Below are 121,896 nucleotides of genomic sequence, written 5' to 3'. Positions count from 1 at the left end.
GTTAGGGACATGGCCAAAAAAATGAATAAACTAATAGACCTCACTGTCTCTCCGGCGAACGGGGCAGACGGGAACTACACCTCCCACAATACAAAGCGCTGGGGCGTTGCTAAAGACACTGTTTTTACCTCAAGTTGGCTCGAGGCGGCTCAGGTTTGGTTATAAAAGCCACTCCCTCTTCTTGGCTCTCCTCCACCTCAGCCTAATTGGCTCGGTAGTCCGTGCGTGGGAGGGCGGCTCAGTCGTCACTGGCAGCGGTTGAATGAAGGCTCTCGCCCAGGTTCCTCACGGTCAATGAAGTCCTTTCTCTGGTCGGAGGTGTAGTTTCTCCGGCTGCGACAGAGCAAGAGGACTACATTTCCCAGGGAGCCACGGGTCTGCCGGCGGCATGGGGGCGGTGCCCCACGTCTGGTACAGTCATCCCAAGCCTCTTCGGCGGGACTGTGATGGCCGGAGAGATGACGATCTTAGGTCAGTGACTTGGGGTTCCTGTCGCTGTTGCGGGCCCCAGAGCGGTTCGGGGAGGCCGGGATGGGCGGGGGTGGTTGTCGCAGCTCCTGTAGCCAGCTGGCGCAACGGGAAGGGCGCGGAAAGGTGACTTCGAGGCCGTTTTCGTCTGTTCGAGGCGCCGGGTGGGGGGTCGTATATATGGCCCAGAGCGAATAGGCCCAGGTAGGCCCGCGGCGACCCTTTGCCAGCAACCCAGGGACATCGGGCCTCGGGAAGGGTTCTTTCCAACAGAACGTCGATTTTGAATCGTTAGTTGAATTGGGGTCTTTGGGAGGCTGCAAAAATCTGAATCTTCAGGTCCCCTTTGTGGGAGAAGGGGGAGGAGCAGCAGCAGCGTCTGGATGGATGCTGGATTTTGAGATATCCAGGCCTCTTTAGCGTATAGTCCATTGCTCTTTCCATCAAACCGGGTGAGGAATTACCCTTCCCAGACCAGAAGGTGATGAAATGATGCTGAAATTTTGTTGCTCGTAGGAGTAAAAGGAAAGTGCCGTTGGCACTGAATTTCGTTTCTCTGAATTGTGTGTTGAGGATGAGCTAACAATTACTAACAGATGGACGTTTGGGGTCGTATGTAACATGGGTGGCACGCAGGTGTGTAGCACAGCCTCCTGAAACCAGATAATAGATTGATTGTAAATTTGAAGTGGCATCTTTCTTCGTCAGTTATGTGTACAATCTGCATGGCATTTGTTCATATTCTTGTTTCATCACTTAATATTTATCGAGCATCTGCTGTTTGCTAGGAACCGATCCTGGTGCAGGGGATACAACAGTGAACAAAACCTGCCTTCAAGGAGCTTCCATTTATGTCGTCGTCAGGGTTATACACTTTTATGCTTCTCCTTCCCTAAATATTACCTCTGCAAGAAATACTTTAATTCATATTTAAATACAGAAGTTAACTATATTATGTTGTGAAGTGATCGTTTAATATCTAAGCAACTTTCAGAAGCATTTTATCCAGTTTATCCATTGCATCCTTTCGGAACGAAAATGGAGATTAGTGGATAAAGAGTTTTAGCCTTACAATAACAGTTTTTGCTGTGGGAATTTTAATAATGGGGTTTCTTTTTAATACTGCCAACTAAAATATTTATAAGACTATGAAATCTAAGTATCAGTTGATCAAGAAATTGGATTCTATCTAGCTTTTTCTCCAGATGAGTGGCTTTTCCCGTCAGCATCAGCACAATTATTAGCCAAATGTTTTTATTTTTTATTCCTTAATTCACTCATAAATGAACTACACATACCTGCATCTACGGGGGTTTTTTGTTTTTGTTGTTACTTCATTTTAGTTGTGTAATAGGTTACATTATGGAAAACTTGATGTCTGAGAGAAGAGTTGCCATTAGTACTATAAAAGAAAATATTTTGAGAGTGTATTTTTAGTCGTTTCAAAGTGGTATCAAAGGGACTTTGCTATAGTAATTTAGCATATTGTAACTGATTTGGTAAGACATATCTTTGAATTTCCCTATATTTTCAGGATCAGCTGTTTTGACTCTCCTGTTGGCTGGCTATTTGGCACAACAGTATTTACCACTGCCTACTCCTAAAGTGATTGGCATTGACCTTGGCACCACCTACTGTTCGGTTGGGGTGTTCTTTCCTGGCAGTGGGAAAGTAAAGGTCATCCCAGATGAAAATGGGCATATCAGCATACCCAGCATGGTGTCCTTTACTGACAGTGATGTGTTTGTGGGGTATGAAAGCTTAGAGCTGGCAGATTCAAATCCTCAGAATACAATATATGATGCCAAAAGATTCATAGGCAAGATTTTTACCCCAGAAGAGCTGGAGGCTGAAATTGGCAGATACCCATTTAAGGTAAGTGATTAAGCTAAAATCCGTTTTAATTTTAGTTGAGCATACTGTTTCAATTAATGCTTTGGCTTCAAGTTACAAAACATTTCTGTTTCAACTGATTTAATCTTCATGGAAGTTATATTATCTCCTATAACAAGCAATCCCACAGCAGCTCCAGCGGAGTTATGAGTTAATTCAGTAGCTCCACAAGGCTATCGAGGACTTAGGGCCTTACCATATTCTTGTTCTGCCATCCTCAGAGTGTCTGCTTAGCTCTTGTATTGTAGCAAGAAAACTAATAAAGCCCAGTGTAGACAGATAGGAAGATGGATGGATAGACAGATACTCTGTTTGTGTGTGAGAGTATACATATTTGTATACATAAAAAGATCATACTAGGTATGCTGTTTTATGACTTATTTGAAACTCAACAATACGTCATGGACAATTAGTTAATAGATGCACATCATTGTCTTTCATGGTTTCGTGGGACGACTGCTCTATTATTTAATTGTTTGGTCTCTATCAGGGTACATTTTATTTTATCCCTGGTTTTCCACTAATGTTGGAGCTTCATTGAATATTCTCATACATGTATCTTTGCACACTTCTCTGATGATTTCCTAAGCTTGAATTCTAGAAGTAGAATTTTAGATCAAATGTGTGCTCGTTTTTAAGGCTTTTGATTTATGTTGCCAAATTGTGCACCAGAAAGGTTATGTGCTCTTGACTATCTTTTAGAGTGCCTGTATCTTCACTAGTTATTATTTTTCAGTCTTTGCCAACAGGTAAGTGAAAAACAGTATGTTGGATTAATTTGCATTCCTTTGATTTCTAGTGAGATCAGATGTTAAAAAATTTGTTGGCAATTTTATTTTCTTTAGTGATCCCTTGTCCTTTGTCATGTTTCCTCTTGGGGTTTTTAACTTTTCCTTAATGACTGTAAAAGTACATTTGTGATGTTTTCAGTATGTTTTCCTTTTATTTATTTTTTCCTTTTATTGATGATAAATAATTTTGTTTTTGTGCTATCAAGAGTGTTAAATTTTTGTGTGGTACAATCATCTCAATAATTTTTAACAGTGGTTTTGGACTGTTACTGTGCTGACAGTGGCATTTCCCGTTGTATTTTTTTTCTAATGCTTTTATATGAGTGTTTGTAGGTTTGACTTTTGCTGAGTTTTTTCTTTTAAACATTTAAATCTTTGTTCCATGTCGAGTTTTTCTTGTAAATTATGAAGTGGGATTCTAAATGAATAGATTTTAAAATAGTTAGTTGTATCAGTGCCACTTCTTGATTAACCTGTCTATAAAAATTCTCAAATTTTTCATCTACTTTCAAAGGAGAAAAAAATTTCTCCATGAGTTTCTTAGGTTTTTCTTTGTTCCTTTTTAGCCTCTTTCTTAGGATCCTTTATTAATTTATAATCTTTCTTATATAATGATACATTCATATAAAGCTATACATTTTCTCCAAATTATATTACAGCTTTGGGTACATTACTTATTGGTCTGGGAGTTATTTTATGGGTTTTTTTCCTTAAGTTTCTTTGTGATCTAGAAAATCTAAGTTTCTGTTTTGTGTGAGCTCTGATGGTACTGGTGTCTCTCCACCTTATTTTAATACTTTCTGAAGCGTGGTTTTGTTTTCCCCAGACAGGTGAAATACTTTCAGGAAGGTCAGGTTTTCTTGATTGAAACCTAATGGGGTAAAATTCTGATAATTTCTTAGAACAGACTAATTCTCTTTACTGTTGATGTTAGTATAATCTATTGGTGAAACTAGGATAGTATGTTTTAGAATTAATCTAGTTTTTTATATTAAAACAAACTAATTAAAAACAAATTAATTTTTTTAAAAAAGAAGATCCTGCATCACATACATGATTCAGCAATTGTCATTCCTTAATTTCATCGTTCATTTTTTTCTTTCATTCATTTAACAGATATATATTGAGAATCTTCTGTTATAATTATATGCTTGATGATGAATTTTATTACTCTGCTGTTACATGGTGTGGATTCATTCTATAGATTTTAAAGTATAACTTTGAATAACCTCTAATCTTAGTGAATGTACTTGATAGATTACAGATGAATTTTATGAACTTGTAAAGGTAAAAGTAGGTTTTGATTGATTAAGTCCAGTACACATGTATGTGTATAAGTATATATAGATACACACACTCTCTTACACTTTTTTTTTTAATCTTGGTCACAGGTTTTAAACAAAAATGGAATGGTTGAGTTTTCTGTGACAAGTAATGAGACCATCACAGTTTCCCCAGAATATGTTGGCTCTAGACTGTTGTTGAAATTGAAGGAAATGGCAGAGGAATACCTTGGAATGCCAGTCGCCAATGCTGTTATTTCTGTACCAGCAGAATTTGATCTAAAACAGAGAAATTCAACAATTGAAGCTGCTAACCTAGCAGGTAGTATCACCCTTGTGTGAGTTTGCATTTTTCTCAAAATTTTCTTAGGTTGAAAATCTTCTGTAGTAAAGTGTATCTCTTTGCAAATCACCTAACTAGGCTGATAAATAAACTATATGGTAGGTAAATCAGAAGGATATAGGTTTATGAACAATAATCAAGAAAGCTCCATAACATAAAGTAAATATGTATATTACAACCACAGCCAGTCAGATAGGCACATGACAAAGGCTGAGAGAGAACATGGACTCATGTTAGCAATGAGGAATTTTTTCTTCTAAACTTTCTTTAATAGTAACGTGAATATAATGTTTTAAAAAAATCTGAGGTAGAGAGGATTCATTTAACACGATTTAACAAATATTGAGTGCCTGGGTGAACAAAACAGATCAATCCTTATTCTCATGGCACTTACATTCTACTGGAAGGAAACAGAAAATCAACATTAAAGACAAGTATATCGTGGGGTTTCTCACCCTTAGTTTTACTGATATTTTGGGCCAGTTAATTCTTTGTTGGGGACTGTGTGTTATAGGATATTTCACAGCATCGCTAACCTCTACTCACTAGATGCTAGCAGTACCCTTTCTACCAAGTGGTGACAATCTTATGTCTCCAGACATTGCCAAATGTCCCCCGAGGGGCAAAGTGGCCTCTGGTTGAGAACCTTGACACAATGTCTAACAGAAAGTAACAAGCTATGGAAGAAAAAATCAAAGTAAGGGGACAGGATCTCTGGGTGGTCAGAGAGGGCTCACTGAGAAAGGACATTTAAGCAGATTTGAAGGAAGCAAAGTAGTTAGCCAAGCAGATATATAGAGGAAATACATTTCAGAAGGGAGAACGGCCAGTGTAGCCACCATAAAATGGGAATTTGCTGATACGTAAGAAGTGGGACACTGTGGCCAGAGCAGAGTTATTCATGAAGTAAGACAGCTAAGGGGAAGAGTATTATGGTCTTGGAATAAATTCTTCAGAGTTTGAATAATTTTTACGGCTCCTGAAACAGAAAGCCATTTTACTTTCCAGGCCACTCATTATGTGTGGCAGTTAGCTTAAAGCAGGAATTTTGCTCAAGGAAATCTGATCTTCAGCCTGCATGCTTCCTGTTTAACATTACCTGCAAAATCAGATGTGCTGTGTGTTTCGGATTTGCATTTGAGGGTCTTGCATTTTAAGTACTTCTGAAGAGCGTAGTAAGCTTATCTCATTTCTACTTATGTAGTTTGTTTTGGTATATAATGATTAACGTTTTATTGCTCATATGTTCACAAGTAAAATACGAAAATTAGAAGAGGGTGAGAGATTTCTTCTAAAATTTAAGAATTAATAAAGAATAGAATGATATGTTCCACTGAATCTGGCTGGGCCTCTATTTTTTTAGATTATACTCTTTAATGACACCCTTTTAGAAGAACTTCTATTTACCCTTCCCATTCCTTATTTTTATTGGGTTTGTGACTGTTCTCGTTGCTCAGTGGACTTCGTGTCATAGAAAACACGAACGTCGTGCAGTTGAGTAGGAAGGAATTTTTTAATAGTGTCCTCTCATGAGTTGTTCTTCCCTCCAACCAATCTTACAGGACTGAAGATCTTGAGGGTAATAAATGAACCCACAGCGGCAGCTATGGCCTATGGTCTCCACAAGGCTGATGTCTTTCATGTCTTGGTGATAGATTTGGGCGGAGGAACTCTAGATGTGTCATTGCTGAATAAACAAGGAGGAATGTTTCTAACCCGAGCAATGTCTGGTAAGAAAAATATAGGGAGAGTTAAATTTTTTTTTCAGTATACTTTGGCTTCATTTTGGTAATCTTTTGTAAATGTAAATTTTATGCCACCATTGATGTATATTTACAGCAAAAGTGAAGTCTAAACAAAATGACTGGGCATCCTATGAGTCAAATAAAAGCACTGCCCATTGCAGCCGCCAGCTGTAGTTGTCACTCACTGAGCCAACAGGACTTTTCATGGCCATAGGGGAGAACAGAAAGAAAGAAAAATGCTTTCAAAATTAAGAAGATCAGTTTCTTTCACTTAGGTTTTATAAAATAGATATCTTTAAAAAATCTAATAATAGTATTCTCTGGGAAATGGTAGGATTTTGCATTCTAAATCTTTTAAAACTGTTTTTGTTTTTAATTTCATTTAAAGAATTAAGCCTGTTGGGAAAGTCAAGGTGTAAGTTATGGGTGGTCTGACTTCTGCGTTTTTCTCTCTTCTGACTGGGCTCTCTTGTGAACCAGGTTCAGTGCTGGGAATTTATATTACATTACTCTTTAACTTTTCAATTATTTTTTCTACTTTTTCAGCTCTTAATCGTGCAAGCGAAAGGATTAAAAAAAAGATAAAATGCCTACTGATACTTTTTGATCATGAGAAGAACTTTCTTCTGTTAAGAATGACACTTAATGTTTTTAAATTGCTATTTAAAAGCCAGTCTGTGTTCTCAAATCTCTATTTTCTGAAAAAGTATTTGCTATCAGTAAGAGATACTTCCTTTTACATCATTTAAAAATTTTAACTCAAACATGCACTGTTTCTTTAATAGTGCACGTATGAGTTAAAATCATTTTAACCCTGTTATTTTTGATTAGTCTTGTATGAATAAAACTTAATAATACATTAAGCAAGAGATGCGTTATTGAGTATCATTTTTATACATAGATACTACACAGACATGTATACACACATGCATAAATATAACGTGAACTTTTTTATTTTTAACTTAGGAAACAATAAACTTGGAGGACAGGACTTCAATCAGAGATTGCTTCAGTACTTATATAAACAGATCTATGAAACCTATGGCTTCCTACCTTCTAGGAAAGAGGAAATTCACAGATTACGACAAGCCGTGGAAATGGTCAAATTAAATCTGACGCTTCATCAGTCTGCTCAGTTGTCAGTATTACTAACCGTGGAGGAAAAGGACAGGAAGGAACCTCAGAGTACTGACACTGAACTGCCAAAGGACAGGCTTTCCCCATCAGATGGCCACCCTATGAACAATGTGTTTGAAGCTGGCCTTTCTGAAAAGAAGAGTGGAGAAAGTCAAGTTTTATTTGAAACAGAAATATCACGGAAGCTTTTTGACTCCATTAATGAAGATCTCTTCCAGAAAATACTCGTCCCCATTCAGCAAGTATTAAAAGAAGGCCACCTGGAAAAGACTGAGATTGACGAGGTGGTTTTGGTTGGAGGCTCTACTCGCATTCCTCGAATCCGCCAGGTCATTCAGGAGTTCTTTGGAAAGGATCCCAACACGTCTGTAGACCCTGACCTGGCAGTGGTGACAGGAGTGGCTATCCAAGCGGGGATTGATGGAGGCTCTTGGCCTCTCCAAGTCAGTGCTTTGGAAATTCCCAATAAGCATTTACAGAAGACCAACTTCAACTGAATTATGGAGGAATCATTCTTACTCGTGATTGTGTGATGATCTCTTCCTGTTTATCAGACTGCCTCCTCCAGTAAAGAAAGTCTCTAAAATATCTCACAAATTTACCTAAAAGGCAGCATTTAGATACACAACAATTTTACATAACATTTTGTTTTAGGATTAAATGTGACCAGATTGATCCTCTTTGATTTTGGAGAGATCCCATTCCAACAAATACTTCTAAAATGATAGAATTGAGGTAAAACCTTAGAGGAGCATGGGTGGCTATATTTTCTGGATTCTGGAAGTAGATAACCGTATGCACTTAAAATTACATTCTGTAAACATTGCCTAGTGCCAATTATAGGATTCCCAGTTCTTACTAAATTGTATTAGCAGGAGCTGGTAATTTATTTACTTGGTTATTACATATGACTATTAATTTACCTCTACTTGAAGGACAGTGTTGATGTCAGTTATATACATTGGTTGGGAGATAGCAGTATTATTAATATAAGCTGATAGATAGTATTCAATAACTGCCATATTAAATAAATTTACTTTCGCAAATTCAATATCCAATTATGTGTCTTGTTCATGTAATCTGCATTCTCCAGGTTTTTAAAATATATTTATTGGCTCAGTTTATTTTCTTTCTAAAATAGCTACTGATTTATTCAAATGTTTCAATACCAGATAGTAGAAATAGCCAATTTACATTTCAGTTCTTTGATCTGCTGTCCATCATTCTCTGCTTGGATTTCCATAATTCTGCCTGGTTAGAAAACAATAGGGAATTATTAATTGCATTTTAAAATATGTGTTAATGTCACAATAAAGCCATCATTACTATCACTTTTTTGTTATCCAAACTCTTTGCAGACTTTAGTAAATAGCAGTAATTAGCTACAATATTTGTTTTGTTTTGTTATTTTCAGCAAGCCCTGGAGAATGTAGTTTGCATTTGAACTATCAAATCGTACTTGATTCACTTTTACTGAGATTTTCCCCCATATTAATCCCCTTAATAATTAATCCCCATAATAATTAACTGAATTGTGCTTGATTCAGTTTTACTGAGATTTTTTCCCCATATTAATTTTGAGCAAGGAAAATGTGCTCAATTGTAAAACCTTGTTATTGTTTCCTACTATCGTTTTAAAATAGTCACACTGGGACTGTTTTCAGCCTTAAGGTTAGTGTGTGATGAGAACAAAAAGTTTGTTAATATTGGAAGTAACGCGGATATCTAATCTGGAAGGAGGCAGTATCGAAGAATTCCCATAAATCCACATTTGTAGCAGTTCTGTTTTTGTTTTTGTTTCTTTCCTTTTAGAAAAGCTACAGGGACCAAGAAAGAAAATATAGCAGTTCTGTTTCTGTGATGCCCATAGTATTTGAAGATATATTTTCTTTTCCCTTAATATAGGCATGCTTCATATCAATATTCAAAAATTATACTCTGGTCAGCATTTTTGTTACTGTAAAGCATGTCTGCTTTATCCATTGTTAAATTTGAAATGTTGTTGAATTTCCAATCACTGAAAAAGAGAACTAAGCAAACGCATTTTAGCAACATCAAAACATTTCAGCTTCTCATAGTAAAAAGCTGAATGTTAATATTTTTTTGCAGATCTAACAAATGTTTCTTAGCAATGAAATTGCTGTTAAAACACATTTTCAATCAAATATTTTTGTGTACAGAAAATGTCAATAGTAGGTAGGTAGAATAATATGAAATGTTGACATATTTTATTTTAGAACTAACAGAGAAATGCCAAAGAGGAATCCTTCACTGCATTATGGAAATACTCACGTGTTCTCTTGGACTTTAATAAATCTTTAACAGATTTTAGAATTGAAAAAGATCTCTTTGTGAAGGTCTTTAAAAAAGTGTTCAATTTATCGGAATCTCTACATACAGTATCAGCTTTAACCTAAAGCATTTTAGGATTTTTTTAAAAAGCTTGAATTTCTCAAATATGTGAGATAGTCCAGGACAATCTGTTAACACGTTTTAGAGGAAACAATTTGCAAAACAGGGCAGCTATTCTCATACATTAAAATTGGAATTTAAGTAATTTGATTGTGTCTGAAAAATCGAATGGCAGTGTTGGAATTTGGGGGTAAAAGTTTAGCATATTCTCTAGTATAGTTACACCTTTAAAAACATAAAGTGATGTCTATCTTCAATCATATTTTAGGGGGCTATATATAAATAGTCTTGAAATTAATGTAGTTTATTTATTTAAAAGATAAAAATGCATCCTGAAAGGGATCATTTATGCATAATAATCTGAAGACATTTTTCATAAAACAAAATTCATTTTGGTCATCTAGCTAGTGTTTTTTGAAGCGCTTAACTTCTAAAATATTAACTGTCTTGTATGATTAGAATATGTGAATGAGTAATTTATTTTATATTAGGAATGTTTTGGTACTGTGTTTTCGCTCAAACCACTGACATCAACAGATCCTGCTGTGTGTATAATATGTTCTGAAGACTATGGCAATTGTGCATAACAGATTGTGCCTCTCAAATTTGTGTACACAAGTAATTCACATTTTAATGTAAATAAATACTACTTTGCAGTTTGTTTTTTAAACTGTTTATTTTCCATTCAGGACTAGACTGGAGTACATTTTTGAGGTATATAAGCAAGAAAGTGAGGACAATGCTGATCTGATGCTCATGGTGCATGACCTCAGCAGCTGTTGCCTAGTTCCCTGCACCCTGACTCTCTGGGATTGCTTCTGTACTTTTCTACTTGTTTCCCTAAACTAGAAGTGACAGTTCCTTTATCACATGAACAGTATCTCCAGAATTCTGAATTCCAGCTCATGGTTTTTGACTATAATGGAGCCAAGACCTAAACTAATCTAGTTAGTAAGTGATCCTGCATAATAGACTCCCGTAATCCTTTGGTTGATGGTTAATACTTTATAATTTTCTAATAGTTTGTCATATTCTTTGGACAAAAACTCAACATTAACTTTTTAAAAGATTCATTTGATTAATGTAGTCTATTTCAAATAAGCCCTTAAATTAACGTAGTCTTCAAATGAGCCCTTAAATAAAGACAGTAGACTTGACTCTCTCCAATACTAGTTCCTGTGATTCATAGTTATTGTAACTACCATTGTTGAGGTACTCAAACATATGAGGGAATATAGTGACACTTCCATATTTATTTCATTTAACAAACACATGCAGTGCCCCACTGAGATAGGCAGCCTCTAGCATAGCTTCCAGTGATCCTGACCTGGTATTCACCTCCTTGTGTCGTGCTCTTCCCTTGAATTTGGGCAAGATTTGATGACTCACTGCTAATGAGCAGCACGTGGCAGAAGTGCCATATTATTGACTTAACTGTTAACTTATTTGGCTTACCTAAAAGACCTAAAATATTGAATAGTATAACACTGGTAACTTTATAAATATATTTAAAGTAGAGGATGTTGCTGCTTCAAAAAAAACTGGATTCTTTTTTATATAACATAAACACGCACACACATATTTCTCCTAAGAGTTCATCCATTCACCTTAAATTGTCTAACATGGCCTATACAGTATTGGAAACTGAAAATTAGGTCTCAATTACTAGTTGTAATTACTACCCTTCCTCTGTCTCCCAAGTTGCTTAACTAGGATAATTTTGTCATGGTTGAAAATGATTGTGGCTAAAAGTAGTTGTGGCAGCGCCTGCTAAATGCTAATCCAATATCTTTTCTATTCATTCTTACTTCCAGACCCCAGTGTTTTTGGAGCAGCAACATCCCCTACTTTACAAACTATTTCCCAGCTTCCTTTGCAGCTAGGGATGGCTACATGATATAATTCTGACCACTGAAATGTAAGCATAAAAACTTGGTAGAAACCACAGATTTTTTGTTTAAGTTTACACATTTGGATTATACACGTCTTGCTCCTCACCATTCCTTTCTTGGAATACAGACATGATGCTGGAGATAAAGCAGTGGATTTGCAACTTCCAAACAACATGGAGAGTTGAGCAACAGATAGAAGCAGCTCAGTGGTTTCTGGTGCCTCTACCTGGCTGTCCTCTCTACCTTGGGATTTCTTTCTACCTGAGAAGATTAAGCCCCTCAGTTAACACTTCTTTTTTTTCCTTCTTTTCTTTCTTGTCCTTTCAAACTTACGACCTTTACTGTGTGGTTAAACATTTTGTCAAATTACCATTTGTTGGACTTCTGCTTCTGGCCAAGATGGAATAGAAAGGAACTGATCCAACTAAAAAATTGGACAAAATATAAGAAACAACAGTTTTCAAGACCTTACACATCATGGGCCAACATCCATTCTCATCCATTACCTCTGTAAAATCAGATGTGGCAATACAGGGAAAGCAGAAGGTTGCCCAGTAATACCTGGAAATTCTTGCACAAAAGCTCAGAATAGAAAGCCAGAAGCAAGATGTTCAGAGGGGATTGGTGGTGACTGAAGTTGTATTAATGTATCCCTAGTTCCCATTGCACTCCAACAAATCAGTCATTTTAGTCTTACTCTTTGGTCAGTCACGCTACATTTTGTACTATGTTTATCAGAGTTGAAAAATAGCTGTAAACCTATAATCATTCACAAGTGTATTAATGATGAGCTGAGTTTTATAAACACGAATTCAAAAATTGATCCTGTATCACTTCCCTTGGCACACAAAAAATGCATATGCATCATTTTCCTTCTATACATTTTGGAGCAAATATTTTTCAAATTTCTCACAAGTATTTTTATAAATACCACAAATATTTTTCAATTTATGATATATTTTTACATTTTACTCCTATGCCTATTCATTTTTATTTTGCTCTTTGTGCTACATTCGTGAGATAAACAAAAGCTTCCTATCTTTGATCAATTGTGATAACTAATCATGTGCTCTGACTGGTCTGTCTGTAAATAACAAGTGAAAATCTCTGGTTACCTGGTTAGCAATCATCAACAAGAGAAGCCAGTCAGCCTTTCCTCAGTTCATGCCTATTAGATCAGCCTCATTAACCGAGCGGCATAGCAGCCGCATGAACTACTGAGATAGTCTTCATTTTCATAACAAGATTTAGAGAAATATGGCTCACAGTATAGCTGGAAGTCCTGATTGCTGTATCTACAGGCGGTCCACTTGCTTGGGAAATGACAGCTCGAAAAGTGGGACCTAGGAGAACTCGAAGGAGCTAGGAGATCTGCCTTGACTGCTGCCTTCTCAAATTCACTTAATCCCACTTAGATCATATCGTGCGCCACTGGAGACCATGTCTTATTTTAATCTCCAGTTATCCCAAAGTTGCTGTGTGTAGAACAGACTTTCATAAACATTTTGTCCTTTTTGCTTAATTAATAGCATATCCCATGACGTGATTCTGATTATAAATATGAGACTACAATTACAAGGAGTTATGACTGTTGGTATTTAAATAATAGAAAACATATTATTGAATGCTTTCTATATGCCAGATACTCTCCTAAGTGTTGTGTTACATCATTTAATTTTTAAAAAACCCCTAGGAGGTAGATAGAATTATTACTCCCAAATAAGCCCAGAGAAGTAAGTTAACTTGCCTGAGTTTCCACAACTAGAGAGTGGTGGAGTTGAGATTTTAACATAGGAAAATTTTCTCGAGATCCTCAACTCTTTGAAGTACTATAATATTTTCTTCTTCTAGTTTTCCGGGTTATTTTTTCTAAAGAAAGGTCCTCTAGCTCAGGTGGAACTATTTATTATTTGTGTGTGTGTTAAAATACAGCATTACATCTTCTTAACATCATCTTTATTTCAAGTTTGATATCGAAGCTGTATTTAAAAGTATATGAAATTGCCACTATTCAACCATTTTTTGACCTACAAAAATGGCTGTTTCGTATGATTCAAACTAATACTATATCTGAAGAAGCACCCCATCCTCAAGCTTTAATTCCATTTACTATGCCTACAAAGCTATTGCTTTAAAATTCTTCTCACTCGTTCTTGAAGTACAGACTCCTTTTAAGGCGCTCTTCTTTTTTTTAAAAAAAAAAATTTTACTTTTCCTTTTTCTCCCCAAAGCCCCCCGGGACATAGTTGTATATTTTTAGTTGTGGGTCCTTCCAGCTGTGGCATGTGGGATGCTGCCTCAGCATGGCTTGATGAGTGGTGCCATGTCCGTGCCCAGAATTTGAACTCGCAAAACCCTGGGCCGCCGAGGTGGAGTGTGCAAATTTAACCACTCGACCACAGGGCCAGTGCCCAAGGTGCTTTTCTAAGAATGAGACACCTTGGTAGAGAACTGGAAAGAGCATCATCAGTTTTCTAGTTATGTGAACCTGGATTTTGCATTCTATTGGCCAAGATCCTCTCGGAATCTTATCATTTTCGGTAAAATGGAGTGGATAATAATGCCTTGCTTATATTCTTTAGTGAGAATTGAAAGTAATAAATGACTCAAATGCTTTGCACTTTACTTGGCATATGGTGAGCTTTCAACAAATATTCTCATTATCCTAAAAGAATTCAACTTAACGATGCTTAGAGTTTTCCTTCTCTCAGCTGAGGTAAATATTTCTGCAAAGTGAAATTATAATCATTATTTTTTAATCTGTTTTGAAGTTACAATCTTTTGTGTGTGTGTGTGTGAGGAAGATTGGCCATAAGCTAACATCTGTTGCCAATCTTTCTCTTTTTGCTTGAGGAAGATTGGCCCTGAGCTAACACCTGTGCCAGTCTTCCTCTATTTTATGTGGGATGCCTCCACTGCATGGCCTGACAAACAGTGCTAGGTCTGCACCAAGGATATGAACCTCTGAACCGCAGGCCACAGAAGTGGAGGGAGTGATCTTAACCACTATGCCCCAGGGTGGCCCCCTTGAAGTTACAATCTTTAAACACAGGAACCCTTGAATAAATGTGTTTTTATGAATTCAAATATACTACTCTGTAATGCAGTCATTTTGAGTATCCTGCACAGCGATTGAACAAGCTTAATATACATAATTGAAATGAGAATGAAATATTAATTTCTTAAAGCACAATAAAATTATCTTCCAGTAATTTGGGCTTAGTCATTTTTTGCTTATTTTATTTTTGCTTTCTTTTTACTCTTTAAGTATAATATATATTATATATATGTGTGGGTATATATATTTATACACATATATACAAAATTGTACATATCCTAAGTATACAGTTTGATGAATTTTCACAAACTGAACCAATACTCAGACCTAGATCAAGAAATAGATCATAACCATTATCCCACAAGTCCACCTGTTCACCCTTTTCACCCTTTTAATCAATACCCCTCCCCCTACCAAGGGTATGTACAAATAGAATCATGGAATCATATAATAGCATTCTTTTGTGGTTGGCTTCTTTCATTCAACGTTATGTTTGTGAAATTCATCCCTGATGTTGCCGGTATCTGTTGTACATTCATTCTCTTAGCTGTCTAGAATTCCGTTGTTGAATATACCACAATTTATCCAGACTACTGTTGATTTCCCATTAGATTTTTAAGTTCCAGCAGCTTCTCTGATTGATTTACTAAAACTATAGGCATAACAAGACTAAAATCTTTTAACTGATATTAATAAAATATGTAGATCCTTTTCTTAATGGAATTCAACAGACATTTACCCAATGTTTAAAATGAGTAATGAGTAAAAGAGTAGTAGGCACTTCAGGGATGTAAAGACAGGACAATACTTCAAGTAGCTTCCATTCGAATGGGAGGAAGCTTTAGATAATACAGTGTTTTTTAATTTAAGGCAACTTTTCGTAAATACCCTTGGGGGATAAAGCAAGGTTATTGCATAGGAAGGAGGAAAGAAGGATGAAAGAAACGGTTCATGGATCTTAAAGAACATGTTAAAATATTTTATTAAAATCATCTTGAAAGGAAAATACCGTTGAAATTTGAATACTTCGAATTTGAAGGGCAATTCAGAGAAATAATGTTGCTTTTATACATAAAACTACTAAATGAAAAGCCCTTCAAAATATAATTAGTACTACAACCATCTTCTTGTGAATATATACCATTTGATACATAACCCATTGAGGTTAACCCAGCCAAAAAATGATGTTCCATAGAAAATATTGGTTTTGACTCAAAGTAAACAGTAAAAATGTTTTCAAATATTATTTTCCAATAAGGCACACTATAACATTCAGTTAGTATATAATTACTATTTCCAAAAGGCAGCTGAATAAGTCAATATTTTTGCTGTGATTCCTTCATAATTTAACATACTGTATTAAATTATACTGCTCGACACATATGATATATATGTATAAGTACCTGTATCATATTACTCTAAAATGCCTAGTCATTCACTCTACAAACATTTGCTGGGTATCAACTATATGAAAATCTCTATGCTAGGAACCTAACATGCAAAGAAGACTAAAACTGGGCACTTGCCTTCACATAGCTTTAATGAGGAGACAGACTAAAAGAATGAAAATAGCTTATGGTCACTGCCGAGATAAATGTATGCACACGGGGCCTGTGAGAGCACAGAAAAAGAGTAGGGAGGCCAGACTGGAAAGGAGAGGGGGAAACCAGGGAAGGCTTCCTGGAGCAGGTGACTCCTGAACAAAGGAAAAGACTTAAGGATAAGTGGCATTGAGCACTTTGGGCAATGTGGAGAAGGTAGATATTCCAGAGGGCATGGCTGGAAGAGAGAAGGCTGGGTCCAGCCCAGGATGGTTAGAACAATGGTGCTTATTGGTATTCGTGCCAGCGTGTAGCCAGGGGCCTGCCTGTATGCATTTCTCCCTGTCATTATTTTATTAAATACTAGTCTATTTTTTTATTCAGTGTAATCAACATACAGCTAAAATTATTTTTTTGTCCCTGAGTCCTGTGTTATTCCAGCTTCTGTTAGCATTGCAAAGAAGAGCCCTTTCTGGCATATCAAATTCCGAGGTGTTTCAAATTCTATAATCCTTCCGGAGTCTAGAACGAGCACCCTGCAATGTGAAAAGAATCCAGTCAGGTAACCTAGAATCAGTTTTCCAGTTCACCCTTTTTGTTCTTGCCAATGTCAGCTTTAAATTACTGTGTGAGTTACGCCACTACGAAACACAGGTACTGCTGAACTCAGGAAATATATCAAGTTTTCTAATATTCTTTTAGCACTAGCATATTCCTCTAATTATTTTGGGAAATATCTTCCATACTATTAGGGACAATTTTGTATCTCTTGGCACAGATACCATTCTTTGTTAGCGACAAGTAATTAGTGTGTTTAGGATGTTCGATAGCTGTCTCTGTAGAGATACATAGATTTGTTTTCTTTCTGAAAACAAATAAAGCCTACCTGTCTGAATCAATGACAGAGTGCAGTCTGTGAGCAATCGTCAGGATGGTGCAATCGGAAAACTCTTTCCTGATTGTGGTCTGCACCAAGTTATCGGTCTCAAAATCAATGGAGGCCGTTGCCTCATCCAAGACGAGAATTTTTGTTTTTCGAAGCAAAGCGCGAGCAAGACAAATGAGCTGTCGTTGTCCAACGCTGTTGAAAACAGTAGTAAAATAATTTCGACAACGGACTTCATAGTCACACATTTCCTGTTCTAAAATTTGGCTTATATTGTTATTCAATTTCTAACCCACACACTCACTCGTTCTTTTATTCAAGAAACATTTATTGAGTAATTGCCATATGCCAGACACTTGTCCAAGTTCTGGGAATAGAGTAAGGAACAAAACAGACAAAAGCCTTTGTCTGTGTGGAATTTACATTCTCATGAGGGAGACAGAAAAAATAAACAAGATAAATGAGCAAAATGCATAGTAAAAAGAATTCAAACACACAGAAAGGGAGGGTGTAAAGCGTGAGTGTGGGGTGGACATTTTAGATAGGTGTGCCAAAGAAATCCTCGCTGAGAAGTTGCCTTTTCCTTCAAGGCCTGAAGGATGTGGAGAGTGAGCCAGGCACATTTTTGGTGGAAACATTCCTGGCAAAGTGAACAGCACATTCGAAATCCCTAAGGCGGTCAGGCAGCTGGCCTGGTATATTCATGAAATAGCAAGGAGGCCAATGTCACAGAAAGAGAAAGGGACGGGGAGAGTAATCAAGGATGAGGTGTGCAGTGCAGGTTTGAGGGCATCCAGCTCACTTTCCTTAAGTCTCTGATCACACAAAGGGACTGTCCTAAGACCTCAAACAGCCAGGAGGAAAAAGGAGCCCTTACCACATTTTTTTAGGAAGAAGGCTATTAGAGTAGGAGTCTTTACAAAAGAAGATTCAATTAAATAGTGAGTTTTCATACTGCATTCTTCCTTTTCTTTCCCTTCACCAGCAGTTTCCCAGCCAGTGGTTACCATTTTATTCCTTGTTCTTCTTCGCTAGAGGGCATCAGCAAGGGTGTGCTTTGAACAGACCAAACAAGGTCCTTTGGGCTCGGGAGCCATTTCCCCTTGAAGCCAAGTCAAGTTTCTAAAGAGCCTGGAATGAATAATGTGCTCGGTTCTTAGCAGCTTACCTGAGGTTTTCCCCACCCTCTGAAATCTCATGCAGCAGCTTCCGGGGAAGGGACTGAACAAATTCTTTTAAGTGACACAGTTCCAGCACCTCCCACAGCTCGCTATCAGAATACTTGTCTAGGGGATCCAGGTTCATTTGCAGGGTTCCAGAAAATAAAACAGGATCCTAGAGAATAAAATAGTCACCGGTAATCCTACTGTCACATGAGGCATAAATGCATGTTGTTAAAAAATCAGACTCAGAAAATAAATAAGGAAAAAGCAAATGGTCAAACCTAAATAGTTATCAAATTCATTTTATATTTAAAACAAAAGCAGAAGAGAATCCGAATAAACTGGAATTCAGATTAAATCATTAAAAGCTTCCTGATTCTCTTTATCCTCCTCTTATTAACAATGTCAACAACAACCACAATAACAATGATGATAATATAGCTGCCATTCAGTCAAGGATGTATTATACAATAGAATAAAATAAATATAAAATATAATATGTAAATAATATTGTCAATCAGCACACCAGCCCAGGAGAATGGAAGTCAATATCCCCATGTTACAGACAGTGAACTGGAGGTTCCAAAGAGCTCTTGTCCAAGGTCACCCAGAGGCAAGTGGTTGAGTGGAATTCAAACAGAACAAATCCACGCTCTTTCCAATATGCCAATATGCTTGGTGAAACTACATTTTACTGCGCCTGTATTTACTTATAAGAAAGGAATGACAAATGTCTCTTTTCTCCACTACATTTCTTCCCTGCCAGAATTCTAGATTTTACTCAAATTTGTTTTGAAGGAAAATCACAAATACAAGTATATGTTTAAAGAATATGACAAAGAGATGATGGTATCTTAAGAGACTTTTAGAAGATAATAAAAAGATACCTCAAAAATGCTCAGCCTAAATCTCTGAAACTCAACTGAATGAGTCATCTTTGACTGTAGAGGCATGTTCTTGAGCCAATTTGCATACTTGTTAACGATCAAGTTCTTTTGATGCCACAGATTGAAAAATCAAAGGACTTGAGAAAAAAGATGTAACTGAATTACCATTCTTTTCAGTTTTTTTAAAATGTTTTTAAACTTCAAGTCAAGAGTCAAAATCCTACACTCAAACTACCAACTAAGCAAAACCCTCAGTATTTTTTTTTCCTTTTGAAAAATACCAATGTGTTTCAGTCTGACTTCTTCATTTGAATTTTACTTGCGTTTACTATTATGAAGGAAACTTGCAAAGTGATATGCCAGTTTTTCAAATAGATAAGTGCACTCATGAAAAGGCTTTAGAGTAAGAGCATTTAATGGGATTCAATTACAAAGCAATTTTTCATAATACATTTTAAATGATTTGGCTTCCAAAAATGAATTTATATGCTTGGAAGGAACACATCAAAAAAAAAAAGTTCACCTGGAGAAAGTTGAGAAAGACTACTGGCAAAAAGTCTTTACCTGTGGAATAATATTGAGTTTGCCTCGAAGGTCATGAAGTCCAATAGTCGATATGTCAATTCCATCGATAATAATTTTGCCTCCTGATCTCTCCAAAATTCTAAATAAGCAATTTGATAGTGTTGATTTGCCTGCTCCAGTCCTTCCCACAATTCCAATCTGTAACGAAATGATCATAAACGGTTCCCACAGTACTTTTTGAAAGGGAACAGGGCCTTTGCAATGACAAAATACATTAGGTGTCAGGTCAGCTATGATCTAATTTTGCCAACTAGAATAACTTTGACTGGCATGGAAGATGTAATATGACTTCTAAGGATCAGTCTTTATCTAGACACTCCTTACTCACTGGAAAGGTCTGGGCTAATGTGTGTGTTTTCCCCTAGTTTTTGGTAATTTAGTTACCACCTAACAAGAACACACCAGCAGCCCCAGGAGGAGCAGGTCATCCCGGAACCATCCCTGGACTAGTCAGCAAGGGTTCCGGGAAAGGAGACACTGATAATGGGGTGGTTTTTCTCCTTTCAAAAGGAGGCTTCTTTCTCCCACCTCCTCTCCCCAAACAAACAAACAAGAAACAAACAAAGGGGCTTAGAACCCTTTGCCAGATAAGCTAAAAAGTCTAAAGGAATGCCTCCAAATTTCCTTGGTATTAAAACAACTTCTGCATTAAAACTATGGAGGGTGGCCATGGATGATGTCTGAGGATCTTGGATTCCTGGGCAGAATAATCAGCTTGTCATAAACATCCCAGTGACTGAACATGTTCCTCTGGCCGTGAGAACAACAGCAGTCTCTTCTGGGTGCTGATTCGTGTCCTCGTGTTAATAGGAACGTTAGACAGAGAGAACATGAAGGCGGCTGGTTTGTCCTAATAAAAGATCTCAAATTTTAAATCTGAGAAACTACATCAGAAAAACCAGGAATCTGTTGAATTAATTGGGGTAATCAAAATCCCACAATGATTTCATTTGTTCCAAAAATATTGCCATCCTTGATGTCGCTGCAGTGGACCTGGTCTAGGGGGTTAGAAAAACAAATGTTTGGGGTTAAAAAAGACAGGTGTCTGAAAAAGGGAAAGTAGGACATTGTTGTTAATTTATTTTTTACTTTTATGTATTTGTAAATTTCTTATTAGGGAAATAATGTGTTTTTATAAAACATTTTGAGAAGTGTGGTAAAAAATATTGAAGAAAGTAAAAATTATCTCAAATCCCATCACCTGGAGAGAATCACTATTTATATTTTATAACTATTCCTCTAGTATTTTTGCTAATATGTATATCTGCTTGCTTTTTAAAACACAAAACTGATATACTTTCAACAGTTTTGCACATAGCTTTTATTAACTAAATGACATCTCAAGTATTTTTCCATCTCACTAACATTCTTGGAAAAGATGATGTCGTTGACTGTACAAATATTCTTTCCTATGGATTCATTGTATTTTAGGTAACTATTAGCTTATTGTCTTATTGTTGTACTTCACTGAATAGAGGAACTAAGAATAAAGTATACTACTACTGGGTGTATACCCAAAGGAAATGAAATTAGTATCTCGAGGAGAAATCGGTGCTCCCATGTTCATTACAGCATTATTCATGATAGCCAAGATATGGAAACAACCTAAGTGTTTGCTTCGGTACAAATGAATAAAGAAAAATATATATATATAATGGAATATTATTCAGCCATAAAAAGGAAAGAAATTCTGCCATTTGTGGCAACATGGATGAAGCTAGAGGACATCATGTCAAATGAAATAAGCCAGAGAAAGACAAATACTGTATAATTCACTTAAATGGGGAATCTCAAAAAGTCAAACTCATAGTACCAGAGAGTAGACAGTGGTTACTAGGGGCTGAGGGGTGGGGAAAATGGGGAGATATTAGTCAAAGGGTACAAGCTTTCTGTTATAAGATGAATAAATTCTGAGGATATAAACAATAGCATGGTGATTATAGTTAATAATAGTGTATACTTGAAATTTGCTAAGAAAGTAGATTTTTTTTTTTTGAGGAAGATTAGCCCTGAGCTAACTACTGCCAAATCTCCTCTTTTTGCTGAGAAAGACTGGCCCTGAGCTAACATCTGTGCCCATCTACCTCTACTTTATATGTTGGACTCTTATCACAGCATGGCTTGCCAAGCGGTGCCATGTCTGCACCTAGGATCCACCAGGCCAGCCCCTAGAAAGTAGATCTTAAGTGTTCCCACCACACCCAAAAAAATTCCTGGTAACTATTTGGTTCCTGGTATCTAACTAGCTGGATCGTGTAATCATTTCACAATACATATGTATATCAAACCATTGTTTTGTAAACCTTAAATATAGACAATTTTTGTTAATTGTACCTCAATAAAGCTGAAAAAATACTAAAATAATGTTCCACAATAGATTGTGAGAGATTTAAAAAATACATTTTTTATTTATAGAGGTAAAACTTATTCTGCACATATCTTTATTACTTTTATATAAAATTTGACCAAAGACCAACTTATACTCAATACCATATTATCTTTGGCCTTAACAATGAATGCATTCATATAAAAGGGAAAGTGAAACTTATGAAATATATATGGTACCTTCTCTTCCCCGTGAGTCTGGAAAGTGATATCTTGTAATGCTAAACCAAGGTCATCTCGGTATCGAGCCTGATAATTAATAAATTCCACTACTCCTTTATGGGGCCATTGTGATGGAGGCCTTTTAGACATTATCCAGGGCGCCTTAAAACAAAAAAAATTCTTTAAACTCTAATTACAATAACAACATATCTTTCCCTCTGAAAAAATAATTCTCACGCAAATTCTCAAACAAAAGCGATAAAAAACAACCTTTATAGATATTATGATTTTCTGAAAATAGTTTGAAATATTACCAACATAAAGCTTCTCATCTAGTTAGAAGAAAATATTAGAAATAAATTTAGAAATAAAATTAGAATAAAAGGCTGCCCATCTCCCACCAAGTTTTTAAGAAAAATCTTCTAAAACCCTATAAAGGAGCTGAGAGCAACCTGCCTGAAATTTTAGCTGAGGTGAGGACAGTTTGTCATTCATTCATTCCCCAAATACTGAGTATTTACTGTGCCAGTCAGTGCTTTACTTGCTGGAGACTCAGCAGTAAGCAAAAAAAATAACAATAAAAATTCTTGCCCTTAGGAAGCATGCATGCTGGTGAGGAGAGACAGAAAGGACCACATAGCATATGGAGAATGTTAGATGATTACAAAGCTTTGGAAGACAGGAAATACACAAGATTAGCGGACGTGGTGTCATTTTAAGTAGGGTGGTTAGGAAAGGTTTGATTGGACCTGATGAGGAAACAAGCCATGTGGATATCAGAGGAAGAGCTTTACAGGCAAAGGGAACTAGCTATATATGCTGAGGACCGGAGACGGGGCCCAGCTGGAACACTGGAGGAACAGTAGGAGGGAGAACGCACACAAGAGTACAGTGCCTGGACAGTGAAGCGAAGAGTTTTCACGAGAGAGAGTGATCACTAGTGTCAAAGGATAGGTCAGGTAGAGTGAGGACTTCACTGGGGACCACTGATGATCTTGACAAGGGCAGGTTCAATGACGTGGTGGGATTTAAAGCCTATTTGGAGAGGGTCCAAAAAAGAATGAGAAAAGAGGAACTAGAGACAGCAAGTACAGCCAACTATTCCAAAGAATTCTGCTGTAAAGAGGAGCAGAGAAATGGGGCTATAAAGGGGTGAATAGGGTTAACTGGACAAATTTATTTCTTCTACATAAAGAGTTTTTGCAATAGTATCTGTCACAACTTGCTTCAAATTACACAAAGGTGATTTTTTTTTAAAATGTGTGTGTGTGAGTGTACACACATACTTTATTATCTTTTTTCAATATGAAAAGAATATATAGTAATAGCAAAAAATTTAGAAAATAGAGAAAACAATACAATTTTATATCAGTCATCACATGGCAATGGGCTGAGCAAGCTGAATATTGGTAACCGGAAGTTGTGAAGATACACTATTCTTTCATGAAATTTGTATGAAAAAGGAAGTAAGACCTAGGGAAGAATCTAGAGGGAGATTCGCAGTTCAGGTAGGAGTTGGAGGATGCAGAAAACATTTTGGCATATTTACAGGCTGAGAGGATCCGGGGGTCGGGGTGCGGAGATGTAGGAATTAGAGGGCATGGTTAATGGAGCAAGGTCTGAGAGAAGACATAAAGGGCTATTACCAAAATACAAACATTTAGGCTTTTATTTGGATGAGGGGCACGTCTTCCTCAAAGTTATGAGCAAAAGAGGAATGTTTCACGAATATTTAGATACCTTTATAGGTGGATTGAAGATTACAGAAATTCAAGTCACCTTTAACATCTGCTCTGTTAATTCATGAAACTGAGAGGCAGAAGTGGCCCAGATTAGTAAAATATGCAGATAACTCAAATATTATACTCTGTCAGTAGCCGAATTCTTCTCCCTCCCAAATTATAGTTAATTAAAGGGAACAAAACAGACTGATTTATTCTCCTCCTTCCCATCCACAGAGATGCTAATGATGAGTAGTTGGAACAGAAGGTATAAGCAATAACAATGTAGCTAATTTAAAAATTGCATAATCAGACTTTAAATAATTATGAGATGACTATAATAGGACACTTTTCTCAATGTAAAATCCTCCCAAAGTTATAATCTTAGGTTGCATATTTTACTCAACATTGATAGAGGAAAAACCACTGTACCTTTTAAAAACAGGTGATCATATTTCATTTTTATGACATAACTGAAACAGGGATGTATCTTATAATTTATGGACTGTCCTAATTTAATTAGCAGTGAGGGTTTTTTTTCTACTTTAGTGATATATAGAATAACGGTGTATTTTACAATAGATTGGGTTTTTTTTTTCCTGCTTTATCCCCCCCAACCCCCGGGTACACAGTTGTATACCTTAGTTGCAGGTCCTTCTATTGTGGCATGTGGGACACCGCCTCAACGTGGCCTGATGAGTGGTGCCATGTCCGCGCCCAGGATCCAAACCAGCAAAACCCTGGGCCACCACAGCGGAGCACGCAAACTTAACCACTCGGCCATGGGGCCGGCCCCTAGGTTGCGTTTTGATTTCATTGAAATGCTGACTATTACAACATGAATTTGGAAGTGCAGGTTTTACTTAAAATTTATCTTTTTTTTTAATGTCAAATCATGGTGCATTACCATATCTTAATCCTGCATCCATTTATTGATTATTTAGGAATGCTTACCTCTTTATCCATATTTTCATATTCACAAACTCTTTCAATGGAAACTGCATTGGTTTCAATTTCACATGCTTTCCTTACCCAAAAATTCAGTGATTGAGTAATCTGGAGGGAAAAAAATCCCTAAGAGTTTAATGAATGTTCTTCAGTTTTTTTACGTAATATGCATAATACTTTATAAGGTTTCATTTTTCTGAGTTTTCATATATTTTATCTCTTCTGATTAGTTAACAACTTTAGAAGTAAGCACATTTATACATATACACGCATATATGTTTCTTTAAGTATACTAAACTCATGAATATCATAAATAATGGTTAATCGGCAGAAGATAGAATGAATACAGTTTGACACATATTAAAGGAGTCCATACTTGGTGTAAGGAATGATGAATATCAAGATTGATGAGATACGCGTCAAGAAATGTACATCCTAAATGAGAAAAAAAATTGTGCAAAGTGTTGCCTTTGGCATTCGTCACTATCTTCCATCAGAAGGAGGATTCTCCTAACTTTCTGACTACCCTTGTCTCCTTTTTTTTTTTAAACGCTACTCTCTTCTCACCCTATCCCCAAATATAAGTTCTCCAAGGTTGTGATTCAAACCTAATTCTGAAAGTCAAAAAAACCCTGACAGACAATTCAGTTTTTTCTTGAGTTTGGTACTAAACCATTTGATGGTCAACCTGACTTCAGCCGACGTGGGGCTCTTTAAAGTGCTTATTTAACTCTCTTAGGTGTACTTTCACATAGTTCACTGCAGAACGAGTAGTTCCTTTATGGGGTTCTGCCCCAGGCCCTGAATGTGTCTGTGTACCATATTTCCTTTCTAGAAGCCTAAATTCTGAAATCTGAAATGCAACAGGCCTCAAGGGTTTTGGATAAGGGATTAAGGGCATGTACCCAAATCATCTAGACTTTTCTTTTGAATAATGTGGAATTACATTAATCAGTTTAAGGGATTTTCTGTTTTACACAGGGGGCATGAACACACTCATATCACTAGTGCTTTGCCGTGTAATATAAAATAGGGCTTATAGGGAAAAACCTGCAAGCAAAGAAGAAGCAGAGCACACACTCTCCCCAGAGCTTGCATTATCTCCTTGCTTAGGCTGGGCAAGCTGGATGGACAGGCCACAGTGGAGAGGGGCCCTACTCCTGTTACCCTCTATAAAGCTACAGGATACTTGTGGGTTACTTAGCAACAGCAGGAGCTTCCTGGTCTGCTAGCACTCAGACTTGGCTAACAGTCTGTTCTTTCTGTGAGCTAACTTAGAACTGCTGAGCCAGCTTCCTGCTAGTAGGAAAAGAGAGGAAGAAACGAGCCTCCAGGGTCATCCAGATTTGTCTCTCATGACTTAGTTAATACAACCTATAATTCAGACAGGCAAAGGAGAAGAGTTTAATTAATTAGATTGTAAGCGTATCACATACCACAAAATCATTATTACTTACATTTAGGGCATAGGATATGGACAAACCAACTATTGCTGAATCTATAGAATCGCCAGCCAGCACAGCAAGCAGTGCAGCGAAGAACACCATTAAGTTGCCAAGAAATTCAAGTCTCACAGACAGCCACCTGGAACAATGGGATGTATTTCTGAACTGAGATGCAAAAGTTTTGGTGCACTTAGCATGAACTCTCCTCTGGGAAATGGAGAAGTAAACATCAAGAGCTGCTTTATTTTTTCCTCACTTACTTAGAACTCAATCAAACACAGGATCATTGCAATGATGATAGATTAAAGGATTCCTCGGCATGAAAATACGCTTTACTTTGCAGAACTGTGCTTTAGAACTTAATCAGAATTAAAAATCAAAAGGAAAGAAGACCAGCTAAAATGATGCACTGTTTTAAAATCCTATTGGAAAATCAATTACCTCTCCGATTACGTGCTTTGTTATATGATAAAATTAGTCTCTAAAAGTTAAAATGTGCTCCACTACAACTTAATATTTCATTTTTTCTCCTTTATGTGAAATAATAACTTCAAATTCAAAATATTATAAATAATCTATGCCAATAAAATATATTCCACAAACATAAAATACAACATAGAGTCTTATCATTAGTAATTCTAATAGCATCCTATACAACTTTTGAAAAACTTGGGACCTTATATTCATACTTTTTATATGAATATAAATAGATGTAATTTAACTTAAATATATTTTAAATACTAGAAATATTTAAAGCTTTAATCTTTCTTTTTTTTCTTTTTGCTGAGAAAGTTTTACCCTGAGCTACTATCTCTGCCAATCTTCATCCTTTTGCTCGAGGAAGATTTGCCCTGAGTTAACATCTGTGCCAATCTTCCTCTATTTTGTATGTGGGCTGCTGGGCCTCAGCATGGCCACGGAAGAGTGGTGGCGTAGGTCCCCACCTGGGAACCGAACCCAGGTTGCCAAAATGGAGTGCGCCGAACTTAAGCACTAAGCTGTGGGGCCAGCCCCTAATCTTTTTCTTTTTTAATTTGATGAAATGCCATTACAAAACAATATTTCTGTTCAGAAGTCAGTGAATAAGATACGTAAGAAGAGACTGGTCCTGGGCCTGGCCCCATGGCCGAGTGGTTAAGTTTGTGTGCTCTGCTTTGGCAGCCCGGGTTCACTGGTTTGGATCTTGGGTGTGGACCTAGCACCGCTCATCGAGGCATGCTGATGTGGTGCCCCATAAAGAAGACCTAGAAGAACCTACAACTAGGATATACAACTATGTACTAGGGGAGCTTTGGGGAGGAAAAAAAAGAAGAGACTGGTCCTGAAATAGATGTATTGATATGACTCACCTGTTTGAAATTACATTATTGTAGAAACAGACCAAATTCTCATTCACCACCTCTTTGTTCTGCTGGATGAACCTCTGTTCATGTGCAAATGCTCTGATGGTGGACACCCCCAATAAAGTCTCACTAAAGTGGGAAATGATGGGAGAGCGAGATGCTCCTGCCAACCGTCGGATCTGCCGAGAGCTTGCCACGTAGTACCTCTAATCAGAAGACAGAAAGAGGCAGTTTGATGGATGTAGCAGAAATTGCTTCAATGGTTTGAAAAAAGGCAGTGGGTTAAAGAGTGGTCCCAAAAGTTAAGTCCAAGTCCTAGCTCCCAGTACCTGTGAATGTGGCCTTACTTGGAAATTGGATCTTTGCAGATGTCATTAAGGATCTCAAGATGAGATCATCCTGGATTTAGAGTGGACCCTAAATCCAATGCTGAGTGTCCCTATAAGAGATAGAAAAAGAGAAAACACAGACACAAGGAGAAAGCCATGTGAAGACGAGACTGGAGTGATGTGTCTACAAGTCAAGGAAAATGCCAGGGATTGCCAACAGCCACCAGAAGCTAGGAGAGAAGTATGGAATAGATTCTCCCTCAGCGTGTCCAGAACAAACTGATACTGCTGACACCTTGATTTTGGACTTCTGGTCTCGAGAACTGTGAGAGAATAGATTTCTGTTGTTTCAAGCCACCCAGTTTGTTACAGGAGCCCTAGGAAATGAATATACCCTTATATTCTAGAGAGCACAACTAGAACATAATTGGACAAAATTTCACTTTGATAATGCTCTCAAATGTCTGTTTTTGAGCACCTAACATGGAAAAAGCTTTGTCATATGTTAAAAATATGATCAGGAAGCTAACCCATTAAACGAAGGAAGCAGACCAACTATATAAACAATAATATTATTGTAACTAAATATAATTACAGAAAAAAATTTCTTTATTTTTTTCTCTATGAAAAACACCAGTACAGTCACATTATAATTGGCTACTTCCCCTCTGACTTGGGTTGAGGACAATTGGGATGGGTGGAGACTATGGAGAACTGGAGGGAGCATGCCCTGAGTTAACTGGACCATCATGAATTAGCCCCAGATAATTGCTGGAAATGAAAATCAAACCGGAAATGAAAATCAACATTTGCCACAATCTTGCGATTTTTTTCAGGAAAATATTTGGGTCTGAAATTTTATGTAAAATCTCTGATTTTAATATGTCTTCATTTTGGTAAAAGCACTGAGCAATCTAAGCAAAAACATATCTGAAGCTACACATGGCCTGTCAGCTTGCAGTTTGCAAGCTCTGCTCTATGCTAATTGCTCTGGAGAATACAAAGGACTATGGCATTCTTGGGTTGCAAGGGGATTTAAGAGACTGTGTAAATCAGGGATTACAGTTTTGGGGTCATGGACCCATCTGAGTAGCTGATTAAGGGTAAGACAACTTCCCCTAGAAAAACATACATATGCATACACACTGAGAACTTTTTGTAACATTTAAATGCATTGCAGAAGCCCTGGAGTCCTTCCATGAAACTGTCCAGAGAGTTTAGTTTAAAAACCGTTGATCTAGATCAATGCTTCTCATACTTTAGTGAAAAGCAGCTGGAGGATTTGTTAAAACACCGACTTCTGGACCCCACCCTGAGAGAGATGCTTTATTTCCCCAAGCTTTATTAAGGTATGACTAACAAGTAAAAATTGCATGTATTCAGTTTGTAAAACATTACTTTCTTTAAGAGGTACAACCAGAGATTCTGATCCAACAGGTCTGGGGTGTGGCCCATGGTTCAGGGACCGCTCTTTGAGTAGCACTGATCTAAAGCAAACCTCTCCTTTTACAGGGGGAAAAAATGAAGCCTAGAAAGGGAAGTGATGTGCCAAACACAGGAGTCAGAAAAGTGACTAGAATTCAAGGTTCTTGAATCCATACTAAGGGCCCACCCAATCAGTTCCCCGAACAAGAGATGTTTTCTAGACTCTTCTCCACTCCTGGTCATCCTGTTACAGTTTAACAAACACAAGACTATCACATAAAATTTCATTTATGACATGAAGTGTTTTTTGGGTCTTGTTTTAGCAGATACAATTGATTCTCAATACCATCCCTCATTTTGTAGATTTATTTTTCTTTTGCTATAAGACATAGTGTCTGTCCCAGAGGATTTACAATCTCATTGAGAAGACAATTAGTGGTCTCCTAGAAAAAATAGCCTAGAAACTTAGCAGTATAATAATTCCATAATACCTGGATGAGTAAGATCTCTGAGCTATTTTGCTTGAGAATGCTTCACACAGAAAATGGAATATGACCTAGGCCATGAAGGGAAAGTAAGATCTAGACAGGCAGAGAGCATAGGGAAGACACACGAAATAGGAGGAATAATGATAGCACAGATGTAGAAATGAGAAACTGTTTAACATTCTGGTTTGAGTAGACTACACTCCAACATGAATATAAAAACTTAGGTTTTTCGGAAAGCATTAAATTATAAGAACTGCATCCCTTTGTGTAAAGAGCCTCAAAATATTTTTACATTTAAAACATGTACTAAGAAATTTCATTTTACACTGTAGCCTCATAGTGACATAAGTGTGGAATTAAAATTGGTCGACCACATTTTCACTGGAATGTAAAGATATATAAGTATCATGAAAGATTTGTTCATTTCTTCCAGCAGTAGTTTGCTGATGTCTGGGATAGCAGGACGAAAAGGCAGTATCTGTTTCCAAGTAACTTTCTGCCAAAATGTAAACAATATGCAGGTTTTGCGGTGGCCATAAAAATGCATGACTTAGTCCTCCTGCTGCAGGGAGCATAGTTGACTGACAGCCCAGCTGATGCCCCTCTGGATCCACTACGATATTAGCATGGAGGCCACTTTTCCCACAGGTTGCTCCCACCCATTGACTGGGCATGGCAGGGGATACTAAAGTAGCCCCATTCTGGGGACACATGGGAGCATCCAATGGGCATCATTGGTTGTGGACTTCCCATTCGTTCAACTGAACCTTTTATGGAACTGTTTTGTGCTCCAAGACTCTTCTTACCCGATTCTTCTTTCTTCTTCTCCCTCACGGGGATCAAGCTTGCATCACTGTCTGTGCCTCACTCAACTTTCTCCTGCTCCCTCTCCTTTATCTTTTACAGGCATTTCCCCTCATAATTCTCTAGTACATCTAATCCTTTCTTGGAGTCTGCTTCTTGGAGAACCTGGACTAACAGGTGGGTTAAGTGGGTCTGAAACTACATTTGACTGTGAACTTATAAGTTATTAATACACACAAAAACCCATGTACTTACTTGTATAGCGAAATAGAGGAAAACCAAAGGAATAACCCCCAGAATGAAGAGTGGTAAAGCTCCCACAATGACCAAAACCGTTCCGATAACATCCAACGTACAGTTCACCCAGGTCCGTAAGTAGTAATGGAAACGCATATCAATGATAAACATGTCCTGAAAAATTTGATATCAGGTCACTTTATTTTTAACATTTCATTATTTAAAATGAGGGGAAGGAGAAATAGATCATTCAATGTAAAAATAGAAAACACTTACCTAGATGTAACAATCTGATGATTAAATAAGTCTAACTACATGATCTTTGCCCACACCAACCCACATCCATATATTTTTCTCCTGCATTGAACTGTAATAGTTAAGAGGGTGTTCTAGTAACAAGATGCCTATGATCAAGAAATTCACATTTCCCAATGACAACTACACGGCACTTAATTTATATGATCAAAGTCTGACTCTCCTAAAAGAAAAAAGAGTTCCAAACCCAGTAGTTGTGTGTTCAGGGGCATTGGGCTACCATTATTTACTACTTATAAATTGTAAAACACTCCTGGGGCATTCTTATCCTTTGAGAACATTTCCAACAGCCTTCTTGGGTAGGGGGATCCTAAAACAAAAGAATCTTCATTTACAAAATTAAAAGCTGAAAGATGGAAGTGGATGAAGGGAATGAGAGAAAGACAATGGGAAGGTCATGCATCAGTTCACACTTCGTTGCATCTAACTTAATCAAATCCATGTTTGTGGTATAAGTTATGACCTAAGAGATATCAGAGAACAGGAAGACTGAATCTTAAAGGAATGAACTACTCTGTTTAGGACAAAACTGATACATAGAGTAGAGATGGAATTTTATTAATTCTGTCTTGCTTTGGGATTTCGCTGATTATCTCATATACCAAATAATGTAAGAAAATCATATTCATATGTAACTTCCTGTCTTTAGAACATACTTTCCCATATTCTTATCTGTTTAAGACCCAATCATCTCACATATATTCCTGTATAAAAATCACAGTTATTCAGTAGGGTTATAGAGAAATGTCCACTGAGAGGGATAGAATTCTGGTGATTAAGCTCTTCTGTAAATTTTCAAAGAACAGTGTGTACACTGGTATGATTAAGTGAGATTTAATATTCTATCAAGCATTTATTACGCTAGGTACTTTCATTTATATTTTCATGTTTTATCCTCATTTCCCCCCATAGACACACCATTTTTTTTTTACATATGCACATAAATACATTGCCATATTTTAAGGTTATGGACCTGCACTGTCTAACACAGGAACCACTAGCAATATGTGGCTATCGAGCACTTAAAATGTGGCTACCGCAAACTGAGATGCACTGTAAGTATGCAATACAAGTCAGTAAAAAAAGAATGTAAAATATTTAGTTAATAATTTTGCATTGATTAGAGTTTGAAATAATATTTCAGACATTCTGTATTAAATAAAATAAAGATTCTAATTATTTCAACTGTTTCTTTTTACTTTTCTATTGTGGTTACTAAAAAATTTAATGTTACCTATGTGGCCTGCATTATATTTCTATTAGACAGTGCAATTATAATTGCTTAATAGTGAACACACTGGAGAAAACCATATAGATAAGCAGAGACACTCTGGAAATATGCAACCATCCCCCATTCACCATAAACAAGTTGATAGCTATCTTAATAAAATGCTTAAAAATTCAGATATCTCCAAATAGACTTACATTTTATTCCTCCTCTCAGCGTAAATCACTGATTCTCAAACTCAATGTGTATAGGAATTAGAGTTGTAGACATCAAAGCATACATACTTTTTGGGTTCTTTCAGCAATTTGCAAGAGCTATTTTAATTATATGTGTAAGATGTGACTCTGTTATACGTCAATTATAAATGTCCCAAGAATTAGACATAAATTTAACAATGCAATCTATACTAAACACGATCCCATCTTTTTAAGATGATTGTTTTTACAATGAGATTATAAGGTACTAAACATGGATCATCATCTTTAGGGCATGTTATTTAATAAGGTACGTCTTTACTTACCTTGGTGAACCGATTGATGATCTGGCCTATGGGATTGGTTTCAAAAAACTGAAGTGGGAGGTGCAGTACATTATCCAACAGCTGAGCATGCAAAGTTCGAGAGGCAGCCAGGGACCCCCTGGTGAGTACATAGGCCCCAGAGCAGACAAAGAGACCTAAACACAAATTGATATCAGGAGCACATCAACATCTTAAAGGAATTTTATATTTTAACTCTCAAAAGGTTGCTTATAATCGCATCCAGTTTGTAATGGAAAACTCAAATATCAAACTTAAAATTGTGTGATTGTGGACCAAACTAAGTATAAATGTATACGGTATGCTGAAAATAAATAGAACACTCTGATGGGTGGCCATGCAAACAGAGCAGGGCTATCCTCATTCATGGCCATAGGTTCTAGAGAATGCACAGGAGAGATCACTCAGGTTCACAGAATTTTAGCAACCTATTAACTTTATGATGTCCTGTGAATCAATGTGGTAGTCACTGAAGCTGCAAGCCAAATGATTTCACTTCTCCCAGCTCCCAGGTCCATGGGAGAGTTGCACTTTCTGGCCTCCTTGTGACTGATGGAACCACATGAACAGTTCTGAACCATAAGTTGAGGCAGAAACAGTACACGATACTTCCAGGTTAAAGCGTTTAGTTGCTGGCGTCAGACCTGCTCAAGCTCCCATTCCCGTTGTGCAGTGCCTACCAACATTGAAAATGGTGATTGGATTGCTTCTTCAGCTTGGGTCACTAGAATAAGTAAAGTCCCTTTCCTGACCCACAGTGGGCACATGGTATGAGTGAGGAGTAAACATTTTTTGGTTTGTTCAGCTGCTGAGATTTGGTTGGTGGGAGGGTTTTTCTTGCAAAGGCAGAAAATATAAATAGTAAACATGGAGCTTTGGCGGAAGAGGTTGGAAAACAGTTATTAGCATCTGTTGACTGTTAGCTGCATTTGACAAAATATGACAAGAAAGAGACTCATAAAAGAGCTGTCCAGGTGTGTAAGAAGAAATAAAAGGACAAAGAGATCCCGAACTGGGGAACTTGGAAGGCAGGAAGAAGAAATGTTTCAACACAATGACTGGTTCAAGGATGGATGTGTGACTCAAATTGTTTCAAGGAAAGTAGTTTCACGGATTTCTATGGAAGGAAGTTCTTTGAAAAAGAACATTTCCATCACCACGTGAAGCCTGAGAATTAAGCCAACAAGTAGACCTGATAAAGACAGAGTAGTGGACACTTCATTTGAGCCCTGGGATCAAGTGTGTTTAAAGACTTATGTCTAGACTTCTCAGTTTGGGGAGTCAAATTTCCATGTTTCTTAAGCCAGTCTATTCCTGTGTCTTAGGGGATGCACAATTGCTCCATTGCATTCTAATATACAAAATTGCGAACCAAAGTGTGTTACCAATATGATTCTTTTTCCTTTGTAGGCATAATGTTTAAAATAAAACAAATCAAAATAGTAGACCATGACCACCTTAAATTCTTTTAGGTAGTTCTTTTATATTTTAAATAATATCTCATACTGCTGTTATATGATTTCTCAGTCTTAAATATTTTCTACTATTTTCCCATCTCACTCCCCTATATGTCTCTCCTCCTCTTCTAAAAATAGGTTGTTACCTTTTTTCTCAAACAAGTATTCAGTGTTTACATTACTAGTAATCAGATATTATTCAAGAAGTTTATTAAATTTATAAAGCTTATACCACTATTTTTCCATATGCTTAGTTTTCTACACAACAAATACTAATTTATTCCCAAACACTTCAACAGTCAGCAAATCTTTTCTGAATATATTCAGACTCATCAGCTATTTTATTATTTCTTTCATCTTATTTAGTTCCTTTCTCCCTGCAACACAGACTACTCTCTTGAAACCCTCTGTTGTTCTGCTCTGAACTGGAATGGTTGCAGGAAGAGGCATCTGTATCCTTCAGTCATGGAAATGTTCTTAAATATTACGTACTTGATAATTTTCCCTTCCATTTACTGGAAGTCTTTTCATGTGAATGTTGAATTTCCTGGATGATCCCTTTAATTTTTGATCTATCTTTTCCCTCCTCTGTTTTTGATGTTGTACATCTGGGATAATTTCTTCTAATTTATCCTCTCATGCTTGCACAATCTTTTAAAGTTCTTTACATTTTTCAGGAGCTTTCTTGTCCTAAGGTTGAACTTATTTCATCACATTCTGCACTTGCTTTGTGGATGCAATATTTTGAATAGCTGGAAATACTAATTAGACATTTTTAAAGCTTTTCTTCCGTTCCAAATATGAATATTTTAGTTTTGGCCTCTGCTGCTCTATTTTTTGGCTCTTACTTATACTGTTGGCTTGATTAAAACGCATGACCACCTATCATTATCAGTTTAAGCATATATCTCGAGATAAAGACATGGTTAATTAATAGAGGTCCTTGTTGTGGCTTCCTTCTGCATTGCCTACATTAATGTCCCCCAACGTTTCTCTCCTCTGAATGGAAGGGCTTATTTCAAGTTCCACCTAAGCGGGTAGGTGTGACACTGGGAATCTTCGTATGGGGATCCAGACACGTAGGCTGGAGCTTCTCCAAAAGAAACTTAAGGAAGCTTTCTTCTATGTATGTCACACACACTAGAAACCCTAATTTCCTCTTTAGACATCAGCTTTCTACTGTCCATTGCACTGCTACTATGCCAGTTGCTGTATACATTGGCGGTTGAGGTGGTGGGTGTTGCAGGAGAGCTGATGGGCCAGGAGAACAATGCTCTCATGAATCACCTTGATCATTTCCATGCAGCTCAATCCTACTCTCTGTACCTGTAACCATGAGTTTAGTGTTTTTCCACGGCTCAACTGAACATCTCTCTCTTCTGTTACAGCTTCTCCAGTATCTTTTCCTGGCTACAGGCTCTTCTACCCTTGATTATCTATCAGTATAATGGCTTATGTAGGAATTTATCACTATGAAAGCCCCTGAGGCCTTTCCTTTTATATTTACTCACTGTCATTTCAGTGGAATTTTGCAAGGTAAGTAAATGATCCACTCATTCATTTTAAACTAGAAGCAGCAGTGTACTCTTCAAACATTGTACTTTGAAAATAAAGTGCCTATATTTTACACACTGGATTAGAGAATGGAAGTTACTAATAATGAGGGATAAAACACAACAGATTAAGAATAGTCAGAGTGTCCTAGAGATTCTAAAGCAAACAGCTGGGATCCAGGAAAAAATGTTCACGGCTATTTCATTTTTAGAAAAGGAGGTAAGACCATTATTATTGTTTTAGAATACAAATCTAACATTTTCTGCTTCAGTATTCTAGTTTTGTTTGAATGTTAGCCTTCTATATTATTCATAGCAGGCCTCTGGTATTAACATGTGAAAGTGCCATTTATGCTTTTAGGCTTAGAAAAAAAATAAAGAGCTATGATGATGTCAGTGGACACAGCCTGCTCTTGATTGGACCCAATTCCATAAGGCATAGCTCGGATCTACTGAAAAAATCAGAAATTATACATTTTCATTTCTTAGGCTCACGTTACTTATGGATACCTTATTGTTGCATTTAATAATAAGTCTTGAGAGAAGTTTAAATTTTTTAAAATGTAAAAAATGAAAAATGAAAACATTAGAGAAGATTTATCTGCTAACGACTGAAGACCACTCTAAACAAAAATACAATCAGGAAAAAACCTTTTTAATTAAACTGTGCATGACCTGTTGCCTTTGTTAAAAAGTACTTCCTACTGATAGTTAATCAAAAATAAGACTTTACACAAGTAAAATTGTGAACACTAAGCTCACATACCTTGTCCAGTATAGGAAATGGTATTTGCTCACTTAAAATATTCTTCAAGGGCTACGGAATCTCCCTTAAAGCTGTAACAGGAGCTCCCCAGATTGATTATTCTTTCCCTACCAAGCTCAACTCCTCGCTGCTCTCTGACTTTAATCCCTTCAATAAAAATACAGCTTTTTTCATCACTGCGAATTTATTCTTAGTCTGAAAACTAACTCCAATTATGTTACTTCTTTTTCCTCAAATTCTCAGAGTTTTCCATTTGCCTTTCCAACTATCATCTCCAACAGATCTCCAAAAGACTTTCCCACAACTAGTCCCCCTACTGCCCTCGCAGTAACCTGCAGACCACTCAAACTGGCACCCCCAGTCACACCTATATCCCCCGACCCTCCCCATCCCTGTCTTTACTCATGCTTTCTCTTTCCATCTATCACCTTCTCTCCTTCTCTTTGTTCTCAATCTGACAAAATTCAATCCATCATTTTAGTGTCACCTCAAATACCAACTATGCCGTGGAAATTACCTTAATCTGGCAACCAAATATGGCTTTCCCCTGCTCTGAATCCTCTCAGTGCTTTCTTTTACTACTTTTACAGCACTTATTGCTTGCCATGTAGTTTTAAACTTCACTTACAATGTAGTTTTTAACAGACTCACTTATTGATCTTCCCGTCAATCACAAGCCTCATGCATTCAGCGAGTAGCCATGTAGTCAACACTTTTGAGTCCCAAATGACTTAACCAATTAGCCTCATTTTCCTCAGCTATAGCATGGGGATCATAACACCTTCCTAGTTAATTATAGTCCAAATTAAAGGAGAAGAATAAATTATTTAGTGTGGACCATGTAGCTGACACATACAAGTTATGATTTACTCTCTCAAATAGGGTGAATTAAAAACATATCCATTTGAATCCTCCTAAAATAATTGAAAACTACGGCATAGATTTACTTGAAATAAAATGATGCCATATGCTTGCGTTTGAATCAATTAGGTCAGAAAGAGAAAAGAGAAGCAGGTGGATTCTTTTTTTCTTTACCTTGCATTAATCCCAATAATCCATAGATGTTGAGGTTATTGCTTCTTATTTGCTTCCATTCTGTGAACTCACTCACGTGCTTGGCTTCCTTCGCCCAGGCGCTAAGCCATAGATTCTGCCCAATGGCCACCAAATTCTGCCCTAGGTAAGTGGCCATGCTCAGCCACACCCAGAGCCAGCCGAAGGCTCGGAGGTACTTCAGAATGATTGAGAACTTCACCTAACGGCAAAATTGATATAAAATTAGGTTACTGCACTTAAAATTCAGACAGGCTAGATTTAAATCCTCCTCTGACATTTCCTAAGCTTTGTGATCTTGGTCAGGTCACTAACTCCTCTAACCCTCAGATTACCCAACTGGAAATTGGAATATTAACAGTAGCCACCTTATGAGTACATGTAAAGCGCCAGCACAGTCCTTAGCACTTAAAAATAAATGCTCAAATAATGTTAGTTACTATATTAGTAAATAAGAATACACACAGCTAAAAAACATGCAATCCTGATTAAACACCACTATAACATCCAACAGTTCCATTAAATTTAACTTCTTCAAACTATTATATAGTGACTCTCCTAAGATTCGAGGAAAAATGTATGATATTTATTAAAAATGCAGTGTTATCTTTTATGTTTGAGTGGTTAATAACAAATAACACTAGTTATTCCGGTGCTTACCCCACCAATAGGGATCTTTTCTTTTTTCATTGAGAACTGTTTTCCTTGATCCAATGAGGGCCTGATGAAGCAAGACAACATACATTTTTTAGGCTTTAGATCAACTAAACATTTTTTTAAAGTTATATATTCTCAGCCTTTTTGCTGCTTATTCCTCTCCTTCCTTATCAGCACCCTAACTTTCCCTTATGATAAAATTGTTCCTTTAATCGTCTCAAAGGGAGATTGTTTATTCTCCCATAACCCACATATTTTAGGGCCGGGGCATATTGTCTGATTTTTCACTGCTTCTTCTAGATAATTATCCTTTAAACTTGAACCCAGTCCCTAGATGGTTTAAGCTAATGCCATCTGGCTGTACCATAATCTGTGCCTTCACATCTACTTGCCTCTGGCTTATCAGAAGACTTAGCATCAGGCTCACTGGTCCTACTTCGTTCTGCCACCATCCTAGGTGATGTCATAGCTTACATGGACAACTGTATTAAACTCGATCTCTTCTCAACTTCATGGCCTTAATACTTCCAGGGTCCTTTATCTGCATTCTACTTTCACAATCAATTTTCATGACCTTAAACCATCAATCTCATTACGTGGCACTAACCCTCTCTGAAGACCCAACTCTAAACACTTCAGTCTCTGGCCATAACCTCTTCTATTTCTAAGTTGTACATTCAATTACTCTCCCTACACTTGGTTTTTATTCCTTCTAACTTCCCAGTTCCCAAATCCAACTTTCTATCATCCTTGCCCTCCAGGATGATCAACGATCCTGGTTTACCTAGGATGTTCCTGGTTTTAGCATTGACTGTCCCACACTCCAGGAAACTCTCAGTCCCAGACAAACCCATACCCTGTCTCTATTCCCTTCATTACCCAGCCTATATTCTGTGATTACCATTTCATCCAATCTGTGGTAATAGGTTGAACTCTCAGGCCCTGCTTTCCTTCCATTAAACTTCCATGTTAGAGCTCACATGTCAGGCTTCGTCACAATTGCTCCCCACCTGTGGAGTGCTGCTTCAAAAAATCATACAGCCTTGCAAACCGGTTCCACTATAAATTAATATCTTCCTTCCACCTGGGCTTTTATTAGTGCCTAGAAATTATTGCCTCACTCTCAGAAGGGGGCCTCCCATCCTACTTGATGAGAAAGTAGAAGCAGACAGGGAAGTCAGTCACCAAACCTCTATATTTATCTCCATCTCCACCCAGCCTTTTTTAATTCTCTCCTGTAACAAAGGTAGTTCTCTCCTCAGATCTAAGGATAAACTTATGACCCAAATCCCATTTTTTCAAAATATATTTATTTATTATAGTGTTTCTACACTTTCCTGTCAAAAAGAGTCATTTGACAGTGCTTGCTAAAAATAGAGATTATGAAGGGGCCGGTTTGGTGGCATAGTGGTTAAGTTTGTGTGCTCTGCTTTGGCGGCCTGGGGTTCATGGGTTCGGATCCCAGGTGTGGACCTACATGTCACTCATCAAACCATACTGTGGTGGCATCCCATATACAAAATAGAGGAAGACTGGCGACAGATGTTAGCTCAGTGACAATCTCCCTCACCAAAAAAAAAAAAAAAAAAAACAGATTATGAAATTTCCCCCCTTGAAATCTGTCTTTTTAAACAAATGATCCAAGGGATTCTTATCATAAGGTAAATGTAGAAAATCCTGAATTATTCCCTCTTTTTTCTAATCTCCACCTTCTTCCTTTCTATCAACTTCTTCCCATCAGCCTGCAGAGAACAACACATTCTTCTCATCTTAAAACCAATACCCTCACCACAAAATGATCCCATTCTCAATTCTATGTCCCCCTTCAGTTACCATCCTACTTCTTGTCTTCCTTTTGTAGACAAACATTTTTATGCCAAACCACCTTTTCCTCCTCAAACTTTCTGGCACCTGGCAGAAACTATTTCCATCAATGGTGCTTTGCTGAAATAAGTAAAATACTTAGTGCTGAATGCATAGGATGTTTGAAAATCATTTCACTTAAGTGTCCATGACATTTAACATCATGGACCACCCCCTGTTCAAGGGCCTCTTCCTTTTACTTCCCTCCCACCACATGTTTGTATTTTCTCCCACCTCTCTGGCCTTCTATTGGTTTCTCTTTGAGCTCCTGTCTCTGTTTCCTTTGATGTTTACGTGTCCTTAGGCTCAGGTCTAGTCATTCTTTCCTTTGTATGCTCCACACTCTCCTGAGCAATCTCATCCATACCCCACAGTTTCAAGAACCTTCTTCTTTGTGGATGACTCTCAAATTGGTGTCTCTAATCCACATCTCTTCCTTGAGCTCCAGATCCGTAGAGTCAAATGTCTACGTTCCATCTACCTCATTTCTTTGTCTCATACACACCCTAAACGGAACCAGTTATTTTCCTACCTTCTCTAAAGCTTTCTCTGGCTTTGAAAAGGGCCAAAACACTTCCTCTGACTCAATCCTGGCACATTTTCAACCAATCACCAAGTAGGGAATACCATTCCTCTGGAGCTGCATTATTGGAGAAATATTTGGAAAATACCCAAATAGCACGAAGAAGAGTAAGTACAGACAAGGAGGGAAAACAGAAGAGGAAGAGAAGCAGGAGAGAGGAAGAACAGATTCATAATCCTACGTTCCAGACACATTGCGTGCTAACACGCTTGTGAATATTGCCATAGTCTCTTCTCTATATGTGTGTGGTATCAAAGTACAAATTCTGCTCGGCAACCAGTCTTTAATTTTTAAAAAATTTTATACATGGTCTTTGTAACTCAATATATGATAAACATCAAATATTATTCTAGAGCAGCATTATATTTTACCATATGGCAACATAGTTCATCATTTTACTACATTAAGATTTATTTAAGAAAACCAATAGTTCTACTAGTTGCAGTTTTTCCTGCTTTAATTATTGCTATAATAATCATTCTTTTTACACATCTCTCATTGTCCCTTGTAGGGACATAGAAGCATGAGGTATGCTAAATTCTAAGTTGTTCCATATATCTAATATCAAACTGACCTCTAGAAATACTGAACTAAGATACACACCCTCATCTTTCCATGTGTCCCATTTTATTTCTCAGAATCAGAAATGCCTCATTTGATCAGTCCCATAGTTTGTCCCTTCCTGTCTCTGGCACTGGTGTCAAGAAACATTCTGTGGGAGGCTGGCATACCTGCCTTTTGTAGTACCAGCTTCGCCATCAAAAAAAGATGCACTACTTAACAGACACTTTCACTGGAAAAGCTCCTGGTATATGATTTGGGTTAATTACTGTCATCATCCTTCAAGACTTTGGCATGGCTTCTGTTTGAATAAGCAAATTTAGCATTGATGTCAAGCCAAAAAATTAATTCTTAATGTAGCTGGATATAAAATACTATGAAACCCAACTGTTAAAAGGGAATTAAAACATTCTAATTAGACATAACTAACAAAGACCAATAATTTACTGGACACTATACAGGAGGGTATTGCTTTTCCAAACTATAATGTTATTTATTCTTTTTCCACAAAAATACTGCATTTGGTTCTGAGCACTTTGTTGTGAATAACAGATTTTATTTGAATTTTAAAAGAGCAAATTATTTTATGCTGGTGGAAAAGTTTCATAATGAGTCTTGTTCTGTCCTTCAGCAAGCCTTAGGAAAGTTGGCACAACACCCACCTGCATATTTTTGTATAAAAGATATAAAATTAACATACTGAAACCATTATCCCTGGACTGAGCATACAGCTGCAAAGTAGGGAGTATGGATGGGAGGATTAAAGTGATTGATAGAGTCTGACATGAAAGCCAGAAGGGGGCAGTCTAGATACTAAAATAACATTCTCAGCTTATTTTATTCAAGGAAGATAGGAATAAATATTTAAGGAAACAAAATAATTAATATATAAATATACATTTAGAACAAAAAATAAAATGTGGACACAGTTCAAATTATTTTAGTCCCTATTAGAAAACTGAGCTAATGTCATAAAATAATTCTAATTCTTAAATTTCAGAGGGAGGGATTCTCAGACGTTATTTGGTCCAACACCCTTCCTTTCCATCTCCCTCCTGATGGGCAGTTAGCCTGTTTCCCCCGAACCATCCCATGAGGAAGACGCGTTGTGTTCTATCTCAGTGCATCCCATTGCAGAGACTCTAACTGTTGTAAAGTTCCTGCCTGCTTTTATCTGCCAATCCCTAGTCTATCTTAATTCTGCACTAATTGGAAATGATTGAGTAATTCTAAAAAATAGAAAACTAGATTGAAAAGTCAGGAAAATTTTCTCCGTGTTATGCTACCTTACCAGATAGTAAAGCAGATAAAAAATGAAAGCTAGAATAGGAAATAGCATAAAAAGTAATGAGCTGGGAAATATACAGGAAGTAGTCAAACATGCATATAGTTTGGAAAAATTAAAACAATAGGTATCTGGTCTCTCAACACAAGATAAAAATGATTTAATTACTATAATTAAAAATAAGAAAAGATTGGCATGGTGGGATTCATGGATATCCAACATGTTTTATCACAGTCATCAAAAAAGCAGTCTTGCTGTTTGGTTGCATTGACAAGAATATGACTGGGATTGAGGCAGTTTTCCCAACGTACTCGTCACTGAAGAAGAAAGTTTCAGAATGCTGGCTCCAGTCTACTCCTCTGCAACTTGAGAAATGTTTAGAAACCAATTCTGTAAACAAATCTTTATAGGGATTGGGGTTCATTTTTCAAGGATAAATTTCCCCAAAGAAGTTCAAGATACTTCAAGGGGTTCAATTTAGATACTATGACTAACAGTGACTTTATAAATAAGGAAAATTGATTTATTATAGAGGGAAGGGGATAATTAAGCTTACAACAATACTTAGCGATTTTTAAGTTTCAAGATTTTAAGCAAGCTACTTATGGAGTACCTGGTGAGACTATACACAGGTGAAAACTCTCTTTATGATTTAGACGTGTGTAGATCTTACAGCACGTGAATTTCAAAGTCTATTTTAGTGTTTCTGGATTTGCTTTTCCTGGAGACACTCATTTAAATGAAAGGTATTGTAATGGTAAAAAAAAATGGTGGATTAAAGGATTCTTGAGTGTTCATTCAGTCTGTAGTTATTAATTCATCCATTCAACAGATATTTATTGAACACCAGCTTATACGCTATTTAGTGTTTAGTTGAAACTTGCTGTTTAGATGGCAATAGAGGAGTGAACAAATAGATAAAAATTCTTGCTTTTATAAATCTTATAACCTAGATGTGAGAGAAAGACAAAATGAAAGTAAATAAGTTAATTTTCCAGTATGCTGAAAATTAATAAGAATTATAGGAAGAAAAATAAAGCCAGGAAGCTGGTAGGAAGTACTGTGATCTAGGCTAGCTAAACAAGTCTTCATTGGTGAAGTGACATTTGAGCAAGGACCTACAGAAGGTGGGTCAGCAATCATATGGATATCTGGAAGAAGTATGCTCTAAGGAGTGAGATCAGAAAGTGCAAAGGCCCTGGGGTAGGTACACGCCTGGTTGTTCCAGGAACAGCAAGGAGTCAGCGTTGCTGGAGCAGAGTAGTGAGGGGTGAGCTTTAGGAGGTTCTGAGATCAGAAAGGTTAAACAGGTCCAGGTCCTAAACGGCTTTACAGGTCATTGTAAGGGCTTGGGTTATAACTCTGAGATGTGAATCCTTTGGAGATTTTGGGCAGAAGAGTGACATGATCTGACTTATAATTGTAAAGAAAACCACTCTGGATACTGTGTTGCAAACAGACCGTGCAGGGCAAAGATGGCAGCAGGAAGAACTGTAAGAATACAATTACAGTAATCTAGGTGAGACACGATAGTGATTTGGACAGCTGTGAAAGTGATGGGTTGTGGCTGAATTTTGAAGAGCGCCCATGGAATTTGATGATGGATTGGATATGGAGTAACAGAGAAGTCAAGGGTGATGGCAAGATATTTTTATCTAAGCAACTGAAAGAATGGTGTTGCCATTAGCCAAGAAGATTGCCCGAGGGGCAGGTCTGTGTGTGATGTGGGAAAATCAAGGGTTCTGCTTTGGACATGTAAGTTAGAAGTGTCATCTAGACATCAAAAAGGACGGTCAGCTGGCTGTCCAACTCTGGAGTTCAAAAGACAGGTCGGGTTGGAGATATAAACTTAAGGCATTAGTGTATACAAAGTATTTAAAGTCATGAGACTGGATGACAACACCACGACAATAAAGAAGAGAAGCAGTCCAAGTTCTTTATGATGAAAGAGGAACTATTTAGTTGACCTATTGAGACAGCTAAATCTGGCATGCACACAGGGCTCCAACCTGCAACATCCACATTATCCACACACCATTAGGAATAGCCAATTCTTTCAAAAAAATAAATTCAAGGTCCGTTCTTTTATTCAAGGTCAAATCTATAAAAGTCTGAGCTATTGAATCCTAAAGTGCTTGCTTCTCTGTAATTCATTCCAATTCTCTATTTTAGCAATTTTGGCCAGTACTCCTCCCTACAATTCTGGCCACTTACTTTTTAATCTACTTATTCCCGTTATTACCCTTTTTCTTTCTTTTTCAGTCTCCTGTTTGCAATTGCTGGGGGGAGTATTGGGGAAAATAACTGCTTAGACTAATTTGCTTCAATCAATGCTCATTTTAGTCACTTACTAACAAAAAAGAAGTATAACAAAATCAAATCAGGGTCAAAGTTTTATTATTTTTATTTCTCTCTCACTTTCTGCCATCCCTCTCTCCTTTCCTCCCTCCCTCCCTTCCTCCCTCTCTTCCGCACTTTCTTCCCTCCTTTCTGCTTCAAGTTTTTCTAAACAGATTCTTCAACTCCCACACCAAGTCTATATTTCTAGGTCACATATCTTGGCTTGATAATCATTCCAGTCCATTGTAGAATTTTCAAGTTTGAAGCCTAATTTTCGCATTCACATCTGCAGTGTGTATGAATGCTGTGGGTTGGGGATATTTTTAGCACACACAAAAAAATTCAGGTAGATTCTACTACTAGAATTTGGCTAGAAATTACTGAGATCTAATGAGCATATGTTTCTCAAACTAAGTCACATCCATCTCACTTAAAATCTTAGATACATCCATCTAACTTATAGTTTAAAATTCGGAAACCACTAAGTACATTTTATATCCATTATAATATATAGATTCTTTTTATAAGATGAATTTTAATGCTAAAAACATGTCATTAACTAGTCCATAATCCCAGTGAGCTTGGTATTATCCTAATACTCACCTATCATTTTGCTCCAAGATTTGGTCTTTCAGTATAGTTCTGGAGTTGATTACACTGACTTGCTCTAAAGCATGAGCTGGGGAGGAAGATGATGAGTGCTTTTATATCCATATAAGCAAGCAATGCACAAAATAGAGAGAAACATGGTGAAAGATTACACAAATTGCAGAAATTTTTGTATTCTGGATCCACAGGAATACTGACAGCCCTTTCATTGTGCTCATAATTTCCCCTTCACCTACCATGCCTTAATAAAACTAAGATTCCATCATGGAAAAGCCTACAGAGAAATTCCTTTTCGGACATTACAAAGGGGTGCTAACTTGTTTCAGATCCTCCACAGAAGGGCCAGCTATTTGCCAGGAGGAACATGACTCTAGTCTTTAACAGAAAAATGGAAGGTCATCAAGGCTTGTAGACAAACGTGATTATCGTGAAGATTATTAAGGAAACAATGATAAACTCTCCAAGTCTCTGTCATGTTCTTACTAATGTCGCTAATACTAATAATAGCTTCCTATGTGGCAGGCACTGTTCTAAATGCTCTCTATATATTAACTCTTAATTCTCAAAACTACCCTTATGAGGAAGACACTATAATTATCCTTATTTTAGGGATAAAAAGACTGAAGCACAGAGAAGTTAAGCAGGTCACACAAACCAAGGTCACACATCTAGAACAACAAGACTGTGATTCAAGTTACTCTTAGTAAATTTGGGAAACATATGAGAGCTGGGTAGATTTTTGTCTTTTTCCACAGTATGATAATTAAACTCTTTTTTAATTTCAGACTTCTTATCTTTAAAAGGAAGGAACTGGACTTGGAGATTTCTAAGGTCTGTTATGGGAATTCCATGCTTTCTTATCTCTAGAAGTAAACATTGAACCCTTAATGGAAGAATCTGATTGACATCAACTTCCTCTATGAAACATGGGATGCCAGGTCTCACAGCATGAAAATTCCACTTGGAGATGTTTCAGCGTCTCCTGCCTACGGCTCATTCTCATCTTTAGAGCTTATAACAATAAGGTTTTAATTTACATATTTACAATTTATAGAGTGCTTTCACATACTTTATGTAATCTGAGCAACAAAAATGAGCTGACAAGATAAAGAGAATAGGTAAGGTTACCCATATTTTGCAGGAGAAAAAGAAAACTCAAATAAGTGACTTGTCTGAAACTCAAAGTTGTCAAAGAGAAAGAGAAAGAGAGACACAGAGAGAGACAGAGACAGAGAGACCCAGAGCTGGTGAGAGTGAGCCAACCCACACACTCCTTCCTGTCTTTTCACACTAAGTCAATGTACTTGTGCTACACATTTGATATGACGTGTAAGAGTATAGTTGGCCTCTGGCATGAAACAGAGGCAGCATCAGATTCAAATTCTGCCACTTACAATCTATCTTAACTTGTGCAAGATATCTAACCTCTTTGTAAAATTAGGACCATGTAGTCTCAGGAGTTTTCAGGGAAGATTAAATAAATGCCAAACTTGTGAATATGTTGACATAATTAATACCCAAGACATCCTAGCTATCATCAGTATCATTAGTGTGGTGAGAATTAATCTAGATGAAACCTATAAATATGTAAATTTATCTTTTAGTCCTCATATCTTTCTTCACGAACCCTTTTCTCACCTCTGATGGATTCCTTACATAATATTCCCACGAGGTGACACTTGCAGATTTTTCAGGGCTAGATGGATTCTTAGAGATCTGATATATTCAAACTCAAATTACATGTAAGCACTACTTTTTACAAGTTATCCGTTATCAACTCCAGTAGTGAGGATGAGAATGATAGGAAAAGAAAACATGGCCGGGTCATAAGCAGTTTGGGGACAAGGGAGTGATAAAAATGTGCATTGTTCAGTTCCATATCAGCCACTAGCAAAAACAGATCTGGATCAAGCCCTATGTTTCAGAAATGGGAAGAACCAGAGGAGTTGAGATATTTCCATGAAGACTCACATAGCTATTCACTGAGAACTAGAACCCAGGGCTCCTGAAATCGGTCACTGTTTGTTTCCACAATATTGTGCTGACCTTTACTCCCACTGTAGGGTCACATAAGTTAACAAGAATTTTAAAATGTAAGGATTGTGTACCTTGTAAAGGAATTCTTGAAAGTCAAGATCCAAAAGGATAAATTATAATAAACAAATGATAGATCACGGACCGATTTTAGAACAGTGGATCATACTTCTCAAATCGCACTCCCTTTCCAGGAAAACTCTTTTACCTAAAACCTATTAAAAAAATGCTTTCTGATATAATTTGATTTTTCCTTACTATCTATGCAAAAAGAAAAAGAAATTCCCTGCAGGGAGAGGCCTGCACCTAACATCTGTGGGAACCGGGGCAAGAGTATCAAGGAAGTCCCACATGCCATATTTCTAATTATTTAATAGTTATAGATGGAGCTAACAGACTGGTAAATAAGTTCTATCACTTAGTCTGACAAATATGCTTTCCCAACCACCTGGAAGGCAAGGTCCAGGGGAGAGATCCCTGGGAGTTCCTCTGGGGAACATGGCAATCCCAGGTGAGGTGGTTCTAGGCAAGGCCCTGGCCCCATGTCTCCCATCTCATCCCCATCCTGCACCATGTCTGTGGACACCTCAGCCCACGTGTCCAGGTTCTGTCCACCCTACCCTACTCCAAGAAATAACCATCCTCAGGCCAAAGAGTGCTGAATGCCCAGTAAAGCAGCCTGCCCTTGGGAGGGCAGAACTGAGGAAGGACAGCCCAGGTCCCTGGAGCAAACTTATGTCATTTGGGCAGAGAATTCTGGGACCCCGAGTACCTGGAGTGGTCAAGAAGTGGGGGATGGGTCACGTTGCCCAGGTCTAAGGGCAGAACCGCAGGAACACGACAATGAACGTGACCGGGTTTGAAGCTGTTCTTTGGTGAGTTTTATGTCATCAAAATCTATTTTTGCCTTGCTCTGTGTGGTCACTAATAAAATTACACCACATATGGCTGATCTTTTACAAATATCTATTTATCTAGTATTAGATAAATAGAATAAAGTAATTTTATGGCTTTTAAAAAAAGCCTTTATATTTTTTATTCAGCATTCAAAAAATCAAATCCCAGAAATATTCATTTTCAAAAACATTCCATTTCTAGTATAAAAATGATCTCTACTCACATCTTCCTGAATTTTAACAGAAAAGACACAATATTGAAGTAATTAGAAAAACAGTTCAATTTATATTTTTCCAACTCTGGCATACTTCTGCTGGTGAGGTAGTGACATCTGCTAATCTCAGACCAAGTCTGGGAATGTTGCTTTCCACCTGTTACCTGGAGGACTTGTGCACATAACAAGGGATATAAAGGCAGAGAAGGCAGGATGTTTGTTTCCAAAACTGGGGATTCAAACAAGAGCAAATTCCATAACTTTCAAAAGATACATTGTTTATTTTTCATTGCGTCCTCACCTTTCTCTTGTTCACTGAAGACCTGAAGCAAATTCGCGAGGTTTTTGGTTTTAGACAGCAGTTCCTGGTACGTCCCCATTTGTGCTACTCTGCCACTCCCCATCACAATGATAAGATCCATCTGTGGCAGAAGTGTGAGGTTGTGGGTCACTAAAATACGAGTCTGAAAAACAGAACGTTTTATTCCTTGAGTTACCAAAAAACGGCAAAAATAATTTATTTTAAAGAAAGCTGAACTTTTTTGTTTTTGTCTTTACTATTTCAGAGTGTAATTCTTGGGAGGTACCAGTTTGAGGCAGCATATATACATTTCACAGTGAATGATGACATATTGCTAGACATAAAAATTAGGTTGCAAATGCTTTTAAGCCTCAATTCAGGTAGTCTTCATTCATTGAAAATGAATCCATTTCAGGGCTGGTCCAGTGGCATAGTGGTTAAGTTCACGTGCTCCAGTTAGGTGGACCGGGGTTCGCCAGCTTGAATTATGGGCATGGACCTATGTACCGCTTATCATGCCATGCTGAGGTGGCATCCCAGATATAAAATAGGGGATGATGGGCACAGATATTAGCTCAGGGCCAATCTTCCTCAGCAAAAAGAGGATTGGCAGCAGATGTTAGCTTAGGGCTAATCTTCCTCAAAAAAAAAAACCAATCAATTTCACAACAAATTAAAAACAATTTCATATCTGTTATTCTTGCTTATTTTTTTTAAGGTCCTATAGCATTACAAAAAAGTGTTTGATTCAGGTCATAATTCATGGTCTTTATTTTTAAGTATTTCCTTATTCCTGTATATATACACATAGAATTAAATGAGAAGTTTTTATCTTGAGTGAATTTCAAGAAATAAAGACATTTGTCTATTATTTACTTAGATATATATTTTACTATTTTATACATTTATGTAATTTTTTTCAGAGTGCTTTATATTAATAAATCTAGAAATGCATATTATGAAGGAATGAGTATGGTTTTGTGGTCAGACAGACTTTTAAAAATCTCTGCTGTTGTAAAGTTGAGCAAACAATCAAGTCATTTTAAAGCCCAAGTTCCTTCACATGTAAAGCACGTGAATAATAGTAAAACAGGAATAATAATAATATCTCTCAGAGACTTGCTATAAGAACCAAATGAACTTATTTAGTATCAAACATGGTATACACTTGGTAAATATTAATTTCCTTCTTCTTGGCCCCTTCACAAAAGAATTGAATTGTTATTATTGCTATGTTAATAATGTCAAACTTTAAATGCAAATAATCAACAAAATAATACTAATTTTTATAAAAGTGCTATGCATCAAAATACTATTTTTCAAAAAACAATCAGCTAAACCAAAAACAAGTCTTTCTGACACAGAAACGCCCTTACAATATTGTATTCGTCAATGAGGTAACAATCACATAGATTGTCACCAGAGTAAACTTTTAAGTAAAACTTTAAAAAACATTCATTAAAATTTGTAAAAGAGCAATATAATATCCCATTTTCATGTGAAATTTGACCACTTTGCTTCAACAAATAAACAGAATCTTGGAATTTTTGGCACAATGCTATGCAGATTATTCTCCCCTTCCCCTCAAAAAGCATAAGTGATGCTATGGCTACCTTGTTTTTCAAAATGCCCGAGGACCCAATCACTTTTTCAAAAAGTTGCTTTCCAACATGAACATCGACTGCAGACAAGGGATCATCCAGGAGATAGATGTCGGCCCCGCTATAGACAGCTCTGGCTAGACTTACTCGATGCTTCTGTCCACCACTTATATTCACACCCTGAAAACAGAGCAGGAGAAAAAACCAAGACCAGGGGAAAAATGTGTAAATCTTGAAGCATGTAGAGTCCATCCAAATTCTCTTCTGTAGCATGGATAGATAACTCAAGATTAACATTCAAACCTTTCTTTATCCTAGAATTCCAAAGGCCTATCCCATCCCTCTATTTCCTAGTGCTACTAACTTGAGAAAATTAGCAGATCCATCTACTTTCTCTTAATTGCTTGCTCTCAACAGTAGATACTAACAATGAAGGAGAAATGAATTTCCAGTTCCCTAACTCTGAAAAATTGTGCCTGTGGAATATTAAACAAGACTTTTGGCTGCCAACCATAGACTGACCCCAAGAATAATTTTTAAACTGACACATAGGAAATTGAGAATAATAGCTAAATTACCAAAGCAGTAATCAACATGTCCTATTTTCTTCTGTAGAAAGATTAGTACAAGTCTTGTTGGCAAAAGTACCACTCTAAGAAGCAAGAATGAGGAACATACATCACTCTATGTGAGAATTAAAGTTGACATGTACAGCCATATATGGAGAATTATGGGGCCAGGCTCAATTTACTTGATTTATTTTATATTTAGTGTTTACAGATCTGGTTTAAAAGCTCTCTGTGCAGCACAGAACTTAGCCAGTGACCTATAATTGTAAAATGCCATCGCTTCTTTGCCTTTCTCATCCTCCTCCCACTCAACAAATATCTCCTTGGTATAACTATATTCTGGTGCTATGCTCCCACTTGGGATTCAAAGATAAATAAAACTGAGCCTCTGACACGAGGAGGTCACAGTTTAGCAGTGGAGATAGGTGTGAAAAAATACATATAAAGTAATATGATACATATATACGTGAGTACGCACGTGTGTGTGTGTATTTATGTGTGATCATAACAGCCTTCAACTCACGGGTTTGTCATGAGCATTTAATAGGATGAGTGTAAAATATTTAGGACAAATCTAACATTCAGTACAGACATAATTCAATCTTAGCTATTATCACCCAAAAACTCCTCTCTCCAATCCTTCCTCTGCCTTGTCATCATTTATCTTGTATTTATGTCATTGTCTTGCTTAAAATCCTTGGATGCCCACATCTCCCTCTTCCCATCATCCCATACTTAAAAAATGAGCAACAGCCAGTTTCTTAGTATAAATCTAAGATACTTATATTCCGGTATTAACTTATCTTCACCCACTCTCCCGGTGCTGCACTTAAGTGACTGTCGCCTGCTAACCTGACTAGCCTGCCCTTTCATGTCTAGGCAGAGGCTGTTCAACTCAAAAGTTACTCACTCTAAGAAGTCTTCTTTGAAAGCAATTGTCTCCCCAGATTCCAAGGAAAGTGATTCATTCTCTTCCTTCCTGTCCCAAGGTGCTGTTTACTCGTCCCATTGCGAGAAATGGCAATACCCAAGTCAGTCTCTCTCATTAACCTAGGAGCTCCTCCCTAATTCATCCTTGCATTCCCAGCACATAGAGAGTGTCTGACACCAGGTGATAAATAAATATTGGTAAAGACAATTGATGATACCATTGGCAGGGATCCATTAGACTGTAAATCCCTTGCAGGCAGGGTGACACCTCTCTTACTCACCATTATATATCCCTCATAGCAAAATAAGGGCATATAATAGATTAATAAATATTTGTGGCCAGTTGAAGAATATCAAAGGAAAAGATGGATAAAAGTGAGGGAAATTCTACATTCATTATCTTGGTTGTCTCATAAACAGCTGTAAACAGATTTCCTTTTGAACTATTCAATTATATGTTTATTTTAAATAACATCACCAGATTGGGAGAAGTTTAATTATAAAAAACTGAAATTATAAATGGCAATAATATTTAGTACTCATATTCAATCTATACTTCATGTTTTGAATTTTTTTCCTCTTTAAATTCTTTTTAGTTACATGCTATCATCTATTTCATATTATTAGAGATTGGCTTCATGAGCATAATATTCAATATGGATTAACAAGTTTGAAGAAGAAGTCACATTTCTGTATAATTTTAGCTATGGTGTCATTTTGCGTAGGGACAGTGAAAACACCAGAAAAAACACAGAGGTTGGAAAAAAATGAAGTCTATTTAATACTTTAAGAAAATACTTCTGCAAGTAACAGGCTATGAATGAAGCCAATGTAAATTTAGTTCAAAGGTAAATTTTGCCTCCTCCTGCATTTTAAATATTTCTACTTTCTACAATTTTGATCTATAATATATTTTATGTATCAATTTATATAACAAGACTATTAAACAACATGAGGCCAGGGGTAAAACTGCCTAACAAGGTTATGCTAACTCTCTTTTCAGAAATTCAAAGCACACCGTAAGCATTATTTACTCAGCTTCATCGTGCACATGAATCATAGGCAGGGGCTGCTTTCGTATTCATGTTTAATTAATGGAGATTTTAGTCATGGGTTGGGGATAATCTCTTGGGATTCATGCTTTAGCTCATGATATCTTGTTTTGTTTATCTCCAAAACACTGGGAAGCATAATGCCTATTCATTAACACAACGAAACAAAATAGAAAAAAGAATAAGATGACTGGGAAACGAGCTCCTCTTAGGCAGCAATGAGCAAACATGGAGTAGGTACACTAATGACAGCATCGTCACGAAACCTCTTTAGAATCTGGCCTTGGTGCCACCGCTGGAGACTGACTGGTGTTCTGTTGCTACTGTCCTAGGCTTGACTTTGTGCACAAGAGATGCAGAAAAAAACAAAACTATTACTCACTCATTAGACAGTAAACTGCATTATGCCACAACTAAAGCAAGGCATTGATGATACAATTGGTGGGCTCCATTCCCTCACGTGGATACGACCAATAGAATTTCCTGCTGATTTTTAATCTGTTTTCCAAATAGTCAATTATAAGTAATTATTTGTTGTTAATATTGCCATATCTTTCATAGGAATTCTATAATGATTTTTTAAAATTATAGTCGTACGGCTCTTCAAGACCTCAGTAAAAAGGCTATAAATATTTTAATAGCACAGCTGAATGGAATTTTACTCCTGCATATGATAAATTGTATTTTCCTTACTCTTTCTCCAATCTCAGTTTGATCTCCGTTTGGTAACTGCTCCAAATCAGGAAGGAGGGCACAGGCTTCCAATACTCGCTCGTAAAACTGCTTCTGCATGATGGAGCCAAAGAGAATGTTTTCTTGCAAAATGCAATTCTGAATCCAGGCCTGCTGGGAAACATAAGCCACAGAGCCCTGAAAGAGAAAGAAATAAAAGAAACATTCTCAACAAGGGAAAAGGAGAAGTTGTATATACCACACAAAAGGAACATATTTAGCCCTTGAGTTTGCCTTCTTTAATTTTAAATTGAATTTTTAAAAAATCTAGGCGGTTTTTCAGATGTAAATATATCCTATTAACATTTTAGTCTTATATCTTATTTTAATCTTACATGTGTTTATTAGAGACCCCCTTCAAATGAGTTACTTTAGCTTCTTATTTACTTTCACTGTAGCTTCTATCAGTTATCTGTCTCTGGTGGGATTTTTCTGGAAGCAGATGCTGAGTGTATTAGTCAGCTCTGGCTGCCCTAACAAGGTACCTAACAACAGAAATTTTTTTTTCTCAGAATTCTGGAGGCTGGAAGTCTGAGATCAAGGTGTCGGCAGGGTTGGTTTCTCCTGAGGCCTCTCTCCTTCGCTTGTAGATGTCTGTCTTCTCCTGAGTCTTTACATGCCCCTCCCTCTATATGTGTATGTCCTAATTTCCTCTTCTCAAAGGATATCAGTCATATTGACTTAGGGCCCACCCTATTGACCTTATTCTGACTTAATGATCTCTTTAAAGATCCTGTCTCCAAGCACAGTCACATTCTGAGGAGTACCTCAGTACCTGAAGTACCTGGAGGTTAGGATCTCAACATATGAATTGGGGGCGAGGGCATAATTCAAACCATAACACTGAGTCTGGGGTGCAAGTTGTTCATGGGATCAATTCTTGTGGAAGGAAAAGAAGAAGGATGATCGTGTAGAGTGAGAAGTCTCACCATGATCCAGATCCAACAAAGCTTTGGCCAACCCTCCAGAGAGCTGTGGAGAAGTATCGTCCATCACAGTTCTTCTGTGTTAGGCTGAACTGGCCTGGCTTTTAAGAGAGGGACCCTAGCCAAGCCGCTTTCAGTAGTAGTAGTAGTTGCCTTGCTGTGAGTGGGTAGCAAGCCCTTCCTAGAAGGGGCATCTGGGCAGCACATCTCTGTATGTGCCACATACTCACTGCTTCTACATTCATTTTTTGATGATTTTATGTCTTGAAATGATTCCCGAATATATGACAGTCTGCTTCATAAAATATCCTTTTAACTAACTCTTCTTTTCTTGTAAAGGACCCACAATATTTGAACTAGAGACTTACCTTTCAATCTGCCCCATCGATTTTATCCAAACATTGATTTTGGAGTATTTTGACTACTGTGCACTGTATAACAATACCAGACATTTAAAGTAGTTTCTGACGTAGACATGTATGTAACTATTAGTCTTTTGATTACTACCAACAACTTTAAAGATCAAAGATTAACTTTTCATTCTTTTTTGTTGAGCGTGTAAGACATGGAATGGCTTTTGATCCAAAACAATGTAATTCTGATCTGACTTGATCTTGAACACAAAAGTAATTGTTCTTGAATTGCCTTGCCTAGTGACTAACCTTTGATTAGAAAAACATATTAAATCAGTCCTCAAGTGATATATATTTTGAACACTTGCTACATATTAGGCAAGATAAGGGAAACAGGGGATGAAGGACACAGGAGAAAAGACTGAAGAACAGGAAAAATGGAATACAATATAAAACAGAAACCAAATACTACATTGAGAGCTACGGAGTCAATGTATTGGCATGACAGGAGCTGAAAAAGAGTTGATGGATTTTCACAGAGATGGAATTTTTTCCTTTTATTATCATTATAATCATTATTTGCCTCTCACATACAAATGAAGATGTGTGTTTGTTTCATTTCATTCTTAAGTAATGAAACTACAACAGAAGTTTTGCTAATTCAAAATGGCCTCCAAATCTCTGATGTTCCATCAATGAATATTGAATAGTGAATACTCTGAACAAATGTGCCTGTTGTGAGCCTTTGATACTGAGAAACACATGGAGTTTTAGAGTTTAAACACAGTGATATGATATGCCTCAAAAAATTGTTCATGTAAAACCTTGAGAAACAGAAAGATATACACAAAAGCACCTTGTAAACACTAAGTGTTAAGTTGGTCATGTCATTATTATGATTATTATTACTAAACTAGAGATAATCAGGATGATACATAAATTTAGGACTAAAAGTGTTTTGGGAAATAATTTGGAGTGTGATACCTCAAATCCTGCCACTGATCCAGACCAACAGGCTTCCTGAAGGACAAAGTGCCCAGTTATAGACAGACAATATCTTCCCTCTTCGACAACTCTAGCTTGATATAAACAAAGGGTGTCTTCTCTGCTTTAGCATTGGTATTAGCATTGTTACAGTTTCTTTCATCACTGTGAACATTTTCTTAATTACAAACCCTCAAAGGTATCAGAAACAATCTTTAAATCTTACCATGAGAGCCCAGACAATCATAATGAAGATAATAATAATCATAAAAATTCTTAGGAAGCTAGCTGACTCTGTGCGAAGAACTAGTCTAAGTCTTCACTCATTATTTTATTCAATCCATGCTTTAGACTTTTTAGCTTATTATTACCATTTACGCATTAGGTGAAGCCTAGAATTGATATCGTTTTTATCTTGATCAATTTTTAATTTTTTTTCAAGATCAAATAAAGGCTACCTCCTCTCTGATTATTTTTCTGACTCTTCAAAGCAGAATTTATTATTTTTATACTCTGCTTCAATTTTTTATAGCTGCTTTAAATATTTGTCATAATTGATATTAATATCTCCCTCACTAGATTATGAACTCTATAAGAAGAGGGGTATAACATATTCATGTTTGTTTCCCTGGGACTGAGTAGTAGACACATAGTACCTACTCAATAATTGCTTGGTGAAAATAGCTGAAAAGAATAAATGAAAATAAAATTGACAAGTTGACAATCATTGTATTTTTAAAGGACACTCACTGGCTTAGGAGAAGTTATAGTCATCTTGAACTATAGACAAATGGCTGAGTGCAATCATGATGAAGAGCAGAGAGCTACAAAGATAGGGGACTTAAGGTTAAAGAATAGTGGTATTCATTAAGTGTAATCCTATCAGAAAAAGTCCTATAAATCATACTTGATCCTAAACTAAGTAATAGTAACACTGAGAGAGAAAAGAATAAATCAAAATTAATCATTAAAGGACTGGAATCAGGAAGGATATAAAGATATGAGGAAAGATATATTATGAAGAAAAATAAAAGGAGGTGGAGTTGATTTTCTCCTGGAGAGAAAAACTGTGAAGAAACTGGCCTCAGATCCATAGAGCTTCGCTATCTTGTCACACATGAGAGGAGGCACTAGGCTAGTATTTTACCCAAGAGTTAGTTAGGTCTAAGGAAAAACTCATTAGATAGTCTAGTATTTCAAAAAAGAAACAGCTGATTAAGAACTGGTTGAATTCTTATTCCTATCGACCTTTAAGAATAGAATAAATGGGGGCCAGCCCTGTAGCCCAGTGGTTAAAGTTCCACACACTCCACTTCGGCAGCCAGATTCACAGGTTCATATCCCAGGCACGGATCTACCCCACTCATCGGCCGTGCTGTGGAGGCATCTCACATACAAAGCACAGGAAGATTGGCATGGATGTTAGCTCAGGATGAATCTTCCTCACACACACAAAAAGAACAGAATAAATGGCTGGGAGTAGATCTCTCCAAAGTCCAAAGGCTGAAACTTAAATGTAACTATTAATGTTATTTTTCTGAGGTCTTTCTAGGTCAAAGATCCTCCCCATGTGCAAATACGAGACAGAAATGGAATGGCTATAATTACTTAGGGAAACTTGCAATGAATAATAATTAGAAACCTGATCAAATTAAAGCATAAATCACATTTGTTTCTCTATTATTAGTTGCAATTCAGTTAATATCATCAAACAATTACCAGAAGCATTCCTAAATGATTTGCTGAAGTATTTGGAGCACAGAGCACTGTTACTAATCCATCCATAGCTAATCAATTTCTGTGGAAATTGAAATGTTTGTTACAAACCATAAATGCCCATTAAATACTTGAATCTTCAATTCAGTTTGATAAATTCTTATTGATGCTAATAATGAGTTGGCTGTAGCCTATTACACTAGGAGATGTGGAAAGAATGTATTGTTGACTTTACCTTTCTTTGAACTACTCCTGTTAGTTTCTCCATTTCCCCCAGGATGGCAGAAAGCACAGATGATTTTCCAGACCCAACTTGCCCTACAACAGCCACTAAAGCTCCTTCTGGAATCTTTATGTTCAGGCTGCATGACAAGAAAAGGAAAGAGATGATATAGGAAGTTCTAGTTACTACTTTTAACACTTTTCTTAGGTAAGTTACAGCACTGAGCATCATCTCTGAAATTGCTGCTATTCATACGATTCTCCATTATTCTACAAACACCCAACCTTCTCAAAGGCAAACAATAAGTGCTGTAGAGGAAATGAATATAAAAAAGAGAGTACAAAACCCATAAAAATGAAAGGTACAGTGAGAGGTTAAAAAAAAGTCTTGTAAATTTCAATATAGTCATCTTCTGCTTTAAAAACTCTGAGAAATAAAAATATGGAGCATTGTAGAATTCAACAGTAAAAAGTTTTTTTTATTTTTAATTTTCCCCAAACCATGACTTACTCTTTTAGTACTGGAATCCCTGTTTTATCCCAGGCAAAGGAAGCATTTGTAAAAGCAATGGCATGATCTGGGAAGAAAAATGAATACAAGGATGCATTTTAGAACCAATTATTTTCAACCCAGATGTCAAATAAATACTGAATGCAAAGAGGAACTGCTGACCTCCTGTGTAGTTTGTTTCAATATTTTGAGGAAGAAGCTCCTCAGAGCTGAGGAAGTCTTCTAAACGACACAAGGATATTCTTGCCTATCAAAATAAACACAGACGGAATTTATTTGGGGTTCAAGCAGAACTTAAACAAAAAGTATTTATTGTGATTTACAGCATGACTAAAATTTTTTATGCAAATTGAAGATATTGATATAAACATTCGGCAAGCATAGTTTGAATTGTTTTAATGTTTCTAAGTAAGTCCATCCCTGAAAAGAACAAATAGGTTCAAGGACCAAAGATCAAAACGAATGTTATATACTCAGGAAGGTATGAGAAGAAGAAACAAAAATTCCTCTTTGACATTCTAGTAAAGCCATAACTGATTAATTAATAATTACAGAGAGATTAACTTTTAAAAGCAACTTCAGGATTGTTGAATGAATTCTGATTCTGAGTATAAATAAAATGATACTTTTGGTAATCATAACATTTAATTATAGTAAAATAGCTACAAAATGTTTAGCTACAGTTAGGATAAATAAAATCTTTTTTTTCCTGAAACTGACTTACATGAAATCTCAAGTACATTTTTAATTACTCTATGCCACGAGATGTCTATTGTTAATGGATAAGATGTAACTGGGCTGTGGTTTTTTTTATCAAGTGTGTCACATCAGTATGCAGAGCTGGTTCTTTTTCTCTTTTTTCTTTCTTTCTTTTTTTTTTGACAGTTGTCCTCCCTATTTATTTAGTGAAAGCAGTAACGTACCAGTAGGAGTTGGAGAACACTTTAAGATCCCAGACTTTTAGCTAGATTCTAATTTCAAAAGCAAAACAGAACCGTTACTCTAAGAATGACATTTTCTTTAAGAGAAGCACGCTATGAAACCAATGTTAAAAGAAAAGCATCATCAATAGTACTTCTATGCCCTCTGTTGGTCATGATTAGTAAAATAATATGAAAAAGGTATAATGTAACAAAATTGGCTTAATTGGTATTTACTATACAATTATGTTACCCTTTAGTCAAATAATTTAAAATATGAAAGGCAAAGTTTTTACATCAAAGAACTGGTCCCAATAAGCAAAGATTCACTTTGTTATGAGCCCAGTCTTGAGGAAAAGGATTTGACAGGGGATGCCCAGAAAACCCAAACCTGACATCAAAAAGCATGTAACTGAGAAAATCTCAGGATAAAGGGATCAAACACCTTACTTTGGATTTCCTGTGGTTTGGGGAGCCTTCTACTAGTTGAGGTATCTAAAGAGCCTCCAGTGTTTGAAAATTACAATAAAGGGAGACTGGACCATATACCTCATACATGGTTTGTTGATAGACTTCTATTATCAGTGGACTTTTCTCCCTGTTTTATTCATTCAGTACAGATGAAATGCTGCTGAATCCTGGGAAAACACTAAGATCCAGCTCCTTAAAAAGCACTAAGTTAAAAAATTTTCAATTGAAAACAAAAAATGGACCCTCTGATGGCATAGTATCCAACTGCAGTTTTTACAAGCTAAATAAAAGAAACTAACAATTAGCAAAGAAAACAATATCATCTATTGAAATACTTAAAAGTCATTTTGATAGAAGAAAAATATAGAGGCAAGGAAGACATGATTCCTTCTATTCTATAATGTTGTCTATTACTCATGAATACAGGAAGACTAATTTTGAAAGCAGAGCAAAACAACCACAAAAAGTGAAATATAATAAAGAAAAAGACAAAGGAATACAATGTGCAAACCATAGATTTCAGTGGAGGAAGAATTCTTAGTTTAAGGATTCTTTGGGTGTACCTGGACCACAGCTGAGATCACTGTTGGTAAATCAAAGAGAGGAAGCCTCAATATGTTAAAAAGAGAAATTGACGTGAACACTTTAGTGGCCGTTAAAACGTTTCCTTCATCCAGTAAGAAATAGATGCCAAACGTTGCCAAGGACACCTAAAAAATAGACTTATCTTATTTTCTTTGATTATTCAATGCTAACAACATTATAAGTTACAGTTCCAAAACTTAGGGAAGAAAATTTTAATAATCTTTTGTTGCTGTTGTTTACTGAAATTCAGTACTATTACTGAAGAATATAAAATAAATGTTTGGCACAGATCATACAATGACATCCTTGAGACCATGTCATGCAACTCCCTTCTTTAAGACATTTTATGTTCTCGCTTGAGTTATTATTCCCATTTATAATGTATACCAGCTCATATTTTCTTCAAAATGGAGACATTTTCTGGAAACTTACTTTCCAGTGGGGTGTGCACACATTCTGACAAATACGTAACAATTATACTTTCCTTGTGTCATAAAATTAACTGAAGAAAGTAAGAATAAATCATGGCTGATAAGATTTATATTTGCTTTTTATAAGTTTCATGTAGAAAAGGTAGAAAAGTTCATTTATGCATGAAAATGTACTGACTATATATCATGTACCTAGGATTGGCTTAAGCAAAGGGTTCTTGGACATTTTTACCAAAGTATTCCAAATGTAAATATTACTTTTATTTTCATAATACCGATGTTTATTTAAATAGAATATAATAATATTTAAAATTATCAAAAAGGGAGAAGTATGGAACTTCTCCTGACCCCATTGCCACCGAGAGTGGTAACTTTCATTAAAATTGATGCTTGCGTTATACGTGGCTTGGTTATCTTTTGGCTTTCACCCATTGGTTCATACCTCAAGGCAATTTATACTCTAATTAGCATGGGATTCCCGAGGCTTACCTGGGGTGACAGAAAGAGAATGAGCTCAGTCCATATCAATTCACCCCAAAATACTAATTCTATAACTTTGAGGATGTTTGCAAACTACTATGGACTTCCATTTCCTCTTGTGATGAGAAAAAGTAACGCCTTATTGTCGTAAGAATGAAACAAGGGAGTGTATATGACTTGTCCTGTACTCAGCAGAAACACTTAATACATCTTACTTTCCTTCCCAACTCCATATAGCATGCGTTTGGGTCTTGCTTAACAGGGATTAATCAAACAGATCAAGATATTTTAAAGTTGAAACGAAACTCTGAAATGTAAGTTATATTTTTTAAGAATTAAAAAGGCATATGTTGGATGTGTGAAAAATTTACAAAGTAAATCTTATTATATACAAAAAATACAGACCAATGAGAATGCACATAATATTTTTCTCTTCTTTAAAACTTTTATTCTCTAATCTATATAAATTAATGACTGCGTTTCTTGAAAATTTTAATTCAGATATAGAAGATCTCACTTTGGACACCTTAATTACAGGTAATTTGGAGGTGAATCTGAGATCACATTTGAAAATCAAAAGAGGAAATATTATACACACTCACCAAGAAGGGAATGCAAGTTAATGTCAGCATAGAAAACACAGCAAGATACCCAGCTGATTTTTGAATTTCCAATTCCTGTTCTCGAATTTCAATAATTTTCTTTTTGTAGGAGGGTTCCCATGCATAAAGTTTGAGGATCTGTAAAGGAGTCAGACAATGACTATTTGAGAATCAATATCATAGAAGAAATAAAAACATGCACACATACAAACATGCACAGTATACCACACACACACACACTCATATAATTGTAAAGGTAAAAAAAAGATGACACACTCATAAAGTAAATTTCTCTTATTTTCAACTGAGTCACAATATTTCCTTGAATTATGGTTTTATTGCGGTGGGTAGATGGGAGGAGGAAATCACCATCTCCCCAGCCTCAGGTCCCTCTTACCCACCAATAGTTTATTCTTGAGCCAAGCTTTGGCAACATCCCAGCTCTCAGCATGAGCTCCATCGCGGTTTCTGTCTAGCTCAATCCTGTCGCTCTTCCTGCTGGTCCAACTCTCACTTCTGTCCACTCCCCATTTCTTAATAGCTAAGCTCCTCTCCCTGGCCTCCCAATTTCTTGAAGATTGATGTTTTGGGACTTCAAGCCATTTTCTGAAAAATGCCTGGTGTTTTGAGATTGTAAACTATTTTATGAGATGGTAAACATTGAGAAGCAGGATCTTACAATGGTTCACTGCATGTATTTTGAAGTGAGATAGACCTATATTCAAATTTTAGCTGTATCTCTTTGCGATGGTTAATTTTACGTGTCAACTTGGCTAGGTTATGGTGCCCAGTTGTTTGATCAAATACCAGTTTAGATGATGTTGTGAAAGTATTTTTTAGAAGTGATCGACATTTAAATCAGTGTAATTTGGATAAAGCTAATTACCCTCTCTCATGTGGGTGGGCATCATCCAATTAGTGAAAGGCGTTAAGAGAAAAGACTGAGGTTCCTGGAGGAGGAAGCAATTCTCCCTCTGGACTCAACATTGCCACATCAACTCCTCCTGGAATTTCCAGCCTGCCCTACAGATTTCAGTCCTGCCACCCCCCACAATCATATGAGCCAATTCCTTAAAATAAATCTCTTTCTCTCTCTCTCTCTATATATACAGTAGCCCCCCCACCCCCGCCCCCGCTTATCCAAGGTTTCATTTTCCTCGGTTTCAGTTACTTGCAGTCAAACAAAGTCAGAAAATATTAAATAGAAAATTCCAGAAATAAATGATTCATATGTTTTAAATTGCATTCTGTTTTGGATAGCATGATCAAATCTTGCACCTTTGGGCTGTCCTGCCCAGGATGCTAAGGCGCAGTGCCTACATCATTCACCTCACTTCATCTCACCACATAGGCATTGTATCATCTCACAGTGTCACAAGAAGAAGGTGAGTACAGTACAATAACATACTTTGAGAGAAAGAGAGACTACATTCACATAACTTTTATTACAGTATATTGTTATAATTATCCTATTTTACTATTAGTTATCATTGTTGATCTCCTACTGTGCCTAATTTATAAGTTAAACTTTATCATAGGTATATATGTATAGGAAAAACATTGTATATAGTACTATCCATGGTTTCAGGCATCCACTGGGGCTCTTGGAACATATCCTCCATGGATAAAGAGGGACTACCATACATCCATGTGTCACTTAAGGACTGGGATACATTCTGAGAAATGCTTCATTTCATCATCATGTGAACGTTATAGAGTGTACTCACACAAACGTAGATAGTATAGCCTACTACACACCTAGGCTACATGGTACTAATCTTATAGGACCACCCTCATATATGCGGTCCATTGTTGACAGAAACATCATGAGACATATGACTGTATATATATATATATATATATATATATATATATATTTACACACATCTTATTCATTCTGCTTCTCTGGAGAACCCTAAAAATCTCTCACTGGCTCTGTGAACTTAGACATGATACTTAACTGCTCAGAGAATTTCCTTCCCTTTTGTAAAATGGGGATGAGAAATTTTTTTCTTGAGGTTTCTAAGAATGATATGAGGCAAGAGACATAAAATGGTAAGGACAGCGTGACTTACAGAAGATGTTCACTAAATGGTAGTTCTCATCATTATCAGCAAGAAGCTGTATGGCACCTGTTATCAGTCCCCAAGGATGTTGACCATCCACACTTTTAAACTATCCTAATTGATTACCACTTTGACCTCTACCAACGTTCTAGTGTGTATTCACTGCTGTGACTGCTATTTCAAGTCTTGGATGCTGAGGAAATTTTTTTATTTTATCCACACTGTTCTAGTCCTACTGATAATACAAATTTCTTTTTATGAATATCAATATTTAAAACCTATAAACATACATGGCTGTACTTTTTATGGATGCAGGGGCTATCAATTAACCCATGGAGTGGTGCAAGATGCATTTGGATCATATTAATTTGGGGGTGTACGACCTTATAAAATAAACTGAGTTAGATTTCAGAACTACTTAAGGCTACTGTTAATTTCAGACGAATAAGTGGATATCAGTCTCTTTTCAAGGTATCTTTAATCTAACAATGTCTTTGATTTTGGCAATTTACAAGTTTGTGAAAGTTCTACACAGCACAATCCAGCAGAGCATTTATTAATTTTAAGGTGAATCAATGTGTACACATAATAGGTATATCCTGTGTATGTAACCACAGACGTACCAGACAGAGGGAGTTTCCTATGCAGTTGTCAATGCCAGAAAGAAATTCCATGTGGGCTTCGCAAATTTTGCCCTTTAGAAAAATCTGGTAAGGCATAATCCAGGTGCAATAGGATTTGAAATTATAGATGTAAAAGTTCATGAAGTTTCACTTATTTTATCACAGAGAAAATATTAGTGGCATGGGGGGGTAGCTTTCCTAGGGAACAAATAGTTTGCAACACGTTTTTGTAGAATAGCGTTTGTATGATCATTTCTATTCCACATAAAAGAACCCGGATGGCAGCTCATCACTTCCCCCATATAAATCTGCCTTCACACTGATGACTGAGTTATTGCCACTCCTGCCTGCTTCATTCCATCTCTTCCATCTAATCTCTTAAAACAAATAATATCTTGTGCCTTTTGGAATATTTGTGTTTTGTTGTTGGGTGAGAAACAAAAAGAAAACACCTGAATTTTATTTAGTTTTATTTAAATGCCATTTTAACAATAAGGATTCTTATACATTGGGAATCTGAAATACTCTCCCAACAATTACACACATATCATTACTTCGATATTGAGAATGGTAAAAAATTCATTTATTGACTAACTTATTGTTATATTCTAAATAGTTAAATTAAAAGCAAATCCTTTTTATATTACCTTAATTCCATGTAAGATTTCATTGAGTAGTTTTATCTGTTTATCTTTGTTCTTCGTTTGGCTTTTCTATTTAATGGAAAGAAAATGAAAGCATATTTGACAAAAGTTGCTAACACTTTAATTGACATGGCCACAGCTATTTTAAAAACACAATCTATTCCCTCTATTTCATATAATATTTAGTTGAAGAAAACCATCTTACAATATTCATACAATATTATTCTTTTGATAATGTTAGAAAATAGCTACAAATAGATATTTTAAAACTTAAAAGTAGCCAGCAGTAGAGCAAAAGCAAGGTGTGTACTTTCCAAAATAGTAGAAAATATATTTATTTTGATATAATTTATTTAAAATTGAATAATGAAATAATAACATCCATATTCTAGTAAAATGGGATAAAATTCCCAAAACTCTAAATTATACATGTGTGCATACATATATATATATATAACAGAAGTATCACAGGAATGAAAACAAAGGTCTCTATATTGTAAATACACTATCTTGTATGTTAGCAGTACTCTGGAAATTTGACTAAAATATATATTTTCAAATACTGGCTCTTCTTTTCTGCACATATCATGTAATTATTGTATATTTATTTAAATATTTAACATTTATATTATTTTATATTTATCATTCTTTGGGTATTGCTTCTTAGCACTTTCTTCCAATAATAATGCCACAATTATGTTACATATAATAATAAATATTTGTATTTCTAACAAAGTACACGTCTAGAAGTTAATATCCACATTACTGTTTGTGTGATTAAAGGTGTATTTTCTGTTTAGTATATTTCACCATAATATTGCATTCTCTTTGAAGGTTTTAGGGCTCTAGATTAAGGTCCCCAAAATGTATTTCCATTCCTAAAAATTTGACTTTAAATTATTTAAAATTCAGAATATTTTTTTGAAAAACTTATTTAATGGTATTCATTATAATTATAAACAAACTTATTCTAAATACTAGTGTGTTCAGTAATTCATAATTATGTGCTATTTTCTAGTTCTCATCTTTAAAGACTAGTCATGTTTTCGGCAACTATTTGAAAAATTCAGAAAAATATAAAAGAAGACGTAAATTCTCATTGCAAATATATTAAAGTAATAATTGAAAAGTCTCCCTCCTTCCATCTAATTCTTCCCTATAGGTAACTATTATTAAAAGACTGGTGTTCTATCTCTAGATTATTTCTACGCTTATACAAATACATCTATATCTACATATCTTCATTTATTTATTTCCATCATACCCATGTGCATAGGTATATTCACATTTAAAAGATTGGATTAATGATCTATATATACATATATGCATAATATACACATCTGTCTCTCCTTACAGTGTGATTTCCTTCAGCACAGGCAACTATGTCCTGTGTCTCCATTCCTACGGTACAGCACAGTACACACTGTCTGGCACATGGCAGATGTCAAAAAATATATTGATAGTAAGATGAATCCTTGACTGAATGTAAAGGAAGAATAGTAAAATTAATTCAGTCAAGCATTTAATCTCCACTTGCTGCACGCAGTCACTCCTTGCTCTCTTTAGCCCACCAGCCTCGCTGCCACTATTCAGGCGACCCAAGCACACCCCTACCTCTAGGCTGTGCGCACACTGTTCCCTTTGCTTGACACACCTTCTTCTCAGACATCACATGGATTGCTCCTTTACCCTGCTGATATACCATATCCTTCCTAAGGACTTTTCTGCCCCTGTATGTGAAATGACACTCTCTTACTCTGCCACTTTATCCTAATTAATTTTTCTTCACACTCAAATTAACACCAGGCGTTATGTTATATATGTATTTACTTGCTTGCTTGATGACTCTCCCCGTCAACAGCCCAAAGAGAGCTGGAACTTGTCAGTTCTCACTGCTTTACTTCCTGTGTCTGGCACAGGACAGAGACCCAATCAATGTTGGTTGAATAAATGAAGGATAAATCTGGATTATTTCTGTGTATAATCTCTATTTTCCATATATAGAGAATTAGCAAGATGGTTATTCGCAAGTCAGAAAACTCAGCTTCTGTTTGACACACGTAACATGAGGCAATCATTTTCTTACCTTCAGCTTTTTTACTCTCGTTGCAACTAAAGCATTTATTGGTATAACTAACACAAGAACTGCCACCCCTGCTAACACTGCTGGCCCCAGCTCTTGCCAAAGCAGTGACACGGCCACCAAGATCTGAAAAGGGGCTGACCAGAGGAGGTTGAGGTTTGCTGTCAAGTCCATGAGCTGCTGGGCATCTGCTGACATCAAGTTAATAATTTCCCCAGTGGAAAACTTTTTTCGAGAAACATTAGATAAAAATAGAGCCTGGAAAAAGAGAGGCAAAATATTTAAAGAGTTCTGTAGATCATGGGACTTCTTTACAGTCAAATAATGGTAACTCTTAATATCAATTTTTAATATATTTAGGAAAATACACAAGACTATTTATTTGGATCACTTAATATTAAGACATGTTTTTTAATGTTTCCAGAGCAGGAAAATACAATTCAATGTATACAGTTTTAAAATTCACTGTATATTAGTAGAGAGTAATATTTGGGTTCCCGAGCAAATATGTTCACCAAGAATGCTCTACAACGTGTTGATGGCAAAATTACAAAAGAAACCTATTCTAGATTTCTAGCAGTGAGGCTCCCCTCTATTCATTGGTATCCCTATAATGCTAAACCATCCACACTTTATCAATACAAAGTACACAAATGAAGATGTGAATATCTAATGATTGCTGATGAATAGTATCATGCTTGAAACTGTGAAAAATTTTAAAATGATACTGTCCCAATTCTCAAGGAAATTATAATGTGTTTGTGAAGATTCCCCCCCAAACCCACCCCTACACACACTCCACACACAGGATGATCATAAGTATAAAAATGGCTAAGAAGGGCCATGGGAATTTAGAGGGATGAGAATTTGGAAAGGCTTCATGGAGCAGATGGAAATACATCTCTTCTTCTAAGGCTCAATTCTCACTTTCTCTCTGTGAACGTTATGTAATATTTGTACATTGAATTCAATATCCCCACCCTTAATTATTGGTAACTTCTTACTAAAGTTGACAGTAGAATTCACTTATTTCATTCTCCATCCATTTAAAATTCCCAGTGAAATGCATAAATAACTGTAAAAGTAGTGGAAAATTGGCATTTGTGCTGGAAACCAGGCAAAAGTCCATTACTAGGCCAAAAATTTTACAGAATTTCCACTACATTGATGTAAAGAGAGACGGGAAAGGGAGCTGGGGCTAACAAGAGCAAATGCGATACACTAGGCATTCACAATCTGTTTACTCAACAAATGAATAACACACAGCCAAAGGAAAAGCTCATCCAGAACACGAGCAGGCAGGCCTTCAGAGGAACTCTCCTAATGTTCCCTAGCTTAAAGCAGGGGGCCTGAGTGCAAGGGGAAGGCCACGGGGCACACCGGAGGGACTGCACAGCCCTGGGAAGTTCAAAAGGTGCCAGGATCCCCCTAAGCTCTGTGGCTACCGCAGTGTTCAAGCCTCGTTTACATTTTTGCACAGCAAATTGGAAACATTTCTGCTACTGACTAGAAAGGGGGACAGTTGTGCTGATGATGAAAGAGAATGAATATTACTGCCGGAAAAGGAAAAACAGGAAAAAACACCAGTCACAGCAACAGTTAAGCTTCTAGACACATCTTCTCCAAATGTAGCTTTCTTTCAATTCCATAAATATTTATTGAGCACCTACTACATACATACGAGGCAATATTCTAGGAGGTGGGGAAACAGCAGTGAATGAAACAGGTAAGAACCCTGCCCTCGGTGGGCTTACCTTCTAGCAGAGGGAGACGAACCATAAATGACAAACATAATATGTAAGTCAAATGTAGCTTTTTAATCTCCCCCTAATAAGTTACTGACCACCTAATGTGGCCAAGAAAAACAACAGAAATCCAGGAAATGTAATTTGCATTTCATTAAGTCTGTAACATTTTTTTGAGAGGTCCATTGATCTCTGATAGAATCCATCTCCAACTTATAATTATAAATAAATATAAACTATTTCTCCCACACTTCTAGAAAGAAAAGATAAATGGTACTTAGTATTTATGAAAATAGTAAAAGATTGAGCAGTTCCAAGTAACTAAATTATGCAAGGAATCAAATAAATGCCCTTCTGTTGGAAAAAGATATCACAAGAAACATGAGAAAATATTTGAATGTCTCTTTGCAATCTTTACGGTGATAGAACACGAGAGCCATCAAAAATGAACAATAAGAATAGTAACGGGACCGGCCGGGTGGCACAGTGGTTAAGTTTGCATGTTCCTCTTCTCAGCGACCCGAGGTTCTCCTGTTCGGATCCCGGGTGCAGACATGGCACCGCTTGGCAAGCCATGCTGTGGTAGGCATCCCACATACAAAGTAGAGGAAGATGGGCGTGGATGTTAACTTAGGGCCAGTCTTCCTCAGCGAAAAGAGGAGGATTGGCAGCAGTTTGCTCAGGGCTAATCTTCCTCAAAAAAACAGAAGCAATGATTAAAAAAAAAGAAGATAATGTTGCAATGGCTACAAAGGATGTGTGGAAATGGTACTTTGATATGTGTCCATTGAAAATATAAATTGCTCCAGACTTTTTGAAAAATATTTGAAATCCCCATTAAAATTAAAATTATGTCCATCTATCTTTAAGCCCAGCAATTGTGCTCCTGTGACAAAACATAAGTATACACAAGGATGTTTTTTGCACCATTGCTCATAGTGTGAATAAACTAAGGTTATAGACATAAGATGGAATATTATGTAGCCATTAAAATGCATGATTAGTGTTATGCCAGTGAGACATTCAATTGTTGAATAACAAAAAAAAAGAAATTTTTGAAAAGAATATGTTTACAATGTTACCCAAATTCTAGAAAACAAAGAAACCCTCTCCAAAAAAAATGAAACCACATGTACTATGAGTGTAGATCGTAAGCAAGGGGGGAAGTGAAATAGAAGACAAAATGACATTAGTAGGGGAAAAGTATAGTTTATATATATGAAAGTCTCTTCTATGCATTTATTTAAACTTATGTTTGTGTATAAGAAAAAATGCACTTAAAAAATTAAATCAAAGAAATTAAATACAAAAAATAAATCGCAAGGAAATCATATTACAAAGTATTTTCTCAATACTTTTGCTCGTGATATATTGTTAAGCAAATAATAGATTATAAAACAGTATATGTCAAATAGAATGTATGCATGTAAAATAATACACCAATACTTATCTTTGGAGTCTAGAATTATGGATGGTTGTCATTTCTCTTTCATATTTTGCGCATCATATACATTCTACTCAATATACAAAAGAAAATTCTCTTTAAAAATTAATTGCTTTCAAAATATTAAGAAAAAGATTAAAGGGCACTGTGTAATTGGATTTGTTCTGCATGGGATTTTTAACATTAGGAGCACCGATTTTTCTTTCAGTATTTTTTCTGCCAAATAAACTTTTACATTTCTGTAAGGTACAAAATTCACAGGCCGCGAAGGGCAATCTAGCTAGCACTTATTGCTAAATTACACAATCTAAACCCCCTTTTTTTTACATGAGAAAACTTGAAAGAATACTGTAATATGACACTGCAATTACAGTGGACAGTGCAACATGTTCTAGAATTGTCTAGTAGGAAGGATTTAATCTGATAAAAGAGAGAAAGCAAGACTAAGGTAAAAAGAAACAACTCCCTCTGTAAAATCTGAAACAATGTAAAAAGTTGGGAGTTTATAAATACTCTTCTATCCAAAGGAAAATTAATTAATCTTCATTTAACAATTATATTGTAATCATAATCACATCTAAGAAATGCTGTTATTTTTAGATTCCATCCAAATTTAGATTCCTTTTCTACAATGTTTACATTTCATTTGAATCCTAGTCCACACACACACACACACACACACACACACACAAGCACAACCCTGTGACTTACCACTTTTTGAAACTTCATTCATTTCATTTACAGAATTATGCTCTAAGAAAACCCAGACGAACCAGACATAACTCCCAGCCTCAAAAACCCCTTCTACTGGCTGAAAATATCTTGATCATAACAGAGCTCAATTCACTAATATTTCATTTTATCATTTGACGATGAAATTTGTTTTGCAATTTCACATTCTCCCTCTTATATATTTCTTCCTTTCTAGACTCATGGCCATGGCCCTAGTTCATATCTTCACTTCCTGAACTCTTGAAATAGCTCTCAGGTACTCCTTATTTCCAACCCTATTTATTTTCAGTCTTTTTCTCCTGATCATTCACCCTATGGCTCAAATGAGTGCCAATTTCCTATAGAACTAAAGTGTATTTTTACAATGTATCTTTCAAGGTTCTTAAAAAAAACCTGCACTCCTTTCTGTCTTACTACCCCACCCCTCCCCATCATCCTGTACACAAAACACTGTCTCTAGCTAAATTAATCTACTCAAAATTTTCTGAGCAGGGCTTGTACTCGTTTCCGTACTTTTCCTCCACCATGTATTTCGAACAATAGAGCCTTTGCCTCATGCAATTCATCTTTCAGACCCACATCATGCAATATTATGCAATATTAACCATCCTGTTTTTCCTGGCCATCCTGGCTATAAGTTATAGACATCATATAATTTAGAGCTGGAAGGGCCCTAAAACTTCCTATCCCAGTGGTTCTCCACCAGTGGTTACCATACTTTCAGTGAGACCTGGTGAACTACAGGCGGACCCTCAGAACATCTCTAAGGATTCATTCTTCTTCAGTTCCTTTGTATGCACATGTATGCCAGGATTCTCTTTCTGACTCCAAATCCAAAGCGTAGGATTTGGATTCTGCCTCTCCAGCTCCTGACCACACTTAAGTATCTCTATTTTAAAGAATGTAACTAAATTTTATCAATTTTCTTTGCATCTTATAATTATCACAATTAAGGTAAGAATAAACTTTTACATTACAAACGTAGATAGTCTAGACACTGAATTACTATCCAATATAGTAGCCAGTAGCCAGGTGTGGTTATTAAATTTAAATTAATTAAAGTTAAAATTCACTTCCTTAGTCTCACTAGCCACATTCAAAGGGCTCAATAGCCATATGTGACTAGTGGCTGCCAAGCTGGACAGTGCAATATACAGTATTTTTTAAATTTTTAAAAATTTTTTTAGAAATCAGAAAGCTTTTTTATTTTTATTTTATTTTTTTGTTATTAGTTTTTTATCATCTTTTTCAGATACCTTATAGCCTCACTTTACTCCTTCAGTGGAAAATAGCACTTTGGTCTCTAACCCAAACCTGTTCTCCCTGTCAGTACCCCATGCTCAGAATCTCTCGTCTTTTCTTTTTCTTTCTTCCTTTCTTTTTTTTTTTTTTTAAATTGTGGTATGCAGACATATAACATTATATTAGTTTCAGGTGTACAACATAGTGATTCAATATTTGCATGCAGTGTGAAAGGATCACCACAAAAAGTCTAGTTAACATCCATCACCATACATAATTACAATTTTTTTTCTTATGATGAGAACTTTCGTTTTTGGTGAAGAAGATTGGCCCTGAGCTAAAATCTGTGGCAATCTTCCTCCATTTTGTATGTGGGTTGCTGCCACAGCATGGCTTGATGAGCAGTGTAGGTCCACCCCTGGGGTTTGAACCTGTGAACCCTGGGCCGCCAAAGCAGAGTGCGCCTAACTTAACCACTACACCACCAGGCCAGCCTCTGATGAGAACTTTTAAGATTTTCTCTCTTAGCAACTTTCAAATATGCAATACAGTGTTGTAAACTATAGTCACCATGCTGTACGTTACATCCCCATGACATTTTATAACTAGAAGTTTGTACCTTTTGACCACCTTCATTTGTTTTTAAAATCTCAAAAGATTCTATCAGACAGTGTTTGATGAAGGAATGACCCTAGACCACCCACATTAAGCCCAGGACTAACTGATGCTGCTTTTGAAGCATACTTTATTTCTTAGACCTCAAGAATTCTCACGGAGGGGCTGGCCCAGTGGTGCAGTGGTTAAGTTAGCACGTTCTGCTTCTTCGGCCCGGGGTTCTGCCGGTTCAGATCCTGAGTGCGGACCTATGCACCACTTGTTAAGCCATGCTGTGGCAGGTGTTCCACATATAGAGGAAGATGGACACAGATGTTAGCTCAGGGCCAGTCTTCCTCAGCAAAAAGAGGAGGATTGGTATCAGATGTTAGCACAGGGCTAATCTTCTTCTTCTTCAAAAGAAAGAATTCTCACGGTGCCTTCACCAATGAGCTAAGTGGTGACAAAATCTGAGTTTTAAGACCCACAAACTCCTAAAGTGATCAAGTGGAAAGAGAGCAGGGTTTTTCCCACAAAGCTTAAAACTATACTCCCTGAACTTTATTCCAAACCAGTAGCGGTTATGTGGATGGACAGAGAACAAGAAAGTCCTAACACCTTCCCTCCTTGCCAAGAAAATGGTCTACGGCCAGCTTTACCCAACTCTAATAACAAGTCCCTGACAAAGTAGGTCCAACATCAGATTAACATGGGTCATCTGGTGCCACTATGAGAGCCATTTAGGATCTTGAAGTTATCTAAATAGGATAGAAAGCCAAATTCTAAAACCTATCAAGGAGAAGGGAAATTTAACAACCCCAATTAGTCCTGTAGAGGGAAACTTCCTCTGGAAGGCGGATGCAGGCTAAGAGACTCAGAAGGAAGACTTGTCTTATAACATTGCCAGCTGCGCGTGCTATCCCAACAATACAGGTTGTAATGCCTTCTGCTGCTTGTTTGATGGGCTTGGAATTAAATCATAATCCTGGTGGCAGGATCCACTGAGCTGGTTTGATTGCTGTTCTCCTTTGATCCTTGAGTGCCCTTTGTTGTTAAACAATCTCCAAGGAACCATATGGTCTCACCCTTGTACTCACTGTTCCCTCTTCCATTATCTCCAGTCTCTTTGTCCCTGCAACGGACTGGACCTACCACACTTGATTTTCCTTTTTATTTTTGACAGCTTGCCCTAATTTCTACTGCACTCCACTCTTTTATGCTGGTAAATCCACCCGAATCCTATACCCAAATTCCAATGATCTAATCATTAAACTGATTCCTAGACTCTATCTTTCCTTCATACTTGGACTTCTCAGAATTTACAGCCTCTGGAGTTACAGCTCGGGCAGCCCCTCTGACCCTGTATTTGGGCCGTGCTCTACAGAGCCAGGTCTGCTGCAAGTTCAACTCCCATTGCCTGGCTCAACTGGTCCCGGGTCATTCCAGGATCTCCAAAACCACTCTATGCCCCCAAGTGGGCCCAATAGGGCCAAACAGCCTCTAATGCTTTATATCTAGCTGGGCCCAAATTATAATACTTCCTCCCACTTTTACAAATTCTACATCTCTCCCAAAGACCATTTCAAGGCTTCCTTTCTGTGTGAAACCTTCCTTAAGGGCAGGCCATCATTGTAGATTTTCTGCTCATCAATCTTTAAAAGATCTGCATTTAGTTCTACACATTGATTATATATACTAATAATTCCTCCCAATTTCTTGAAGGTAATGGCTCATTTATTCATTTACTCAGTCATTCAACTTTTATAAAAACGTATAAAAGCCACTCTCTTAGATGATAAAGGTACAACAGGTAAAAAAGTTTGTATTCCAAATCTTGAAGAGCCCACAATTTACAGAGGAGTACAGAGTAAGAATGTAAATTCACCTGCTTATTGAATAACTCGGTGACAACTATGGGAGCGTGGAAACTCTTTATTTTTATTTTATTTTTTTACAGTAGCCATCAAAACTATTTATTAAGGGCCTATTAAAACTCAAATTTCACCTTTGGTTCTGATTCTGGAAAAATTAGACAAACACCCGTGATTTTAAGACCACACCATTGACATTTTTGTCATTGATTTTGGGATATCGGTCATGTGTCCTTATTATTGCAATACAATTCCTGTCTACTTCAATCCCTCTTTTTTACTTCTTTTTTTTTATTGAGTTAATGATAGGTTACAATCTTGTGAAATTTCAGTTGTACATTAATGTTTGTCATTCGTGTTGTAGGGGCACCACTTCACCCTTTGTGCCCACCCCCGACCCCACCTTTCCCCTGGTATCCACTAATCTGTTCTCTTTGTCTACATTTTTAAATTCCTCATATGAGTGGAGTCATACTCAGATTATCCTTCTCTAACTGGCTTATTTCACTTAACATAATTCTCTCAAGGTCCATCCATGTTATTGCAAATGGGATGATTTTGTTCTATTTTACAGCTGAGTAGTATTCCATTGTATATATGTACCACATCTTCTTTATCCATTAGTCTGTTGATGGGCACTTGGGTTGCTTCCATGTCTTGGCTATTGTAAATAATGCTGCAGTGAACATTGGGGTACATGGGACTTTTGGAATTGCTGACTTCAAGCTCTTTGGATAGATACCCAGTAGTGGAATAGCTGGGTCGTATGGTAGTTCTATTTTTAATTTTTGGAGGAATCTCCATACTGTTTCCCATAGTGGCTGCACCAGTTTGCATTCCCACCAGCAGTGTATGAGGGTTCCTTTTTCTCCACAACCTCTCCAACATTTGTTACTATTAGTTTTAGATATTTTTGTCATTCTAACGGGTGTAAGGTGATATCTTAGTGTAGTTTTGATTTGCATTTCCCTGATGATCAGCAATGATGAACATCTTTTCATGTGCCTATTGGCCATCCGTATATCTCTGGAGAAATGTCTGTTCATGTCTCCAGCCCATTTTTTGATTGGGTTGTTTGATTTTTTGTTGTTGAGTTATGTGAGTTCTTTATATATTATGGATATTAAGTCTTTGTCTGATATGTGACTTGCAAATATTTTTTCCCAGTTAGTGGGTTGTTTTTCTGTTTCAACCCTGTTTTCATTTGCCTTGAAGAAGCTCTTTAGTCTGATGAAGTCCCAATTGTTTATTCTTTCTATTGTTTCCCTTCTCTGAGAAGACATGGTGTCTGAAAAGATCCTTTTAATACTGATGTCAGAAAGTGTACTGCCTACGTTTTCTTCTAGAAGCCTTATGGTTTCAGGTCTCACCTTTAGGTCTTTGATCCATTTTGAGTTTATTTCGGTGAATGGTGAGAAAGAATGGTCAATTTTCATTCTTTTACATATGGCTTTCCAGTTTTCCCAGCATCATTTGTTGAAAAGACTTTCTTTTCTCCATTGTATGCCCTCGGCTCCTTTGTCGAAGATAAGCTGTCCATAGACGTGTGACTTTATTTCCAGGCTTTCAATTCTGTTCCATTGATCTGTGCACCTGTTTTTGTACCAGTACCATGTTGTTTTGATTACTGTAGCTTTGTAGTATGTATTGAAGTCAGGGATTGTGACACCTCCCGTTTTGTTCTTTTTTCTCTGGATTGCTTTAGCAATTGAGGGTCTTTTATTGCCCCATATGAAGTTTAGGATTCTTTGTTCTAATTCTGTAAAGAATGTCATTGGGATTCTGATTGGGACAGCATTGAATCTGTAGATTGCTTTAGGTAGAACGGACATTTTAACTATGTTTATTCTTCCAATCCATGTCCGTGGAATGTCTTTCCATCTCCTTATTTCGTCGTCCAATTCTCTCAGAAAGGCCTTGTAATTTTCATTGTATAGGTCCTTCACTTCATGGAAACTCTCTAACTGTTTATAATTATGATGTCAAGAAAAGGCTCTGGATGGTAAAGAGGTGGTAGTTAAAACTGTATTTTCAGAATAGGACAAATTAAACTTTAGGATTATGCCAGGTATAAGGAACAGCAAAGTTGGGTGTAGGGTAGGGCTTAGAATGAAAGAAAAAGGTAGATTGTAGAATGAAAATTATCGTGAAAAGAGAAATTTTCTTGATATATAAATGTAGACAGCCATGAACATATTCAGTTCCATTCACTTTCTGAGGAGGAATTTTGTGACACAACAATAGACAAAGAACATCATTTAAATTCATGCATTAGTGTTGACTAGAAGTTTCAGGGACTATGGGGAGAGGGCCCTATAGAGAAATTAATGCAACCAATATTGATGAGTCAAAGTCCTTTTAAAGCAAAACAAATGTATATTCAAAGGGCACCCTAAGAACTTTTTAATATGGTCTCCTATTTTCCTAGTCCTCTTTTCTTTTTTTTCCTTTCTTTATTTTTTTTTAGTTTTTGAGCAAGAATAGCCCTGAGCTAACATCTATGGCCAATCCTCCTCTTTTTGCTGAGGAAGATTGGCCCTGAGCTAACATCTGTGCCCATCTTCCTCTACTTCACATGTGGGACACCTGCCACAGCATGGCTTGATAAGGAGTGCATAGGTCCGCACCTGGGATCTGAACTGTCAAACCCCAGGCCGCTGAAGCGGAGCGTGTGAACTTAACCACTTTGCCACCAGGCTGGCCCCTCTTTCTTTTTGTTTGGTGAAGAAGGTTGTTACTGAGCTAACATCTACGCCAATCTTCCTCTATTTTGTATGTGGGACGTTGCCACAGCACAGTTTGATGAGCGGTGTGTTGGTCCGTGCCTAGGATCTGAACCCGTGAACCTGGGCCACAAAAGCAGAACATGTGAACTTAACTACTACGCCACTGGGCTGACCCTTAGTCTCCTTATTTTACAGCATGTAAAAGAACAGTCCATTTAGAAATTGGGAATTCCTTAAATTTTTTACCTTTTTGTAGATCAGTCCAATTACAGCTGTCTTAATTTTTGCTGAAGTAAGGATGTTAAAACGTTGATATTGCTGAAGGATCAGAGTTTGCAAAAAGACTACAACAAAAAGCGCCAATGCATAACCATAGCCACTCCAACCAAAATCTGGGCGGTGTTCACAGAAAATGATCATTTGCCTGAATGTCGTATAAAAATTGTAAAAGAGGAAGAAATGTTAAACATCTGAAGTAGTTAAACGCTTGAGAATCCAGTGTTGTCAAATGCTACACAGACACGCACACACACATACACACAGATTCGTACTTGTTCTTCTTCTCTACTTGCACAGTTTGACCTTCTGCCTTTATTTTCACTCAAGCATTGCATAATAAAGTAAATAAAGCCGACAATTATTTCCACAGGCTTGTGGGTAGGAGGTTAGTTTCTAGTTTTCATATGGTAATCTCATCAAATAATTAATTCTTCTGGTCTAACTTCATCATAAAAGTTGAGACATAGAGATATTTAAATTTTTTTTTTTCAAAAACATGCATTTTGTCAAATGCAGGGAAATGTGACAATCAGAACTTAAGTAGCGAACCTCTTAGAGTGGTACACAGACATGGTCTTTTTAAACACCTGAATTATATCTCACTTCTTGTAATTATTTTTATCCAATTTTCCTCTCCTCCACCTTTCTTATTTCCTCTTAAGTACAGTTAGACAACGGGGTGGTTCTAATCATAGCTATATTGGTTGCTTATTGGCCCTCAACTACAAACGCTGATAAAAACTCAGAATGACTGATGTCCACTGTTAATAACATTATACAGTCTCGCCCTTTTTAAAACTGCATCTATGTGACCAAAAATAATAATTTTAAAAGACTACGTATACTCTGCATAATGGTGGAAACATCTTGGGCACATACTCTGAGAGGACAAATTAACATCATTTATTCTGCAGGCTCAGTTCTTGGTTTATTTAAATAGTTCCTGCTATTTTGTAGGCAAAAGATATACTAGTAGATGTTTTAGAAATGTACTTTTTTACTCTGAACTCTAGAGATGCAAAAATATACTTTGTCATTGTAAATAGCTATTTTGAGGGAACTTACAGGTTATTAGAACCAGAAGGAAACCATACGTAATTAGGTAAGACTATACCTAAGTTTGTTTCCAAGAATATTGAATTTAAAAACTCACTCTTTATGTGAGTTTACATTTTTAAAATGGGAAATAAGAAATAAATGCCTAAGCTTTGATCAATTTTATTGGCAGCTTGAACAGCTAATGGGAGAACAATTAAAAGCAATTTGTGTTGCCCAAATTGCTTTACAAACCAAGTACTTGAAAAGATTAACTTTATTAAAATCATACTTTAGAAAAATATATATACAAGCATCTCTAATGCTACTATTAAAACCTCTAGTCACTGAAAATTATTTGGAACAGTGTCTCAATGACACTATTAAATGATCCTACATCCCACACAGACATAATAACAATAGGAGGTTGTGTATTTCTTAGTTGATCTCTGAGATGCCATCCATTGGGATACCAAATTATTCTTATAAAAACAACTCGTTAAATGACTTCTTGGTCTCAGAATTAAATTTTCTGAAAGAGGAGCCCCATTCCTCTTTCTGTGGATATACCTATGAACTAGAATTTCCTTTCTCATAAAATCAATGAAATGACGATCATCAGGTACCATGGGGTTCTACACATATTAATCATGAAATACTAAAAATAACCTGTGATCAAGGCATGGGATAAAACATAAGTCTATATTCATGATATCAGATATGAACACTCATATTTTTTTGTTTGAAATACACTAGAATAAAAATCCATATAAAGGGGGAAAGAAGAGTAAGAACTATAATCAATAAGAAACATTATCTCTTCTAGTAGTAAATTAGTGAAAGTATTAGTTTTATATGCTTACTACACATATGAGTCATGATAATATGAAATTTATTCTTATTCTTAAAGATAGTCTTCCCCAGTAACTTTTCCTTATCAAAAGGAAATATAGATGTCTCAGAATGAGCTTTTAAAATTATCTCTGCCAGGCCCAAATTATGATCATACAAACTCATAAAATTCTTTCTGATCACTCAATTGTTCCTCAGTGGAAATTTTAAGGTTGTTCAACTACTCTAGAATGAGGGTCTCCTGGAAAAGTATAACTTTGGATAAGCCTATTTATTCAGTATTCCATTCAGGCAATATATTAGAGTTCTACATGCCAGGCTCTTCTAGCAGCTGAGGATACAAAAATTGAATGACACAGGATCCTTTGCCTGGAGGAGCTCATAGTCTAGGCAGGGAGAAAGACATATCAACTGACTCATTTCAATGCAATATTGAAATTACTGTTTTGTGGGTATGGTCAAGCTAGTGTGTTATAAAAATGTGTGAGAAAATTAGGCAGAACATTCTCTACCCCACACCAAGGACTTAGCAATTCTTTTTAGTACCCCATAGACTGCAAATTTTGGAGAACACAGAGACAGTGAATTGCCAAGACACAGTGAGATTCGATAATGAGTTTCTTGTGCAGGAGTCATAAGCAAATGGGAATCAGAGCATGACTAAGAATGGCTGGGAATCCCCTGCCACTCCTTCTTTGAGAAGTTGGATCCAATTCCTCGGATCTGGGCTGACTTAGGGATTTGCTTGACCAAAATAATGTGGCTGAAGTAACATTCTGGGATTTCCTAGCCTAGTTCATGAAAAGACTTCTCCGAGCTTCCTGGAATGTTTACTCTGGGGAAATCCAGCTGCTATGAAAGAAGTTCACCTGCTCTGAAACCTCTGTGCTCAAGCTAACTATTTGGAGAGGCTATGGAGAGAGACAGACAGATTGATAGATATCTGGCCATTTTGCATCATCACAGCCCCGACATCAGGCCTGTAAGTTAAGAAGACATGATGGACGTGCCAGCACCAACACACATGGAGAAGAATCAAGGTAACCCAGCCAACAGCTGGAACCAAGGCCCCAGACGTATGTCTCCGTTTGAGCCGCTATAGCTATCTCCAGCTGTTCGAGCTACTCAGCTAAGGGCCCAATCATTATGGAGCAGAGAAAAATGATTCCTATCTGAAGTCCTGATCCACAAAGCCAAGAACATAATAAAATCATTGTTTCATTGTTTTATGCCACTAAGTTTTGACATGGTTAATTTTGCAGCAACAGATAACCAGAACAGGGCAGGAGAGGAGGATGCTGGTCGATGCATCTCTGATAGATTTCTGGCCACAGATGAGATAATCCTATTGTATATGCTTAAAAATAACTGTGATATATGGAGGTGAGGGGCAGAGGCAGGGTAAAAAGAGATCTGTTATCTTGTCTGTGGGAGGTTTTAATCCGGGAGACATTTAGCTTATCCTTCAATAGACACGGGAGCCAAATAGAGACTTGGGGGTGAAAAATGAGCAGTTTTCTGAGAGCAATGAAACCCCTTCTTGCCTCGGATTCTCTGACAGCATTCTCTCTTGGTTCTCCCCTCTCTGCAGTAGCCACTCCTTCTCACCACCCTTTGATAGATTTCCTTGTCTTCACCAACTTTACACATTGAAATATCTGATGGTTTTGTCTGTGGATATCTTTATTTCTCTTCACTCACACTAGGGTGATCTCATCCAGAACAATGCCTTGACATAGCCACTCTAATTTGGAACAGTTCCCAAATTTATCACTCCAGCCTTTATCTTTCCTAGCTCCAGACTTATCTAGACAATTGCTCACTCAACATTTTTACCTAGATGGCTGTCAGGGACCACTTCCTAGTTAAAGGATTCATTAGAAGGACTTTCAGGACTTAGCATATAGTCATACTCATGGCTATAATTTATTATAGGATACAAAATAAAATCAGCAAAGAGAAAAGGCGCATGAAGTGAAGTCCAGGGGAAAACAGGTACTCGTTTCCAAAAGTCCTCTCCCAGTAGAGTCACACAGAACATGTTTAATTCCAGCAACTAATTGTGGTGACATATGAAAAATGTTGTCTACCAGGCAAGCTTATTAGAGACTCAGCATCCAGGGCCAGCCTCTTCCTAAAACACGCCCAAATTCCAAACTCCCAGAAGGAAAGCAGGTATTCAGCATGGACCAAAGTGATTGTATAAACGGTTTGGACACAATGAGCCACTCTTAACAGTTAGGGTGGTGGGAACCCTCCCGAAATCCAAGTTCCAGTTGCCAGCCAAAGGTCATCCCTTGTAAGCAGGTCTTTCAAAGCACAGCAGTCAGGTCTGCTGTGTTGATTCTTTTCTGCACGATGGCAAATTTAGCAAGTCCAAAAGCAAACTCTACTCTCTACTCTTTCCTGAGCCTTCCAGATCTCAGCAAACAGTGCCTCATCTACCTTGCGACTTAAGCAAAAAACTCTGAAGGCATCCTTGATTTCTCGCATCCTCTCTCAACCTACATTCAATCTATCAGTGTATTATGTTGCCTCTACCTTTAGAGTACAGCCAGAATCTGACCACTTTCTAACACCTTCATTGCTACAACCTAGTTGAAACCACCATTGCCTTTGCCTGGATTACCTCAGTCTTCCAACTGGTGACCCTTCTTCCGCTCTTGCTCCTTGTTACCTTGTTTTTCGCATAGCAGCCAGAGTGATCCCTATAAAATTTGTCTCATCATACCAATTCCTGCTCAAAATCTTCCAAAGGCTTCCTTTCTAACACAGAATAAAAGTCAATATCCCATCCTATTCCATAAGGCCCTTCAAGATCTTTTTCGCCCCTGAACCTTTCTAAACTTAATCTGATTACTTTTCCTCTCAGCTTCTCTGCTCCAGCCTCACTTGCCTCCTGTGGATCTTGAAAGATACCAAGCATGCTCCTGCCTCATGGCTTTGCCCTTCCTGTTCTTCCTATTTGCAGCAGATATGGTCTTGGCTTCCTCCCTAACTTCCTTCAGGACTTTGCTCAAATGGTACCTTATCGCCAATGGCTTTCCTAGCCACCTTACAGAAAACATCAACTTCCATGTCCCCAGACTGGCATTTCCAACCCCCTTACCTGGCTATACATTTTTCCTTAACACTGATTATCTCAAAATATCATTTATATTTATTTATTTGTTTACTATTATCTCTCCCATCTAAGTGTCATCAGAGCAGAGACTTTGTGACTTTTGCTCTATCCTCACGGTCTACTTAGGACAGAGTTTAGTATGTAGTAGGTACACAGTAAATACTGGATAAATATACGCCTGGATATCATCTGGGGTTCAGATAATTTAGAATGAATTCTATTTTCATAAGTTAAATGGTTCTTAAAAACTCCAACAACTTGAAAATGTATTCAGTACAAAAAATATAATCATAGGTTAATAAAAAAACCAATGTTTCCTTCATATAACAGTTAGAGGTAGGGCAATGCTTCCTTAAAAAGGGAAGCACACAGTCAAGGGCTCCGATCATTGTCTGCCTGTAAACTTTTGCATATGGATATCAACGAAATACTACAAAAGTTCTTCAAATATTTACACTATATATTTACATACACATACATTTAATATTTATATTCATATTTACTTATTATCGCCCTGGCCAATAAAGTTCAACTCCCAGAAGACCATAGCTAAACAAAATAGTAAAGGTATGTATCATTTCATTTTCTAAATATATATTCAAGCCAGACTTCCTGGATTTGAATCATGACTCCGGCATTTTCTGACTATGTGGACTTATGCAAACTACCAAACCTCCCTGTCTGTTGCTGCATTGTAATAATGGCTGTAACAATACTTCCTATCTCATAGGATTGCTGTAAAGATCAAACAAGATGATTAAAATAAAAACTTTAGAGCAGTGTTTAGTACATGGTTGGCTTCAGTAAATACTGACTATATTATCATAATTTGCATTTGTATCACAGGCAACCCTAATAGAACGTCCATATCCTAAATTTTGTGTGCAATGAGGACCTTCCATACTCTTTTTTAGTACAAGTTTTATGATGGAACACTTACTTATCGTTTACCTGTGGGGAGGAAAAAAAACCAAGACTACAACTTACTTCATTATGAGTGGGCTAGTGAAGGATAAAATATCAGCAAGCACTTTGAACAAAGCAACTTGAATGAGGACAAACTTAAAGGTGTTCCACAATGCACAGAGCAGAGATGGTTTCCTGGTATGTGCCTCTTTATGAAAGGATGCCTATATAATGCAAGAAAATAAAAATGAGAAAATTGGACAGAACTAATACAAGTAAAAATGAACTATATATATAAACTAACCATAAAATTAGTAATATACTCCAAAGATAATAATGTAACAAGGGAGGAATAAATTCAGTTAAACTTGAAAACGTGACCCATATCATTGGTATGGTATCTCTACAGATCACTTGGTGTTACTTATACCATGTAGTATATATGAGCAAAGAAAGAGTTGTATTCTATTACTTTTGTGAATTTTGAAACTGTTTTATTAACATAATTAATTAATATAAATATAGTTTTCATTTTCAAATTATATTTTCTTTTGGGAAGTCTAAAGAAGACATATATGTGTACAGATATGACGCTGGATGTGGAGCACCTACTCTCCCTGCCCCATAAACTTTGGCCTTGGCCACCATATGATTTACTTTCACCAACAGACATGAGGCTCTGAGATATAGAAACCATCTTTGCCATGACAGTTGAGTAAAAGATATTGGTAGGAAGCCAAAGATACATACATATCAATACATTTGCTCCTGAATATTAAAGGGAAACGATGTTGAATAACTTGATGACAGAAATTAGCTGCAATAACAACCAATTGTGCTATGAAAATTGGTTGTCATTTCCCATGTTATACATTATTATATTAATACTATAAATATATTTTTATATTTATATAATTATAAATATATTTTATATATTTCTATATTATGTATTAATGATAATAATATCTCATATTTGGAACAAGTTTATCTAGTTTTAGGTAGTAATTAAGTACTTCGGATTTAATAATTACCTTTACTTTTTGCCTCTCTTGATTCCTTAAAACTTCCTTCCTCCATTGTTTTTCAAAGACGGGACATATAACGTAGGAGGAATCACTTTCATTTAGTTCAAAAAGATCCTCTCTTTCCAGAGGTTTCTTATAGCCTAAGATAATTATTCTAAAAATGAAAGAGTAAAATAAACAATTCAACAAAACCAATAATCAGGTTAGAAAATTTTTGCATGCATTTATTTCACTCCTTGATTTATAAATTATTGTATTGATTAGGGCACAATGACTAGACTGTATTTTGAAAAATCATACAACTTTATCCTGGGGTTCAACAAAGTGCAATAATCATTTGTAGCTTTTAGAAGGGCTCTTTAGACGTCTAATCATGTAGTGAAACCCTCATCTCATATTGGAGGCACCCACCTACCCTATCTCCCTTACTGAAATTTAAATAGCTAGCTTTCACAGTAAAGTATTCACCTCAAAACCCATATTTGCTTTTTAGGCTTGTTTCAGAGGAGAAACGGATGCAACCTCTGCATCTGCAACTTCTCCTATTCCACTCGAACTTTATATACCCTTTGCCACTTGACTTTACAGACCGTCCAACTAGATGTGGATTGTCCAACCGTCTCTGCCCTGTAAACTTTGGCCATGGCCAAATCACCTATTTTGACCAATAGAATATGAGGTGATGTGACAGCGCCATCTCCAAGCTGATGGCTTAAGAAGCATGGCAAGTTACTGCCAGTCTGTGGGTGCTTCTACTCTCTTCCATTCAAAGAGCTCGCCCCAGGGGACATTGTGAATAGTTATGCAAGAACAAGGCATCCAAACTGGGACTGTCCCAGGCAAACTAAGATGCATGGTCTAGTTATACCACAAAGGCATCTGTGGCAGACAATGAATTATACTTACCTTATAGTCATCCTCTGCCCCATCATCTTCCTCCGAACAGGAGTCTGATATTTATTCAGTTGAAAATCTCTTAAACTCAGGGTAACTCCTTATTGGAGCCACAGAGTTATGAATTATGATTGGCCTAAACCCAGTCCTGCTAATCTCATTATCTTTTGCTTGGCCTTAATAATAAACTCAGTTATGGCTAAGGATATCTAAAAGAAATCTGCTGAAGAGAACTTTCTTTTTCAAAAGAAGGCACAAAGCAGGGGCTGGCCTTGTGGCCTAATGGTTAAGTTTGGTGCACTCTGTTTCAGTGGCATGGGTTCGGTTCCCAGGCTTGGACCTAAACCACTTGTCAGCAGCCATGCTGTGGCGGTGACCCACATACAAAATAGAGGAAGACTGGCACAGATGTCAGCTCAGGGCCACTCTTACTCAAGTGAAAATAGAAGGATTAGTAACAGATGTTTGCTCAGTGTGAATCTTCCTCAGCAAAAAAAAAAAGAAAGAAAGAAAAGAAGGCACAAAACATCAAAAGGTAAAAACATTTTGCCTCCCTTTTCCTTCCCTTCCTCTTTCCTGCCTGTACTGAAGACATAATGCTCTGAGAGAAGCCATCTTTGCCAGCATAGGTGGAAAGACAAATAATAAAGATAGGAAGTGGAAAGATAGAAAAAGCCTGGACCCTTTAGAACATTTCTGAGGTAGTTTGTGGACCTATTCCCAGTCTTCTTCACAACAACAAGAAAATAAACACCTACTTGTTTAAGCTATTATTATTTGGCAATTCTGTTACTTGAAGTCAAACATAGTCCTAAGTGATGTAGTTCATACACTCAGTTTATGAGCTTGGTGACATGACTTGTTCAGTAAGAAATTAAATCCACGTTCTGACTCTGTAGCTTCAGTTCTTTCCATTATAAAGTACATCAGTCCAAGAGACCAAACCAAAGTATTCCACCACTCCAAACTGGGACCGCTTCCATTGTCATTGTTACTGAAGAATCTCAGTTGATTGACCCTGAGATGGATTTAAATCCTGTGGTAACTGGAGTCTGTACTGGATTCAATTTTACTTTTATTATACAACCTAGCATCATATTACAATTCACATTTAACAAAAAGGCTTAAACACAATAACGACCTTCAGTAATCCCGTTTCTGTTGGCTAAAATATGCTGGACATTTTCCTGTAGTGCACTTTTAAAAACATATTAAGCAATAAACTACTTTTATGTCATATTAAGTCCTTCCATTTCATTCCATAAAATAAATATTCATTTTCAAAATAAGATTGCATTGATTTTCACAAAAGCATTTTTGATAACATTTACTGCCTCAGCATTTTGAGTTGGAACTGTGCAAAACTCAGCGGTTTTGGTTCATGGGGATAAGTGACCCCTGGCTTTCCTGCTGAGTCTCCAAATAATGCGGCATCTGAAAGTGACACTTAAGCTGAATTGAGAGTGATGCACACGGCTGGGTTGTTTAATTACTGTGACTTCCTTTTTCCCAGGTGTGCTCTCTCCGCCCCTTTTGCTGTCTTCTGGTAGATTTAAATACTCTCATCACAGGAGCTGGTCTCCCCTTCACATATAAGAGTCTAGGAAAAGGGGAAGCTTCTTTAAAACAAATGTTGAGGCAGCTTTTGGGGAAGGAATTAGGATCAACAGTTGACCCTCCCAATCAATGAAATATAGAACGCACCAGGTCCCATAAATTAGAGGACTTTATTCCTAAAGCAATAATGAGGTTCATACACGCATCTTGTATTTTTCAGATTGATATTATTTTTCAAAGAAGATTCACTTAATTTGATCCTCACAACTCTCTGGAGGCAGAGCAGTATTAATTTCCCATTTTCGCAGGTGGTTAAACATGCCAGGAACTCCGGAGACTGGTCACAGACTTTTAAATGGGACACAAACCAGTGCTAACTTAACCAAAGGCAGACAATGCCTTTAAGTGTACTGTTTCCACTCTGTTTTCAATTTCATCTCAGAGGGAATTTTGAGTATATTTAACACGAACAAGTGTGCGTAAGTATCTCATCTAACTAATTTAGGAGGAGCAGAACATTGGCAGTTGGCTAGGAAGATGAGATGAAATGGAAGTTTTATAGATGAGTAATATCTGAATACTTGGAAAGTATGGATATACAGTAGCATTATCAATTTGATTAATATTAATCACCTTTTTAAACATTTCTGGTCAGGGGTGATTGTGTTAAGAGAAAAGGCAAGAAGTCAATCTGTCTAAAACTCATAGGATAGGACAAAGTCAGGTAATGTACAATTTTTATTAATATGTGAGGAAAAGGTAAGGCAGATTGAATAGTGTATCCCTGGTTAAAATAATGGTTCAACTGTGACCTACAAAAACTCTAACTAGATTTTTCCATGTATGTCAAGGGGATTATTCTATGACCATGATTATTACACACTGATGACAGATTATATTTGCTGATAAAGGCTTTGTAATTATTCGATCATCAAAACAATCTAGACAGCTACCGCCTTAGGAATTAAGGCTCATAAGCATATAATTTCCTAATTATTTGTATCATCTGAGCACATTTTAATTGAATTATTCATATAATTATGGGAGCTTGAATTTGGCCTAGGAAATAATTTCTGACTTAATTCTGTAACTGAAAAAACAGATCTGAGAATACAATGAACCACTGTCTCCACAGTGACAGTCTCTTAAACAATAGCCATGCTGCATCTGCAATTGTTTAACCACCAGATAAGAAATCAAATTAGACTCAAGTCAATGCCAGCTCCAGACATTAGCATGTTATGAAAATATTTCCTATCTAGTTCTGAGATGTTAAAGTTAAACAGAAAATAAATGTGATATTCAACAAGTATAGCTTATTGGTTTGTTTGATTGATATAAGATATAGACTTCAAGATATGGAGCTGCCATACTTTAAAATTTGCTATGCCTTATCTTGCTTATTGAATTTAATTTCAGCTCCTTACTTTAGGCCTTCTAAAATGGTGTTTATAATATTTAATATAAATGCATATAGCTTTTATAGTTTGATAATTAAAGTTTTAAAAGTAAATTTACTTAAAATTAATTTTATTTGCATTATTTAAATTCTATGATATCCTATGACTTAGAAACGACAGTGAAATTTTTAAAGTCAGAGTAGATATCACTCTTTCTCTCAGCTCACGGATGAAACAGGATTCAGGTTTGGAAAACATACCTATACATACATGAATTTAAAAAAATCAAAATCATTAACTATAAATAGCCCATATTTACATAAAATCTATTTAAACTTTCTTTTTTCTAGTGTGTAACTTAATGTAGCAGATTAGTGTAAAATTTTTGCTATCCTTTTTAAGTGATTCCTAGATTTGTGTAACTTGGAATTCTTATCATAATTAACCTCTTCTGCCTAATTATTTGCTCACCATGTATATCAGTTTTCTCCTTAACTGCTTTCATAAAAATCACCAATGATCTTTATGTTGCCAAATTCAATGGAGAATACTCAGTTCTTATTTTAATTTACCCCTTTTCAGGATTTGGCCCTGTTGACCACTTTATTTTTCTCCTTTTCTGACAATTTCCTTAGCTTTCAATCATACTCTTTGCTTGGTTTTTCTCATACATTCTGAATGCCTTGACTTGGCTTCCCTTGCAGACTCACCACTTCTCACTGTTTAAATATTGAGGCTTCCCAATGTTCCACTGATTTGTCCTATTCAGAAGACTTGCTTTCTGGCTGATCTCATTCGTACTCACGTCTTCAACCTCTGACCTACAGTCAATGACTCCCAAATCCATATCCATAGGCCAAAGGTTTATCCGAACCCCGAGATCTACATATCCAAACACATGATTCTTCACGGTGATGAGTTACAGGCATCTCAACTGAAGCTACCCCAAAGTGAACGCAAATAATTTTTCACCACACCTGAACCTCACAGTTATCAGAGCCACAAACTGAGATTTATTCTACACCTTTCCCAGGTCCTCAACTTCCTTATCTAATCGACTCTCTCTCTTACACAGCTCTTGAATATGCTCGTTCCTCTTCATCATCTTCATCATTACCATAGTTCAGAGTGTAGCCATAACTCTCCCAGAATACCCAATGAGCCTCCTACCCACTTTCTCTGTCTCCATTTCCCTCTCATCCATACCGTATCCCCACAATTGCAAAGGAGATTTTCTGAAGTGCAAAAATGATGATGTCACTTTCTATTTAACAGTCTTCAGGGGCTTCTCCTTCCCTTCAGGTTATCCTAGAGAACGCTTCAAGATCTGCCCTTCTGGCTTCACCTCTTGCCACACCAACACTCTGCGGCGTGTGGGAGGGTCAGTTCTCTCTGGCCTCTGTGGTTTGCATGTGGTATTTGCTCAACTCAGAATGCCACCTGACTCACTCCTGAACATCTTTAAATGTTGCATGAAAACATTAATTACTTGAGAAAACTTGTTTAGGTGATTCTCCTGAAAACTGTGTTTGTCTATCATCCTTATATTGCCTTCTGCCTTTTTGGGTAATTGATAGTGTATTAATCTTTCTAATTCTACCACGAATTCCTAGAAGGTAGGAACTAGCTCATTTATCTCTATATTTTTAAAGGTTAGCATAACGCAGGGCACCTCGTATGTAATCAACCATTTTTTTTTTTAAGGATTCATATACTCTTGAGAACATATCTATAGATCAAATTGGGCAATTTTGTTTCTACCAACTATAGAGTAAGGGGCATAAATTTAAGATGATAAATTAAAATGATAAATTTAGTTTCATATTATTGGAAACTTTCTGTTATGGGGAAAAGAAACACATTTTTAAAGAAAGCTTCTGAATTTATAAAATTAGAAAAAATCAAATCTTCTCATTTAATATGATTTAATTCCTGTATCAAAGCCCATCTTATGTGTGAGTTATTCTGTGAGATACACAACATTATACATCTTATAAAAATGCTTGTGTGTCTGTGTGTGCTTTAATAGCAGTGTATATAAGTATATATGGAAGCATTCCTAGTAAAGAGTAGAATTACAAAGGGGAAAAAAGGGAGAAACGTGGACTCAAAAGAAACTCACTTCTAACCCCAAGTTGGTGTGTTCCTACCTGGGTGTCAATGGACAGGTTACTCCCTCTGCCTGAGCCTCAATTTTCTCACCTATAATGCCTGTCTCATAGGGCTTGGGGCGGGGGGGAATGAAATACAGTGATATATAGAAAGTGGGTAGCAGATACTTGATGCTAAAAAAAAATAATCATCCCTCTGCCCCTCCCTAGTGCTAACAGGGATACAAATCCTTTAAAGGGACAGCCATATGATATGGAGCTTAGTAGTCTCATCTGTGCAACTATATAGTATGCTATTACTTCTGACTCTTCTGTAACAAATAATATGAGAAAAATCTTTACAAAGTCCCTTTGTAAAAATATTCATACTTAGATTAAAGATGAAACATGTAAATGTCATTTCCCTTGGAATCTTCCTCAGGCTGGTCCGCTACAGACAAATTAGTAAAATTCCTACCTGCTAAACCAGGAATATGTCATCTTACTGAAGAACGAGGCACTTTTCTCCGGACTGCACTTCTGCAAAGAAAAAATATAACAAGTGGTGTATGAAGAAATGCCTTTAATTTACATTTGAAATATCTTTGTCAGCAGGTGGAAAAGTAAACATGAAACATATTTTTAGAATAATTATTCTACTAAGTTATAGCTCTGTGGATATCATAATCCTTAAAGAATACAGTTAAGATATTCTTAGATAGTGGTTGGACTAGAGAAATTTTAAGATTTCTCCCAACATTCTGACTCTGTTTACATAGCAAAAAACCATGTAGAAAAGGAAAATCATTTGTAAAATCCCCCTCTCTCTCTTTATATTATGTATAATATATATATATTATATATATAGTATAGTTCCTTGAATTTATTAGCACATAATGGTTGTTTACCAAATTAATACAATTATATGACAATATATATGCATGTATTTATACATACATAATTTAGCTTATACTTATATATATGTATAAATATTTTAGTTGTTAAATTAAATATAGTTTGTCTATTTTCTGAAAAATAGAAAACTAAGAGACTACAATAGGTATTTGGTTTTCTTACTTCTGTATAAGTGTTTAATTACACATTTTTGTATAAATATATAAATTACATATTTATCACAATTACATATTATTTGGGGAGGTTATAACATTTCCATAAAATTCTTCCCATTGACCTGGTCAGTTCAACCAAAAGAAGAGGAGTTTAAAAAGGGAAGGCCTCAGAAGCAATCATTTTACATTTTTAGAATCAGTATTAATCTCTTTGCATTTTACAAAGAAAACTGATGGGGGCCAGCCCCGTGGCCACGTGGTTAAGTTCACACTTCCGTGGCCCAGGGTTCCACTGGTTCGGATTCCGGGCGCTGACATGGCACCGCTCATCAGGCCACACTGAGGTGGCGTCCCACATGCCACAACTAGAAGGACCCACAACTAAAATATACAACTATGTACTGGGGGGATTTGGGGAGAAAAATCAGAAAGCAAAAAAAAAGAAAGAGGAAAAGAAAATTGGCAACAGTTGTTAGCTCAGGTGCCAATCTTTAAAAAAAAAGAAAAAAAGAAAAAGAAAACTGATCATCATGTTAAATTGCATTCTTAGAAAGTGTCCCACATGGAACAACTTTTGCATTGATCTTCTCTAACCCAGTTCTGATTTCATATTCAAACTTAAAAAGTGTTTACCACATTTTTAAAAATTCTGATCCTAGAAGGAATGAGTGAAACAAAATTCCATCCTGTGTAGTAAAATGGCCTAAGTATAGAGGAGAAAACATGACCTCAGATCTGTTCTTTGAGTTAAAGAAGATGATATACTATAAATCATTGAAGATACATATAATTTACCAAAATGGTGTTTTCCTTATATGCTTATTGCAGGAAGTAAATGCAATCACAAATGTAACACATTTATTACATCTTTGGCTCAAACTAACCACTCAAACATGTGAACTATGATATCATCATCACCATTGTTACCAAACATATTATTTGGAAAACAAGTGCACAAGTTATTGGGGAAAATGTTCTGAAAACTCTCTAATTAATTTGGAGGACACATTTTATTACATACATTCAAATTTCACAGGAAGTTGCCAATCTGATGATTTGTCACCAATGAAAGGATCTTATTTACATGGTAAATACATATATTTCTGTGGCAGACTGCAAATGGCTACAAGTTCGTTGCAGCTTTTTCCATCAGAAAGTAGAGTCTATTTCCCACCCCTTGAAACTGGGCTGGTGTTGTTTCTTGTTTTGATGGAGAGAGTGAGAATGCAACAGGAGTGACTTTGAGAGAGCTTGGATTCTAAGCTTCAAGAGGCTTGTTATGCTTGGAACCCTGAGGACACGATATGTCTGAGCCTGAGCTAGCCTCCTGGAGGATAACAGACCACAAGGAAGAGAACTACAGTGCTCATCCGACAGTCCATCATCCTGGCAACAGCTTGAAAACTGCCAGACGTATGAGTAAATCAGTCCTAGATTATCCAGCCACCAGCCAACTCTCCAGCTGATTGTAGATGTTTAAGAGAACTCAACAGAGATAGGCCAAGCTGACCCAGAGCAGAACATGATCCAGCTGACCCAGAGAATCGAGAGCTAAATAAAAATGGTGTTTTCAGGGCCTAAGTCTTGCAGAGCTGCTAGAGAGGGTTACTTTGGCAGACTAAGAACTCAGGATTTGACTTAACATTCCCTCTCTGTTCATTTTCCACGTGAAAGCATCTCATATGAGGCCCTTTGAGTCCTCTGGTAAATAGCCTTCTTAGATGTGGGCCAAGCATCTTACATGCATTTATCACAGCAAATTCCAAGCGTCATATCTCCCAGAAGGAATAGCAGGAAGGTAAAAAATCTGGAGAAGGTAATTTGTCCTTACCAAGCACCAAGAATGTATAAATAACTTCTCAGCAAATAAGTAATTACTGAATTCATAGCATAGGTCTTGCTGAGTTCATTATTTATATATTGCTGTAAAGCAACAACTACGCAGACAAACAGAACATGATAATTCTGAGAGTATCTTTCAGCATTCTAATTTACTTCCATCTTCTCCATTAATCCCTCAATCCTTCCAAAGTAGCTATTCTCAGTCTGACAGTACTACTAGTCTGCAGACCTAATTGACTCCAAATGAGTTTCTCACTTCCCTTGTCTCCCGAAGCCCACTACAGGCCTTTGTTTTCTAAGCCATTTTATTCTCTACTGTACTTATCTTGGGCATATAGTAGGCATCCTGTAAATATCCTAACATTGCTAACTTAAGAGCAATTTTCACTGGTTATTTCTGAATTATGGTGGAAGAGCAGGCAGTATTTAGACCATGGGACTACAGCATAGCCAGGGGCCAAGATTTAGTAAAGTGTATTGCTCTCAGTCTTCCTTGGGATCAACCTTGAGATGCAGCCTCGTGAAGATACAGTTCGTGTAACTGCTACATTTAACAGTAGCTCATAACCTCTAACTTCAGGGGCTTCCTTTGTGAGTATTCAGGGAGAGTTCCGAGAATAGTGGAGGAAGTTATGGGAAAATAAAAGTACAAGGTCATGGAGAAGGGAAAACATTTAGAAATCAAAAAGATCTTATGTTTCTTAATCACTTATTATTTGCCAGATTCTGTATGAAGCGTATTGCCTCGTTAAGTATAACATATCTTTGCAGTACGATCATGTCATCTTCATTTTGCAGATGAGGAAACTAAGACCTAGAGTTTAAGAAACTTGCCCAAGATCCTCCAGCTAAGAAGTATAGGAGAGAGCCAGCCCTAATGGCCTAATGGTTACAGTTTGGTGCTCTCACCGTTTTGGCAGGCTGGGTTCGTTTCCTGGCCACAGAATCACACCACTCATCTGTCAGTTGCCATGCTGTGCTGGCAGCTCACACAGAAGAACTAGAAGGACCTACAACTAGGATATATAATCATGCACTGGGGCTCTGGGCATGAAAAAAAAAGGTATGAGAGACTGGATCTAATCCAGTTAGTTCATTCTATCTTCCAGTCATAATTCCACACTCTCAACTCTGCTACATGCTGTCTGCTGCTCCTCAGAGAGATCTTTCCCCTGCCCACTTCCTTCTACTCCACTTCAGGCTAACTCCTCCTCCTGCTTCAGTCCTATTCTGGATTTACTGCCTTGGGCAATTCCTCTCCTCCCACCCCAGCCTCCAAGGCTCAGATTCTTGTTCTGTGTTAACAGAGCAATCTCCACATATTCCTCAGGGGGGATTTAAGGACTCCTTCAGGTGGGCCCTCACTGAATTTACCCTCCTCTGTACCCAACTGTCTTTTTTTTTTAGATTGGCACCTGGGCTAACAACTGTTGCCAATCTTTTTTTTTTTTTTTCTGCTTTATCTCCCCAAACCCCCCCCGTACACAGTTGTATATCTTATATATCTTAGTTGCAGGTCCTTCTTAGTTGTGCTATGTGGGACGCCGCCTCAACGTGGCCTGACGAGCAGTGCCATGTCCGCGCCCAGGATCCGAACCCTGGGCCCCCACAGCGGAACGCGTGAACTTAACCACTCGGCCACAGAGCTGGCCCCTGTGTACCCAACTGTCTTATCATTTGCTGACAGGTGCTTCTGTCCTACTAGACTTAGTTCCTCTGGAGGACAGAAACTATATTTGATTTGTCTTTGTATTTCCAGTTTTAGCCAGGGCCTAGCTCATGTTTTGGATGAATAAATGAATGAATGGATGGATGATAATCACTCCCAACAAAAAATATTTAGAAGCACTATATTCACAGTCACCACACCAGCCCAAGAAACTCAACCTGAAAGTCATGCTCTTAGCTTATAAATTAGATGGGGACTTTTATCTGAGATCTATCATGTCAAAAATATAGATTTAGCAATGAAATGTCATCATACAAGTTTTTCTATATGCTTTGAAGCCATCAATTTTTTAAAATTTGGCATCATAGAAGTAACAAATAGAAAATGCAGTTAAAAAGAATATTTTCAGTCCTGTCTAAATGGATTCCTGGTCCATGAAGCTATCTAGGTTGAATAACAGTCAAGGTAATAAACATTGTTGGAATCCTAGAGGAAGAGCTGATTGAAATTTTGAGTAAGGAAATTGTCTAAGTTTTATCATTTCTCTCCCCAAAAGCTTGTAATTGACTGCCGTTGGCCACTTCGGCAGTTACACTAATCTTGTTAAACCAGTTTGCATGACAACGTCTGCCTTCTCTACTGCAAAGTAAAAAAAGTGTGTTGTCTTGATGGAGCTCATTCACAGTTTCCAGGAACTTACTCAGCATCTGTATTTTAAAGACTTTTAAAAGAGTGTATTACATATAATTTGACTCACTTTTAAAGAAATTTACAGTTTCATTTTATGTGATCAGAAGAATAGCTTTCGTATTATGTGACACTTGGAGTTACTAACAAAACCTATGGTTAGAACAAAGTCCCCAGACTCTGAAATTCTTCTTTTTGTCTTTTTTAGAATTACAGAACTACTAATGGTCAGAGCTATTTTTAAGCTCGTCTTGTGTAGTGATGAGAAGGAAAACAAATGGAACTTTTGTTAGAGAAATGATCCTACTACACAGCTGAGCGCTCATTTCCCTGTACTACTGCCTTAGCACGTGACTCCTATTGTGGAAGAAGCATGTGATACAGCAGGGGGCCAGAGCAAGGCGCGGTTAAGTGTCTGCAGTTTTTGGATTTGCCCCAGACTTCGGTGTCCCAATCCCACGTCAGTTAACAGAGTATTATTTATCCTGCATCTCTCCTGCGGTTTTAAGGGGCTCAAGCACTGGTTGTCAGGTCCATTCATTCTTTTCTCAAATGTTTGTTTCTGTTTACGGGGGAGTTACTTATCCCTTCAAACAAAAAAGCCTCTTTCTCTGCTCCAGGAGCCACCTTGACTGAGACAGCGATGAGTGATGGCGTAGGTTTCACACCATCCTGGGGACTAATCTCAGCTCTCACGATCTAGTGTGTGTGCACGCGCGCCCGCGCGAGTGCGTGTATGATTACTATTAAACAAGGATCTAAGACATCAGTTCAAGGTTCAGGGTCTGAACGAACAGTCAGCTCTCCCCGCTTCCCTTTCCCCGCCCAGAGCGGCGAGAAGACCGCCCCGCCTCTCCCCCCAGGACCAATGAGCTTTACCTGCGCCTCGGGCCCCCCGGGGACCCGCTGATAGGAGCTGCTGGCGCCCCACCTCCGCAGGATGGAAAACATGGTCCTCGCGGGCGCCAGGAGAAGTGAGGCGGAGAGAGGTGCCGCGGCTGTCACCTCTCTTAGCAGTGAACTGTCTGTCCCGCGCCTGGAAGGTGGGACGACGCGCGCACTCAGCCCTGGCTGAGTCAGCTGTCACCCTGCCCTCAGCTGGCCCTTCCCGCGAGCGCCCCGGGCGGGGGAGGGAAGGAGGGATATGGAGGAAGGGGAGGAAGGAGAAGAGGAGGGACCTTATTTAGAGTCTGAGGATCCCTGCCTTTTGGGGCAGCTTGCGCTTGACTCAGTAGTTCTCAACTCTTCAATTTCCAGGGCTGCTCTGTTAGAAAATCTGTGTCCCTTTATGATAGACGCACAAAGCTCTTTGCTCCCTAGGATGAGATTTATATAATTGCGGACAGAATGTTACAGTTCTCTCCTACAGAAAACTAAGGACAACAGGTGTCGGTATAATTTTACAGAGCAGAATTTTATTGCAATGGCTTTGAAATCAGAGGCTAATGAAATACTTCCCTTAGTATTAGAAAACCCTAACAGTATATGGAATCTAAATTTTACTCTTCAAATTCACTATAAAGCAATATAATAAATGAAAAACTTCATAGTAACTAGCATTAGCAAATAACTAAATAAGATACATGACATATAAAGGGGAATATGAACATTAAGGATGGCCTTTTGACTTTTAATAAATATTGGTGACTCGTGAACATTGTATAAAGAAGTACTGGTGTGTGCAACGTCACTTTGAAGATCTGCTGATCCATGAGATGTGTCATTGGTCTGATGAAATATTTTGTTTCAATCTACTTAGAACCTGAAGCAACAGAAAAGGGAATAATTTTAGGAGTTTTGAATAACAAGAATAAGGATAAGGCAATGTGATAATTTTACAAGGATGGGTGTTAAGTTTCAAGACCAAGGAAAATTCTGTTTGCTTCTTGAAATTAATGTTAGTGGTAGATGGAAGAATTGAGGATTTAGGACAAGAGAAGGCCAGCTTGCTGGAGAAAGAAACTGAAAGATGATACCTGGGGAAGTTTTGGCCTGCCCATAGGAAGGGTCAAACTGAGGAATCAGACAACTTCTACATAAGGATTAGACCAAATGTTACCTCATGGAATTTAAGTACTGGAAAATATTTAGAACACAATTTATTTGGCTTGCTTCCTCTCTTTAAACCATATTTGTCTGGCCCTATGCAAAGAGAAAGTTGTGGATTTCACTTTAAAATGTATCTTTGAAGAATTGAGGTCACAGCTCAGGAGTTAGAAACTCTGTCTCATGTCTTCTAGAACTTTCCTCAAGCTCACATACCAGTTTGGGGACCATGTCCTATTCAGCAGCCTCAGCCTGAGGGGCCCTCTCCCCATCTGCACTTTTGAACTAGTCACTCTGGATTCCATGAAGAAAAGGCTAGGTCTTCTTGTAGACATAGTCCTTGGTTTTTCGGATATAGTTACAAGGAAAGAAGGAAGTTTGAACCTATGGCATAGAGGAGGAAGCCAGGAAGAAGAAAGGCCTAAAAATAGCTCAGGCTCTAAACTCAACCTTTGCCTTCCTTCCTCCTCTTGGAAGCAATCCCCTCAGGAAAGGTTGGTTCTAGCAACTGGAAGCAGGCAGATTTCTACAAATACTCAGTTCTAAAAAGACACCCAGCTCCTCGACTGGTGGGAGGAGAGAGGAATCATGAAGGCAACTGAGTAAGAGTTAGAGAGGGCTGGCTCTCTAGTGTTGGGAAATTGGAGTGATGGTGCCCCCACCCAAAGGGATTGAGGGAAAAATCTCTTGGAGCCCTACAAAATTACATTTTAATGTGAAGTTTCTCCATCCTGAAGGAGGTACAAAATAAGACTGTGCTACTGGGAGGGAAGGCATGAAGGTTTTTAAAGAAAGAAATTACAGTTTCCATTGCTTCAATGCTTAGTTGAGGAAAACTCAGTGAAATGTTCAGATTTGCCTAGGGAAAGGAAGATATAAAATAAAATGACCTTGACATAAGCAAAACCTTATCACAAAGTTAGCTTTCTGACTCACTGAATTCTCATGCTAGCTGAAATATGAAATAAACATTTCCTTTTCCAGGAAAAAGAAAATCATGGCGAAGTAGAATAAAAGGGCTTATGGATTTAGTGATGCGTGGAGCATATTTTATGTTGCAATATTCAATTTTTTAGGTTGCTGGAAAGATTCATTGTGAGGGTTTATATGTATCCATGGATTCTGTTCTGCTTTACAAGCCTGCAGCTTCTGCAGCTCACCCTTTCTTGCTGAGAAGAGCCTCATAGATCGAGGTCAGACTCTATGAGTCTGATGAGAAGTAAGGCTGAAAGAGCGAGCTGCCTGTTTCCCATAGTTATCTGGACGTAGGGTTGTCACCATGGCAGAGAGGGGAAAATTCTTTTCTTTGAGATGATTTCAGGCTGTATCTTTATGGCGGTGGGGGATGGAATAGATGCTATTTTCATTGTTCTTGTTAACCTTGGTATTAAAAATTGAATTAACAATACTATTCAATTCATGGCATACTATCATCATTTTGTGAAGGACCATTCTTACTTTATTTTATTATGTTTTCCCATTGATTTATTTTCCAGTCCATTTTTCCCCACCATAAGTCACTTATCTAGAGTAACAAATAGGTATCTTTTCAATCTAACTTCTATACATTTATTTATTTATTTATTTCCTGCTTTATCTCCCCAAACCCCCCCGTACACAGTTGTATATCTTAGTTGCAGGACCTTCTGGTTGTGGGTATACATTTATTAAGATACTTCTTTATCCTGGAAAACTATATGGTGCTGTTTTATGTGTATTAAAAATTTGTACAATTGGTATTTTCCTGTAGTCATTGCAACACAATTCCCTTCCTTCCTCTGTGTTTTGTAACTTTACATTATTTGTAGAGCATCTACCCATGTAAGGTTGCACAACACTCACCCATTGTTGGTGACTGCTGCACGGTGCTTTGTTCTATGCAAAGACCACAATTTCCAGGAACTTGAATGTGACTAAGCACATAGACCCTAAGGTAACACTTTGGGTTTAAATCTGGCACCATTATTTACCAGCCAGTCATTAACATCTCAGAGCTCACTTTCCCATCTATAAAATAGAACAGTAGTGCCTTCCTCACAGGTTTGTTGTAAGGATTACATGATTCGATCATGTAATAAGTAAAACATTTAGAACAGTAAGGGCATGTGGTAAATATTGCATAAATTACGCTGATGCGTATTACTTACCTGGTCACATAGTGCTGTGAGAAATCTCTCTCTTCAAGGACTGAGGTGTGCATTTCTCTTTGATCAAGCCTTCTCATTTTTTTGGACTCAGGATTCCTTTACGTCCTTCAAAGTTACTGAGTACCCAAATAACTTTTGTTTATGTCGAGTAGCTCTATTGATATTTACCACATTAGAAATTAAAATTTTTATTTTAAAATTCTTATTATTGAAAAATAACAATAATAAACCCATTACGTTTTCATAAATGCTAGATTATTTAAGAAAAATAGCTAAACTTAAAGGACAAAATTTTCTTTGAGACGATTGGCATTATTTTACATTTTAATGTCTGGCTTAGTAGAACACAGCTGGATTCTTAAACCTGCTTCTCCATTCCATCTGTTACAATATACGGTTTTCATTGAGGTAGATGAAGAAAATCGGCTTCACACACATATGTAGTTGGAAAAGGTGGATTAATTTGCTACTTTTCAGGTAATTCTAGATAGTTGTATTTGACCTAACCCCACAGTTCTGCTAATTTCTTGAAAGTTAGTTCCAATGTGGAACCTGAAACCATATCAGTAAACCTTTTGTACTTTGTTGCATTAAAAGTCATTGGGCTACCTTGCATTTTGAATGAATCTTTTTTCGTTGAATGATTTTGTAAACTCATGAATTGGTTACTTGGAATGTATGCCTTCTCTGAGTTATGAGTATTTTCCAAATGTTGATACATATCATTATTTAACATAAAAAACATATTTATTAATATCGCCACCAATTTCATCAGAAAATTCTTTAAGTGTTAAGCAGCTGTGAAGCTCATGGTGGTAGATCCCAGTATTCTAAAAATACAATTTTCTCTAAAAAGCTTGAATCTTTCATTGGTAATAAACACTGTCAGTTGTATTCCTTGAAATGACAAAATCACTTTACTTACTCTTGAGCAAATGTCTGACAGATATCCAAGTCTGAATAATGATAGTTTGTCTTCAGTCATTCTTTCATGTAAAAGCAGCGTTCCATGCAATAGTGGATAATTCAGCTTGCAACTCAAAGAGTTAGACAAGTGTTTTTTCCCAAGGTGACTATCATACTTTGTCATGAAGCAAAAATGTTTTGCGTGTACTTCCCATTTCATCACACAAAATATTAAAAAGACATACTCAGGGTCAAGATTTAATAATATCAGTACACACACACACACAGAAACATTTTAATTTACTGTGTATGCACAATGGTAAAGAATACAGTGACATGACTATCAGTACTTGGTGTCACTGCATTCATTCATTCTAAGGAACCAATAGCTTTACCCATCATTGCTTTCGCACCAATGGTGCAAATAGCAACATAGTGAGAAAGACAAGTAAAAAGACTAGATATTGGGGGCAGGACCAAGATGGCAGAGTGAGCGGTCTTCTTTCTCTCTCCCCCGTTGAATCCACAAGTAATTGGACATTCACCGATTAACAAAGGATATCCAGATAGCATCTCAAGACGCCTAAGAGTCTCGTGCTACTATACAATGGAAGGTGGACGGACTTCCCCCAGGGAGGAGGTGGAAATAGGTGAAAACTCTCTGACCCCCAACCCCCGACCCCCGGACAGCCTAGTTCCTGCAGGAGACTCTCTTCCAGCAGACTCCCCCATAGACTTGCCACACACCAAGGGCAGGAGTGTGCACTCACCAGCGGAGCGACTGTGGAAACAGGTGACAACAGCCCTACCCAAGCCCCCCGCGATTACACCTAAGCCGAGGGGGAATCCCCAGGGTCCTGCACCCACTGGCAGGGAAGGCCTCCACTCGCCATTAGCAGGGAGGCCCCACTCAGAATCCAGAAGAAAGGGAAGCTCCTGGCAGGTGGATTCCCTGGCATGGCACCAGACCACAAGCTGCTACTGGGCTCACGGTCTCTGGCACACTGGTCGGTGCAGGGGGTGCCCAGACTTCCCATAGACGTGCTTGGGGACACGGTTGGAGCTCCAGCACCCAGCTCTGCAGCCCAGGGCGAGGCTCTGGGGTCCCACCCCTCTCCGGCAGGGAAAGCCTCTGCTCGCCATTAGCAGGGAGGCCCTGCCCAGCATTCGGAAAACCAGGAAGCTCCCTAGAGCAGAATTCCCCACAAGGCAGCAGCTTACAAGCACCGCCAGGCCCACAGACTCTGGCCATGTCCCAGAGGAGGCAAAGGGCTCCCAGAGATCCCGTGAGAGTGGAGTGGGGCAGAGTGGAGCTCCAGTGAAACGGCTATGTAGCCAGGGGGGAACTCCAGATTCCTACAGCAGCCTCAGCAAAAGCCTCTGCTCAGCACTAGTGGAGAGGTCCCGACTGGCAATCGCAAGGCAGGAAGGCCCTGGGGCAAAAGTAGCACAGCTAGGTGAGCTAACGACAGTCTGCAGAAGATACCCATAGCTCTGCTGGGACCTATAGTGGACAAGTGTGATCTTGTGGGCTCCGTTAGGGACAAAGCAGCGATTATGGGTGATCCTGCTCCTGGCTGCTGGGAAAGCCCACAACACCGCTGCAGACCACAAGAAGAGAGCGCGTGTAAGTGAGGTGCAACAGTAGGCACCAGCAGCCTGAGGCCCCTTTGCGATTGCCCCCACAATCGACGAGGGACCCACAGGACAACTGTGACTACAAGGAGGGGTCCAGGTCCAGTCAGTAACAGCTGACAGGGTTCCTAGTTGGTGCAGTCTAAACAGCTGCCCCCCCACACCAGTCACAACAAGTGGAAGCAGCGACTAAACTCTATCTCTATGCAGAGGCACAAATCCACGCCATTAAGCAGTATGAAAAAATATATTAAATCTCCAGCACAGAAGGAAAATGATAAGCACCCAGAAAACAATCCCAAAGACAATGAAATCTATAACCTAAATGACGATGATTTCAAAACTGCCATTATTATAAAACTCAATGAGTTAAAAGAGAATTCAGATAGACAACTCAATGAGTTCAGGAGCTATGTCACAAAAGAGCTTGACACTATAAAGAAGAACCAATTAGAAATACTGGAGATGAAGAAGACAATGGAAGAGATTAAGAAAAATCTGGACTCTCTGAACAGTAGGGTCGATAATATGGAGGACAGAATTAGCAATTTGGAGGATAGGAATATAGAAATGCTGCAGACAGAGGAGGAGAGAGAACTAAGACTAAAAAGAAATGAAGAAACTCTCCGAGAATTATCCAACTCGATTAGGAGATGCAACATAAGATTATAGGTATACCAGAGGGAGAAGAGAAGAAGGGGGCAGAAGGCCTGCTCAAAGAAATAATAGCTGAGAATTTTCCAAACTTGGGAAGAGAGATGGAACTTCATGTGACAGAAGCCAATAGATCTCCAAACTTTATTAACACAAGAAGACCAACCTCAAGGCATATAGTAGTGAAACTAGCAAAAGTCAATGACAAAGAGAAAGTACTAAGGGCAGCCAGGCAGAAGAAAATAACTTACAAAGGAAACCCCATAAGGCAACTAGCAGATTTCTCAGGAGAGACCTTACAGGCTAGAAGAGATTGGAATGAAATATTCAAAACTCTGAAGGACAAAAACCTGCAGCCAAGAATACTCTACCCAGCGAAAATATCCTTCAAATATAATGGAGAAATAAAACCTTTCCCAGATAAAGAAAAGTTAAGGGAGTTTATCGCTAAAAAACCTCCTCTTCAAGAAATGCTCAGGAAGAACTTCATTCCTAAAAAATCAAAAAAAGGAAAGGGGCTACAAAATCCAGAACAAAGGAGATAAGCAGAAGGACAATAACACAAAGTAACAGCTCTCCATCAGGACAAAATGCAAAAGAACCGGAAAACAAGTGATAAAATGGCAACAGTAGGCCCCCCAAGATTCAATAATCACTCTAAACGTGAATGGATTGAACTCTCCAATCAAAAGGCACAGAGTGGCAGGATGGATCGAAGAACAAGATCCAACAACATGCTGCCTCCAGGAAACACACTTCAGCCCCAAAGACAAACACAGACTCAAAGTGAAGGGATGGAAGACAATACTCCAAGCTAATAATGAACAAAAGAAAGCAGGTGTTGCCATATTTATATCAGACAAAGTAGACTTCAAAGTAAAACAGATAAAGAAAGACAAAGAAGGGCAGTATATAATGATAAAAGTGACTCTACACCAAGATGACATAACACTTATAAATATATACGCACCTAACACAGGAACACCAAAATTCGTAAAGCACTATTAACAAAACTAAAAGGAGACATCAACAGCAATACAATAATAGTAGGGGACCTCAACACCCCGTTAACACCAATGGACAGATCATCCAGACAGAAAATCAACAAGGAAATTATAGAATTAAATGAAAAATTAGATCAGTTGGACCTAATAGATATATATAGGACACTTCATCCAAAAACAGCAGGTTACACATTCTTCTCAAGTGCACATAGAACATTCTCAAGGATAGACCATATCTTGGGAAACAAAGCAAGCATCAATAAGTTCAAGAGGGTTGAAATAATATCAAGCATGTTTTCTGATCATAATGCTATGAAACTAGAAATCAACTACAAGAATAAAGCTGGGAAAGTGCCCAAAATGCGGAGACTAAACAACATGCTAATGAACAAACAATGGATTATTGAAGAAATTAAAGAAGAAATCAAATATTTTCTGGAGACAAATGAAAATGAAAACACACCGTACCAAATTATTTGGGAAGCAGCAAAGGCAGTCCTAAGAGGGAAATTCATTGCAATACAGTCTCACCTCAATAAGCAAGAAAAATCTTACATAAACAACCTCAAATGACACCTAACGGAACTAGAAAAAGAAGAACAAACAAAGCCAAAAGTCAGTAGAAGGTGGGAAATAATAAAAATTAGAGCAGAAATAAATGACATTGAAACAAAAAAGACAGTAGAAAGGATCAATGAAACAAAGAGTTGGTTCTTCGAAAAAATTAACAAAATCGACAAACCCTTAGCCAGACTCACTAAACAAAAAAGAGAGAAGTCTCAAATAAATAAAATTAGAAACGAGAGAGGAGTAATCACAACAGATACCGAAGAAATACAAAGGATCATAAGAGAATACTACGAAAAACTATATGCCAACAAATTGAACAACCTAGAAGAAATGGATAAATTCCTAGACTCATACAACCTACCCAAACTGAATCAGGAAGAAATAGAGAATCTGAATAGGCCAATCACAAGTAAAGAAATAGAAACAGTAATCAAAAACCTCCCCAAAAATAAGAGTCCAGGGCCAGACAGCTTCTCTGGAGAATTCTACCAAACATTCAAAGAAGATTTAATACCTATCCTTCTCAAACTATTCCAGAAAATAGAGGAACATGGAGCACTCCCTAATACACTCTATGAAGCTAACATCACCCTGATCCCCAAACATGACAAAGACAACACAAAGAAGGAAAACTACAGGCCAACATCACTGATGAACATAGATGCAAAAGTCCTCAGCAAAATTTTGGCAAACTGAATACAGCAATACATCAAAAAGATTATACACCATGATCAAGTGGGATTTATACCAGGGACACAGGGACGGTTCAACATCCGCAAGTCAATCAACGTGATTCACTACATTAACAAAACGAGAAACAAAAACCACATGATCATCTCAATAGATGCAGAGAAAGCATTCGACAAGATCCAACATCCATTTATGATAAAAACCCTCAATAAAATAGGTATAGAAGGAAAGTACCTCAACATAATAAAAGCCATATATGACAAACCCACAGCCAACATCATACTTAATGGACAAAAACTGAAACTCATCCCTCTCAGAACAGGAACAAGACAAGGGTGCCCACTTTCACCACTCTTATTCAACATAGTACTGGAGGTTTTGGCCAGAGCAATTCAGCAGGAAAAAGAAATAAAAGGAATCCAAATAGACAACGAAGAAGTAAAACTCTCACTGTTTGCAGACGACATGATCTTATATATAGAAAACCCCAAAGAATCCATAGAAAAACTATTAGAAACAATCAACAACTACAGCAAAGTTGCAGGGTATAAAATCAACATACATAAATCAGTAGCATTTCTATATCCTAACAATGAACTAACAGAAAAAGATCTCAAAAACTCAATCCCATTCATGATTGCAACAAAAAGAATAAAATTTAACCAAGGAAGTGAAAGATCTATACAATGAAAACTACAAGACCTTCTTGAAAGAAATTGATGACGACATAAAGAGATGGAAAGACATTCCATGCACATGGGTTGGAAGAATAAACATAGTTAAAATGTCCATACTCCCTAAAGTGATCTATAGATTCAACGCTATACCAATCAGAATCCCAATGACATTCTTTACAGAAATTGAACAAAGAATCCTAAAATTCATATGGAGCAAGAAAAGACCCCAAATTGCTAAAGCAATCCTGAGAAAGAATAACAAAGCTGCAGGCGTCACAATCCCTGACTTCAAAACATACTACAAAGCCACCGTAATCAAAACAGCATGGTACTAGTACAAAAACAGATGCACAGATCAATGGAACAGAATTGAAAGCCCAGAAATAAAACCACACATCTATGGACAGCTAATCTTTGACAAAGGAGCTGAGGGCCTACAAGGGAGGAAAGAAAGTCTCTTCAACAAATGGTGCTGGGAAAACTGGACAGCCACATGTAAAAGAATGAAAATTGACCATTATTTTTCACCATTTACTAAAATAAACTCAAAATGGATCAAAGACCTAAAGATTAGGCCTGAAACAATAAGTCTTCTAGAAGAGAATATCGGCAGTACACTCTTTGACATCAGCTTCAAAAGAATCTTTTCGGACACCATAACCCCTCACATGAGGGAAACAATAGAAAGAATAAACAAATGGGACTTCATCAGACTAAAGAGCTTCTTCAAGGCAAGGGAAAACAGGATTGAAACAAAATAACAGCCCACTAATTGGGAAAAAATATTCACAGTTATTTATCTGACAAAGGGTTAATCTCCATAATATACAAAGAACTCATACAACTCAACAATAAAAAATCAAACAACCCAATCAAAAAATGGGCAGGGGACATGAACAGACATTTCTCCAAAGAAGATATACGGATGGCCAACAGACACATGAAAAGATGCTCATCATCACTAATCATTAGGGAAATGCAAATCAAAACTACACTAAGATATCATGTTACACCTGTTAGAATGGCAAAAATATCCAAAACCAAGAGTGGCAAATGTTGGAGAGGCTGTGGTGAAAAGGGAACCCTCATACACTGTTGGTGGGAATGCAAACTGGTGCAGCCACTATGGAAAACAGTATGGAGATTCCTCAAAAAGTTAAGAATAGAAATACCTTATAACCCAGCCATCCCACTACTGGGTATCTATCCTAAGAACCTGGAAATCAGCAATTCCAAAAGTTCCATGCACCCCTGTGTTCATTGCAGCATTATTCACAATAGCCAAGTCATGGAACCAACCTAAGTGCCCAGCAACTGATGATTGGATAAAGAAGATGTGGTATATATATACAATGGAATACTACTCAGCCATAAAAAAGGACAAAGTCGTCCCATTCACAACAACATGGATGGACCTTGAGAGTATTATGTTGAGTGAAATAAGCCAGACAGAGAAAGACAACTCTGTATGACTCCACTCATAGGTGGTAGTTAACATATGGACAAAGAGAACTGATAGGTGGTTGCCAGGGGAAAGGGGGGTGGGGGGAGGGCACTGGGGGTGAAGTGGTGTACCCACAACATGACTAATAATGATGTACAACTGTAATTTCACAAGGATGTTAACTTTCATAACCTTAATAAAAAAAAAAAAGAGACTAGATATTAAGACTAGCAATTTGCTCCTGGTGAGTAACAAGACCAGGAAAGTTCTGAAGAGGGTCATTAAATTAAACGCAAATTTAAAATGACATAATTCACCATCGTTTCATAGTCTATCCTAAGGAAATTATCAGCAATGAAGTCAAATATTTTACTAGTAAAAATTTTCATTGGGTCATTATTTATAATAGTGGGAACAAAGAAAAATTAAATTATAACAATAGGATAACCTTTAAGTTAGTTATATATATGATGAAATATTATGTCATGATAAAGATACTTATGATGAAACCTAAGATAAATGCTAACAATACAATTTTACAATGTTTAAAAGGGTATAGCTTTTATATATGATATGATATCAACCATGTAAATATATAGTAATTCAATTATTTTTGTTAAAAAATGTTGAATTGTTTAAAATGTTAAATTATTTACTATTTGCAAATAACCAGATGTTAATCATAGTCCCCATTGAGTAGTGAGATTCTGAATAATTTTAATTTTCTTCTTTATGTATTTTCAAAGTTTTCTACAGTGAACATGCATTAGTTTTAAAAGTAGACAGAAATAAATGTTCATTGAGGTATGTTTCTCCATTAGGCTGATGTGTTTTTAAATAGATACGTAATTCTTCAACATATGCTTTAAAAATCCTTTGCCAGCTCCTCCACGGCTCACACTTGGCCAAGGGCTTACCAGCATGGAGAAGGAGGAGGTAACGGAGGGGTGCGCTGAAAGCAGGCTTGAGTGCCAGAGACCAGAGGTTGAATCTCAGCGAGCTGTGTGCAACTACGCAAATTACTTAGCTTCTTGTTTCTGAGCCTCCGTTTCCTCAGCCTAATTTTTACCTCACTGGGCATCAAAGGTACTGAATTAAAAACTGAATGTAAAATGCTGGGCACAGAACCTGGCATGTTGTAGGTACTCAGTAAATACTGCGATCATATTACATTTAGAGCCACAGCTAAAAGTCTAAAGGCTAGGGTCCAGCTGAGCCTGCACACCACAAATGTGAAGCACGGCCAGTGAGCATAATTATGAGGCTCTCTTCCCAGATCTGCTTGTCAACTTGAGAACAGGAGTAATAAAAGGAATGATTGGACTTCCTCAACGCAGCGGTCTGTAAAGTATTAAGAAGACTCAAGAATTGAGAGCGTGTGTGACGGTGTCACTGAGGCCATCTAGATTGGATAGGAAAGTGACGGGGAACTGGAGACCGAAATGTCTCAAGCAGGATGAACCTTTCTGAGTTGTATCTTAACAATCAGTCACCAGATTGCAATTCCAAATATGCACAGGAAGGGACAGACCCAACAACATTCTGCTGACTCTGCCAACCGAGTGCTGCCTGTTAAAGGTGAACTCGGCTTTCTTTTACTGGGCATAAAGAGGATGTTATGGGAAATCCACGTGCAGGTCTGTCATTTGGGGTCGATGGTTTTATTCTCCATTGAACGTGGCTACCATTTTTCTCCCAGCGGTGAGCATAGCTGAATCTCTTCAGAACTTCCACGCTAATCACTATAATGGCATTTAGCAGCAAAAGGGCAGGTGTTTTCCGCAGAGAGATTCGAACATGTTTTAAGTTAGAATGTCTTCATTTATTTCTATTAAATATGAACAGGCCTTTCTCTATGAAGCTCAGACCTCAGGATCTGACAGTATTGGGGAAATCGCCAACTTTTTATCCGTCCTCTCCTCCCAAGATGGCAGCAGATGGTAAAATAGAGTTAGAAGAACATTGGTAGAAGTAGCGAAGTCACTTGCTCATGCCACTTATTAAGAGCGAGTGCAAGTTGTTCTGCTTTAGATGGCTTTACAAAAGTTAAAGGCAACACCAGGGAAAGGAAAACCAGAGATCGCAGGGTTCTTAGGATGTGTTCCAAATCCGCCATGTCACAGAGGAGACCAGGCCAAGAGAGAGCGCGGTGACTTTCCCCACATTACCGTTGTAAGGAAAACCAGGGCAAACTTCAGATTTCCTTGAATCCAAGATTCTTTGTGTTTGTTTTTCTGCTATACCAATCTGATACTCTTTCATTTTGCCTCAAATAACCACTGATTTGCAAATGTGAGAGAGAAGCTACAAAGTCTGCTCATTTTTACACCAGCAAAGGGTAATCCAAATTATCCGTGATCACTTTTGTTGCATTCCCAACGTTGTAGGCAATGATTTAGCAAAAAGAAATTGTTAAACATTTTCCAAAGAATTTTTTTTTCAAATCTCCACTGCATTTTGCTGAATGCTGTTCTTTATTTAATAAATGCATTTAACAAGCATTAATTGATGACCTCTGTGTGCTAGGCATTCTGGTAGGTGCTAGAAATGTAATGAATTGTTCCTGTCCTCATTGAATTAAACACTAGTGGAGAAACCAACAAGAAACAAGTATACAGAAAAAAATATATAACTGCAAAATGTACAGTGCCATGAAGAAACTGAACAAGATGCAGTATTAGAGAATAATTTGTGTAGACAGGCACCACCTTCCAGATTAGTTTGTGAAGGTTCACACGTTATAAGACAATGAATGAACTGTAGCCAGCCATGAAAACAGCTGGAGGCAAACTATTTCGGGTAGAGGAATACTATGGGCAGAAGTCTAAACATTTCTCTGTGTTTTTTTGGGATATTTTTTATGATGTAAATTACTTGAAAACGTAATCTACACAACTAGGTATTGCTATACCTGCAGTAGGACTGGATTCTTCAGCTCGCTGCTTATATTTCCCTACCATCATCTGAATCATTATTTGGCTTCCAAGGAGACCGATACGGGATAAAGTCCACATTTATTTTATTTAAATGAACATTTATGGAGCCACATCCCACGTATCTGTTTGTGATTCTTTCTGTACGTTCTGTACGTAATGCATTTCAAATCGATTTGAATATTCTTGAGTCCACTCATGTAGAATGCTAGAACAGAGCCCTGAGGACTTCCAGATCAAAATGTAATAATTGCGCATATTTATCGTGCATTTATTCTGTGTCAGGTGGTGTACTAAGTTATTCACATTTAGTATCTAATTGAGTCCACACAACCAAACCCATGAAGTTTTGAGAAAATAAATAACTTGAAAAGAGCCATATGGCTGGTAAGCAGTTTTACTATCAGGCGATTCAGAATGGAAGAAACAGTGCACCCATAGCCCAAGAGCTGTGGCAGTTTGTGTGCACATTAATAGTAACACAGCCATGGAAAGATGGTGTCAACAAACGGGTGGAGTTATCACAGAATAGCGTCCAGAGAGAAATATGTTTGCTCAGTGTGCAAACCCTGTCTTCAAAGGGAGGGCGATTCCTGTGAACTAGGAATATTCTCTGAATTTTTCCTAATTTAGGTGAATAGTCATTTATTCATTCATCGGTTATTCATTGACTGTCTATTATGGGGTAGGAAGTGCTGGGTTAAAAAAAAAAAAAGGAGGAAAGAAAATCCTGCCCACATAAAACTTGGAGTCTAGTGTGTTTTGGGGAACAGACAATAAATACATAAAAAAAGAAACGTTTTGATGTCAGACGGGAATAAGTGCTATGGGGAAAATAACGAGAGGAAGAGGGAAAGGAATATGGGTGATGTTATTGCACTTTATATTTAGTGGTCAGGGAAGGAGTTGCTGAAAAAGAGACTTTAAGCAAATACCTGAGGAAGAAGGGGAGCAAGGAATGTGGTATCTAGCAGTGTTCAAGGAAAACGTGGCTTGAAAACTTGAAGAACGGGCGTCAGCAGTTTGGAAGAAACCCTGGACAACAGGGGGCGCATTTCAGAACGTCCACCTCACCACGGTTCTTCACGGCACAGAGAAAGATACCATGTGGGCAGGGAGGACCACAACAATTCTGACTTGAAGAGCGATCCATTAAAGTTGGATCTGAGTGTAAAGAAGATTTAGAAATGTATTAATTGATTTATTTTGCTTCTACTTATCATTTTTATGTAGGCCCAACAGTAATACAATAAAACCTCTGTCTAAAGTCTAAAAGAGTTCTATATATAAGTATAAAATAACATATCTAATGGATAAGAAAACATCGTTCCATAGTTCAATTGGTAATATTTTTCTTTTTCTTGGAGGTCAACGCAGTAATGGTAAGTCTACAGTCATTGACGTTTTAGATCTAGTGAATTACAGTATTGGGAACAGTGCATGGTGGAATTCAGTCAAGGATAGAGATGTGCAAAGGAGATTTCTCATTAAAAAAAAAATTCAAAATAAGGCTAATGTCTTTTAAGTACCTGGAAGTAGAAATGATAAAATCCCGTGTATTTTAAAGCTTGAAAAAGAGGCCATAACAGGTTGTGTACAATTTCTGCCTCTTTCCCTGTCCCTCCTTGACCAATAGTCTCCTACTTAGATTCACCATCAATCTTTATCTATTAAAGAAGAGGCAGTGGTTATGACACAAGAATGTAGTCATTATCTTCCCATTAACATTAACAAGATGAATTTATGGGATAAGGAGGAGATATAGTAGGAAGAGTTTTATTAATTTGCTTTTAAAATGGCACATTAATGAACAAAGAAAAATCAGAAAAACTTTAGATTCTTCAGAGACTATCAAAGGGATTATCTAGGCTTAATTGTAGTAGAGTCCTATAAAAATTTAGACATGGTGTCTCCCAGCAATGATTAATTATTAATTGGAAGTTAATTTAAGAATTAAAGAGAAAAATTTTTTTTTTCCAAATTTGGAAGAAATGAAAGAGAAAGTGAAAATATATATTATTTAATATGTTAAATTTATCTCTTCGTAATAGCTGAAACAATCTAATTCAAGCTCACACTATTTTGTTTTTGTGTTTTGTTTTGTTTTGAGGAAGATTAGCCTGAGCTAACAGCCATGCCCCTCTTCCTCTACTTTACATGTGGAACACTGCCACAGCATGGCTAGATAGGTGGTGCATAGGTCCATACTGGGGATCTGAACCGGCGAACCCCAGGCCACCAAAGTGGAGTAAGTGAACTCAACTGCTATGCCACCGGGCCAGCCTCCAAGCTCACATTATTTTGAATTTAAATATTGAATATACTTATGTTCATATTTGGAAGTAATAATTATGCTCATGAATATATTAAGCAAATTACCAAAATGTATTATCTCCCAGTTTTATAAATTGAATAAATATAAAAAATATTTTTAAAAAGTGCAAAGAAAAAAAAATCACCTAAAGTCCATTCCCCCATGATGGCAATTCTGTGTGATTTGCTATGCTCTAGTTTTCTCTTTAAGCATCATTATTGTATTTACTTATGATTTTACCAGGATTACATTTATGTTCTTCCCTTTTTATATTTCACAAAGGGTTTTCTTTGCCTACATTATCTCCATAATTATCATTGAAAAATAACTACCTAATATTCTATTGTGCTAATGTAGCAAAATTTGATTAAAGAAATAAGGCTGATTCTTCAAATTTTAGATTATTTTCAAATTTCTAGTATCACACAAGACCCAGTCATAAACCTCTTTGTGCAGAAATATTTTTATCTCCTTCTTTTTATTACTTCCTTCAAATGAATCACCAAGAATTATTAGTTCAAGAGGTTTAACTACTTTAATGCCTCTGGTGAACTTTTGCAACATCCTGAAAAAGTATACTATTAAATACATTGTTTCCAGGGTGATGTTTATTATACATAGATTTATTTATTTCACACAATTCTGGATCTCTCCTCTAGCTATATGAAAAATAATGATCATGACAAGACCACTAACAACGACAAACTTATCTAGTTCAAAACATGCAAGCACTATTCCAAGTACTTCATACAGAATTATAATGGAAAATTATATAGTTTGTATTCAAATGAACTTGTATTTGATTCCTTGCTCTTCTACTAATTAGCAGTCCCTTGGGTAGGTGACTTCACCTCTATGAGATAAGCTTTTCCAGGCATACTAGGTAAATAGCACTAAAAATCTTGCAAGAGGTTTGAGAGGACTAGTTTTCTTAAGACTTGATTTTTTTATGTGCTCCTTTATTTTTTATTTGTTTTTTTAAGAAAAAGAAGATGCCATTCCTTCCTGAAGTTTCACTGCCAAAAATGGAGGATTACAAAGAGAATGCAAATATACCTCCACCCTAAAAGTAAGGCAAAGTCAAAACCTCCACTCTTCCCTCTTCCTCCCCTACTACCTGGGGGGGGGGGGGGGGGAATCAAGCCGTTATTGAAATGGATCCTTCAGGATGAAGGGGAAAAATACTTTCTACAAATTTTTTCTAAGTTCCTTTTTTTCATTAAGAGGTGAATAATATGAACCCAAGACAACTGCCAAACTTCGATCTCACGCGTTATTAGAAACAGCCACGGTCAAAATGCAAAGTGTTAGAAAGTGCTATGAAGATGAACGGACTGAAAGAAGCGCACAGAGAAGAAAAGTATGTCTTTTACCTAGAAAAGGCCTAAGCTTTTCCTCTGCTTCCTCCTCCAGCATGCAAATCAATGTGCAGTTCTGAAGGAGCAGCCTTCCTCCTTGTACCGAATCATTCAAATTCCATACAATCAGATGATTAACCCTATTCTAACAAGCCAAAATAGATGATCAATTTGTCTGGTAGCTACTGACTTTTGAATTTTTAAAGTCACTGCCTCTTGAATTTAATACATACGCAAGTGCTTAAAAATCGCAGCAATTGGGGGGGGGTGTGTGGCTTTGACTAAAACACCAGGATTAATAAAACACACACAGGGCTACAGTCTTTGGAATACTGAACAAAACGGTATCTAAAATAAACATGACCTAGAAAACGTCACCTACCATTAAGGACACTCCTTAAAAGTTCTTTGCACACATTAACTAAGCGAGCAGGAACTAGTGGTTTGACTGTTATATTTTTCAGACAAAAAGTAAACTTGTCACTACAGACGCTGAAGAATTTTTAGAAACTCTAGATCTGTTATTCATTTCAAGGTATGACGAAATTTAGTATTTTAAGTCTTACTTGTTGTTAAAGACAATCCACTCGTCCAAGTATGAAAAAGTACAGTAAGAAAACATTTTCAATGTCCTTCTTGATACATACAAAAGAGAAGGTGAAAGACCCGAGACCCCCACCTAGTGGCCAGGCCTGGCTGGCAGCTGTGGTTACGCGGCCTGGCCTGCTCTTTTGTTGAGCTTAATCTCCTGTCACTTCATTCAACCAAGTCAAAAGCGGTGAAGACACAGTTGGATCAACCTGAACTAAATCAGACCTAGGCTCCTTAAAGCACACAGCTTAATCGCTCCAGACGACCTAGGAACCCAGCTATGCTGTACTATGCACGGTGGTCAATACTACACAACCCCAAACTGGCCAAAGGACCACTGCCACCGCCATCTAGGTAATACACGTTTAGGAAGTATTCCACGCTTCGAGCCCTATAGGCTGATTCGGAAAGATCAATTGAGACTCAAGGAATTTCAAAGCGGAACACACCAATGCCTTCAAATGTGAAGTGACTATCCTTTTCTTGGAAAACAAAACAAAAAACAAAAAGAGAAAAAAGAAAGTTTCTTTCTGCTGCAAGTTTCAACTGGCTACTGGGGTCCCAGAAGTGGCCAGGGGTGGCTTTTCCTGCTCCTGTACCTAAACCTCGCGGGGGGGAAAAGCCCCGCCCAAGGATGCAACTTCCCGTCCTCGGTGGCCCCAGCACCGCCCGCCCCTCGCCATGCCAGGCCGCTCGCATTTTGGGGCAAATCAAGAATGAAGAGAGCTCTACACTGAAACTCAGCGCCTCCTGGCAGAAACTTCCCTTTAAAAAAAAAGAAAGAAAGAAACATTTTTAGGCTAACATTTCAATCCCTTCTGCCCTTCATAGCGTTCCTAGTTCTGTTTCCAGCTGGCTCTGGGTCTCCCACGAGCTATGTGCTCCTTTAATCTAACTGGAATTTATTTCTTAATATGTTAAAATGTGCCCATCTAATTTTTTCTGAATTAATTTATCACAACATTGCTTATCAAATATTATCCCTTTGCCAATATTTAGTGATCTGTACTTCCTTATATTCTAAATTATCATATACGATTGTGTCTACTCTTTTTCACTGATAGATTTTCATGCCAGTGCGATAATACGTTAGTGATTATTGCATCCAAATATGTTTCCTTCTTTGGTAGTCTGTACATTGCTTACCAGACTCATGGTTTTTATTGGTTTGTTTGTTTCACAACATTATTTCATAGTTTTGCAAATTTGTTTTTACCAGAAAATTTTAGAATTATTTTGTTGAGTTGCAAAATAGGCGTACAGGGTGAGAGTGTGTTAAATGTATATCAACGTCAGGAGTATTGACATGTTTTCAGTGTAATCAGACAAATTGTTAAGGCTTTGTTGACAGGTTCTCAACGTAACACAGGTGCTGCATCTCCCTAAATGAGACAGTTGGAGAGCGGGTTACCTTTCAATGGTCCCAGTAAGTTGGCCTGAATAAACTTTTATAACTAGAACAAAACCTGTGTCTGACTGTAGGTACAGAGTAAACTGACATATATTAAGTTGGATACTTTATTTGAAATATATGGGCTGTGCATTCTAAATGGTTGTTAACATTTAAGTATAAAGTTTGCAACTATATTTTAATTATCAAGAAAATAAATATTGGTATATTGAACCAGAATGTGTCATTCATAAAAAAGAATGGGGAAATTAATTCTGACTCATGAATTAAATCCTGATTTAATTGAAATCCATTTAAATTTAATTAAATATACCAAGTGTCATGCTATTTCAAAGGCAAAAGATTTATATTATCTGAACAGAAACGAGAGTGTCATGCTATTTAAGTGGAAGATAATAACATTGCATTCTATGAAGAAAGTTGATTTGCATAAAATATTTAAATAAGAAAAAAGAACAAATTTACCCTAAATGGATGGTCCAAATTACAGAGTAAAATTTTAATATTTTAGATATGTGTTCACAAAATTTAAATTTGTTAAATAATAATGATAATTAATATTATTAGCATTTATTTAGTATTTCCCATATGCCAGGCACATTCTGAGTGCTATATTTGTACTCACGTTTTCTCAAAGTAAATCTGTGAGCAAGAAACTATAATTATCCTCATTTTATAACTGAGGAAACTGAGGCACAGGGAGAAAGTCTAAGAACCTTGTGCCAAATTGTACAGAGCCGAGTTTGAACCCAGATTGTTTGTACCCAGAGCCTACGCTTTCAATCATTTTGCCCAAAACAATTAAATCCTTTATATATGATGACTTTCTTCAACTTTGTCTAGCAAGTCCTTTTGTCTATAGCTTTGCAGATTTAAATTGAGACCCTTTGAAATATCTTGACTATTCGTTTCAGCTGATAGAGGATTCCAATAAAAGATCAAACAAGACTTAACAAATGTTCTTGTTCAGGATTAAAGCCTCACCCTAAAACAAAACAGTGTGATAGTACGGATCAAATATAGAACACGCCTTTCAAATATGACTTTCCAATTAAAACTATGAAATATGATTATAAGGTGTTGCCCTTATGCCTACAATACTTTCTGATTTAATTTCAAGACTATTTTATGATTCCATAAAAACTCTATCAGTGAAAGTCTATAAAAGCTGTAAAATATTGGTTTGACCTTTATTCTTTCTACACCAAAAGTAAAACTAGCAATTACACTCAGCTCCTATAAAGAGGCAGGTAGCTGTCCAGCCAGCATTAACAACTGCAAATGCAGCCTTCACCATTCTAAGGAGCAAATCAAGTCTCGGATCAGCCAGGAGGGGGCCCCCAAGTCAACTATGCGTGTTACTTGGGCACCATCTGCTGGACACTTTGAATAGCAATCCATTTGCTGTGGACTTGGGAATCCTAACAGATACAGGGAGAATTCCTGAATTCCAGATATACTTCTACTTATGCCCCCTGCGTAGTAGCAATCCATTTCCTCCAGCTATTCAGAATTAATTACTCAGCCAGGACACGCTCATCCTTCTTTCCCCATTGATTTACTGGTGTGAGGAGTTCCAAGTGGCCAGGTGGTAGGCTCAACTTCCGGTTTAAAGGAACCATATCACTGGGTCCCCTGATGGAAGAATTCCTCCCTTCGGAACCAAGATCACTAAACCAGAAGAACCACAAATCCTGAGGGCCCTTAGGTCTTTGACAGAACTGCTTAACTCTGCCATTGTAGTGTGAACGCAGTCATGGACAGTGGTGTGGCTGTATTATTATAAGAAAAGTTTTTAAAAAAATAAGCAGCAAGCTGAATGTGGCTCATGGTTCATAGTTTACCAACCCCTGATATATATGATATAAATCTTTACAATTTTTAATGACTGCTTTTATGACATAGTATAAGTTCACCTCTGTTAATTGTTCAGTATTCTTTTTGGTACCATGGTAGATAGATGGACATATAGAGATAGAGACAGATAAATAGTCAGATAATTGAATTATTGGATATAATTGATATTAATGACAATATCAAATATGAATTATCAATATATTTGTATCAATATCAGTTACATCAATTATAATTGATAATTGCTTGTTCAACTCTTCTAAATCCTTTATTGATTTGTGTATCTGCTTCTTTACATTAGATATAAAGATGTGTAAAATCTCTCACTGTAAGTGTGAATTTGTCCATTTCTCCTCGTATCTCTGGCAATGTTTTGCTTTATGTGTTTTGAGGATGGTATTAGGTGCATACAGCTTTAGATTTATGTCAAACTAACGAACTGAATCTTTTATTATTTTCAAGTGCCCACTTTATCACACGTAATAGTGTTTGCTTTAAAGTCTCTATTTCCTGATATTAATAAAATTATGCCAGGTTTGTTTTTGTTCTCGTGGTATATAATTTTCCATTCTATTACTTTCAACATTTCAGTATCCTTTTCCATTAGTTGGTTTATCGTAAATAGCAGATAGCTGGACTTTTAAAAACATCTAGTGTGAAAATGTCCTTTATCTAGAGCTTTTGTATTTCATGTTATTATTGATATATTTAGATTTAAATATACCATCTATCTTGTGCTTTTCTTTTTTTTCTGTCCTGTGTTTCCTTTAGTTGTCACTTCCTCTAAGATTGCCTCAGCTGCAGGCAGTAATCTGGCCCATGGCCATGCGTTTCTGGGAGCAGCCAACATTAAATGACTGTTGGAGGTTGGGGTATAAAGGCCAGACCATTCCAGTCCAAACAGTATAGCTTTAATTATGATGGGAATGTGGGCTCAATCAGGCTTACATCTCCCTCTGCCCATTACTGATCACATCTCCCTCGTTTACAAATGTTGACCCCAAGGACACTCTGCTGTAAACATCCTACACAGTAAACTGCCTGCAACACAACCTTTAAAGAATGAGACAGCCAGACCAAAAGACTGTACAAAGCATGGCAGATGTGAGAGGTGAAGGACTCTCAGTATAATAGACACGACCAAATCAGTATAATAGACACAAAGCGTTATCGAGTGAGTGTCAGGGTTACAGAGTATGGCACCAGCTCTGAGAGATACGCTGCAGAATTCCACGGGAATAGTTCTCAAAGGAAAGGTGTAGAGAGATGATATATATTGAAGGGGATTTGGGCAGAAGAGGCCCAGACGAGTCCAGGCTTGGGTTTGATGTTGCTCTGATAAGAGAATACCTTCCGAATGAGAAGTTCCAATTCAACGAGATGCAGTTGGGAAATATTTGTACAATTGATGCTTTTCACAGATGCATAATTAATTGTGTATGTTTTATAAATTTCTCTTACTGTGGGTGGCCCCTCAAAACAAGAAAACTAGTCTGGGCCAGAAAGCAAAAGAAAACTAAAAGGAGCACTAAGGTCCAGCCAACATTAGAGAAGAAAAACTAATGTCCTTCTGAGACAGGAACCAGCCTAATGAGACAAGGCCATCTGCAAGGCCCCGGGCCTAACAAGATAAGGTCCTGACAAGATTGGCCCTAACCAATCGGCAGGCTAGGAAAATCAGATAGAGGCCACCAAGATCCACATTCCACAGGCTCTGGACTTTCCTGTGCATACACCTGTGCCCTAGAGTGCAGGAGTCAACTAAAGGTGACCCCAGCCCCATTAGCTTAGTAAAAACTACACGCAGAGGCGGAGAGCTAGCATGCTAATGATACATGCATCACATGTAATAGCATGCTATGCGACAGCACAGGTGCAAGCACAACACCATCTCTACATGCCATGATGGGAAACATAATCCTCTGCCGTAGCCTGAAAAAGACCCTAGCAGTGTGACTATTTGGGGAGCCACTCACCTCTGTCTCTCTCTCTTCTCCCCTTTCCATGATTGGCTCCCTTGTGCACAAGCTAATAAACTTTCTGTCTTCTCACTCTTGCTTCTTGTCTCTCTTCATTTCCAACATGGGGGACGACAAGAACCTAATAGGCAGGTAAAACATCAAGGTTGAATTCTCAGGAACAGCTGAGTCTGGCTATAGCAGTAGGGGAGAGAGCAGAGGGCAATCACACAGTAGAATACATTCAGGTGCTGTGGATGTATCTTCCTTGTATAGCCTCGGCCCACTTGAGTCCACCAGCAGCTAGGTACAGTGCCTGGTAGCTCACAGTTTTCTCCCTCTAGCCCTGCCGGTCTCTCTTCTCTGTTTGAAGTTTCTCCAGAGCCCTGGAAACGCTGGAGTTGGGTAGTTAATGTGCCCAGGGTGATTCTTGATTGATGGGGGATGAGACTTCAAGGACAAATGGCCAAATCTCCACACCCTTCAGTGGAATGATGTTGAGGTATGATCTTGTGATCTTGTGATTTGTAATAAGAAATATATATTTGGTCTTCATCTCTGTTTCTGGCCCAGAGCTCCTAAAACCCTTGGAATTTTCTAAGTGATGAGAGCAATAAAGTTGTCTCTTGTTATATTAATGAGACGACTTTTGGAACCCACCTAAGGGTGGGGGCTGGTTGCCAGGAGAACCAACCATGTGACTAGAGGGTTGGACCTGACCTCAGGGAAGGGGGAGGGCTGGAGGTTGAATCAATCACCAACGACCAATGATTTAATCAATCGTGCCCATGTTA

At 37.3% G+C, this 121,896-nt stretch overlaps 2 protein-coding genes across 2 annotated transcripts; one reads left to right on the top strand and one right to left on the bottom strand.

Moving 5' to 3' along the window:
• Positions 1 to 318: 318 nt before the first annotated feature.
• HSPA13 (heat shock protein family A (Hsp70) member 13) lies at positions 319 to 10,742 on the top strand. Its single transcript, XM_070488707.1, has 5 exons — positions 319 to 471; positions 2,003 to 2,343; positions 4,544 to 4,757; positions 6,341 to 6,508; positions 7,490 to 10,742. Exons 1-5 carry the CDS (start codon positions 447 to 449, stop codon positions 8,155 to 8,157), a joined length of 1,416 nt encoding a protein of 471 aa, XP_070344808.1. The 5' UTR covers positions 319 to 446; the 3' UTR covers positions 8,158 to 10,742.
• Positions 10,743 to 15,972: 5,230 nt separating this feature from the next.
• On the bottom strand, positions 15,973 to 98,031 carry LOC106848022 (multidrug resistance-associated protein 1-like). The gene is made up of 28 exons (XM_014867647.3): positions 97,790 to 98,031; positions 92,121 to 92,182; positions 85,708 to 85,855; positions 84,758 to 84,900; positions 78,727 to 78,904; positions 68,130 to 68,384; positions 66,047 to 66,112; positions 62,711 to 62,848; positions 61,176 to 61,322; positions 59,384 to 59,468; positions 59,222 to 59,288; positions 58,724 to 58,850; positions 54,471 to 54,647; positions 51,239 to 51,406; positions 49,626 to 49,788; positions 46,174 to 46,249; positions 38,942 to 39,002; positions 38,264 to 38,483; positions 33,435 to 33,589; positions 31,390 to 31,545; positions 28,095 to 28,294; positions 26,758 to 26,884; positions 25,307 to 25,408; positions 22,650 to 22,793; positions 20,064 to 20,222; positions 18,618 to 18,784; positions 17,450 to 17,644; positions 15,973 to 17,099 (listed from the first exon to the last, which is right to left on the bottom strand). The coding sequence occupies exons 1-28, from the start codon at positions 97,859 to 97,861 to the stop codon at positions 16,970 to 16,972; spliced, it is 3,888 nt and encodes a 1,295-aa protein (XP_014723133.2). The 5' UTR covers positions 97,862 to 98,031; the 3' UTR covers positions 15,973 to 16,969.
• Positions 98,032 to 121,896: the final 23,865 nt, after the last annotated feature.

Source organism: Equus asinus, chromosome 18 (genome assembly GCF_041296235.1).
Source record: "Equus asinus isolate D_3611 breed Donkey chromosome 18, EquAss-T2T_v2, whole genome shotgun sequence".
NCBI classification, from domain to species: domain Eukaryota; kingdom Metazoa; phylum Chordata; class Mammalia; order Perissodactyla; family Equidae; genus Equus; species Equus asinus.
This window is presented reverse-complemented; position numbering and strand designations above follow the sequence as displayed.

Bases quoted from the DNA above. Each gene is read 5' to 3' on its own strand.
- HSPA13 (XM_070488707.1), top strand. From the start codon at position 447: ATGGCCGGAGAGATGACGATCTTAG. The intron at 2,344-4,543 runs GTAAGTGATTAA...TCTTGGTCACAG, and splicing joins TTGGCAGATACCCATTTAAG to GTTTTAAACAAAAATGGAAT. The intron at 6,509-7,489 runs GTAAGAAAAATA...TTTTTAACTTAG, and splicing joins TCTAACCCGAGCAATGTCTG to GAAACAATAAACTTGGAGGA.
- LOC106848022 (XM_014867647.3), bottom strand. From the start codon at position 97,861: ATGTTTTCCATCCTGCGGAGGTGGGGCGCCAGCAGCTCCTATCAGCGG. The intron at 39,003-46,173 runs GTGAGTATTAGG...TTGCTTCATCAG, and splicing joins ATCTTGGAGCAAAATGATAG to GCCCTCATTGGATCAAGGAA. The intron at 25,409-26,757 runs GTAAGTAATAAT...TTTTCCCTCCAG, and splicing joins CCATATCCTATGCCCTAAAT to ATTACTCAATCACTGAATTT.